Source organism: Sarcophilus harrisii, chromosome 2 (genome assembly GCF_902635505.1).
Source record: "Sarcophilus harrisii chromosome 2, mSarHar1.11, whole genome shotgun sequence".
In the NCBI taxonomy this organism is placed as follows: domain Eukaryota; kingdom Metazoa; phylum Chordata; class Mammalia; order Dasyuromorphia; family Dasyuridae; genus Sarcophilus; species Sarcophilus harrisii.
Window position 1 is genome coordinate 505,087,240 of NC_045427.1, and position 144,179 is coordinate 505,231,418.

Sequence of the window (144,179 nt, forward strand, 5' to 3'; positions counted from 1 at the left end):
CATTCTTTGGAGTCTCTGGCATGAACTGATAATATGTTGATATTAATTTTGGTCCAAATGGTTAACAATTAGAAATATCCCCAAAGGGTTTGACTGGGGTAAACTAGCCTTGAGGAAAAAATACATTTGAGAATGCTCCAATTTTTCTTTCTTTTTTTGCGCAAATATGCAAAAAAGTGTGTTCTAAGATAATCTGAAAATAGTCAATGGGAATGTTCATCTATTTCTTAACAGAACATAAACAGTAATTGCAGTGAAAGTAGATTTCCCCCATCATGCCTTGTGTTCTATTGAGTTTACTCAGGAAGTAATTGGAAAACAAATACAGAAACAGCATCATCAGGATAGACAGGAGGGCTTGTCTTGGAAACAGGTTGTATAATGTGATAGACTAGATTTCCACTGACACGCTTTATACTTATCTAATAAAATACTGTACTACCCTTTCTGCAACCTCACTGCAATAATGAAGCCACCTACAGGGTCATCTGTAAGACTTCAAGGAACATTTTAATAACAATTAAACATCTTAAAAATGAAGCTAGTTTGAAAGGCAAGACTTTGTTATTATAATGATATCTTAAAAATCTGTAATTCATGAACTAAACACAGGCAAAAAGCTGAGGGAAGGATTTGAGACTGAGGTTTTGAAGTATTTCACCTTTATTCCTTAGAATAGACTTTCTCTTTGAAATATGGGAGGCATATTTCATGATAGTGTTTACCAAGAAGTTATGTTCTGCTAGAGCAAAGTGACCATAAGGAAAAAAATTAATTTGGGGTCCAGATAAGTACATATCTTTGTAAGATTAAAGAAACTCATTTAGTTGCTTTCTTAAATGATTGAGAAGGAATATTTGTTGCTACCTTCATGTGGCATTAAAGCAGGCATTGCACTAAGTAAGATAATTAGACAATTCCCATGTCTGTGGAATAGCAGGATTGGTAAGCAAACTACTTTTTGGTTCATAGCAATGTTTTTACTTATATCTTTACAATGACAGAGCACCAAATTATGGAACAGTAGAAAATTACATGGGAGAGTTGAGGCTCTCCCTTAGCATCCAAGTAAGATGCTCAGACACACATCTTAAAATTCCTCAAGGTTTTCCTATGTGCCCTATGACCCTCCACCTGATCTAGTGTTTTCCTTTCTTCCTGCTGTTTGAGAAGTTAGAGGGAACTTTAACAGCGAGAGATGCTGCATTAAATTGATAATTGCCTGAAGATTTTAGGCTTGACATTTTGGGGAGCAGTGGGGAAGAAAGGATACAGAAATAAAGAGGGAATATGTAACAGTAGGGAGTTCAAAGTAACTAAGTTGAATGTTAATGACAAAAAATCCAAGAGCATGATTAGATAAACTTTTCCATAAAATGTAAACTCTGAGCATAGGGACTGTTGGGTTTTTTTTCTCTCTCTAGCAATTAGCACAATGCATTGAATATACTAAATGTTAATAAATGCTTATTAAATTTAATTGAGTTTTACTAAGGTCAATGACCAATTGATGTGAGGAATTCATTTTGACCTGTTTGCTAAGTATTACTCTGATTCAATGTATAAATGGAAGTTGATGTTTTATGGTTGGTCAGAGGGGTAGGAAGAAAGTCAGAAATGGGTTAACAATGTTAATTGGGGGGAAGAAGTATTATGGAGAAAATAGTGCAATTAGGAACAGCAGGAGGACTGCTGAATTTAAGGTGAAGTTGGTGAGGCTCAGAAGGGATGATGAGATAAAAAAGGATGGCAGATGTTTGGACAGATGGAGATCAGGAGCCCTTGGACAGGCAGAAGCATGCCTGATAATTGTTCAGGTTTGTGAATGATCATGTTTACTCCTAACTGAGTTGATTCTTGAGTCAGCTCTTGGATTAAATATATGCTGTATGTGAGGTTGAATCCCAGTGGAAATTTGGAGTGCCGATATTGTCTTTTTTGGGGGAGGGAGAATTAGAGAGAGTTTCCAATGTCCAGTGATAACAAGAGGTACCCGCTACTAGATAAACTAGCTACTGGAAATTTTTTTTTTTCCCTTCATATTCCATTTTGCAGGAGGGCTTCCATGATGAAGGCCTCCTCCCAGAGGGGCTTCTCCATTCTGTAGCTAGGGTCCCTGGGTCTGTGATCTTTGCCTTCCTTGCCCTCCAGTGCAGCAAGAACAAGATTTGATCAAATGTAGGTAGAATGGGAGGAGGACAGATAGAGATCATTGATGCTAATTTACTATCCGTTATATAGCTCATTGGAAGCACCCCATTTGGTCTAAAGAAGGAAGTTAAAAGTGAATTCTGAATCTTTTCTTCTTCTTCAACTTTCCCAACTTCCCCTGTATCCCTCAAAATCATCCAGGACTCTGAGGGGAAAAAATGAATAGTTTCCAAACATATGAATGAGTTGTTCTTATTTTGTATGTTTTGGAAATTTAAAAAAAATTGAAAAATATTAAACAGAGGTAAACCTAGAGACTTTACTAATATATCTGTGGTGACAATACATTATGCACAATTCTATAGGAATTCTGTTCTAATTTAGAAATAATTCATATCCATTTATTCAGCATGACAGCACTATTAATTATGTTGCAGTGTGGAAAACATGCAAACAGTAAGTGCTAAGTATTTCTACATTACAAAGAATGCGATTATTTTGTTTGCTATTATTTAAATAGATACAGCAATAGAAATGACTGGTCTTAAGCCTGTATCACGTCTTGGTATGTGGAGAATACCAAGCAGTATGCTCACCAAGTACTCATGATATAACAATTTTTTCCCTCCCAACTTGCACTGATAAATAGAAAAGTGCATATTTACCACAGGAAATGCAAAGTATATAACTTGTCAAGAGGCATTTAGCCTCCTTTACAGTAGCTCATTTATTTAGTTTCTTTCCTCTGTCTGCTTCCTGTCTGCCAAGTGTGATCTTTTCCCCCCTGCCTAATATCCTGTGAAGGTGCCAATTACCCTGCTGCTTATCAGTTGAAAACTATGCTTTGTGCAAAGGGAGCATCAATTATTTGTGAGCAGGGAGCTAAGCTTGCTTGAATCATAATGATAGGATGCTAGAGCTTCCAGCAAATAGAATATATCAAAAGGCAACGCTATCCTAATAAGGTAAAGGCCAAAGGGAGTGTCTCAAAAGTTTAGGTCATAGAGTTTTGTTAAAATGATGATGGTTTTTCAGGAATTTAGTTTTATGGAGATCACATATGAATTTGACAATTAAAAACAATCAAAGAAAAGGCTAATATATATTTTTTTGCCCTGTTATCTTTACCTTGCCTTAATTTTGTTAAATTCTATTCAATAGATTGATAGCATTGACTTTGTTTGTTTCTTTTTTCTCTCCCACATACAGAATTCATTGTTGCCTTTTTTTTCTTTGCTTTTAATTTGGGAGGGGATGAGGGAGATTGGTTAAATATAGACAAGTTGGAGATGCATTTAGGTTGGAAAGGACTCCTCTCTGAAAGTTGGATAGATTGTTCATTGTTCAGATTTTGCCATTTACTGGTTAGGATTTCTTGAATAAATCATTTAATTACTATGAGCTTCAGTCTTTTCACCTATAAAATGGGTAATCTGTTCGTAGGAGTAATTTTAAGATGTTTTGTAAATAATAAAGGACTATAGGAATGTAACCTAAAGTCCTAAATAGTTTAAGCTGTTTGTCCTCCCCTTCCCTTTTCTCTAGGCCTGAGTTCCCATCATGTGCCTTTAACAATTGTAAAGAGAAGTTGAAGAACTAAAAGAGCATGGCTAGAACTGGACTTGGTATCAGTGAGAGTTAGATTCAAATCTTGTGTCAAGCATTTATCACTTGTGTGACCTTGAACAAATTACTTAACTACTTAGTGTCTCATTTTCTGTCATCTTTAAAATGAAGGGATTGAACTTTTGGAGTTCTTTCCAGCTCTGAATCTGTGTATGTATAAATGCATCAACAAATTCATTTACATATTTGCATCCCAATGCTTAACATACTGCCTAACACATAGTAAGTGCTTGACATGACACAGGGCAGACCTTCTAATATGCAAGGTATGGCTATTGATTTTGCACAAAGCTTATTTTCATGTACATAAGACAATAAATAATGATATTTCATTGTATACCTGTTACACAAGCCTTTGTGAGAGTGTACATTTAATTTAATTTATTGGTTTTGCCCCAAGAGGTGGAGTTATCTATTTTTCCTTTGGCCTTTGAATAGTTTAACTAAGTTGGAAGAGTATTTTTTATTGTCTCACTCTGAAAAGTGTGGAACAAAACTAAAAGCTGCTTGTTTGAATAAACAGCTAAATTTTGTTTAGCAAAATAAAGAAAACTATATTACTATCATATTAATTCAAACCTTTTTTTTTAAATATCAAGAGATGGGGCAAAATCATTGGAAAAAATGACAATACTTTCCCCTAAAAATCTCCCAAAAGTATAGACAGAAAAGGATCCTTTTAAGTATGACAAAAATATTTATCTAAAGCACAATTAGTTTTATATGCAATAGGGAAACACAGTGGACTTTCCTAATAAATGGACGAGAAAAGCAAGCAACATACATTTTTATGCTAGGAACTGCTAGGAATGGCAGGGAGAAAAGATAAAGATATTAATAGCAAAAAGACAGACAAAGAAGGAAAAGAACTATTCCTACTTGCTGATGTCATAATGGTTTACTTAGAAAATCCTAGGGAATCAGAAAATAAAGTGAGACAATTGATAATTTCAACTAAGTTCTGGATTATAAGGAAAACCCACAAAATCACTAACATTTCTGAGCAGCAATAGCAAAATTCAGGAAGCAATAAAAGGAAGGGAGATACCTGGGCTCAAGAAAAATACTTTGGAAAATAGGGGTCAAGGGAGTAAAAAATAAAAGAAAGCTAAAGATTTGAATAGGAAGACTAAATATCACCAGATTAGTATAGTTTTTAAAATTCCAAAATTTTCTCTGGCCTCCATATTGTTAGTTGCCCTTCCTGATGACTTAATTATAACTGTTTTAGGTAGGACTTGCACCCTCTATATACACATTTACATAATTGCACATGTCTGGGGGATCTTAAGGAGAATGGATACGTGTGTGTGTGTCTTCCTATTTGAATATAAGATTATTGAGGGTATTATTTCTGTTTTTATATCTCCAGCACAGTTCCTGGTGCATACTGCATGCTTAATAATTGCTTTTTCATAATATTCATAATATATTCATTCATTCATTCATTCATTCATCCATTCTTCAGACTGAAATAGCTTCAAGTTTTGTATCAGCAATTGGTTATTCATATCTGTATCTATTTATCCAAGGAAACTTATCCAAGCTGTTATAAGCACTTATCCAAGCTGTTATAAATGCAGCTGCATTTGAAAAGACTTATCATTTAACATCATGGTTTCTTGAAGTAAATACTTTATACAAAACAGTGAAAGCTTCATCATACAATTTAGGGCATCTATTTTGTCTGCTTAGAGTATAAAAGCAACCAAGATACCAAACCCCTCCCCCCCCCAAAGAAGTCCCAAGGAAATACTAAGCTGTACAATGCAAAAATGAAGCCTAGGAGACCTCCTTTTCCATCTCAAAGAAAGAATGAGCCATTGAAAAGAGAACTAAACCTATTTGGTTTATTGTCTTGCCCATTAGAATGTTTTTTTTTTTATGGGCTATAATTCTTTCACTTTTGTCTTGTATCTATAGACCTTCAAATAGTGTCTGGCACATGCTAAGTGCTTTTTATTAAACAACACTTGTTGATTAAGTAATTGGTTACTACTAGTCACTGAGATTTAGTTAGAAAATTGAAGAAGTAGCCTGCAAGGCTGAATATAATGGGGGCAAAGGTGAAATCTGAAATTAGATTGCAAATCTAATTGTGATGTAAGTAGGTTCTCTGTGACCAGACATACTATCTCAGGGGTAGACCAGTGTGATAGACCTGAAGTGCTGCTAGATGAAAGGGGACCATTTGCTTCTATCCCTCATCTGAGTAACAAGCCTTCTTTAGAGCCACCCATGTTGCTGATATTTGGCTAAGGGTTTTCTCTGCTTTACCAAATGAAACCTATTTGCTACCAGGTTATGGTAACCTATAGGCAATACCCCCAAATACTTCCATTTTTTTCATTTCTAAAAATGTTACTATCTTTCTCATAAAAACCCCCAAACAAATAAACACAAACCTTAAAGGCATCTAATATTGCTAGAGGATCATAAATTGCATTTTTAAAAATTTAAATTATATGTTTTAGGAATTAAATGGGTTTTTCAATATCAAGTTAGAATCTGAGAACCTATACATTTTGATGTTATAAAATGAAGCCATTGGTTTTTTAGCTTTATTCTTGCTATTTCATATTTTTCTATAGATGGAAAAAAAAAAAAAACTTGCCTTCTGCATATAGTATTCCCCATTTACAATTGTACATCCATAATGCTTTGTCTGTCCAAGAGAGAAATGATCATAGTTTCATATGTAGATCTGAATCATCCACTTAAATTTATAAAGTAGAAAGTAGGTGTCTCTGTGTCTGCCATTGTTAAATGGCTGATATACTGATTCAGCATAACAAACTGAAATACCATTCAGATTTCAATGTAAGCAAGTAGTCCCAAACATTCATGTGCTCAGTAGACAACCTCATAATAGGTTTGATATAATAGAACTTTGTCCTTTTGTGTTAGTTTTCATCTGATATCTGAAAGGACTTTTAACAACTGTGACTTCTCTTAGATTGGAGGCCTACTCGAAAAGCATGCTAAATTCATATAACACTTGACCAATCTTAGGCTAGAGCTATTACTCTGATCTGAGCACAGGTTACTCATGTTGTACAGTTTTACATACAACAAAACCATTCCCCAAGTAAAGATAGTAGAGACCTTTTACCATCAAAGTTTTATCTTTTATTTTACCTACTTCTCTGGTTGTACCTAAATCAGTTACTGATCAGTTCATAATATCTCTGGGCAATGGCATAACTATGTAGAAAGTGAGAGGGAGGAAGCAAAGAAGGAAGGGGTATTTCAGAAAAAAATAAGGAAGAGCCAATGCAAGTCCAGATTAGCAAGGAATGTAATTTTTTTTGAAACTAATATTTTTTATCTTAAAATAATTTTTTCTTTCTTATTCCTCATATTACTGAGGGAAAACAAAATCTTTCTGACAAATATTCAGTCAAGCAAAAAAAAATTCCCATGTTGTCTATTTCAAAATTTATATTTCCCTTTTGAACCCTGAGTCCATCACTTTTTATCAGGGGGTGGATAGCATTGTCAGTTCACTGCTATCATGGTTGGATATAATTTTGGTCTTCCAAAGTTGTAAGATAAAGAGATCATTAAGTATTGCGTGGAAATACAAAGAACTACTTCCTTACCTATGTTTAATTCTCCAACGTTACCAAGGAAAGAATGCCCTCAGACATCAGTTGATGGTCTATATTTCATACTGTTTTCCTTTATACTCTTTCTGTTTCAAACTGTTATTAGCTGTTCACTGACCCTGCACTATACAACATTATCCTACTTCTATCCATTCACAGAAGCCTACTTCTGCAATGTACTATCTCCTTATGCATCCTCCCTTTGATATCCTAACCTGAAAATGATTTTTTCTTCCTCAGATTTTTCTGGAGCATTTTAGTCAAATTTTTCCTTTGTTTCCATTACATTATACTTTGTATCATGTTTTGTAACATTTATATCATGTATCATAAACTCCAATAGATTAGTGATGTCTATGTTTATGTTCACATATATTTTATCTTTTTATCTCTAGTGCCTACTACAGTTCTTAAAAGGTACCATGATCTTAATTAATATTTTCTCAATTGAATGGATTTAAGACAATTTTTTTTTTTAAAAGCACCTCTAAGGTGAGAATGAATTAGGATGTAGAGATCTTTAGATAAATTTGATGTAAATCACAGTTCATGTTCATCACCATCAATAAACTATTTAATAAACACCTACATATCCCCCTAAGTAAAAAACAAGGTCCTTTCCCTCAGGGAGTTCACATTCTAATGGAGAAGATCACATGCAAATACTATTCAAGACATATCCAGTATAAAAGGAATCCTGTTTCAGAATGGGAGGTACTAGAAAGGCAAGAAGTGTGTCAAAACCCATTGGACTATTAGATCCTGCTTAGTGTTTTTCAGGTTCATGTCATTAATCTTGCTGGTGTTTGACCCAGATGATCTTGGAAAGAAATGTTACATATTCACCAAACACTTTGCCTCCTTTGGGATTACCTTTTTATTTTTCATAGCAAACAATAGCAAAATTCACCAAGCGCTTTTAGAGAAATTTATCCCTTTCTACTCTCTCTTCTAAGACCTTTAAGTTTTTGTCTTAACCAGGGAGTACTGACAGATTTGAGGTAAATGGCTTCAAACTTCTGTGAGAAGCTTGGACCTTAATAAGAATATAAGGAAATCTGCGTCTTGTACAAGTTTTAATAAATGGATGAGATGACACTAAATCTCCTCAGAATAATCTGCCTATGAGGAAGAGAATAAGAAAAAGAAAAATGGAAAGAAACCAATGGAAAAAATATTGATTTTGAAGTCAGATGAGTCAAAGTTATACCGATGATCTGTGTCTACCCTTTTTGAGAAAGCTATTTATGATATCTTAACTTCCTTTCTTCACTCACTTTTAAATTCTCTAAAATCTGGTTTCTGAACTCATCATTCAACTGAAACAATTCTTTCTAATGTTACTAACCATCTCTAAATTGCCAAAACTAAGTCAATCCTCATTCTTCTTGAATTCTCTACAGTGTTTGACACCTTGTATCATCTTCTTCTCTCTAGGTTTCCATGACAACACTCTCTCCTGGTTTTTCCTCCTGATTATCTGAACATTCCTCGTTTGTTTTGTTTGTTTGTTTGTTTTTGCTGGATCTTTGTCCAGACTATCTATCTATCTATCTATCTATCATCTATCTATCTATCTATCTATCTGTGTACTAATCATGAATCTCTCCCAGATTTCTTTCTTGGTTCCTCTCTTTTTTCTCAATTCAATTCTATTTTACTTGAGAATCTTATCATCTCCAAAAGTTTTAATTGTCATTTCTTTGCTGATAATTTTCAGCCCTATCTTCTTTCCTAACCTCCAAATCACATTTCTGTTAGACATCTTGAACTCAATATCCTCCATACATCTTAAACTCAATAAATCTAAAGCTGAAATTCATTATCACTTCCCTTAAGCCTTCCTTCCTTCCAGACACCCTATTAATATTGAAGACCCTGCTGTGTTCTCAGTCACTCAGGCTTACAGATGAGGTATCAACCTCAACGTCTTCCTCTTTCTGTCTTCATATTCAATTTGTTGCCAATTCCTATTTGTTTTACCTTCATAACATCTCTGGTATAGCCTCCCCAACCCTTTTTCTGCTTGGACATTGCCACCACCCTGATGCAGACTCTCATCACCTCAGGCCTGAACTATTGAAATAGTATGCTGGTCAGTCTCTCTGTCCCAAGTCTTTCCTCACTGTGAGTTGATTTCCACTTAGAGCACAGATCTTACTGTGAAATCACCTACTTTATTCAATAAATTTTAGTGGCTTCCTATCTCCTCCAGGATAAAATATAAAATCCTCAGCTTGACATTCTAAATACTTTATAACCTGTTCCCCTTCTACCTTTCTAGTTTTCTTACACTTTACCTCCCTCAACCCTCTCACATATACTCTTCTGTCCAATGAAATTGACTTCCTTTCTATTCCTTGTACAAAATATTCAGAGAATTTTAATTTGCTTTATCCATCCATTGATCTGTCTTTTTATCTTCTGTCTGTCTATCTATCATCTATCTTCCAAGAATTTCCTCCTTCACTCTGTCCCTCTCTCAGTTTTCCCCCTCTTTGTTTTCATTTTTCCTTGATCCACCCCAACTTTATACATGGATTCCATCTTTGTGCATAAGAAAGTATAGACTCAATTTCTTTCATAAGCTGCATACTTCTTTGTGTACACATGTAAAATTCTGAAAAAAGTAGAATCTTGATATTTAGAGAAAAAAAACTTAAGTAAATATAATTTATTTTTCTAGGAGGTAGATTTTTAATGAAGTCTGTAATATCATAGTGGTTCAATGATTTCCTAATCACCTCCAGGTTTATATACTAGAGATTAAAAAACCTATTTTAGCTATGGAAATGTCTGGATATTTGTTTTTAATTCTATTCATGAAGAATGTTGGCTTTTTAAGGAGAGGCATATGAAAATGAGAGAAGTAAAACAATCTTAATCCCTTACTATTTATCATCACCATCACCACCACCATCACCACCACCATCACCACCACCACCACCACCACCATCATCATCATCATCATCATCATCATCACCATAAAGAACTTACCTTATTTCTTGGAACTATCGGCTATGAACTCTAGAAAAATTCATTTCTTTCCTGAATGAGTTCAGCAACTCTCTCAGTCTGTCTTTTTCCCTAATGCTTGCCCTCACACTATCAGACTTCAAGATACTGATTGATAATCTCTCAATCATTCTAACCTTATTTCCTTAGCATATCAATTTCACATTATCTATTTATACTTATACTTATATACTTATATTTCACATTATCTATCACTCAGACTACTTCACACATACACACACACACATGCTTAATCTTTTCATCACCCACTCTACTTCCATGTTCATATATTCTGAAATTTCCTTATGATATTCTATGGTCATCCCAACCATCTTCAATCTCTTCCCGAGCATGCCCATGTCTTTCTTATCTTCAAAAACCCCACATCATTTGATCTCTCTTCCCCAGTACTCATTGCTCCATATTTCTTCATCCTTCTGTGACTAAACTCCTTGAGAAGGTTGTTTATTATAGGTACTTCCCTTTCTTCTCACTATCTTTTTAAGCCTCTTCAATTTGAATTCTGACCTCATCATTCAACTGAAACTACTTTCTCCAAAGTGACCAATGAACTTTTAACTGCCAATTCCAATGACTTTTTTTCCCTAATCATGATTCTTCTTGTTCTTTTTCTATTCTTTGACACTAATGATCATCTTATTATTTTTGAAAGTCCTTTCTCTCTTTTTAGGACACCACTCTCCTGTTTCTTTTTCTACCCATCTGACCATATCAAAACATATCATTTAGTATTTTTATTTATATAGTTATTTAATTTACTTAATTCATTCAATACTTTACAAATATTATGTAATTTTATATTCAGAAGCACCCTGCAAGATAGGTATTATTATTATCCCAATTTTACAATGATGAAACAGACAAATAGAGGATAAATTATTTGCTTAAGATTGTGCAGCTATTAATTGTTTAATGTTAGGTTTGAACCCAGGTTTCTTGGCTTGAAGTCCAGTACTCTATTCACTGTGTGTCATGTAGAAAAAGGAATTTTGTGTCCTAGCAAAAAAAAAAATACTATAAAAATCCTTAGGTGATAGAAAGATTTTGGAACTGGGAGAGAAGAATTCTGGGACCTAGTCTTCATATTAACATCAATAAAATATGTGATCTTGAGCAAGTCACTTAACTTTTATGTTTTCTTCTATACAAAATAGAGATAATCATTTTAGCTTTATCTACTTTGTCCAGATTTGAAAGCAGTTTCAATAGCTTAAAAGTGTTATGAAAATATCTGGTATTGTAGTAACACATATGTAACATGTATATGTAGCAAAACAGGGATCAGAGTATAGTCATTGCACTGACCAGAATTACCCATTCACTGAATAGTTCCTAGACTCACAGCAGCTTAGTGGTATATTATAGAATGAACCTATCACATCTAAACTTAATAGCCATGAAGGGTTTTGCTCCTACTTTAATCACTGAGATTTGATTGTAGTATATTTTGGAAACTTTCAAGCCTGAAATAGAAAAAGATAAGCTGCAGAAAATAAGATTATAATTTTATTTAATTCTGTTGTATGATTGAGAATCATGGAGCACTAAAGTCTTAGAGGAACTTAAAAATTGCAAATCTCCCCAAAATAATGGAGAAGCACAAAGTGGGTATGAAAAGGTTGACTATTTAGAGGTGAAAAATCCATACTAATGGATAGCCCTTATTTTTAAAATTTCAATAGTATTTTATTTTTTCAATTATATGTAGTTTTCAACATTTATTTTTGTAAGATTTTTAATTTCCATTCCCTCTCCCTTCCTTATCTCTCTCTTCCCAAGATAGCTAGTAACCTGATATAGGTTATATATGACATATATATATATTATATCATTTTAACCATATTTCCCATATTAGTCATGTTATGAAAGAAAAATCAGAAGAAAAGGGGAAAAGCATGAGAAAAAAAAAGCAGATACATAAAAAAAAGGTGAAAATAGTATGCTTCGATCCACATAGTTCTTTCTCTGCATGTGGGTGGCATTTTCTATTCAAAGACTATTGAAATTGTTTTGGATGATTGTATTGCTGAGAGGAATTATGTCTATCATAGTTGATCATTACATAATCTTGCTGTTACTGTGTACAATGTCCTCCTTACTTTATTCAGCATCAGTTCATATGTGTCTTTCCAGACTTTTTTGAAATTAGCCTGCTCAGTAGATTGAAATCTATATCTTTGCAAGAAATACTTATCTTGATAAGATCACATATATTTGAATATATTTGAGTGTTTAAAAAAGACAGTATAGTTTACACAAACCTCTAGGTAACCACAGTGTAATCCCATTTTAAAACCTTGAGTATTTGCATAAGACTTCTCATTTAGTGGAGAGAATGATGACTAGTACAATGTGAGGGAGAGGTTGGTTTAGGAGTTTGAGTAAGGAGAGAAATATTTTTCCTCACTGTCTTGAGAGAGGAAACATGATTTCAGAGATTCTATGTGAAGAAAATGAAAAGAGAAATTAGACTTTAGAGGTGGATGTGCAGAAAAAAGCCAGTTTTCCAGTATGTTTCTGATTTCCAACTTACTTCCCTAGAAACTTTGAGGAATTTCCCCTTAGGTGAAATGAGAACTCTATGGGCTGAGCCAAAATATCTTTCATTCTGTATATTATCTGATATATTCTAATCTGTACAAGTTCTCTCAATTCTGTTTGCTATTTATTCGGATAAATGGATTTATTCATTATTCACTCTTTGTGATGGTCTTTTGTGTAACCAGCTTTTATCCTCTGTAAGGAGAGTCTTATACTGATGCTCCAGGCTCAAACACAGGGTTTCAATAGTTATTAAATGAAAAATGAAGAAAGACAGCACTCCTTTTTCCCTCCTATGAATTAAGTATAGCTATGATAGATTTCCCGTTGAAGTTCTAACATCCTATTGTTGAGCTTAAAGTGTCATAGTACATATCTTTTTAGTTAAAATTAATTTGTATTTTGAGAATTTCAGTTGGGAGTGGGGAGTGCATAACACAAATCTAGGAATGGAAATTTCACTAGTAATTAATGTCACTACTAATTAATAAGTAACGCACTGGATCAAGAGAGACAAAAGGCAACCATGTAGGATTGCTGTTTTTTGAACATTGTACAGATCAGCTCAACTGTATGACATCTACACCATGTAAAATAGCTGTCTTACACTAATAAAGTCTATGAAAAAGAGTAATAAAGAATCACACTCCTGTTCTTGGTCTTTTTAAATATCTGCCGAGAATCAAAGCTTGCAGGAACAAGAAGTCTTAAATACCTATTTTTTTCTTCTTTAAAAGTAAGACATCCATCCCAGTTACCTTGGTTTGATATATTCCTGATAAAAAGAGGTGCTTTCCCCCCCCTAATAGCTACTAAAATGAATATCTGGCATAAAACTGACCCTGTTATTATGATTGTTGTCTTTGGGTATTTGTGTCTGACCATATGATTTCATCAAAAGGAGGGGAAATCCTAATGTTCAACTTCTTCCACCAATATAATTCAGCAGTTTATTTATCTTAGAGCTACCAGGTCCAATGAGCAATTGTGACTTGCTCATAATAAATATGAATTGATATGAAACCGAGTCCAAAATTCCTATGTCATTTTATTTCTAATTAACACAAATAGAATAATTAATATTTCTATATCAAATATGATTTACCAAGCATTATACTTTCCACAGTCTTGCAAGGTAATTGTCTAAGAATACCCATTTTACAGATGAGCAAACTATAATTCAGAGAAGTTAAGAGACATCCCTACTATCATCAAGTAATTGAGCAACATGTCAGAGTCATTAAATGAATACAGGTAACAATTCCAATTATGTGGGTAAGACTTTCTACTAGTACAGACATATACAAGTTCCATATGATTTACCTCATACCAAATTTTAGGGATCTAGGTGTTCCTTGTGTACCCTAAGAAAATGATTTTCCTATCCATGCTGTTCATAATATCACAAAGCATTCCATCCTTCACTTCACTTTTGCCACTTATATAATTGGTGACGGTCAATAAGATTTGAGGTCTCTGACCAAATAGCAGTTCAATCTGAGGCAAATCACTTAATTTTTTTACATGACTCAGTTTTTCTTTTTCAAATAGTTAAACAAGGGATAGTTATTCCTGACCAATTGATTTTAAGAAGTTGTTGCAAGGATAAACAAAACACTGGATAAAAAAAGAGCTTCAGAAAGTTAAAATCACTACAAAAGTATTGATGTAAGTATATATTTTAGGATAATAAAGATTTTTTGCTTCTATACATAGTTAAACACTCTAAAGATATTCTTAAGAGAACATCTCTTTTACAGAAGTTTAGCTCTTCTAATTTTAGAAATGTCTACTCAAACATTATTGCTACAACTTATTCAAAAACACAAATTTCTGTTTCCATTGCAAAGGGAAACTTTAAACTTTATGGAGTTTATGGATGGTCCCTAGAGCATTACACTAAGGACACTAAGCATGAATGCCAAGGAGGATTTTTTTTATCTCTGCTTCTTCCCCTTCTTCCACTCTGAAACAATCATCAATTACCCTTATCCACCTGCACCATCTCATCTAAGTTCATTTTCAAGATGAAGTTTCCTCGTTGGATGGTTGCTGTCCAATCCTCTTTCTGTCCATCACTGACTGCTTTAGAGCTGTCCCCGGATTGACAGCTTGAGAGCGAATCAATAATAATTATCAGACTGCAACTATAGTGAGCTGTGTAATTCAGCGATGGGATAGCGCTGAACAAACAGCCCTGCATCTTCTGCTGAAGGTTTAAATATGCAGTTCAGGGTTGTCCATTTAGACCCTCTGATCATGTGATTACTAGCAGGTAGTGCTTTCTCCCCTATTACATTAAAACCCTTTCAAATGATACATTGCCTTCTGGGCATGCATTGCCCTATGTAAAAAGCTGTTTTTTGGTGGCTAGGAAATAAAATGGTGATTTAGAAGCACATCATGGTGCAAGGGGAAACGTAGTTACCCTTCAGTGCTTTATTTAGACTTCAAAGAGGACTGTTAACAGGGAATATGTAAGACAAAATAAAAAAGTCACCCCTTTATGTAGGTTTTTGGGTAATATTTATTTAATCCCATTCTATCAAGAGAAATGAAACTGCTCTCTGAAATCTTAGCTTAGAGTGTCTCAGTTTAAAGGCCAAGATCATTGGGAGTTTTATTTGTTTGTTTCACATACAGATTCACTATTTCCCTGAAAAACTTACTGTTTTTTAGAATAAATTCTCTTTTTAGAAATTGCTCCTTCACAGGACTGAATATCATAGGATCATAAATTAGAAATGGAAGGAGCTTTGGAAGCATTAAGACCAATTCACCTCCACTTTGCAGATGAGAAAATGGAGGCTTAGAGAGGTAAAATGAAAACCAGTAAGCACAGGGGAGAAGTTTTGAACACACAGATCTCAAGTTTAATATCCTGTCTACTATGGACACTGCCTCCCAAGTATAGGTGATTATCATAAAGAGTATATTATAGAGCATATTATATATTTTATTATAGAGAATATATGTTGAATTTTATGGCATTAGTATGTTGAAAATGTTAAAGTTTTATTAATGAGATTTTCAGACTCTGTGCTCTGATCAAGTAGTTACAGTAGAGAAAGGCCTAGGGAAGAAATATACAATATATACATAAGCATTTCATGGTATATTACATATACATATATCCATATGTATATTATATATATATCAACATATTGCCTAAAAATTACATATAGTAACTATATAAATTATATATGCCATATATAAAGTTACTATATATATCTTCACAATAATGATATAATAATTAGCATTTTGTGCTGCTTTAAAATTTGAAGAGAACTTTGTATTAATTATTTCCGTTGATCTTAATAATAATTATGTGAGGTAGGTGCTATTATAATTCCTATTTTACAAATGAAAAGGCTGAGGTTGAAAGAATTGAAACAACTTGGCTAGGATTACAATTTGAATTCAGATCTGAATTCAAATTTGACCTCAGGTACTTACTAGCCTTGTAACCCTAACCCTAAATCCAGCACTTTAATCTACTGAACCACGTAGTTTCCTATCCCAGGAACTGAATTGTTTGTTTTCTAATACAAACCAAGCTTATTGTTCATGTTTTCCCTCACCTTCACTCCCTATATCTAATCATTTGTCAAGTCTTGTCAGTTCTACTTCCTCACAGACATCTCATCTGTTCTTTGTTCTCCACCAACTCAGCCACTAGCCTAGCCAACCGTTTCCTTGTCATACATATCTCTCTTATCTTAGCACTTGACGGATATTTAATGGCAGTTAGATTTCTCTCTGAAAAGTAAGAGTAGTGCAGGACTGGTCATGGTCAGGGGGCTTCTGAACTATTGAAATAGTCTCCTAAACTCCAGATTTCTAACTTTCCTAAATCAACTTTCTCAAGACCTAGGCTAACTTTAGGAAAGTTAACTTTCCTAAGACATTGGTTAGATGATATCACTTCTCCTACTTAAAAGTATTCGAGATCTCCCTATTGCAGTTAGGATGAAATACATTTTTTTTTCATTTAAATCTCTTTATAACAGAAGTCTTGCCTATCTTTCCAGAATCATTTTATCACAAACTGTCATATTACAATGAATATTTTCCAAATTTAGCATATCTCTTGTCTTTAGGCCTTTACATGGATTATTTCCCCTACCTGAAATGAAATCCTTTCTCAGTTCCATTTCTAATCCCTGGCTTCCTTCAAGGCTCAGCACAGTTACTGCCTTCAAGAGGAAGCCTTTCCAGATTGGCTGTTAACTCTCTCTTTCTTAGATAATCTTCTATTTAGCTATCTGCCACAATACTCTATCCACAGCCCTAATATTGTTATGATACGGGAGTCACCTGCCAGTGGCTGCTGGAGGTCTAACTCAGACCTGTAGAATGGATCTCTATGTGAGAGAATGATGATGATACAAGGAGACTGAGAGGCAGTTGCATTTGCTAACTTCTCTCCTCTTCCCTCTTGTCTCCAATTTATTTCATTCCCAATCCACTAGAAACACCTGTATCAGCAAAGGCTGCTTTGCAACTCTCCAAGTTTATGGTTCACAGCTGTGGAATCTCTCGGAGAATTGATCTGTCCCTTCACTCAAGCATGGTCTTTAACAATTCCCCATTTTTTGTTTTATGGAAATGTGATTATTTCCCCCCCACAGCATGGTCAGTAAGTTTATGCATTAGCTGTTATTTAAATCCACATGCTAAGGGATCTGAGTCTACATGCTAGGGAGTGCAAACAGCACTATAGCAGGTGTTGATCTTGTGAGATGTCAGTCATGGAAGCAAACTTTCAAACAGAGAAGAGGACTATAGTCAGAACAGACATTTTTCATAAGTCTCTCCTCAATTTCCTGGCTTGGCCCTTTGATGTGTTGGCCCATTTAATTACCATGACTAAAAAAAGTCTTACCAGGGTTCTTCTCCCTTTCCTTCCCTGTGGGTTACTGAAGGAACTCTGGGAGGATCCTACTAAAGAACAGCTCTCAGGTACTGCTGCTTCTTTGTTTCTTGTGTTTCTTGTGATTCTCGTGTCCCACATACAGGTGCCAGATGGGTGCCACTTACTTGCCAGTTTCTCCTTTAAGGGAGAATCTGCTTTCCTTTTCTCTTCATAGTCCGACCATCTAGCAAAAGCTATACAAATAGTAGACAAAGTTTGTTGAATTGATTGCTTTTTGGGGATATACAATAAAGCCCTGGAATGAATTTTGAAGGAATTTATCTACTAGTTTATCCACAAAACCTTCTCATTACTTTGCTTCATATTTCTCCTCAGTCAGCTTATGCTTTGCCACAGCTAGTCATAATTGTCCTTGTTCCTGAGGACTTACTCATCAGGCCAATCTGAGGCAAATTCAAGAATCAGAACTGCAGCATATTAGAGCATATTAGTAGTTGAAGAAATTTTAGATTACTTCTAGCCTAATCAGCTCATTCTATAGATGAGGAAATTGATTAGAGGCAGTGTGGTACAATGATAAAGAATAAAGAAAAAATTAATAACCATGGAAACTTTATACAAGCAATCAGTGCCTCATTTTTTTTGCTCAGTTTGAAAGCCTCTGTTGTACAGAGAAAGACTATGATCTAGAGCTGAATAATTGGATTTAAAACTCAATTTATGGCCTCAATTTATGAAGACTTCATGAAGCAAGAAAAGGACTCTTAGTAATAAATGCCTGTGTGTTTAAATTTTGGCCACTTGTACTCTAAACTTGAACCTATAGTCTCCCAGGGATCTTGTGTGTGCAAGGTAAGTAGGCACCTCTGTTTTAAAGAGGATGTTTCTAAAATAAATATCTTCATTATACTTGCTTAGTAAATAGTCTTTTCTAAAAAAAAAAAACTAATTTATGTCTACTAGCTGATAATCAATTGGTAGCCTAGGAATGGGGGTTCTTGAATGATACTACTAGAAATCCTGGCAGATAATTATTTCTAGAAACTTGAATAAAAAAGTAGTGGTAACTACTTTCTGATTACTTAGCCTTCCTAGAAGATTGGAGGTTGGGGAAATGTCCTAGAGGGGATGCTACAATATAAGGAGACAATTCATAAAGGAAAAAAATCTCTTCCCTAAAGCCAAATTGGCCCCAGGATCCCAATATTCGCATATCTGCTCCTCATACAAAAAGACACGAATTGGTGTTAGCCAGAGACTTTCAAAATAGTCACATCACTGAATACTTTTTCACAGGAAATTTAAGACTGATTCTTTATAAATTAGTGACAATTAGTTTAATGCTTTGTTTTCCTAATATCTAGATTAGGTGAACTGAGTGAACTGGAATTCTGACCAATGATATGTTAGGAGAGTGAAAGAATGAGCTCAGTGCCTTCACTTTGTGGTCATAAATGTTAATTAAATTGAGGGAGGTGGTAAAATAGGGGCCTTCAGGACCTAGAGATCACTAAGGTGCTTATAAGTAGAAGGAATAGTAAGTAATATAAGTGGGGAACTCCAGCTAAGCATTGATGGATCTTAGTAGGAATTATAAAGACTAAAAAAAAAAAAGACCACGAGTTGAAAGGGACTATGATCCAATTATAGGGACTCAAGAAATATCTAAATACCATGAATATGGATCCATTTACCACCTCCAAACATCAGTAGGTAAGGAGAAAACTTTAGAACATAAAACCAAAATAGGACTAGATTTAGAGAACTGAATTTGGATGCTTACTCTGTTCATAGGATAAGGGATCCAGAGTTGGAAAGGCCTTTGGTCTAACCTTCATTTTAAGGATGAAAAAAGGAAAGCCCAGGAAGATTAAAATACTTACCCAAGATCATAAAGCTAATAAGCTTCAGACACGAAATTAGAACCCAGGCCCTCAAATTCTGGTCTCACTAGTGGAGTTTTGGATAATTCTGTTAAATTTCCTCTCCAGGACTCAGTTCCTTCACTCATAAAATGGAGTTGAATTGGATGAGATCTAAGGTCCTTTTCAACCATGGATGATTACCTTTCTAATGCTAAAGTTCATAGTGAGTAGTAAACCTGAGAAAAACAAGGTGGGAAAATCTGAAAATTTAGTTAAATTCAGAAAGGGCTCCATAGCACCACATCCCCAGAGAACTCAGCTTAAGCTACGAAATACTTCTCATCCATTAGGTCACCAATTTTACCCCCACCCCAATGAACCAAAAGCAAACAGAGCAAAGATGGCTTAGATTTTATGTTTCTATCTTTAACACATTTCCACTGGGAAGATAGCCAGCTTCTATGCTTTCTGGGTTCTTTTGCCTGATTATTTCTGGAAGGAAAATCCCATGCATTTAAATATACAACTTTATATTTTGAAGATAAAGAAAAAAATTAAAAGAAACCTGCTGGAGGCATCATATTAATATTGAGTGCATGGGGAAGCATGACCACATATATAGGAGTGACTGATTTATTAAAGGAATCACATATGTTTTGGCTTTGATGTCAGTTAGAAAAAGAAAAATCACCTTGTTTACATGAACAGGAAGATTAATTGCTCATTTCCCACTGTTAAAGTCTGGAATTGTCCCTTTTTTCCCTTTTGCTGTTTGTTATTTATTTTAGGTCAGTGATGATATTGGTCTATTTTGTAAAATCTTGACTTTTTTATTATAATCAGAAATATTTATTTTGCTGTAGTTAGGGAAACAATAATAATATTTAAGCTGCTATAGTTAGGCCTTTCTCACCAGTGCTTCTATGATAAAGCTCTACCTTCAGGCATTTCTCATTCAATCATAAACACTGGTATTTCATAGCATACTGTCACCATAGATTTAGAGGTGGAAGGGGTCTTTGAGGGAGCCTATACCCCTCATTTTAGAGGTGAGGAAACTGAGATTTAAAAAGGTTAAATGACTTGTTCAAGGTCCTTTATGTATTAAATGGCAGAACTGGGACTTCAGCTTGCCAATCCAATGCTCTCTCCATTATCAGGTTATCAACACTTCATGTTTTTCTAATACACTTTATATGCTTCTCCTCAACCAATGACTCCACTTAGAATGTCCTTTCCATGCTCTCCTTTCCCATCTCCATTTGCCCAAGGTTATATTGGTATAATAAATAAGAGAATTGATAGATGTTATTTAGATCATAAATAAGAGAGATTATTAGATAGATGATAGGAAGATAGATGATAGAGATGGATAGATGGACAAATAGCTATATGGAGATAGATAGACAGAGATGGATAGATAGATGATAGAGATGGATAGGTAAAACATTGAGATGGATAGATGTATAAATAGATGAGAAATAAGAGAGAGAAATAGAGACACAGAGAAACAGAGAGACAGAGATGGTTAAATACTTATTATATGCCAGAACCATGGTAAGTCCTGAGAGTATATATTTAGGAAATATATATTCTTTTCCTCCCTTCCTTTTTTTCTCCCCTTCTTCCTTGCTTTCATATAAATACCTCTAAGTAATAAAGATGGAACTTATTTTAATTTAAGCACAAAAAGAGTCAAATTAACATTCAAATCTACAACTTATATAGCTCTACTTAATGAAAGCCTGGAGATAAATTCCAATATAGGGATAGATATGGATAGATGCATAACCTCTTGACTAAGTAGATAAATTAGAGGAGGAAGGAAAAGGGGAGCGTGTTGGCATTTTACACAGTTTATCTTTCATTATTGTGTTTAATTTCTGAAAGGACAAATCCCTTGGGAAAATAGGATTGCCTGAAGACCTGCTATCAACTCAATCATTTTAACCTGACACAATGATAAGATTGTATTTTTAAATGCCCTAAATTAAAATAGTTGTCTACAAATGAGTTTATCTTGATATAGAAATTAGATATTTTCCCAAAATATGTCTATTCCTTCTGATAAGTGTTAGAAAGCAGTAAATTTTCTCCATTGGTATTCTTCCCATACTCCTTCCAAGATACTAAATATGATGAAGTTTGGATTTCCTGAGGCCTGGACCCCTTATTTCATGCCAAGAGGTTTGGAGCCATTAGTGTAGTGTCTCCTAGTATTTAGTCCTACTTAGAATTCTCTAGGCTCACCAAATGAATTCACTTGTAGATACAAATGCAATGCCTTTTTAAGAAACTTCATGCAACTGGCACATTATTTTGTTGCAATGTTGTTTTGTCCAGGGAATGAATGCATTCCTGGAAATTCCATTTCCTGCCTACAAAAGCCAACAGATGAAACTGAGCTTAATCTACTTCTTTTCTATGAATTAGCAATGGAGGAAAGGAGAAGGAGAGGAAACTGTAGTGAACTGGGACCCAGGAGATTTAAAACTGTAGGCTTAACTTTTCCACTAACTGAATGACCCTGGACTGGTCATTTAATTTTACTAGGCCTCAGTTTCCTAGAATTATAGACTCAAAGATCTGGAGGGAACTTGGAAGCATTCTAGACAAAGTCTTTTGTTTTGCAAAGAAGCTGAACCCAGGAAGTGAAATGACTTATCCAAAATCATCCAGGAAGTATCAGAGACAGGATGTGAACCCAACACAATGCTTTTTTCCCCTACTTTGTTATACTGCTTTACTGAACTATGAAAATTTAATAGCATAAAAATATTTCAACTAAATAACAAATAAAATTAGAATGGTACTTTTTCAGGGTATTTACTTTCTACTATGGACATGTGACATGTAGATCAAACAATAAATAGGATGTAATTTGAAGAAGGGAAGAACATTAATAAATAGAAGAATAAGTATAGACTGTGTAGGAGGTAACATATGATTGAGTTTTGATAGGATCTAGGAATTTTCTGATATGGAGGTAAAGAGAGAAAGCATTCAGGGGTGTATGGAGGGTAGTTTATGTGAAATAAGGGCTCCTCTTCCGATTCTGCTATTCTATAAATGAACATTTTTAGTGAGCATCTGATTAAAAGAAAGTAAATTAGATCTGGAAGAGATGAGTCACTGCTGGATATGAATTTGTGGAGTTATGTTCAGCTTTTCCTCCCAGGAGGATGCTGAAGATTTGAGTAATGCACCAAACTGCTGATTGTAGAGACAGCCACATGGTACCACTGAATTATCTGGTCTTTTTTATTCTTGGATTCATAGATTGAAAACTCGAAAGCACCAGAAACCATCTGGTGCAATAAACTCATTTTAGAGATGAGGAAACACACTTGCATAAAGAAATGATTTGCTCAGTGTCGCATCAATCCTAAACATCATAGGTAGAATTTGAACCCAGGACTCCTAATTCCAGAGCTAGTGATCATTCCCTTAAACATGGTGTGTGTGTGTGTGTGTGTGTGTGTGTGTACTTTGGACAAGATTCTAAGGAAGCTGCTGGAATCAAACTGTAAGGCTTCCTTTACCTCTTATATTCTGTTCAGATAAACTTTAGGATGGCACTCTGCATACAGCCAGTATCATTAATTAGCCATGCATTTTATGTAGGATCATAGATGATATTGTGAGAAGCTCCAAAAGGGATAGCAGTCAAGCATTTATAATCTAATGGCTGATATAGAGGATAAAGCACTCACTACTGATCCATTTATTTACTGAGCACGTGACCTGATTCAGTCATCTAAAAACAAGGTCTCTTGGAAAACCAATATCCTAGTCTGGTTGTCAGACGCTGAGGGAAAACAAGAATTCCAAATGCCAGAATACAAAGAAAGGACAGAAAGCTGGGAAGGAAGATGGCATACTAGAGTTTCAAGAATATCCAGGCTAATTCACGGCTGGAAATTTTTCTGTTTTTCAACCCAACATCTCCTCTCTCTACCCCCAATCATGGTATATGCTTCATCCATCATTAGACAAAACCAAGCTGAAAGTACACTGACCTATTAATAGACTCACATGATTAACCATGAAAGAGACCTGACACTATTCACAGCTATATAGCTTCTGATTTGCTTGGGTTTATGCTGACAGAAAATATTAACTTACCCATGGTCCCCAACAAACAAACAAACAAAAACAACTCAGAAATTGGATTACATCCTTTCTGGAAAAGGTCAGAATATCTCTTTCAAGTAAAAGGGGATTGACTACAAATCTGCATTTTTCTTTGTTAGAATTAAAGTTTATTAGTATAATTTATCAAATTAGAGAGCAAAGTTGATTAAAGTTAATTGATTAAAGCAGCATTGATTAAAGACATGGAAAATACTATAAATCTAATCAAGGAAAAACATCTTTCCTTGTGGGAAAACCTCTGGTTGACATTTAGAAGGCTTCTGCTTCTTTAAGAAGTGGTCATTTACTATAGAGAATTATGATTATTTGCTCATCACCTCTGCTAAGACTTTTTGAAATCTAGTTAAAATGTGATAGAAAAACCTAATTAGAAAAAATATTTTAAAATACTCTTTCCAAATGAAAAAAAAAAAAGGTGAAAGAGGATCAATTATCTGGTTTATTTGATGAAGTTAGATATCCAAGCGTGATAGTAAAGGTAAAAATGATCTTTTTTTTCTTCTTAATAAAACTTCCTCTCTCTTCCAGCTCTCTGTATTTGCTAGGTAATTATTTCAATTATCCTCATTTCTCTCTGTGTAATGCAGCTTTTTATGCCTGGAGAAAGATGAAATATTAAAAAAAGAAAAGATATTTCACATTCACTAAAACACTTTACTTTAGAAAGTTTCAACAGATCAAGTGTATTAAGGTCAGAAATAAGCCTTACTCTACACTGACTTTCTTTTTTTATGGAGTAAAGCCTAGGGTAGAAATTTGAATTGAATAGTGTTTTTGAATTTGAATTTGAATAGTGAATTGAATATAAATCAAGTCTTTGTTAAAAAGCATATTCTACAAGGTTTTGCAAGGGTGAATGTTAAAATTATATTTCCATATATCTTGAAAATAAAAACTTATTATCAAAAATAAGTTAAAAATTTAAAAAGCACTGCATTTTGTTTTCTTTCTCATTTTTTTCCTTTGTGGAGCTGATTTTTCTTGTGCAACACAATAATTGTAGAAATATGTATAGAAAAATTGCATATGTTTAACATATATTGGATTACTTGCCATTTGGGGAAGGGAGTGGGAAAAAAAGGAGGGGGAAATTTGGAACACAAGGTTTTGCAGTGTCAATGTTGAAAAACTGCGTATGTTTTGAAAATAAAAAGCTTTAATAAAATAAAAAAAATAAAAAGCATGTTCTGTTGGGACCCTGCAGCTTGAAAATATTTTTTATTGTTTTGCACTCTTTCTTTGTTGGTAACACCATGTTTTAAAACAATCAGTAGGGATAATAATAGTAGCTGACACATAGAATGCTTTAGAGTTGCAGAATATGTCACTTACATTATGTCAAACATTTTAAAAGTATAAATCTTTTGCTTGGGACTAGAAATAAAAAAAATTAAAATATTCAATTAGCTTATTTTCTATTGGGAGATACAACATGTATACAGATAAATAAAGAGGGAAATAGCAACAATCACTTGGTGCGATTGTGGAACAAGGAAGATTTCATCTAGGAGGAAGCACTTAGGTAAATGCTGAAAGAACCTAAGGATTCTGAAAAGAGACAGGAGGTAGCACATTCCAGGTGTGGGGCATATCTTGAGCAAATACAGAAAACCAGAGGATTATAAGAGTTGGAGATCTAGAGTTGTCAGGGACTCAAAGATCACAGAATTTATTCATTTCATGATAGATGAGGAAACTGAGACTCAGGGAGATCAGGTGGAATGTTTAGTTTAGATAACTTTGTGAACTTGAATTACACATCCTTCATGATGATTTTAAGAATTATGTTTTTGATAATCATAAAGTACTTCAAACTTTGAAATGTGATGTTATGTAGTATCTCTCATTTGATCCTCGCATCTACACTGGGAGATAGATGTTATTATTATTCCCATTTACTTATGAAAGAACTATGAAAGACAGAGATTAATTAACAAATTAAGCAGCTGATAACTGCCTGAGGTAAGATCTGAACTGTTCTTTCTGATTATCTGCTATGGCACCTAAAGGCAGTCCCTCATTTAGGAATATTCATTCTCATTGAGGAAAGAATACAAACTTATAACTAATATCTAACAGTATAAATTAAAAGGTGTGTATGTTTTTTTTCTTAAAGATGCTACAAAATGACCAGAAAAAATAATTAGAGGGTCCAAACGAGGGTTAGGAAGACTTCTCCCAGATGAACAGTACCTTGGAACATCAATAAGATTCATATAGCTAAAAGAAGGTAAGAGAAGGCTCTTTTATAATGAGCAAATGGCCTGGTGGCACAGGTCTTATACTAAATTTGTAGTGCTCAACATAAAAGTAATTCTTTAACTGAATGGGGAAAAAATTTGAGAACATAGGATAAAATAAATATGAAAGCATAACTGTTACTCCTACTCCTTCCTGAATTCAAATAGGAGTAGAAACTGGATCTGTGATTTCATTGGTATAAGGAACTTCCAGGTGCAGAAACCCACTCTGCTGAGGCAGATCAGCGCCTTCTCTGCAATATATAGTCATAGACAGTAGATAAGACCTCTAGGAAGTCAAATGACTTGCCAGACAATATGTATCAGAAACAGGATTTAAACCACTACTGTTCAGTCAGAAATCTAATAAAAGTGAGAAAAAGGTGTGATGAAAACGAGAGAGAGAGAGAGAAAGAGAGAGAGAGAGAGAGAGAGAGAGAGAGAGAGGAAGGAAAGGAAAATATCTATGAATCCTAGGAATTACTGTATCTAAGCTATCTCTTTATGTATATGCAGAATTGAGAACATTGTTATTTTAGTTTCCTGGATATTTTGGGTGAAAGATAGTTTTGTTTTTTAGAAGCAGCATGCCATATATGCAATATTGGGGTCAGATCTTAACTGGTTGTATATATATCTTTATGTGTCTATATACCCTCTGAGAGAGTTGACTGTTCAGGTTCACATGTCTTCTTTAGTCTATGTACTTTTCCTACTAACCTTCCATTGCTTTCCTCATCTTTGGCCCCTTAAATGAGTCTAGTTCCTTTTTCTTCTATAGATTGAGACAACGATGCTCAGTATTCTCTCCTTTTCCTATCTCTGTATAACATCTCTCTTATACCTCTCTTTACCTGATATACATTTGTTACTCTAGTTTGTCTTCAGTTGAGATTTCATTCACATTCATCCTACTTACATTTCTACCTCTTTGAAGCTTTGATTCCTGCTATCTTCTTCCCCTATATTCTATAAAACATCACTATTTCTTAAAAATTATTTTTCGATTACTTCTTCTATTTCCCCAGCTTAGCAGAAAACTGTCTTCTTAGATGATACTCATATACTCTATTATTTTCATTAGAAATCTTTCCATCCCACCCTTCATTTCTCACTTTCACTTCTAACTCAATGTAAGAGGAAAGTGGAGAACTCCTCATTCATCAATATCATTTTAGATTATTAAACATTTTCTTCTTCTGAATATGATGTCATTTGCCTATAGTGTACCAATTTCTTTAAGGCCTCTCTGCCAATGTGTAAACATCTTCCCACACCTCTTTCTACCTCCTCCAATATCACAATAATTTATAAGAATGTAAAATAGTTAATGCTTATATAGAACTTTAAGCTTTGCAAAGTACTTTCATACTTTAGTACTTGATAATACTATGATATTGTTTTCAGAACATCCTGGTGATGCAGGTACTTATAGAATCCTTTATAGTTTTCATTTTCCTATTTACCCTATCATCCTCAAGACATTTATCATCCCTGATGATGAATTAATACAAGCATGAAAATGGGTATACAGAGCATTTATTCAGTGTATGTCAAGCACTTTGCTAAACACTGGGAATAAAAATTTTAAAAAATGAGATAGTCCCTGACCACAAGAAACTTCTACTCTAATTTGTTTTTCAATTGTCCAACTCTCCATGACCCCATGGGCTTTGTCCAGGGTGTTTTTCTTGGCACAGATACTAGAGTAGTTTGTAATTTCCTTCTCTAGTGTGTGCCCAATTTACAGATGTGGAATTGCACAAATAGGGGTTGACTTGCCCCGAGTCACACAGTTGGTAACTGTCTGAGATTGGCTTTGAACTCAGAACATGCTGGGCATGTAAAGAAAGGTAAAAGTAGCCTTTCATCTCCAAGGATCTCAGAGATCTATTTGATCTTGAGATATAGAAGAGGCTAAGAGAGCAGGCAGGATGATTTAGTGATGACTAAAAGCACAGAGATTTCCAGAACCTAAGGCTACAGCTAACAAGTCATCAGGTATTAGTGATTGTAGCAAAAGGCAGTTCAATGAAAATAATAGCATAGAGAGCAGCTGAGAGTCTGGTCCAGTATCAATTCTTCATCAAACTATCCTTCAAGGATATCTGGTCCACTATCTGAGACCTTGCAAAAGGACTTGAACAATGAACATTTTTTAATTATAGGTAGGAAGGAAAGGGTTATTACAAGCCCCTCATTCCTAATTTCCAATTAATCATGTTGCTCTCCATGCCTCAGCTACATAACTAATCATGTTGTCATCCACCCCATGATGCCACTCTTTAACTAATTGTATTATTTCCTTCCCTACCCTGTTTTGTTCTTTGTTCTGTACCACAAAAAAAACCTAAAAAGGGGGAAGGACAGCTCCACCCCATGATGCCACTCTTTAACTAATTGTATTATTTCCTTCCCTACCCTGTTTTGTTCTTTGTTCTGTACCACAAAAAAAACCTAAAAAGGGGGAGCTGTCCTTCTTCTTGGAGGCTTTTGGCTACCTGAGACAGTTATTAGACCTGCTTTATTAAAAGTCCCTATTAATAAAACCTTGTTAACTAATTATTGTATTGCTTGGAAAAAACATGTCTTAGCATACTTTTCTTGAATTTTATACATGATGCCTTGGAGGATTTATCATCTATTTCTCATTGATCCCACCTCCAAAATCTGAGAAACTTAGCCACAGATGACAAAAACCTCTGTGGTATTACCTATTTCTCCAACAAATACATGGATAACAGATTTCAGATAAAGAACTATATTTACTTTGAAAACAAATAAATTTATAAGAGAGTTAATGGAAAATAGCAATAACCATCAATAAGAAAGTTTTCCAGAGATCCAGAGAGCCTCAGTAACTTACATTCACAAAGGAGCTATGACTTCCTGGTATTTACTCTCATAGTTACTCAATAAGAATCCTTCTACAGGTGTCATAATTTTTCCATAATAATTGTAAAACCAGGTCATGTTTTTATAATGCTTTAATGTTTTCAAAGCATTTACATATATTGCAAAGCATGTACAAATATACATATGTATATTTACATATATATATACATATATTTACATATATTCTCTATGCATGACTAGCCCTTTGCAAGCAAAGATAATTCCCACTTGTTCCAGTATGGCAAAGGAAATTCTACAAATTGTTGTTGTTTTTCTGTTATAAAAACTGTCTTGGCTTTTTAAGCAAATAGGTCCTACACAATGTCAAAAAGGGGACTTCTAGTCTAATGGTCCTATGTGCTGTAACATTCCTCCCATGCTCTGGATTCACCCAAGAGTCAAGAACATATTTCATTCCTCTCTTCCCCAGGCAAATCTGTTCCTGACAAGAGGTAGGAACATAACTTCAAAATCTGATATCACCTCCCCCCCAGAAACCTGAGTGATGTTTTCTTCTACATAAGGTGTTCTTTTTTTACAATTATCTCTCAAATAGCAGTCCTTCTGGGAACAGGTGGGTGAATTAAATCAAAATATTTGGCCCTGTTCTTTACCATGTACAAAAGAACTGGAGTGAGGAGGGGAGCCAAGATGGAAAAGTCAGGAAGTCACCCAACTTCTCCCCAGAACAGCTCCAGATTTCTTTAAATAATGACTTTAAACAAATTGTAGAGCCTTAGAACACCAAAAAAGAAAGAGTAGAACATTTTCCAGCTTAAGGCAACACCAGTGTGGGAGTCCAATGTGCAGATGTGATGTAGGCTACTAATCCTAGGTCAGTACAGCAGGAATGGATCTAGGAACTTCTGAATCATTCTCAATACTGGTGGTTTTTAGACCTCTCAGCCCAAAGGTACCAAAGAATACTTGAAAGGTCAGCAGCAAAAGTGATAACAGGATGGGAGTCCAATGCAGTAGCACAGGCAACCCTAACACAGCCCCAACTCCAACCTGGCCTCAGTGTCGCTTTAATCACACTATATCTTTTTTTTAATATAGTTTTTTATTTACAAGTTATAAGCATGGGTAATTTTACAGCATTGACAATTGCCAAACCTTTTGTTCCAATTTTTCTTCTCGTTCCCTCCATTGTCTCCCCCCAATGGCAGGTTGACCAATACATGTTTAATATGTTAAAGTATAAATTAAATACAATATAACTATACATGTCTTAACAGTTATTTTGCTGTACAGAAAGAATCAGACTTTGAAATAGTGTACTATTAGCCTGTATCACACTATATCTTACAATTACAGTGGAGCAAGGATGCTCCTAATAGCTCCAGGACTGTAAAAAGGATTTGTCACCAGGTCCCTAGAAGGATCTCTAAAAACAGCTACCCAAAATTCTTTAAGCTTGGGAAAATACACTCTTTGCCCTGAAAAGAGAACCCTACTTTAACAAAAAGTTAAAAGCCAAGTAATAGGCTAGGAAAATGAGCAGACAACAAAAAAAGTTTCTGACTATAGAAAATCATTATGGTAACAAGGAAAAAAAACCACTCTCAGAAGAAGATAACAAAGTCATGGCTCCGACATCCAAAGCCTGTAAAAAAATAAGAATTGGGTTCAGGCCATAGGAGAGCTCAAGAGGGATTCTGAAAATCAAGGAAAAGAGATAGAGGAAAATTTAGGAAAAGAATTGAGACTGGTACAAAAGTAAATACAAAAAGCTAATGAGGAGAAGAATGCCTTAAAGTGCAAAATTGGCCATCTGGTAAAGAAAGTATAAAAGATCACTGAGGAAAATAATTCTTTAAAAACTAGAATTGAACAAAGGAAGCTAATGATTTTATGAGAAGTCAAAATACAATAAAGCAAAACAAAAAATGAAAAAACAGAAAAAACTGTGAACTGTCTCATTGGGGGGGAAAAAACTGACATGGAAAATACATCCAGGAGAGATAATTTTAAAATTATTGGTCTAATGCTGAAATTCATGATCAAAAAAAGAGCCTGGACAAAATCTTTCAAGAAATTATCAAGTAAAATTGACCTGATATTCTGGAATCACAGGGTAAAATAGAAATTGAAAGAATTCACAAATCATTTCCTGAAAGAGACCCCAAATGAAAACTCTAAGGAATATCATAACCAAATTCTGGAACTCCTTGGTCAAGAAGCAAATATTGCAAACATCCAGAAATATATAATTCAAGTACGGTGGAGCAGCAGTCAAGATAACACAAGTGAGAGAGAAATAAACTAGAAGAAAGGGAAAGGGAGAAGTGAATGGTGTAAATTATCTGCCCTAAAAAAAGAGGCAAGAAAAAGCTTTTACAGTGGAGGGGAAGAGGGACAGGGGAGGGTAAGTGAGTGAACCTTACTCTCATCAGAATTGACGCAAAGAGGAAATAACATACATGTGCAATATGGGTATAGTAATCTCTGTTACCCTGCAGAAAAATAAGGGGAATGGGATGTACGAAGGGAAAAAGTGATAAAAGAGAGGGCATATTGGGGGAAGGTGTGGTCAGTAGCAAAGCACTTTTGAGGACAGACAGAGTGAAATGAGAGAGAGAATAAAATAAATGGGGGAGAAACTGTTAGTAATAGTAATTGTAAAAAGAATTTTGAAGCACGTTTTTCTGATGAGGCCTTATTTCTCAAATATAGAGGGAACTGACTCAAATTTATAAAAAATAAGAGCCATGCACCAACTGCTAAATGATCAAAAGATATGATCTATGCCCAAAGAGCTACAAATTCATGTATATCCTTTGACTTATTACTAGGTCATGAATTTCTATTACTAGGCACAAATACCAAAAGAGATTTTTTTTTTAAAGACAAGGTACATATATGTACAAAAATATTTGTAACAGCTTTCTTCTCAGGCCAAAAAAATTGGAAATTGAAGGGCTACTCATCAATTGGGAAGTAGCTGAATAAATTATGGTATATGATTGTCATGAAATATTATTGTTCTATGGGAAATGATAAGTAGGATAATCTCAGAAAAAACAAAAACAAACAAAAACAAAAAAACAATAACCTGGAAAGTTTTCTGTGAACTCAAGCAAAGCAAAATGTACTGTATATAAAGAAATAACAATATTCTGAGAGTTTGCTAATCTTAACAGTACAATGATCCATGACTATGAAGGAATTATGATGAAAAATGCTATCCATACCCAGAGAAGAAACCAATTGTGTCTGAGTACAGATTGAAACATACTCTCTCCTTCTTGTCTCTCTCATTATTTTTCTTGATTTTTAATTAGGGTGGAGGATTTATGTTTTTTTTTTTTTTAACAACATGACTTTTATGGAAATGGTTTGTATAACTTCACATATAGTTTCTTAATGGGGATTGGAAATGGAGATACTTGAAAGAGTCTGGAACTCAGAAGTTTTAAAAACATATGCAAACAATTGTTTTAAATGTAATTGGGGGAAATATTAAATAAATAAAATTTTAAAAAGAATTGTAAAAAAAAAAAAAAAAAAAAAAAAAAAAAGAACACAGGCAAAATAATGTCCTGCCTGAATCTATTGTATATCCAGAGAACAGAGGAGAAAAACACAATAAATGAATTTTCCTACAAAACCAGGACACCTAGGATCCTGTTATTATAAAGCATTACATTATCTCTGATCCACCTCTAATATTCTAACTCAGTACTCTCTCTCTTTGACTAAAATTATTATCACTATAACTATTCTTTTCTAATTTCAATGAATTATGTCTTTCCCACTCATGCAACTATGGTATTGAAGACCATTGGAGAAGTTCTCATAACTAAATAGGTAAGATCCATTAAAACCCTCTCCTGTCTAATTATAAGTTGGCTTTGACTATTGCTGTTATTTAAACTTTCTGGCTTCCTGGCTCACTCTTGCACAACATATTCCAAAATTTCTCTTTTGCTTTTAAGTCTTCATTCCACTCTCTCCATCTTTCTTTCAACCCTATTTCTAAATAGTTTTCCTTCATCTTATTTGACTCCTGAGTGTCAGGACTTTCCAATTTAAATTCTTACAATAAATCCTCTCTTCTTCTCAACATCTTACTTCCACCACCCACTATCATTTTTTTTTCATTCTTCCCTTTGTCTTTGGAGAGATTTTCTTTGTGCTTTCTAAAATTAATCCAACTGAGAACTGGATCATATCTTTTCCTCATCGAATTAAATCAAATTAACAAATACTTATTAAGTACTTATTATGTACCAGGCATAGTACTAAGCTCTGGGGATACAGGAAAGGCAAAAACCGGTTCTGACCTCAAGGAGCTCACAATCTAATGGAAAAGAAAATGTGCAAACAGCTATAACAAACAAGATACATGGATAAATTTAATATTCTCAGAAAGAAGGCATTTTTTAATTTTTTAATTTTTTTTAATTTAATAGCCTTTTATTTACAGGATATATGCATGGGTAACTTTACAGCATTAACAATTGTCAAACCTCTTGTTCCAATTTTTCACCTCTTACCCCCCCCATGGATGGGGGGATGGCAGGATGACCAGTAGATGTTAAGTACATTAAAATATAAATTAGATACACAATAAGTATACATGACCAAAACGTTATTTTGCTGTACAAAAAGAATCAGACTCTGAAATATTGTACAATTAGCTTGTGAAGGAAATCAAAAATGCAGGTGTGCATAAATATAGGGATTGGGAATTCAATGTAATGGTTTTTAGTCATCTCCCAGAGTTCTTTTTCTGGGCATAGCTAGTTCAGTTCATTACTGCTCCATTAGAAATGATTTGGTTGATCTCGTTGCTGAGGATGGCCTGGTCCATCAGAACTGGTCATCATATAGTATTGTTGTTGAAGTATATAATGATCTCCTGGTCCTGCTCATTTCACTCAGCATCAGTTCGTGTAAGTCTCTCCAGGCCTTTCTGAAATCATCCTGTTGGTCATTTCTTACAGAACAGTAATATTCCATAATATTCATATACCACAATTTATTCAGCCATTCTCCAACTGATGGACATCCATTCAGTTTCCAGTTTCTACCACTACAAAAGGGCTGCCACAAACATTCGTGCACATACAGGTCCCTTTCCCTTCTTTATAATCTCTTTGGGATATAATCCCAGTAGTAACACTGCTGGATCAAAGGGTATCACAGTTTGATAACTTTTTGAGCATAGTTCAAACTACTCTCAAAATGGTTGGATTCGTTCACAACTCCACCAACAATGCATCAATGTCCCAGTTTTCCCATCCCCTCAAACAATCATCATTATTTTTTCCTGTCATCTTAGCCAATCTGACAGGTGTGTAGTGGTATCTTAGAGTTGTCTTAATTTGCATTTCTCTGATTAATAATGACTTAGAGCATCTTTTCATATGACTAGAAATAGTTTCAATTTCTTCATCTGAGAATTGTCTGTTCATATCCTTTGACCATTTTCAATTGGAGAATGGCTTGATTTTTATAAATTAGAGTTAATTCTCTATATATTTTAGAAATGAGGCCTTTATCAGAACCTTTGACTGTAAAAATATTTTCCCAGTTTATTGCTTCCCTTCTAATCTTGTCCCATTAGTTTTGTTTGTACAAAAACTTTTCAGTTTAGTATAATCGAAATTTTCTATTTGTGATCAGTAATGATCTCTAGTTCTTCTTTGGTCATAAAGACCTTCCCCTTCCACAGGTCTGAGAGTAAACTATCCTGTGTTCCTCTAATTTATTAATAATTTCATTCTTTATGCACTAGGTCATGAACCCATTTTGACCTTATCTTGGTGTCGCAGTTAAGTATGGATCAATGCCTAGTTTCTCCATATTAGTTTCCAATTTTCCCAGCAAATTTTATCAAACAGTGAAGTTCTTATCCCAAAGGTGGGGTCTTTGGGTTTGTCAAAGACTAAGCTTGCTATATTCTTGACTGTTTTATCCTGAACCTAACCTATTCCACTGATCAACTAATCTATTCCTTAGCCAATACTAAATAGTTTTGGTAACTGCTGCTCTATAATATAATTTTAGATCTGGTACAGCTAAACCACCTTCATTTGATTTTTTTTCATTAATTCCCTTGAAATTCTTGACCTTTTGTTTTCCATATGAATTTCGTTGTTATTTTTCTAGGTCATTAAAATAGTTTTTGGGAGTCTGATTGGTATAGGCTAAATAAATAGATTAGTTTAGGTAATATTGTCATCTTTATTATATTTGCTCGCCCTATCCAAGAGCATTTAATATTTTTCAATTGGTTAGATCAGACTTAATTTGTGTGAAAAGTGGTCTGTAATTTTGCTCATAAAGTTTCTGATTTTCCCTTGGCAGATAGATTCCTAAATATTTTATATTATCAGTAGTTACTTTAAATGGAATTTCTCTTTGTAACTCTGACTGTTGGATTTTGTTAGTGATATATAAGAATGCTGATGACTTATGTGGGTTTATTTTATAACCAGAAACTTTGCTAAAGTTGTGGATTATTTCTAATAACTTTTTAGTAGAATCTCTGGGGTTCTCTAAGTATACCATCATGTCATCGGCAAAGAGGGATAATTTGGTTTCCTCATTGCCTATTCTTATTCCTTTAATCTCTTTCTCAGCTCTTATTGCCAAAGCTAGCGTTTCTAATACAATATTAAAGTAACGGTGATAGTGGGCAACCTTGTTTCACTCTAGATCTTATTGGGAATGGTTGCAGTTTGTCTCCATTACATATGATACTTACTGCTGGTTTTAAATAGATGCTGCTGATTATTTTAAGGAAAAGTCCATTTATTCCTATACTCTCAAGTGTTTTTAATAGGAATGGATGTTGGATTTTATCAAATGCTTTTCTGCATCTATTGAGATGATCATATGGTTTTATTAATTTGGTTATTAACATGGCCAATTATATTGATAGTTTTCTAATATTGAACCAGCCTGCATTCCTGGTATAAATCCTACTTGATCATAGTGTTTTATCTTGGAGATGATTTTCTGTAGTCTTTTTGCTAATATCTTATTTAAGATTTTAGCATCAATATTCATTAGGGAGATTGGTCTATAATTTTCTTTCTCTGTTTTCAACCTACCTGGTTTAGGTATCAGTACCATGTCTGTGTCATAGAAGGAATTTGGTAGGACTCCTTCATTCCCTATTTTATCAAATAATTTATATAGCATTAGGGGCTAATTGTTCTTTAAATGTTTGGTAGAATTCACATGTAAATCCATCTGGTCCTGAGGTTTTTCTTAGAGAGTTGTGTAATTGCCTGTTCTATTTCTTTTTCTGAAATGGGACTATTCAAACAATTTACTTCCTCCTCTATTAGTCTGGAAGTCTACATTTTGGAGGTAGTCATCCATTTCACTTAGATTATCAAATTTATTGGCATAAAGTTGAGCAAAATAACTCTTATTATTTCTCTAATTTCCTCTTCATTGGTGGAAAGTTCTCCTTTTCATTTTAAGACTACTAATTTCATTTCCTCTCTCCTTTTTCTAATCAGATTTATCAAAGGCTTATCTATTTTATTGGCTTTTTCATAGAACCAACTCTTAGTTTTATTAATTAGTTCAATAGTTTTTTTACTTTCAATATTTTCAATTTCTCCTTTTAATTTTAGAATTTCCAATTTAGTATTTGATTGGGGGTTTTTAATTTGGTCTTATTTTAGTTTTTTTAGTTGCAAGCCCAATTCATTAATATTTTCTTTCTCTGTTTTATTCAAGTAAGCCTCTAAGGATATAAAATTCCCTCTTATTACCGCTTTGGCTGCATCCCACAAATTTTGGTTTGACGTCTCATCATTGTCATTATCTTGAGTGAAATTATTAATTGTATCTATAATTTGCTGCTTCACCTAATCATTCTTTAAGATGAGATTGTTTAGTTTCCAATTTCTTTTTGGTCTATTTCCCCTAACTTTTTGTTGAATGTAGTTTTTATTGCATCATGATCTGAAAAGAAAGCATTTACTATTTCTGCTTTCTTGCATTTAATTTTGAGTCTTTATGTCCTAATATATGGTCAATTTTGAATAGGTTCCATGAACTGTTGAGAAGAAAGTATATTCCTTTCTATCTCCATTCAATTTCTCCAAAGATCCAACATACCTAATTTTTTCTAATATTCTATTTACTTCTTTAATTTCTTTCTTATTTGTTTTGTGGTTTGATTTGTCTAATTCTGAGAGTACAAGGTTGAGATCTCCCACTATTACAGTCTTGTTGTCTATTTCTTCTTGCAACTCTCTTAACTTCTTTAGGAAGTTGGATGCCATACTACTTGGTGTATATATGTTTAATATTGATATTGCTTCGTTGTTTATGCTACTCTTTAGCAGGATGTAGTTTCCTTCTTTATCTCTTTTAATTAGATCAATTTTTGCTTTTGCTTGATCTGAGATAAGGATGCTACCCTACTTTTTGACTCACCTGAAGCATAATAGATTTTGCTCCAGCCTTTTACCTTTACTCTATATGTATCTCCCTGCTTTAAATGTGTTTCTTGTAAACAACATATTGTAGGGTTCTGACTTTTGATCCAGTCTGCTATCTGCCTCCTCTTTATGGGGAGTTCATCCCATTCACATTTACAGTTAGAATTACTAAATCTGTATTTCCTGCCATCCTAATAACCCCAGATTATGCTTTACTTATTCTTGCCTCCCCCAACCCTCTTTCCCCCTTTAAAACTTATGTACCCTTCTTGTATCACGATGCTTACCCTCTTTATAATCCTTCCCTCCCCCCTTTGAGATCTTTTCCTTCCTTCCCTTATCCTCTTTTTCTTTTCCTTTTCCTCTCCCTGTTTTTAATGAGGCGAGAGAGAATTTTCTCTAAAACAAATGTCAATTATTTTTCTTAGAGCCAACTCTGATGAGAGTAAGATTCACACAATGTTCCTCCCCTCTCTAGAATTCCCTCAGATATGATAAGTTTCCTTTGCCTCTTTGTGGGATGTGGTTTCCCTCTTTTTATCCCTCCTTCCACCTTATTCTGCCATCATCCCTTTCCATATCTACTTCCCTTTTTATGTTATATCAGTAAAATCAAATTATACATGTATTGTTTTTGTATATCCACAACAGAAATACAATTCTCAAGAGTTATTTTTACCTTTTCTGCATCTCTTGAGTTTTATGGTTGGAGATCAAATTTTGTGTTTAGTTCTGGTTTTTTCCTTAGAAACAAATGGAATTCATTTGTTTCATTAAATATCCATCTTCGAAGAAGGCATTTTTAACAAAGGCTGGGAGAAGCTTCTTGCAGAGAATAATATTTTAAATGAGCCTTGAAGGAAGCCACAGGAGCCGGGAGGCAGAGATGAGGAGGAAGACATGATAGGAAAGGATGTGGGAGTGGGATGTTAACCAGAGGAAGAGCAAAGAAGTCAAATATTAGAGTATGTGGAGGGGAGTAAGGTATAGGAAGACAAGGAAGATAGGAATAGGTCAGATTTTGAAGTGTTCTAAAAGTCAAACAGAAAATTTTGTATTTGATTATTTAATTTAAGAATTCACTTAATAGGGAGTGACATGGCTATATCTGTATTTTTTAATATGACTGAGTGGAGAATGGACTGGTGTGGGGAAAGACTTGAGGCAAGGAGTTCTTCTGAGAGACTGCTCCATAACCAGTCCAGTGTAATCAATTTTTCTTATTCCACTGGCTTTCTGCTCTTTGATTTTGAGCTTTTTTTCTGGTCCCTTCAACTTCTTTCTTACTTGCTTCTTTTATTTCACAACCAGTCTCCTTGAATGAGTGCTTTCATTTGCTTTTTCCATTACCTTCCCAGCTATTCCCTCTAGACTTCCCTGCAATCTGACTTTTTCTCCAACTTGGTATCAAAACTGCTTTCTCTAAGGTCACTAATGACTACTTTCTAACCTTTTCTTAGGCCTCATCCTCCACTATTGCTCTGCTATGTTTGATACTCTTGATCTTTTAAATCCCCTCTCAGTTGACCTCCATGAAATTGCAGTCAATGATTTTTTTCCTGTTTCTGTGAATATTCTTTCATGATTTTTCTGTTTCCTCCCCAGTACTAAACTTTGGAATTCTTCAGCCCTCTGCTTTTTCTCTCTGCACTTACTTTTAGTAAAGCTTATTTATTTTTAAAGTTCCATTTATCACCTCTGTGCCAATAATGACCAAATTTTTATTTCTGGACTTGACTTCTCATCCAAGATCGAGGCAATCCCATATTTTTAGCTACATAGAAGCCATCCCCATTTGGATACTCTTCTATCACTTCAAACCCAATAAATATAGATCGTAACTCATAGTCTTCCTACTCACTCCCTTGGCCCACATCTAAACCTGATTTCCTTACTAACTTTCTGTTCCTGTCAAAGGTACCATTATCTTCTCCCTTAGGCTCAAAAGCCTGGTGTCATTTTTCATCCTTACCTTACTGCACCCTCCTATCTTTATTCACAATTGGTCACCAAATACTAATAATGCTTTCTCTGAAGTGTGTTTTTCATTCATTTCTTAGGCCTGCATTACTGCAATAGTCTAGTTTCCCTGCATCTCTTTCTTCCTTTCTTCATTTTGTTCACCACTGACATTAATTTTTCTAAAACATGACATTCACAACATCACTACCTGGCTTAAAGAATCTTCAATGTTTTCTCCTTGTTTATAGATCAAGTTTAAATTCTAAATCCTAACATTTGATGTTTTCCGTCAATGGAGTGCATCCAGCCTTGTGCTTCTTTTAACGAGGTGCCTTATTTCCTCTATATCCTAAAATTGGGAAGGAGAACAGACACTTATTAAGCACCTTTTTATATGTCAAACACCATGAAAAGTGTTTACTAGGTACCTCAATAAGAACTTGTTGAATAGCTCAGTTCTCAAGTTAGTGATTTCAATAATGAATTTTTACTTACTAGATGTGTAGATTTGGAGTATGGTACAGAGGAAGGTATGTTGGCATGGAAATCTGAATACTTGAATTCACATTCCTGTTCTCTTACTTGCTAACAGTGTGTTCTTTTACCAATTACTTCATCTCTCTTTCACATCACAGTTTCCATATCTCTAATAAGAAGGGTTTGAATTAGATGATGTCTAAATTCTATCTGATTGAAATCTATGATTGAATGCAAATTTGTTCCATTTGCTGCCATGGAGAATAAGAAAACAAGTTTAGTTAAAATATTATGCATGCCATTGTTATATTGTATAAAGAAAAGAAGTCAAGGTCAATCAGTCAACTAACAGACATTTATTAAGCACCTACTATGTGCCAAGCGCCGTGTAAGATGCTGGGGATGTTGAGGATGCAGAGATAAAAATGAAAAAATCCATGTCTTTAAGAAACTTACATTCTATCAAGGGGAAACACGTGTCCATAGATAAATAGTAGCAAAACAGACATAAAATAAATATAATTTCTGAGAGTGGGTGAACAGGAAGGAAGAATTGTTATAAAGTCAAATACCTATAACCATGAAAGTGAGATTCACATGTTAGTGTCTGGACAGTTTTAAAGGCAGCTTCTGAAAGCAGTTTATTAAACTCAACAATGTGTCTCATTTTAATTAAATGAAATTAAATGGATAGTGTGGAAATGGGAGAGCCTCTTTCAATTATGTTTTGAGTCATTCAAATGATGATTTCACAGCAAGAAGAACAGTGTCAAAGATTATTTGGAACCTGTCAAAATAAATAAGGAGAAACTGAATACTAAGCTTACTGAGTGCCTTAAGAATGAGGGCATGTAGCTTGGTGCTAAATCATAGTCTGTTTGCTAACTTGATTCTTGATATATTATTCCAGATGTCTACTTGTTTAAATTATTTTATATGCCTAACCTAGATGGAGAGAAAAAGCAGGGAAGAAACTAGATGAAATTGTTTAGATAAAAAGAATCCCATTTATGTGTAATTCCCCTGATGGCATTAATTTGGTAAAAACCTCTGTACATGACCTAGTGCTCACCTTATATTGAGCAGTCAAAGATAGTGCCCACACACAAAATCATTGTCAATTCCGAGCTGCAATTGCATGGTTTGCCACCAACAAAGATGTTTGATATCGGCTGTGCAAAGTAACTAATAAGGGCCTGATTGGAGTTATGACTTCTATTAGTCCGGCGGAGGCCAGGGCAATTTTCTTGGTTTCAAAAGTCCCCCGTTTTCATGGATCTCCCTGGGGATGAATAGGAAATGCCACTAAAATCAAGATGTTCTGTGCCTGACTCTGTCTTCTCAAATTTTAGACCTGAAAGTCGTAGAGTTAATGTTGCTGCATACAGCTCCGTAACTAATAATGTTTGTGTATGTCAAGGCTTGTCTGCAATAAAATTAGGCTCTTATGCCAAAATGACAAGTGAAAATATACATTAATCATAACAGAAAGACTCAAATAAGCATTGTAATATCTCTCCACTCCCATTCAATTTCAGGTGGCAATGCTAAAAAGTATTGCCTGCCCCATGCCTTCAGGCAGCTGTCTAATACCCAAGAATAGACCATTTCCTTTTTTCTTTTTTCAAAATTCCTTTTTCTTTTTCACATTTTTGGTGTCCTCTTTGGTGATTCTATATGAGGAGACAATTGCCAAATGGGGAGAAAGGAACAATAGGAAAAGTGAGAAGAAGAAATAATTTTTTAAAAATATACCACTTTAAGTTGCTCAAGCATTTTCCTACCTACAGTGTAAGGTTGGAAGTGTAAATATGAATTATTTCATTTTACAAATGGAGAAACTAAATAAAGTTACTTCTTCAATGTCACAGTACTCTCAAGCCTCAGAGATGAGAAGAAAGTTTGGAAAAGATAACTTAAGGAATTAATTTGGGTGACTCAGACAAATATCAAAAAGGGAGGAAAGAAATTAAGTATTTATGGGGGGGCATTAAAAAAAGGAAGAAACAAATAAGGATTTGGCCCCTAATTTGTTGTGTGACTGATTAAACCTCCTGGCACCTCTGTTTTGTCTACCAAAACATAAATGATATGGCTTATTTACAAAATGAGAATTTAAATTTTTGAATTAGGGGTAAGAGGAAAAGTATTTGCCATTAAATTCCTAATTAAATTGTAATTCCTTCCCCCCTCCCTTATCTTGCTTTGAACCTTCCAGCAAAAACCTCTCCTTTTAGTAACACAGCATAGGCTTTTTTAAACAAATAAATTTTATGAATACTTTTACCTCACAATTCTTTCTGTATATATACGCACCTTCCTACACTCCTAAAATTGAACCTTCTCTTTTAACAAAGAAAAACAGTTAAACCAATGACCCCTTTGATAGAGTAACCAGCCTGACAGATTATACCATTTTCTGTCACGTCTCTGAAAGGAAGATATGTGTTATCATTTCTTCTTATCATTTCTTCTTTAGGACTGAAATAAGTTATTACTGTTATTAAGAATCAGGCTTCTTTTTAGTGTTACTTTTATTTAAATAGTGGTTGTATGTATTATTCTTCTGGTTCTATTAATTTCACTCTGTGTTATTTTTTTCATATCTTCCTTAGTTTCTAGGAATTTTTGAGATTGATTTTTAAGTTTTATTGTTGACTATTGTATTTATTTCACAATTATTTTCTTGTTCTTTCTTCTTTCAGTGAACACTTTCTTTAATAAAGCAATACACTGAAGCAAATCCAATGAAACAGTCACTACATTTGACAATGCGTATCAAGTCCACAGAGAACCTCACCTCTTTGTTGAAAAAAGGGAGGTGGGTTTCCTGATCATCTTTTTAGGGCCAATGCTTTTCATTACAATTCCCATGAGTTCAATTGGTCTTAAAGTGGGTATTATATAAATTCTTACTTCCTTCTCTCCCCAAGGTCACAGCTAAAATTTTGGCAGAGCTAGATCTAGACCCAGGCCTTCTGCCTCTTTGTCTTATGAACTTCCCTTTATTCCATATTTTATCTGCTCAGTGTTTGTACTTTGTAAACACATAAAATATCTAGAGGTAAGTTGTCTGGGAGGATGAATTACCAGATGTAATTTCCTCAGATTCTCAATTTAATCACTGTATAATTTGTAATCACTGTATCACAGATTAAGAGTTGGAAGAAATGTTAGTCATCTCATCTAACTCCCTCGTTTTTCAGATGAGGAAACTGAGTTGTAGAGGGATCAAATGTGTTCCCAAGGTTGCATCTAGCACTTAGCGGGTAGTATTAGAACCCAATCCTCTCACCTCCTTAGCCAGTGATCTTATTTTTTTCTCCATAATGTTCCTTGTAACAAAGCTGCTGCATTTGTTGTAAAATACTGATTATTCAAAAGTCATTCTAATATTTTCTAGCCAGTTCTAGATAACACATTTTTCTCTTTTACTTCTTAGGTTATAAGTTTAATAAATAGGCAAAATGTAGCCAATGACCCCCATGCCATTTAACTTCAAGATGCATGTGCATACTCTAAAAATATACTTAAAGCATTTAGAATCATTTAACATTTAAAAATCATTAAAATATCTTAAAAAAACAGCTGACCTATATGCTTTTCTGTGCTAACCTAAAAAGATGGGTTTCGCACTGTGAACCTTAAAGGTCAGCCTCCCAGTCTTGTAAACTAATTTCTTCTTTCTCTTTCTACAGCTCCAGCCCAATTTTATCATGCTGCATTTCTAACATGATCATCTGAACAAGTATCATTGGGCGTTGTTTTGTTCCTTCCTCTAGGGCTTGGTCTCTCCTTCAGAAAGACTCTAAAAGAGGGATGAGTTATTCTCGTAAAGCTGCTCTTGTGTTAATATATTCCATATTCAACCCTTGCCCTATACATTACTGCATTTTACATTACTTCATTACTGTACATTTTGTTATTGATTTTGATTAAATCCATTTTGAAGTCAATATTCACAACAGTAAAAAACAGAGGGTTATGTTGGACTATTATATGCAGTACATTTATCCTCCTTGATCAGATCCTGAATGTGCATTAAAGGCTTAGGAGTCTCTCTCTTTTTTTCCCTAACTTCTTCTGTAAATCTCATCATGGGATGTTTCCAAAGCCAGAACTCATATTCAGTCCATTATTTATTGAGGCCTTCCAAGAGTAGAAAGCTAGAAGATGTTCAGTGTTTATGAGGTGCTAAAACACCCTCTTCTTCCCAATACTGTCAATAGATTTTGGTTTATTATGTATTAGAAAAGCTTTGGTTATGAAAGAGCTTCTAATAATAGCACTGACATAGTGCTTTAAGATTTCCAAAGCACTTTTATTTGTTATTTCAGCTGAGCCTTACATTAGCCTTGAGAGCAAGTGCTATTATTATCCCCATTTTAAATTGAGGAAATTGAGGCAGACAGAGATTGACTGCTCAAGGCCAAATAGCTAATAAGAATACGAGGTAGGATTTGAACACAGGCCTTTCTTCCTGACTCCATGTCCAGCACTGCTAAGTGATGACTCTCATAAAAGGAAATATTAACCACACTATTATTAGGGGGTGGTTGTGATGGTGAACAATAAAGTAGGGAAGAGTAACTTGGCTTCTTAACTATTAACATGATTGCCTTGCAAGGTCTAAACAAAGCCCAGAGCAAAAGAATATGGGTTTCCTCCACTCAGCTAAGGTCAGTCAACTGTGAATAAAGCAAAGTAACTCACCAATGGTGAAAATAGCCAATCAGCTGAAAACAAAGGTTAGGAAAGCTTTCAAGGTGTCTTTGTCTTCTAGCAGAATAGTGCACACTTCCCCTCTATTGTCAGTGAAGAGGAATAGAGGGAATGAGCTGAAAATAGCTCTTCAAAAGCTGAAAATGATTGTGACCTCTTCAAAAGCAGCCTCCTCCTTTGATATTAACTTTGGTTCTTTTGGGAACATTTCTTTGTGAGCAAATATTCCTAAGATATTTTAAAATCATCCAAACCAAAGGGAGGCTATCAGCCTCCACCCTTATTTATTTATTTTTTCTGAAGTGTGAAGGTACAAACCATTCTGAAATGGAGGAAATAAGAACCCTCTATTATCTTGCACTTATATAATACTTCAAACCATCACTGGAAGTGGGGTTTTGGGGGCTGGAGAGGAAGGTAAAATACCTTCCATATGCATTTATGTCAAGCCACTTCAGTATCTCTGCCAAGAAAACTCCAAATGGGGTCACAAAAAGTTAGTTGGACACAACTGAAAAAAAAACACACAAAATACCCCATGTTTCTCTGTACTTTATAGTCTTGAAAAGTTGCTTACAATACTGAGACTTAGCCAGGATCATTTAGCTAGTATTTAATTGAGCCCTTATGCAATTAGATAGTGCTGTGAATATGGACCTGGAGTCAGGAATTTGTTGCTGTTCAGTTGTGTCTGATTCTTTGTGATCCCATTTGGGATCTCCAGCTCTTTTTACATCGACTCAGATTGAATATAAATAGCAGTCATTTCAGCTTTGGCCAGAAACTCTGAAGGCCTTCCTCTCCCAGGTTTATTTATATGATTTTTTTTTGACTACATAAAAGAGGAGATCCTTTATCTCACTTGCTACATACCTTTAATCACTTAATGGGTGTGGCCTCAGTAAAATGAAGACCTGTTGAAGACCTTAGCTTAGAAATTTCAAGGTCTCCCATTGTTCTAATCTATTATCTTGCCATTGGATCTAGGTGGCTCTGGAGGGGAAAGTGAGGCAGGTAGCCTTGCACAGCCTCTCTCCCTTAAATCCAATTCACTTGCATGTCATGGTATTACCTCCCAGTGGTCATGATCTTCTTCAAGAACCAAGGACAAACAAAGCAGCTCAATTGGAAACTGAGGCAAACAGGGTTAAGTGACTTTCTCAGTGTCATAGCTGGTAAGGGTCTGAGATCAGATGTGAACGTTCCTGATTCCAGTTTGGATATTCTGTCCACTGAGCCATCTAGCAGCCCAAGGAGTCAGAAAAACCTGAGTTCAAATCAGGTCTCAGAAGCTTATTATATGGGCAAGTCAGTCAAACTCTCAGTATGCTAGGTAATTCTCTAAGACTGCCTCAATGTCCTCATCTATAAAATAGATAATACTTAGCAATTGCTTCACGTGATTATTGTAATGATAAAAGAAGATATTCATAAAAGGGCTTTGCAAACCTTAAAGTGCTATATAAATGCTCATTATTAATATTATTAATTATTATTATTTATGTAAGAAGTGAAAGATAAACCCAGGTATTTCTGATTGAAACAAGGTCCTATATCCACTATGCTATATCTCTGATATACTTCATAGCTTTTGTTAAATAAAGAGTAAATGCAATGTGATGCAGTGATATCAAATGCAAATAGACATGGATCCCTATGGATGCACATTCACTTAGAAAACTATAAATTAACAATATCTATTTTGTGTTTTTATTTGCCTTGTTCAACATTTCTCAATTACATTTTCCTCTGATTCTCCCAGAACTCAAGAATTCATGACAGGCCATGTGAGTTTGACTTGTCTAGTTTTGAGGACAGAGGGTCAGTTTCAACGGCCACAAGACTTGGGTTTAGATTCTCCCTCTGACTGGCTATAAGATCTTGAGCAAGTCATATAACTTCTCAGAATTCTAGGTAGCTTTATAAGAATATAAATGGCAGAGAAAGGACTGACCATGTTTCCCCATGGTCATTTCTCAGTTTACCCATGTAGTAGGTCATTCTGTCAATGAAATAATAATCCCTGTTTCCAATTGCATTGTTGCAATATCTTTGTGTAGCAAATATTATATACATTTTAAAAGTTAGGTTCATGGTGGTTAACTGACTGTCCAAATTCACAGAAATCACATAAAACCAATAATTTCTGCTTTTTTCATTAAATGGAAGCCTAAATTTACTTACACTCAATGGCTTAAAAAACTCTCCCTGCTTAAAAGAAAAGGAAGAATTACTATTCAGTGATCTGTTTGTATACCCTAAATGTAGGAATAATGTGAAGTGAACTTTTATGTGAATTAAATATGACATATATTCAGTATGATTATTTAAAAAATGAACTATAACTAAATTATACTCATACTTTTTAAATGACTGCTATTTCTGCCAAGATTTTTGCCAAGATAATTACTGCCAAGATTTCTTTCTGGTGACACAAGACTTTGATGAGTTGATGTAACAGGTTCAGGCATCCTTTGCAGATCACAATCTCGCTCCCCCTATACTTTCTTTGCCTGTAGAACTTTTGTTTTTGTCTTTCTATGCAAAGCAATTATAGTAGAAAGCAATATAACATGAAGGTTAACTAAGTGCTAAAGCTCTTAATTAGTGTGGCTTCATGCAAAGATCCCAGGAATTGGATCCAGAAGATTAGCATCAAAGTCTTGGCTCTTTTTCTTATCATCTGTGAACATCATTTTATCTCCTGGGCCTCAATTCCCTTATCTGTAAAACACTGATAGGACTTGAAGTCCCTATCTCACTATTATTATCTGAAGGAACAAAGTGATAATATAAATAATAAAGTAGCATATAAATGTGAATCATATATGCTATAAAAGCAAAAAAAAAAAAGAAGAGACATTTGTCAGTGGAGATGAGTATTGTTATTATTTGAACTGGGATTGAAGAGATGAACAGGATTTATATAAATAGAAACAAAAGAGGAGAGTGATCTATGATATTGATGCTTTTGGCTATTCTTTGTATCTCCAGCACTTTTTACAATGCCCAAAACATACTAGGTACTTTGATTTTTTTATTGTTTTTTATTGTAGTAAGTTTATTTATTTTTAGTACATATTGCTTTATGAACCATGTTGGGAGAGAAAAAATCAGAGCAAAGGGGAAAAACCAAGAGAGTGATTAAAAAAAAAAAAAAAAACAGAAAAAAGAAGTGAACATAACATGTGTTGATTTACATTTCAGTTTCCTTAGATCTTTTTCTAGATGCAAATGGCATTTTCTGTCCAGTCTATTGGGATTGCTTTAGGTCACTGAAACGTTAAAAAGTACCAAGCTTTTTACAGTTGATCATTGCACATCTTTGTTGTTATTATGTACAATGTATTCCTGGTTCTGCTTGTTTCACTCAGCATCAGTTCATGTAAATCTTTCCAGGACTTTTTATAATCAGCTTGTTCATCATTTCTTATAGAACAATAATATTCCATTACTTTCGTATACCACATATTGTTCAGTCATTCCCCAATTGATGGCATTCACTCCTTTTCCAATTCTTTGCTACCACAAAAAGAACTGCTACAAACATTTTTGTACATGTGAGTCCTTTTTTCCTCTTTAAGATTACCTTAGGAAACAGACCCAGTAATGGCACTGCTAGATCAAAGGGTATGCCCAGTTTTATAGTCTTTTGGGCACAGTTCCAGCTCTCCAAAATGGTTGGATTTTTTCACAACTCCACTAACAATGCATTGATGTACAGTTTTCCCACATCCCCTCCAACATTAATCGTTATCTTTTCCTGTCATCTTAGCTAATCTGAGAGGTGTGAGTTGATTCAGAGCATTTTCCCATATAACTATAAAGGGCTTTAATTTTTTCATCTGAAAATTGTCTGTTCATATCCTTTGACCATTTATTAATTGGGGAATGACTTGTATTCTTATAAATTTGATACAATTCTTTATATGTTTTGGAAATAAGACCTTTATCAGAAATACTGTCTATGGGGATTTTTTTCCTCAGCTTTATACTTCCCTTTTAATCTTGTATCTGTTGGTTTTGTTTGTGCAAAACCTTTTAAATTTAATGTTATCAAAGTTATTCATTTTACTTTTCATAATGTTCCCTAGTTCTGCTTTAGTCATAAATTCCTCCCTTCTCCAATGATCTGATAGGTAAATTATCCCTTGTTCTCCTAAATTGTTTGTGGTAGCATCCTTTATGTCCAAATCATGTATCCATTTTGACCTTATTTTGGTATGGGGTGTGAGATGTAGGTCTATGCTGATTTTCTGATATATTACTTTTCCAATTTTCCCAGCAAATTTTTTCAAATAGTGAGTTCTTATTCCAAAAGCTGGAGTTTGGGGAGTCGTCAAATACTGCATAGCTATAGGTCTTGATTATTGTGTAATGTGTATCTAATCTATTCCACTGATTTCCATCTATTTGTAAGCCAATACCAAATGGTTTTGATGAATGACTGCTGCTTTATAATATAGTTTTAGATTTGGTACTGCTAAGTCAATATTCTTTGTATTTTTTTTCATTGATTCCCTTGATATTCTTACCTTTTGTTCTTTCAGATGAATTTTGTTATTATTTTTTCTACTTCTATAAAATAATATTTAGACACCTTGATTGGTATGGCACTGAACAAGTAGATCAATTTAGGCAGAATTGTCATTTTTATTAAATTAGCTTGGCCTAGTCATGAACAATTGATATTTTTCCAATTGTTTAAATCTGATTTTATTTGTGTGAAAAGTGTTTTGTAATTGTGTTTATATAATTTTTGAGTTTGTCTTGGCAGGTAGATCCCTAAGTAGCAGCTCTGAGCCTGGGCAAGCACAAGAGCCCCTTATGTTTGTAGGAGGTAGCTTTGCCTGGTCTGTTCAGGAAACATCCTGGTTTCCCAGAGTTTGCCTTTAGAAGCTGCTTCCCTAATTTGCTTCTCTACTGAGCCAGGATTAAGGATCTTAGTTCCTGATTTGCTGTGATTAGGATCCTCTCATCAGCTTTCTCAGAGTCTATGTGAGCAGGGCTGAACACCCTTTTCACCCCAATGAGATTGATTTCTTGAAGTTTTTTCTGTCTCTCTTGAGCTGGAGAGTGGTTTCATTCCTTTACACTCTGTTCAGAGGCTTGGTTTCATGTGGTTTTCAAGGCAAGGTTTCAAGGTTTTCAAGCTTGAGCAGCTTCCTGACTTTACTCTGCCATCTTGATAGTAGGTACTTAGTTAATAGTTTTTGGCTAATTAGACATAGGAGAAGGGAACAGAGGATATATTTTAAATGAATTCATTAAGATATGTTTTTTTTTTTTTTTTAAGTCTATCATCCATGATTCATTCTCTTTTCTTAAGGAACCTCACATTTTCAGCAAGGATTTCTTTACTAATGTACTAATAATTCTCATGGAGATTTTATTTCATTATGGTTAGGGTATAGATCAGTAATTTATTTAGCATGGGAAGTTCCAGATGAAAGAATTTCATTTCTTGATACAGAATGACAAGCGTTACTCAACTATAGACTTAAAAGGCTTCCCACAAAATTGGGGTTAATTTCCCCCAGAATCACACAGCCAATATGTTTTAGAGGCAGATATGATCTCGCTGCTTCCTGAAATCATTGATTCCCTAAATCTTTATAAATTTTGTAGAAATAAGAAAATAGGCAAATAAATTGGTAATTACTGATATCTTCTGAATTGACTTCCCCCTTCTTTGTAATAATACCTTTCATGCTTCCTCCTGCTGCCATTTATTTGATATCTTTCCTTCTTTGTGATATCTTGAAAGTTGATCCCTTGATATGTTCAAAATTGTATTGCCTTCTATATAGCATTCTTTTGTTATGTATACTTGGTCTCATTCAATCATTATTTCCAATTTTACCTTTTTGTGTGATATAGTTCCATTGAGAACTGAGGTGTTAGTGTTTTCTAACATCAAAAGGTGGTTCTTTAGTCCCAGAGGATAGAACCACTACTAATGGGTGAAAGCCACACAGTGGCAAATTTAGGCTCATTTTTCAGGGGAAAAAAATCAAAACTTCCTAACAATCTGATATGTCCCAAAGTGGAATGAACTTCTTGGACACGTAGTGGGTTTTTCTCCTTGGAGGTCTTCAAGTAGATTTATGATTTGTAGGTTATGTTATAGAGGAAATTCTCTTTGTATGTAACTTGTATTGTAGTCAAATAATGACTTCTTTTTTCTCTGTAAAGGGTGTGGTAATAGATTGTTCTATTTCACATCTTTGTGACTTTATAAATAATAATAGATAATATTTATGTATTGATTAATAGTTTGCAAACTCCTTGGATATTACCTCACTGATCCTTACTACAACTCTGGGAGGGAAGGAGATAATATGATTATACTTATTTTATAGAGGAAGAATGTGAAGTTGAAAGAGGTTGAGCATCTGATTTATTATTCAAATGCAGGTCTTCCTGTCTCCAGATTCAGGACTTTATCACTTCCAGTGCAATATGAAGTGTCAGAATAAAGCTTTGTTGGGAACCATATGTGCTTGTCAAACCTGAAAGTACTTCAGCTATTTTATATATATACTATTATCATTAAGGATTGGCAGGTGGTTCAGTGGTAGAAGGAAGGTCTGGAGTCAGGAGGACCATCTTCCTACATTGAAATCCAGACTCAAGATACTTCCTAGCTGTCTGATCCTGCCCAAGTCATTTAACCCTATTTGCCTCAAGTTTCTCATCTTTCAAATGATCTAGAGAAGAAATGGCAAATTGCTACATTATATTTGCCAAGATAATTCAAAATGGGGTCATTAAGAGTCAGACATGACTGAAAAATGACTGAACCACAGCATTATTATTAATAAATATTTGTTGAATTAGATATTAGAATTAGTAAATTAAGGAGAAGAAGAACACTATTCATCTACTCTTTTTCTTTCTCTCTGAATTGTAATAAAACCATCGCTAAATTTGCCTTTGGAAACACTGTGTTAATGACTGCTTTTTTTTTCTGCCTATTATCTTTGTGACTTATCAAACCATAGCTGCCTGCCCAGACCACCACTCTTATGTAAATACTTTCCCCCACTTTGAGAATGTAAGCCTTTTCACAACAGAGACTGTCTTATTTATATCCTTATATAATCCTTAGTATTTATAACAATGCTTGGCACATAGTAATCACTTACCAAATAAATGTTAGTCATTCTATCATTAATTTACCATTTCCTACAAGTAATGATCTGTTGCTATTGAGTTGCCACAGAGATTCTCAGAGTTTAAAATTTAAAGATAAATTTAATCAATTTATCAGAGAATAGTGGTATCATGGAAAAAGGTCTGGGCCAGAAATCAGAAGACTTGGCCTAGTGTTAGCTCTGCTACTACCTCCCCTTACAGTCTTGGACAAAGTCATTTTGACTTCCTTATATGTCAAATGGGGGGGGGTCTCTGAAGTTTCCTCTTAACAATCCATGAATCTATAAGCGTTTCAGAAAGAACATTGAGATAGAAAATTTCAGCTCAGCAGATTTGTGAGTTAATTAATAAAGAGGCTAGTATCACACATAAAGATTGATCATAAAGTAACAAGGGTCCAGAGTCCAGAAGTCTTAGGACAGAGATTCAAGTCACTGCTTACTTAAATGGAATAAATATATACCTAGAAAAGACACCTAGACAGGCATATGTGTCAGATCACAAAGGTTACATATTCTCACTCAGACTTGGAGCAGTAAGTGCTACTTCTCTTTTTTATTCACTTCATATTCCTTGAGGCAGCTAGGGGGCACAATGGATAAAGCACTGCACTTGAAGTCAGAAAGACCCGAATTCAAATTCTGCTTCAGACACTTACTAGCTATTTGCAAGATAGACAATGGCTTACTTAGTGCTGCTTTTTGCACTACTGTAATTTGGTAAATAGAAATAACAGCAGTGACTTAATTATTCTATGTCTAAAGAAAGGGTCTGGTTTGCTCAAACCTCTGACTACCTCAGTTTCCTCATCTATAAAAGGGAATAACAAAAACACCTACTTCATCAAGTTGTTGCAAAGATAAAATCAGAAGACAAAAATGAAGCAATCTATAAATGATGAAGTTCTAAATGAATGTTATCTACTATTGTTATTTTCTATATACTTGATGAACACTGGTCAAGTTTGGAATCCTGGTGAGAAGAAATTGTTTTGTTCTTTATATTTATTTCCCCAGGGCCTAGCACAGTGCAAGAAGAATTCAAGGAGAAGAGATTAGTCATTGATGAAATTGACTGGGGACTTGGTCAGTGATAACCTCAGCAGAAGTAAGGCAGAAACAAATTCTCAATGATTTTACACAAAGTTGGGGGCACCCCAAATGATAAATAATTCCAACTTGTGGGGAAGGTTCTATATTTTCATTAGAGATATCCTTGGTAGGTCAGAGGAAGCTTGCCTTGGAATCATGCGCATGGGAGAACAGGATGGAATCTTAGGGATAATGTAGGCAGACTCTTTATAGAAGGAAAAAAAAAATTTATCTGAAAGAAGTTAAGTGAATTGTCAGTCCTTTATCAGGCAGCTAACTAATGGTATCCCAAATTTCTGGACTTTTAGTCATGGAGCTTTTGAACAATTATGAAACAAAGCACAAAAATGAAAAAAAAAAAGATTTTAAAACACTTTGTTGACATTTTAACTCCCTCACCCCCAAAATACTTTATAAGCCAAGGTAATTTAGTCTTGCTTAAAATCAATAGTTATAGATGGCTTAGTCTCTAAACCCAAACTTCCATGACCTCGATTACCACATTAAAATATTGTTAGCAAATTAAGATTCAAATAGCATTTATTAGACAAGATCAAGTTCACTTTACAAGTAATTTACATATTGTCACAAGGACTCTGTGCCAATTGCTTACAACTCTGACATTATTTGTGGGAGAGCAGCCAAAACTAATGGGCAAGATTGAGACATGATTTATAGTAAGAGACTCTTCCTGCTATGAGATATTTTGGGAACTGCACAGGGTAGACAGTGGCTTACTTAGTGCTGCTCTTTGCACTACTGTAATTTGGTAAATAGAAATAACAGCAGTCACTTTACTTATTCTATGTCTAAAGAAAGGGTCTAGTTTGAGTACAAGTCTAAGCATCCACCAAGGAATGACTCACCAATAAAATCAGATCTGAGACAAAAAGGAAGTTAACAAAAAATACTTATACCATCATTTTCAAAGACTTTTTTTGGTCAGTAAAGCATTTTGTAAAGCAAAAAAAAAACCCAAAACAAACCCAAAAAACTATGTAAACCTAAGATGTCAAGGAAGTTACCTTCCCTCTTTCCCCCCAAATCCCCCAAACCTCATCAGGATGCCATTTCTGGCAGTTTGTGTTAAATTTCTTTCCCTTCCTTTCTTCTAAAGCCCTTTTCCAGTTTAATTTCCTCCATAAAGTCATCTTTGATTGAAGGTGGTGAAGAATAAAACCATATTATCAAAACTTAAGAAGCAAAATGAGTCCTACCATTAAAAATAATATATATAGTATGTATTCAGATTTATATATGTATGATTTGAGGCTCTTTGAAAGTAAAAATAATTTTTCTATTTTATAATAGGCAAATTGCATGAATATGATGAGCATGTGACATTTTGCACATCAAAGATTCTTGGTGTTGTCTCTAAACTGACTGTGTGATCTTCATTCAGCAAGTGACTTCACCTACAAAATTAGGGCAATTAGACTGTATGGTCTTAATGATTTCTTTCAGATCAAAGGTTCCATAACTGGAAGTTTAAAAATATATGGAATATTATGTACAATAAAAAACTGGAATTCAGTTTGGCCCAATGAAAGTTAATTTTATAAAGATGAGGAATGGAATCCAGGAAACCAAAGTATGAAGAAATTCTATATTCCCCTTAGTCAACAGTTGAAAGCAAAAATAAAAGAAAGTGATAAAATTTATCAAAGTATAATAAGGAAAAATAAACTTTTCAGCATCATCAAGTATTTTAGTATACAACCTGAGAAGAAAAAAATTATGTGAGAGGGAAGAAAAGAGAGAGAGAAAGAGAGAAAGAGAGGGAAGGAGAGAGAGAGAGAGAGAGAGAGAGAAAGAGAGAGAGAGAGAGAGAGAGAGAGAGAGAGAGTTCTCTAATTCTCTAAGTTCTAAGTTCTCTAAGAAATGAGTTCAAAAATATTGGAGAAAACTGGAAAATAAATGTCAAAAAATCAACATAGATCTACACCTCACACCCCATATCAAAATAAGGTCAAAATGGATACATGATTTGGGCATAAAGGATGCTATCATAAATCAATTTAGAGAACAAGGGATAATTTACCTATCTGATCATTGGAGAAGAGAGAAATTTATGACTAAAGCAGAATAGGGAACATTATGGAAGCCAAAATGAAAGGCTTTACACAAACAAAACCAAAAGAAGCAATATTAAAAGGGAATTACAAAAGTGGAAAAAAGGCTTTACAGATAGTATTTCTAATAAAGGTCTCATTTTAAGACATATAAAGAACTGTGTAAAATTTATAAGAATATGTCATTCTCCAATTGATAAATGGTCAAAGGATATGAACAGGCAATTTTCAGATGAAAAAATGAAAGCCATTTATAGTTATATGGAAAAATACTCTAAATAACTATTGAATAGAGAAATGTAAATTAAAACAACTCTGAGGTACCACCTCACACTTCTCAGATTGGGTAAGATGACAGAAAAATAATAATAAATGATAGAGGGATGTGAGAAAACTGGTATACTAATGAATTTTTGGTGGAATTTGAAACCATACAACCATTTTGGAGGGCTGGAACTGTGCCCAAAGGGCTATAAAAACCCTTTCACTCACTAGGGCCATTACTAGGTCTGTATCCCAAGGAAATCTTAAAGAATGGAAATGGACCCACATGTTCAAAAATGTTTGTAGCAGCTCTTTTTGTGGTAGAAAAGAATTGGAAAAGGAATAGAAGACCATCAGTTTAGGAATGGCTGAACATGCTGTGGTACATAAAGATAATGGAATATTATTGCTCTATAAGAAATAATGAACAAACGGATTGATTATAGAAAGTCCTGGAAAGATTTACATGAACTGATGCTGAGTGAAACAAGCAGAACCAGGAATACATTGCACAATAACAAGAATGTGAGATGATTAACCATGAAAGTCTTGGTTATTCTCAGAAGTTCAGTAATTCAAAGTGAAGTGCTCAGATGAGAGAAAATACAGGACAGCCAAAATAAGTGTAAATTTAAGAGTGTTTATTGCTAGGTAGGGACTGAATCCCATCCAAACAGGAGAGTCAGTATCAAGAAATTTTAGATACATATTTATAGAAAGAAACAAAGTTCCTTAATACATTTGTCATACTAAAGGAATTTCATCCTAGACAGGAGGCAAAGATTATCATACTAAGGGTGCCATTCCCAGACAGGCCACCCAGTCAATAAGACAGAATTTCTTTATGACTATCAAGTTGTCAAGGTCTTAGGTTTTTTTTTTTTTTTTAAGGGCAGCACATCTTGGGGTGTAAAATACCATCTGCATTAGGGTATGAAGTGCTAGTAACAAACTTTTAACTACAGAGTTTCAAGATTATGTTTCTCATGGTCCAGAGGGGTGTCCTTCCACTTCAAAAGCAATCTTAGTAGATTTTGGACAGAAAATGTCATCTGCATCCAGAAAAAAAGATCTAAGGAGACTGAATGTAAATCAGCATATGCTATGTTCATTTTTTTTTCTGTTTCTTTTTATCTTTCCCAGGGTTTTTCCCTTTTGCTCTGATTTTTTCTTTCCCAATATGATTCATTAAACAATGTGTATTAAAAAAAATAAATAAACTTACCACAATAAAAAAAACAAATCAACAACAAAAAAAAATCTGTAGACACAAGAAAGCAATAGGCTATCAAGGAAACAAAGAAGGTAAGTCAAAAATTTGAGCAATAAGCCCCAATTTATTTCAATTTTTATAGCTATTGAACTTGAAAGGATGTTAACATTTCTACTGCCCTTATTGATTATCACAAAGCTTTTGACTCAATAGGCATTCATAGACTATACATTTAAACATGTAAAATAATTCCAAGCATAGCTTGAATGTTAGAATATATGATGTCCAATTGGAAAGCTTTTCAATTCAAAATTACCACCAATATACATAATGTCAATTAATCTATGAATATTCATTAAGGATTTATTATGTGAAAGGCCTCATTTAAAAATATATAGAAAATTAACTCAAATTTATAAGAATACAAGCCATTCTCCCACTGATAAATGATTAAAGGATATGAACAGACAATTTTAAGATGAAGAAATTAAAACCATTTTTAGTCACATGAAAAAAAATGTTCTATATCGCTGCTGATCAGAGAAATGCAAATTAAGACAATTGGGATACCACCACACAACTCTCAGATTGGCTAAGATGACAGGAAAAGATAATGCTAAATGTTGGAGAGAATGTGGGAAAATTGGGGCACTAATACATTGTTGATGAAGTTGTGAACCTGATTCAACCATTCTGCAGAGCAATATGGAACTATGCCCAAAGTGCTATCAAACCTTTGATCAAAATCTGTGTCTTTACTGTGAGCCTGATTGCCAGAGATCATAAAAAAGGAAAAAAGGGGAAAAAAACTTTTTTTTTTTGCAAAAAAGTTGCAAAAACTTTTGGAAATTGAGTGGAGAGTTGGAAAATGACTGAATACGTTATGTTAAATAAATGTTATGGAGTACTATTGTTCTATAAGAAACAATCAGCAGTTTGATTTCAGAAAGCCCTGGAGAAACTTACATGAACTGATTTGCTAAGTGAAGAGAGTAGAAGAGAATAGTGTACACAGTAACAGCAATATTATACAATGATCAATTCTGATGGACTTGGCTCTTTTCAATATCAAGGTGATTCAGGCCACTTTAATGGTTTTGTAATGAAGAGAGCCATCTGCATCCAGAGAGAGGACTGAATATGGATCACAACATAGTATTTTCATTTTTTTGTTGTTTTCTTTCTCATTTTTTCCTTTTTGACTTTTTTTGTGCAGCATAATAATTGTGGAAATTACACACACACACACACACACACACACACACACACACATATATATATATATATATATATATATATATATATATATATATAAGAATTGCATATGTTTAACATATATTGGATTACTTGCCTTGTAGGGGAAGAGGTGGGAGGATGGTAGGGAGAAAAAAATTGCAATATAAGGTTTTGCAAGAGTGAATGTTGAAAATTATCTATGTATATGTTTTGAAAATAAAAAGCTTTTTTTTTTTAAAAAAGGATTTACTATGTGCAAGGCATAGCTATAAACTTTGGGGATATAAAGAAAAAGTAAAAATAATTTTTGTAATAAAAATACTTATATTTTACTGTATGTGTATATAATGATTGATATAAAATATGTCATTTTCACAAAAGTTAGTTTAAATACCTTTTGGTTCTGCATATTCTTAAACCTATTAAAATTACCTCTGAATACAACTGAATATGGCTCTATGTAGGTGAGATTTATTCAACAAATGGAAGTAATGCTTTCAAATACCTTGATTTTGTCCAATGAAAATACAACAAATATAATGACTGTCAAGAAGAAGGCTAATATTGTAGAAATTAGGTGGTACTGTTAGCTGTGTGACCCTAGGCAAGTCACTCGACTCTGTTTGCCTCAGTCTCCTCATCTATAAAATGAACTGCAGCAGAAAAATGTCAAAATTGTGAAGAATACCCTAAATAGGGTCATGACTGAAATAACTGAAGAACAACAAAATCCTAAAATCGACACTTAGTGGGCAAGATCCATTTAAAGCAGTTAGCATTAAATCAGTTTTACCATATACTTTTAGCTTATTGAAATAGATAGTTATGGATCTAAAAAGCATCCAAACAAAATTTGTACAATGTTAATCAAACTAAGTTAATTACCATGAGGTAGCTGTATAAAGATGAACTTTTTTTTTTTTTAAGAAAAAGGACATATTTTACAAAAGAAAGAAAGAATTAATGGTTATTCTAAAATGACAAACATGTTAAAAAATTTAAAAAAATACTCATGGAACAAATGGACTTCACATCTAATAGCAGCTAATTGCCTCATTGGAAAGATGCTAGACCTGTAATCAGGGAGACCTGAGTTCAAAAGGAGTTTCAGATACTTACTGATTGTGTGATCTTATGGCAGACAAATCATTTAACCTCTGCCTGTCTCAATTTCTTATCCTATAAAATGGAAAGGATAACATCTATCTCTCTGGGATGTGGTATGGATGAAATGAGACATATCTATAAAGAGTTTTACAAAACTTACAATATTATATAAATGCTAGTTATTATCAAAGACCAAAAGTAAAAGCTGACAGTAAGTATAAATCATTTCTTATATCAAGAATAACTTCTAGGTAGAGACTTTGAAAACAGCTTGGATACAAGTAGAAAATTAAAGCGCATTTCAGGAATGACATCCAAATGAATCCAGCTCTGGCACACTTAAATTCAATTCATTTACAAAACAAAACACTATTTTTGATATCACTGATCTTCAAGAATGAAGGACAGACATGAACAAACAATACGAGAACTCAACTGATGCTCTGTCAAATAATTTTTTTGAGTCATACAGATTTATTTTATTAAAAACAAAAAGGTCTGGGAAAACAAAAAGGTTTTGGGAAAATAAGGTTATTGCCACTATAATTTACAGAAAGGTAATCTTTAAGGAACTCAGATATTGATTATTGCAGATTATGCAATGAGATAATAAAATTGTGCAAAATATTTCAAGTTGTGAAATTTTAACATTTACTAGATACAAAAAGATACAACCAGGTGGCAGAATTATACATCAGAGTCTGCTATTCTTCATAAACTAATGACAAATTCCTGTACTGCCAATATGACCTCCAACATGTCCTTGTGGCTTTGACAAATCATTTTGCTGAAACAGACAGAATTGTTGCTCGCAATTGCCTGTGCATAAACTGATTCATAAACAAACTAAGAATAGAATTTGAAATAGATATTACCATGCTGAATAATTATATTCTCTAAATTCTATAATCTGTTCTTTTAGAACAGAGACCTAGCAGAAAATTAGTGATTGTTTAAGGATCATTTTTTCTCTAAATTTCTATGATTCTTGGTATGAATCAGCTATGAGCAGGAACTCAGGTTTATGAAACATTCACAAATGGAATTACTCTGGAGTTCACTCCCCCAACCTGCACTGATATTGCCAAGCCAGATACTCAAACCATCGCTACCTCTCCCCTTACCTCTTCTCAGGGTTACTCACTCACTTTTGGTGTTCGTATGTCACCCACTTCTCACCTGTAGCTCCAAGAAGCTGTAGCATTGCAGTTCTGTGCCAGTGGGAGACCAGGTAGATGGTTACAGGACTTGAATCTATTGGTGAGTTAAGGAATGTCTTCCTCAAGCATGTGAAAAATTCCCTTCCCCAGACAAATAGGCAGAGGAGAACAATTTGTTCCAATGGCCATAAAGGCAGCTAATGCAGGAGTTATGGAGCTTAGAGTTTGGTCAAACAACAAAGATACCAAAGTCATCCACTGCATCTCTGTCATTGTCAGCAGTCTAGATTTTTGTCCTGCTACTGGACTTCAATGACCCTGGAAGAGAGATTGAGGCTAATGACTTTGTGCAACCCTGCCTCACTTTAATCCAATTCATGAATAAGTCAAGATATCACCCTCATAATGTTATTGTTTTTCAAAATTGAAGAATAAATAAAAACAACCTCTCCCCTCGAGGTTCTAGTAGTAACCTTAAGAGATTGAGGTTGTATAATACTCACACTGATGAACTCTAATCTAGTATGTTTTCCCATATCATTTAGCTAGTTTATTATCTATTATTATTAGTAACCAACTAAAATCAATTAGCATTTACAAATGGATATTTATGAGAGTGTATAACAAGAACTTAAATACAACAATATCATCCAAAATCTGGGGGAAGAGTAATCTCTGGTCCTGGGAATTATTTTTTGCCTTTGTTCCCAAGTTCATTTTTGGACAGGATGAAACTAATAGATGAGTCACTCCCTTATTCAGCTGCACTGGCTTCTTATTGGACAGATCAGCTTGCAATGTCTCTTCTCTAGACTAGGCTATTGCAATTACCCATAAACTCTTTCGAAACTCTTAACAATAAATTCCAGTTTTCTCTTGACCTTTTAATTTTGACAAAGTCATAATCTGATCTGTTTTATTTCTGATATTCATTCACCTTAGATCAGAGAAGAATAAACATGAGACAAAAGAAATAGAAACCCCATGTATTCATGGCATACAGGTAGAAAATTGAACTCAATACCCCTTTCCTACCTAGAGACACACAGCATTATTTTCTTTTCTCTAAAACAACCCTTTTCCTTCAGGAAGAGAGATTGTTTTCTCAAACCTTTTTGCAGTCATGTAAGCTCAGTTTCAGCTTTACAACCAATTAAAAAACTTTCAAGTCACTGTACTGTAAGCCAACAGGAAATAATCAAAGGATGCATGCATAGGATATGAAGTAAAATAATAGACCCCTCCATTAGACATATTCGGATAAAGACTCACCAAGCCTCCTAATAGGTTGGAATCAAACAGAACATAGCTGACCCTAATTAACTAGTTCTGTCCACCCACCCAGGTAGCAAAAATCCAGTAATCATGGTACAAAATCTTCCTTAAAGTAACAAAAATTCATTTTGTGAAAAATGCGTATAGAATTCTAACTTAGATTTCTTCTCATTCCTTTTTTTTCTATTTTAGGCAAGAATCTACAAGTCTTTGTTGCTATCATCTTTATTACTATCCCTTTTATTAGGAATTAATGTTATGGACAGTGATTTTGTTTGTGGTTAAAAGACAAATGTGTGGTTAATAATCGCTTTCAGAATTAATGCATGTAAAGATTTCCTTGTGCTTCTACAAGGACCTGGGATCAGAATTGTAGTTACAGCTGCAACCACTATTTGAAGAACCTGTTTACCACTTTCTCTTTTAGGTTGAATCTATATATTTGACTGGCTTTACTATTTGCTTATTGATCACCAAATTCAATCCAATCCAGCAAGTGTTTATTAAGCACCTACCATGTGAAAGTCATCCTGCTGTACTCAGAGCTAGGAATAAAAAGACAATACCGCATAGGCATTCCCAGGAGTTCACATGAAAAAGCATGTAAACATGTGAGCACACAGATCACTTGAGGAGGAGGGAGTAAGCTTAACTATGAAGGGAATGGAATGATCAATCAATGAACAAATGACTAATCTCATTTGGTTGAGTTAATAGAATCACAAAATGAATGAATGAAAAAGCATTTAATTACCACCACGTGCCAAGCATTTTGCTAAGCACTGCAGACATAAATAGAAAAATGAAAACAATCCCTGCCCTCAAAAAGTATAAATCTTAATGGGAAAGAAATACAAAAGAAGGGAAAGGGACCTGTATGTGCCAAAATGTTTGTGGCAGCCCTTTTTGTAGTGGCTAGAAACTGGAAAACTGATGGATGACCATCGGTTGGAGAATGGTTGGGTAAATTGTGGTATATGAATGTTATGGAATATGATTATTCTGTAAGAAATGACCAGCAGGATGAATACAGAGAGGCTTGGAGAGACTTACATGAACTAATGCTGAGTGAAATGAGCAGAACCATGAGATCATCATACACTTCAACAACATGAGGATGTATTCTGATGGAAGTGGATTTCTTTGAGAAAGAGAAGACCTAACTCAATTCCAATTGATCAATGATGGACAGAAGCAGCTACACCCAAAGAAGGAACACTGGGAAATGAATGTAAACTGTATTTTTGTTTTTCTTCCCAGGCTATTTTTACTTTCTGAATTCCATTCTCCCTGTGTAACAAGAGAACTGTTCTGTTCTGCACATATATATATATATATATTGTATCTAGGATATACTATAACATATTTAACATGTATAAAACTGACTGCCATCTAGGGGAGGAGGTGGAGAGAGGGAAGGGAAAAGTCAGAACAGAAGTGAGTGCAAGGGATAATGTTGTAAAAAATTACCCATGCATATGTTCTGTCAATAAAAAGTTATATAAAAAAAATCTTAATGGGAGAGACAATACATACAAAGGGGTAGTGACCAGAGAGTAGCAAAAAAAATTACTTGGTTTGCAAAGTTACAAGGACATGGAATCATGCCATAAGGGATTAATAATAATTGCTCACATTTATGTATTGTTCTGGGCAACTAGGTGGTACAGTGAATAGGGTATCAGGATGATTTGAGTTCAAATACAATCTCAGATACTATGTGATCCTGGGAAAGTCACTCAATCCTCTTAGCTTCCATTTTCTCATCTTTATCAATTGGCAAAAGGAAGTTCTTGGAGATGAAAGAGTTCAAATTTGTGGAATATTAAGGCTGGAAGAAATATTAAAGATTTTCAGGTTCATTTATCTCCTTTTAAATTTTAGGAAACTAATTCCAGAAAGGCCAATTGATTTGCCTTGGTTTGCATAGAAGAATCAAAACTAGAGATTGGATACAAAAATAAAGGATAATTCAAGCAAAACAATTGCCATAACTGAGTAATTTAAGTTGCTGGTGGTGAGTGAACACAGTTTGGAACATATGATTTCCCTAAAGCTGAACATAAAACCACTGATTTCAGGATTAAAAATAGATAGGAGATTATCTGTCATACAATCCATCCTGCTCATTGTATTATTATGGAATCTTAGATCTCAAAGGCATCTAGTCCAACTTCTTCATTTAACAAACAGGGAAACTGAGACCCAGGGAGTGTTATATGACTTTTCCAAGATCATAAAGGTGCTAAGCTTCAGTGTTAGAATTTGAATCCAAGATCTCAGATTCCAAAATCAGTGAGATTACAAAGTCCCGTGTACAATGCTGCTTTTTTCCCCCAAGACTTTCTTTTGATTCCAAGATAAGTTATAAGTTATATGGTCATTTATTACTCCATCCCCGTTTTAACTTTCACACAACAACTACCTTGGCCCATGTCCTTATCACCATTCCTGGCTGTGACTATTTCTAGTCACCTGATTGGTCTCTCTGCCATAAGTTTCTTCCCCTTCTAATCCATTCACCATACATTTGCCAAAGTAATTTTGTAGGTCACTCTCTTACTCAATGGACTCCAATGGTTCCCTATTGCTCCTATTATGAAAAATAGATTTATTTGTTTGATATTTAAACTCAGGCCCAATCAGTTTTTCCATCCTCTTTATACATTACTCACCTTACTATACTCTAAAGTCTAGACACAGTTATTTCTTGCTCTTACTCATTTATAGAACTCTACTTCCTATCTTCATGTCCCATGCCATCAATAATATTCTTCCTCACCTTTGCCTCTCAGAATCTCTTAAAGCTTTCAAGATTCAGCTCAATCTTTCTACATGGTCTTTCTTGATCTCTATTAGGTTCTACTGACATTCCTCCAAAACAATTTTATATTTGTTTATTTTGTATATATTTTTATAGATAATGAAGAGAACACCTTGAGAGTAGGACTATTATCATTTTTTTTATTCTTAAAAAAAGTGTCAGGGTCATAGCAGGCACTTAATAAATGTTTACTGTTTGAGTGATTAAAAATGAATTGTCATATCACTTAGACCAAACTTTTTAATTGTGTGAAGTCCTGAGCAATTTTTTTCTTCACTTCAAATAACTCAAATAGCACTGATACTTATTAAAAAGGAGGCAATAGAGTAGGTAAACAGAAGAATTTCTAAAAATGGCTTCTTTGCATTTTTCTTCCTTCACCTTTTTTTGAACTCTTAATCCCAAACTCTCCTATACTTGGGAGCATCTCTAGCATTTTAGTTTTATTCTATGCTTTATGCTCATTTGCTCCTTTCTCTAGGACTTCTTTACATGTCTCATTGTCATATCCAGTAGTCTTATTTTTGGTTAGTATTTCTTCAATTATTATTGAAAATAAATGGTCTTTTAAAATTGCCAGTCATAAGAATACTGTCATTTAGAGTCATTTAGAAGAGCTATGGGACATTAGTTACTCTAATATGTAAAATTTGGCCTTGTTGAATATGGAATATCCCATTAAAATCAATGCATATTCTGAATGGACTACAGCAAAGAATTAAGCTGATCTATCATTACATTGTTTTACCAAGGTTAATCTTTGGGGCTGCTCAATGCATGGCATGGAAAAAAAATGTAAGATATAAGGGTTATAAATATTGAAAGGCCACAGGAAGATGGATATTTTTAGTGTGGAGAACTAGTTCTTTATTTCTAGAGACCATCTAATCTGGCTATTTAGGAATGGATAATCTAGACAAGATAAACCAAATCAGCTCACAGCTAAAATAATTGAATTCATCAAACCTGTGGTTTTACTGAGGCAGGGATCTCCTAATGAAACTCTTTACCAATGTATATCAGTCATTGTTTTGCAAATACTGATAATCTATTAAGTGACATTTTTCTGATTACACAATGCATATCAGAGGCAGAATGTGAATTCAGATTATCCTGACTCCATCAGCAGCCACCATCCTTTATATTATGATGTAAGTAAAACTCTTTTATCTTAATGTGAAGTACAACTTTCTTCATGCACTCAATATGGTAAAACATTTTCCTGGTAATTTCCTTCAATTTGGTGTTCTCCCTCTTCCAGCAGGATGTGAAGGTGCTCCTAGACACATGGCCAACACTCCACTGCAGGGCCCAGATTATGAGCATAATACAAGGAAAAATAATTAAATTAGGCAAAGGTCCAACAGACTTAAATTTTCTGGGTTTTTTTTTTGATCGCTTATAGTGAGGACACTATGACATTTAAAATGATGATTTAATACAGTAAGAGAAGAGGAACACTAAAAGCAAGTAGTGTAGCTGAGGAGTTCTCATAAAATTAGTCCATTATGTGCAAATTGATGGCCAATCCTTAGATTTACATGATGTTTATAGTATCAGAATATCTGACAAAAATTTATATCAATATTTATGCTTCTATAAATTAAGCAACCGCCTCTATTATAATGGTTACTAATTAAAGTGGAACCCAAATAATTGACCTTTAAATTCAGATGACTTTGAAACTAAAAACAACTGCTTTAGGATAGCAGCCTAGGCTAGTGGAGTAGACAATGAATGGATTAGGAGCAAGGAGTCCTGGATTTAACAAGGACTTACCAGGAACAGATATGACACCTATGGTGACAGACCGGATACCCATTACAAGATTTGTAGACTTGGTTCCCTTAGCATTTAACAGTTCCTTGAGCAGCAATCACTGGTAATTCAAGATATGCTAGGAAGGTTGATGATAAATGGTCACCATACATTCTTTCTGCTATTTTTTTCTCCTCTCTGTGTATGTGTGTATGTTTGTGTGTGTAGTGTGTAGTATGTATGTGTGTGTTCTTTTCTTTTCCCTTAAAAAAACTGAGACATTTGCCCTACTTCAGTCCTGTGGTGTCTCTCTTGTTCTCTATAATCATTTGTAGATAATTGACTATAATTCTTCACTCACATTTGCCAATTCTTTCAGAACTCTTAGAGGTAATTCATCTGAGACTGGTGGGTTAATTTATCTAAGGCATCTAGGTGCTTTCATATTATCATCTTCTTACTTATTATGGCTATTATCCACTTTTCTTCTGTCCTCTCTAATCTAAAATTCATTTTCTTTACAGAGAAGATTTAAGAATTAAGCCACTATGCTTTCTCTCCATGTCATCCATTATTATTGTTGTATTATACCTATCCCTTCTCTGATATCATTTAATATGCTACTAAATAATATCAAAATGTATCTTAAATTAAAATTTACTTTCTGTAACATTCTCTATTCTTGAAACTCTTTCCCTCTTGTCCTGTCAGTGATCAAGCCATACCAAACTTCAATGCTGAATTGATCACATCTTCCTTTTCCTTTATTAGTACTTAATTAATACTGAATTGAACTGGAGGAAAGGGGATTATATATAGTAAATAGGCAAAATACACAAAATAATTAGTTTTTATAGTTATTTAGTTAATTATTTAACTATTAATTATTAGCTAATATAGTTTATTATTTAGTTAATGACTAAAAGTATGATCCTGAGTTTACAAACCTTCATGACTGAAAGAACTGTGGTACTCTTAACCGTAATAGGAAAATCAAGGACTAGAAGGTTTGGGAAGAAATAATGATTTATATTTTGGAATGTTCAGTTTGAGACATGGGTTCAAAGTCTGATTCTGCTAATTACTACACATATGACCTTAGTCAAGTTACAACCTCAATTTAATTTGTCTGAAAAATGAGGTTGTTCAGATGATCTCTTAGGTCCTTTCCAATTCTAAATGTTATAATTCTTTTTATCATCTTAAAAAAAATGCAGCCAATGAAGTATTCTATCAGATATCTCTGTGGTGATTTTAATGTACTTCAATTTTATTTAATGTAATATATTTTTAAGATATAATATAGCACATGGATTATGGTTATTAAGCTAAATGTGAGAAAATACAATTATCCACCATTTTTAAAAAATGAACTGAAATAAAATAATCATTAAAATTTTTTTTTGGAAGGAATACATTTAAATCAAATCAATTTTATTTAAAAAAAAAACGGAAAAGGAAAACAAAACAGAACAGAATATTGTCATGTGCCTAACAGAATATTAGGGAAGATTAAAAATATATAACAATAAATTACCAGTTCAAGAAAGGATGTATAATGGTAGAAGAAATATTTATAAGTAACTATCTTTGCTTTATTGTAGGTTGTTTTTTTGTTCTCTACTGCACACATTTTCTACTTTATTCTTTTTTTTTCTTTTCATCCTACCAAAATAAGTTAAGCACAGATATATTTACATATAGATATCTACATACATACATATACACATACACACCCCAAACCCCTACACTCATCCCCCACATACACACACACACAAACACACATACATATATATATACATATACATTCACACCCATCTATAGATCCACTCACATATACATATATCTCTATATATACATACATAAAACAACACACACACACACACACACAAATATATATATTCACATATACACACACAAGCATTTACCCATATGTAAACATGCATCTAAAACAACATTAGTAAGACTGACATATAATGTAGATGTCTTTCTTGATTGAATCTTTTAAGTTTGACTTTCTTTAAGATCAATAATTACTAAGCATACTTTTTTTCTATTAAATTTTACTTCTGATCCTTGCTGTAAAGTTTGAGTATGTCTTCTTAACTATCCCTGCTAACTTTTCTGCTTCAATTCTGCTCTTTAATTTGCTCTGCTAATACTTAACTTCTCTCTAGCTATGTATCACTCCTTTATCTTCTCCCCCCCCCCTTTGCTTCATCCACCTCTCCCCTCCTTATTTCTTTATAGATTTTGGGGGATGCTATACCCTTCATGGCTTATATGTAGTGTTGCCTATTTAACCAATTCCCATTGTGAATAGGTTTCAAAACTAAGAGCCCTCCTCCCTCCCCTCTCTAATGCCTCTGTTTTATTTTCTTCCTTTGCACTTCATTTATATAACATAATTACTATTTTTGCCTTTTCTGAGACAGTTTTGTTTTTTGGAGTCAGATCATACTCAACTCTACCCCAATGTTTCTTTTGAGCTACTCAATTGTGATGTCAATCTTAAACATATGGTATGCATTTCCATGTTAAAAAAAAAATCAACTGTATCCATTTTAAGTTCCTTGAAATTGATCTTTGATATTGGCTCTTATATGTTAAATTATCTATTGAATTTGATTTGATTGAAAGAAAATTCTGAAAATCTAAAAGTTCACTGAATATCCATTTTTTTCATTCAATATTATGGATAATTTTGTTGGATATATTTGTGTCCATAGGTCTACTTCTTTTGATTGTTGGTATATATGATTTCAAGACTTGCAGTTATTTATTGTGACTGCTGCTAAGTCCTGTACAATTCTAATTGTAGCTCCAGTATATTTGAGTTATTTTTTCTTGTTTCTTGCAAAGTTTTCTCTTTAATCTAGGATTTAAAAAATTTGGAAATAATATTCCTATATTTTTTCCACAAAGGATCTCTTTGAGGTGATTATTGATGGATTTTTTTTATTTTTACTTTTCCTTCATGTTCTATCATTCTAGGACAATTTCCTTGGATTACTTATTGCATTATTTATCAGGGTTATTTTTTTTTTGGTCACATCTTTCAGGTCGTCCATTTATTCTTATATTTTCTCTTATTAGTCTGTTCTTCATATCTGTCATTTTTCTTATGTCTCACACTGTTATATTTTTTCATTCTTTATATTCTGTTTTGCTATTTCATGGATTCTTATAGTTTCATTAGCTTCCCCTTGCCAAATTCTAATTATCAAAGAGTTATTTTATTTTTAGGACTTGATCTCCTTTTTTAATTGGTAAACTTTTTCCCCTGTAATATTCTTTTTTTTCTTGAATGGTTTTTTATTAATTTTTTTTTGTTTTTCCTCCATGTTTTTCACTTGTTTTTTAAATTCTTTTTTGAGTACTTCTATAATTCTTTTTGAACAAAGAGCCATTTAGTGTTAATCTTTGGGATAGAAGAAATTTTTTTCTGTGTCCTCTGAAGATGAACCCTAGTCTTCCCTATTTTTGATGATTAGGTTCTTTCTTTTTTGCCATTTCTTTTTTTTTGTTTGTTTGTTTAATGAGAAGTATTAGTGTAACTACCTCTAATCTTCTACCTCTAGCTTCACTTCAGCTCTCCCATATGACATGGAACCTCAAACAAAAAACTCCACCCTCCTGCAAATGCTGGCCACCAGCAGCATCCCTGCCCCACTGCTTTTGCATTCACAGGTGTGCTGACTCTTTATCACCCAGGGCTACTTCCCTGCAACACAGTTGGGCTTGACATTTCTAAGTAGGTGAAGTTCCTTCAGTCTTTGGGGATTCAGATCCACCAATTCTACATATTGTCTGGGAGGTGAACATTTCTCTGGTTCCTGCTGAGGCACCAGCCAAACTCAGCTAGCCCCAGGTCCCCACTTGGTGTTTCTGCCCTAGCTGGTAGGTATTTGCACGTCACACTGGTAAATATTTGGCTTGGGATCTTTCTCCTGATTTTCTTAGGTTGTGCTAAGAGAACCCCTGTTCTACCCCGTTTTCTTTATTTCTCACCAGTCTATGGTCACCCTGAGGCACAGATTTGTTGTTTGTGGGAGAAATCTGGAGAGCTTGAAATTTACTGACTTACTCCACCATCTTTTCTAGAATTCTCTGAAAAAAAAATTACATCAATATCAAATAATTATGTGATTGTGTTCAATGGGGTTTCTAATGTGAAGAACCACTGGTTGACCATCAGGATTATTTAATTTCTGCCTCCCAACTTCTTATTAATTGTCTTACAATAATACATGGTGCTCTATGCCTAGTACTTGAGTTTTATGACTAGGGAATTTATAGTTATGAAGATATTAAAACATATATAGCTTTCCATTTTCTTGAAGTAAGTACAACAGATGCGTTGTTTGATTTGGCTGAACTACTTTTACTTTTACTTTTTAAATCTTTGTTGCAAGGGTGGTTCACTGCTAGGCAAAGAGGAAAGGATATATTTAGAAATGAAGGTGATATAAAAGCAAAAATCTATTGATAAAAATAGAATTTCTGAGAAAACTAAAGTATCATATTAAACTGTATTTCTGTACTTATCTGAACTGAAAAAAGGAAATAGTATGTGAATTCTCTCTAAAGGACTATTTTAATCAACAAGCATTTACTAAATGCCCTTTACTTTGTTAAGAAATAAAGTACAACATGAAATATTCCCTGCCTCCCAAAAGTTCAGTTTTGTCTACTGTTTTTGGCTTTGGTCTTTGCAGATAAGATTTAAACTACATCTAGGAAAACCAAAATCATCATTCTTTGTAAGGTAGAGGCGTTGTGATTAGAATCAGTTTGGAATATATTAATTTTTTTCTCTCGTGAGAAACCTTGGATCTGTTAAAAATAAGGCTCACTTAAATCATTACTTGCTCTTGTAAATATCACAGTGAACTTTGTAAGCTATACATTAGTAACAGCAGCATTTAGCATACATATGTCTAGTGCTTTACATTTTTCAAATTATTTAGATATTTGTTTTCTCACTTGATCAGGGAGGTAGGAAGGACAGGCATTATTATATTCATTTCACAAACAAGAAAAAATAAGACTCGTGGGATTTAAACAAGAATGCAGGGTGGGGTTTGGTGTAAAAACTGGCATGGTTAATTTGCCCATTTTTTCTAGGGTACAACCTTCTTCCTAATAACCCAGGTTTATAACTTTAGAATCATCCTCACCTCCTCCCTCTCCTTCACTCCATCTATAAAATAGGTTATTGAGGTTTTTTTAATATCAACTTTATCTTCTAATATACTGTTGTTCAGTCATTTCAATCATGTCTGACTCCTCAAATCCCCATTGAGTTTTTCTTGGCAAAGACAATGGAAGGGCTTGCCATTTCCTTCTCCACAAGATCTTTTGTATCTATTCTTCTTTCCTTTCATAAGGTCACTCTTCTAGTTCAGGTTCTCATCACTTTTCTCTTGTACTATCGCACGAGTCTCTTCATTGACCTCCTTTCCTCAAGGTTCTCACCTTTTCAGTTTATCCTTTACACAGGAACCAAAAGTATTTTCTTAAAACATCAGTCTGACAATGTTACCTCTCCTACTCTGTGGCTTCATTTATCTCTCGGATCAAACATAAACTTCTCTTCAGGGCATTTAAAGTTCCTTACAGCTTGACTCCAAGTTACTTTTAAACTTCTTATACATTGTACCACTTTATACATTGTATGGTATGACCAAATTTGCCTCCTGGCTATTCTTTACATATGATAATCTATGTGCTATTTTTATGCCCTTGCACCATCTCCCATACCTGAATTTTTTTCCTCTTTGCTTCTACCTTAAATTCAGGTTAAATGCCACATTCTCCATGGAGCTTTTCTTGATATCTTCTGCTATTAGCATGCCCCCATCCTTATCCACCATTACTTTTAACTTTTACCAAACTTCTCTAATCATTCATTCCTATTAGAAAAAAAATTGAGCACAAAATCCTTACATGTGCACATTTTTATGTATAATTATACAAATAAATCCATTATGAAAACTTCTCCATAGATATATAAAGATGGATAACATAACAATGAAAAAAATATGTACTTAGAGTTGATAAAAAGCCTTGGGGAAGTTGACTCTGCATAATGAAACAGGGAGGGGTAGGAACTGGAAGATGAGGGTAGCTGTGGTTGTATTGGAAACAAGCCTCATGATGGATTATTGAGTGGAGTAAGGCATACAATTATTATAATCTCCCTCACATTGGTTGATCACACAGCTCTTGGGGTCAGCCCATGATACCCACTTTGGAGATATTGCTCTAAAAAATTGTTAGCTACCATAGTGTTTGTAGTCTTTAAAGGGTTTTAAAATATTTTATTGTTATATAGTTTGTTGTAATTTAGCTACTTGTTTCCCATTTTAACTGTTCTGTGGGGAGGGGTCATATCTCAATGTTTCTTTTATCTGTTGCCATTCTGAATGCAGAGTCTTGAAAATATTATGATCTCAAAGATATTTGCTTTAATTTCACTGAAAGCAACATAACTGTCACCATTCATCAAGCTATTTGATGTGCTCAATCTTTGCAATCTATGGTAAGTGATGATTTATGTCACATCTTTGGTATTATTTTTGCCATTATTAGTTTTATTAATGAGTTGGGAAACAGGAGATCTGTGCTCAACCTTTGTGTCACTCCTGACCTTGTTCTAATCATTTATATTCTAGGGGCCTTAATTTCCCATCTGTAAAAATGGAGGTTTCTGGATTAGATAGCAGCTAGCATAGGGGATAGAGAGCTGGCCTTGAAGCCAGGGAAATCTAGATTCTTGATCTTGTTCAGTTGTTTTCAACTCTTCATAAACCCATTTGAAGTTTTCCTGGCAAAAATACTGCAGTGGCTTGCCATTTTCTTCTCTAATTCATTTTGCAGAATGGAGGCAAACAGTTAAATGGCTTGCCCAAGATCACACAAGCAGTAAGTGTCTGAAGCTGAATTTGCACTCAGGTCATCATGGCACCAGACCCAGTGCTCTATTCACTGAGCCATCTAGCTGCTTCCTCAGTATGTTCTAAGAGCTATAAGGATATAAAAGAAGGTGATGTGCAGAGGGAGTTTTCTTATCCAACAGTTCCCTAGACTAATGCAATTATAGGTCGCATTCCTATCCTCCAAATCTTTTCAACTTTAGAATTCTGTGATTTCATGGTGGGACAACTTGTTTTTTTGTACACATACACATTTGTGACTCCTTTTTCTTACCTAGAAATCTATTCTTTACAGCAACAGGCTTCCTAGTACTCCTTACCTCCCTCTCTCATTGCTAGATAATGTAGTAAATAGGAGAGGTCAACTTGACAGGTTGCCCCTGTTAGGGTATTGTATATTTTTGATTAAAGTATTTAACTAAAGATTTGCTGCATATTTAAAGTTCATCTATCACTGTTTTCACACTTGTGTGACTTTCTAGTGTTTAATTGAAATGTGTCTTATCTTTGTATTGAGAAACTTCTATCTGCATTCCAGAGAAGGCTTTTCAATTTTGTTATAAAACCTCATTACTTTTTTATTACAGACTTAGTGGAGCCTTCTTTGTTGAATTGAATCATATGATTCACTGTTAGCTAGACATTTAATACTATGTAGACTTTATATTATTCAGTATTCTTTTTGGCCCTTTATTTGCACTTTGGAAAGTCTCTTGAGAAATAAGTGAAATATGATATTTCTTTGGAATATTTCAGACTTGTCCCAAATAGTATTTTTTAGCTTATTATCCAAATGTAATACAATGTTAAGGTTTTTTTTTAAAAAATCCTAATCAATTTAAAGTTCCTACAGTGAACAAGAAAAAATGAGTCATTTTAAAATAATGAGGTAGAAGAAAATCCAGTTATTGCATCTTCATCAATATGGTACGGTGGAGAACCAAATTTGCTGTCAGAGGACCTAGCTTTTAAATCACAACTTTCCCACTTACTACCTTTGTGACCTTGAGAAAAGCATGTTAGCTCTCTATGTTTCACTTTCTTTATCAACATGATGAGGGAGGTTGGTCTATATAACCTCCTTCCAACTCAAAATTTATGGCTCCATAATGTTCTAAATTCTTTTTTTCATGCTTCAAAAGATCTTGACTTTCACCCATACAAATAATCCACCTACCCATACAAATAACAAACCCTCCATGTTTTAATAATAGATACTCTTCATGAATTGTGGCAAAGAGTTAATCATCTATAGTCAACCTTGTGCTAGGATGCAAACTTTACAATTTAAGAAATACAATTCATAGGGTTCCCTATAAAACTGCCTAACGAAAGAACTCATTGCTTTAAAAGTGCTTTTAGAAAATTGCACCTTACTTACCTCACAAAGCTCTCAGGCCTTTTGATAGGAGGCAGAATGGTGCTATGGTTAAAAAAAAAAAGAAAAAAAGATTGGATTTAGAGTCAGAAGACCTTACTTTGAAATATTGATTACTCCTAGAGTGACTCTGCACAAGTGCCTTACCTTCCCGGGATCTCATTCACCAAAGTCCTTTTAGCTCTAAATCTACTATCCTATTGTCTGCTTGGGAATTTACATTTTATAGAGGACTTCAAGCTCCTTCACAAAATTCTAAGAAAATGGATGTGAATAAGATAAAGTTAAATAACTCAAATGATCAAGTAACTCTCCTCACACATTAGAAGTTCCTAGAAAGCAAAGATTTTGGTCTCCTAACACTTTTGTGTCCTTTGTAGTGTCTATCATAGTATAAAATTATTAATGATTTTCTAACACAAGGCCAGTTAATGGACTGAGTGCTTGCATAGACTTGATACTCAGGAAACATGTATTAGATTGCTTTTCATGACCATAAGTTATTCTCTGTCATATAAATTCCTTTTTTATGGCTGCATGTCATGGATAACCAATGTCTACCCCAGAAGAAAAGGCAATGATGTTGAATATAAGGAAGCCTCTATACGTGTGTGTGGATGTGAATGTGTGTACTTCCCTGTGGATTTCAAAAATGCATTACCCAGGGCATTTGTGGACGTAAAAAGGAAGTGGGCTATTGTAGCCAGAGAGATGCATAACAGACAGACAGCCTCATTGTTACAATAGCATGCAAGGAATATGAAAAGAACTAGAAGAAAATTTCTGGTGGGTTGAGTCGATTACATATGAAAGATTTTTGGAAGGATAGGGACAAAAATTGTAGTAGGTGGGTTGAAATTGAATTCAGCATAGGGATTACCCATACTGACCTAACACATTATGGATTCATTAAAAAATGGGGAAACAAATGACTGCACATACTTAGTGATTTTTACATTGTCTCCCTCATCAGAATGTTAACTCATTAAAAGGATGTGCTTTTTTGCCTGATTTTGTATCCCCAGTTCTTAGCACAATGAATGACACATAGTAAGCACATAATAAATGCTTATTGGCTGATGAGTAGTGATTGTTAGCATATGATGAGATCATTGTCTCTTAAATTTCATTAAAATATGACAATATACTCATTGATCTTGAATATTTTGTGTGAGGGACTGTATGATATAGTGGCTATAGAATCTGCTTCAGAGTCAGAGAGATTTGGATTCAAAATCTGACTCAGATAGTACTGGTTGGTGAGTCAGGCAAGTTTTCAGTGACCCAGACAACCATCTAAGATTATAAGTATAGAGAAAATGCCAACTTTAATTGATAATTTTCTCATCCAGGAGTATTCTACGACAATGAAGCTTCAGTTATAGTCCCTATGCCAATATTTTATATAAAGTATAATTAAAGAATAATTTATTGATGCTTTTTTGTTCAGTTACTTTTAAATTATATTGACTTTTTTGTGACTTCATTTGGGGTCTTCTTGGCAAAGATATTGATATGGTTTGCCATTTTCTTCTCCATCTCATTTTACAGATGAGGAAACTGAGACAAACATGGTTAAGTGACTTGCCCAGGGTCCGTTAAGCACCTAAGACTGGGTTTGAACTCAGTAAGAGGAATCTTCCTGACCCTATATCTAGCATTCCATCTATCATGCCACCCAGATTCCCCTTAAAGAACAATAAAGTGCCATAATTGGGAGAGAACTTGGAAATGTTCTCATCTCATCCTTGACTAAAGCAGCAATCTCATTTACATGCTATACATAATTTTTTCAAAATCTAAATAGATAACTTTTCCCAGTTAGTTTCATCTTTCATGTTTGTAGTTGTAGCTTCAAAAATATGAAATGCAATTTTCACTTTCTTCATGAAATTTGTTTTTAAAAAAGTGATTCTTTACTTGAACTATCTCCTTTTTAGTCATTCACACAAGAGAAGCACAGTTTTTCTTTGTTTATATATCATCATGGTATGAATATTTCAGACACTCTCATTACATGTATGTACATTGATATTAACAAAAATTATGAATAGATTGAGAGGAACCATGTATATGGATATATCACTGATCTTGACATTAGGAAGAGCAGACTCTAAGTGCTGTCTGACAAATACTGAATGGCTTCAGAAAAATCACTTATCAGAGCCTAGACAACTCTAAGACTGCTATAATTTGATAAAGAAAATTTCCAAGTGAAACATTCCCCATACTAATGAAATCAAAGGAGAAAAGGAAATCTGTAGGAGAGGAGAAGAGAGGAAAAGAAGAGGAAAGAAAAGGAGAGGAAAGGAAAGAGAAAAGAGAAAAAAGAGAAGAGAGGAAAGGAGAAGGGAGGAAAGGAGAAGGGAGGAGAGGGAAGAAGAAGGGAGAGGAGAGAAGAGAGAAGAAAAAGAAGAAGAGAGGAAATGACACAGTATCTCAAGTATTATTGAAATTTTCTAAAGAACTCCATTGGATTCCTATGACCCATCTTGAGAAACCACTGCCCTTCTAAGAATTAGACTTGTCCTTAGATGAAAAATTTAAAGAGGATGATTCCAGGACAAATTTGCCAGTGGCTCATGGTCAGAAAACAGACTGACGTTCCCTAAATCCACAGGATTGCATAATTCCATTACATAAAATCAATAGATCATAGATCTAGAACTAGAAGGAACCACAAAAACTATTTCATTCAATTTCTTAATTTTATAGATGGGGGGGGGGGGAGCCCTGAGGAGCTGTTTCTTTTCCAAATCAACACAAGTAATAAATAGCAGAGCTAGGATTTTAATTCAAGATCTCTTGACTACAGCCAAATTCAGAACGGTTACTACTGCATATACTACCTCTTTTTGTATAAACATTCATTTTAACTCAACGGGTATTTTGATTGCACAATGAGTTACTCTGTCAGGAATAAAGTCTTTATTTCCATGCCCCAGAGCTTCAGGAAACAAATAGAGATGTCTATGCAAATACCTTTTTATATTCTGCTTTTATTGGTGGGAAGTGGATCTTTATTTAATATCTAACAAATCCCTTCTGTAATTTCTATTTCCCTTTTGCTACATCCCTCTGTACAAGGTACAACTATTTGTAAGATAACTTGACCCAAACTTATTTCATACCTATCTACTTGTACACAGTGTCAGATGTGACAGATTGGCTGCCTGGCGCCAGCCAATATACTTGACTCAGATTCACTGTCAATTCACTCAGCAATCAGTAATCATGGCTCCCCGAGTGATTGCATCAATACATTCACCAGGTTGACATCTATCATGTGTAGAGTCAGTTCCAGACCCCCAAAGTCTTTTTTCTTTTCCATTTAGAAAAGTTTTTTTCATAGCTCTGATCTGGCTTTCATTATCTTCACATAGCACTTTCACAGTCTACTTGCATATGACTTTGCTAATTAATTAATTGAAACTGTATTCAAATTAAATGCCAAAGGTGAAATCAGAGGTAAGAATCATCTGTCTTTTTTTTTTTAATCTGAAAAAGAGAATCCCAAAATAGGATAAGATAGTTATATTTAAGTTTTTAAAATAAAAATAAATAAATAAACAAATGGGGTCAAGTTTGCTTCCTAATAATTACAACTATCCAAAAATAGGATAAGATAGTTATATTTAAGTTTTTTAAATAAAAACTGTCATGTATAAAATGGAGTCAATTTTGCTTCCTAATAATTAAAATTATCCCAAAGTGAAATGAACCATCTTAAGAGTTAATAAAATATCTTTTACTAGGGCTTTTTCCTCTTTTTTTGTCACTATTTTTTTAAATGTTAATTTTCAAATTCTCTCCCTCTCTTCATTCTCTCACACACCATTAAGAAAGCAAGCAATATGATATTTGTTGTATGTGAGAAGTCATGGAAAACAAATTTTCATATTAACCAGGTGGGGTAGAGGGAAGCAGGAAAAATAAAGAACATAAAAAATATGCTTCAATTTACCCTCAGCATTCATTAGTTCTCTCTTTGGAATTGGATAATATTTTTCATCATGTGTCTTTTGGAATTGTTGTGAATCATTGTATTGATCAGAATAGCAAAGTCTTTTCATAGCTGACTACCATTAAAATATTGCTGTTACTGTATATAATGTTCTGGTTTTGCTTGCCTCACTTTCCATCAGTTCATATAGGTCTTCTTGGGTTTTTCTGAAACTATCCCCTTCACTTTTTCTTACAGCACAATAATACTCCATCAGTTATATGCCACAACTTGTTTGTTAATGGGCATTGCCTCATTTACCAATTTTTGTCACCTCAAAAAAGAGCTGCTATAAATATTTTTGCATATGGAGATCCTTTTCCTTTAAAAAAAATCTCTTAGGACATAGACCTAATAGCATTATTTCTAGGTCTAAGGGTAGGTGCTCTTTGGACACAATTTTAAATTGTTCTTCAGAATGGTTGGACTAATTCACAATTCCAACAACAATGAATTAATTTCCCCATCCCCTCCATCATTTGAAATTTTCCTCTCTTTTTCATGTTTGCTAATCTGATAGATATGTGAGGATACCACAGAGTGATTTCCATTTTCATTTCTCTAATCAATCTTGATTTAGAGCATTTTATGGGACTTTTCCCAAAATATTTCTTTGTTTGAAAACTGTCTACTTCTATTATTTGACCAATTATCAGTTGAGGGAATGTCTCTTATTTTGTAAACATTTGACCCAATTTCCTGTATTTTTGAAAATGAGACCTTACTATAAATTCTCCATAACTCCTTCTGCCTACCCTAGTTTTCTTCTAATCTTGGTACTATTGGTTTTTTTTTAATACAAAACTTTTAAATTTCATGTAATCAAAATTATCAAAATGCTTCCTGTTATTCTTTCTAATCTTTTGTTTGAACATTAAAATTTTTCCTCATTTATAGATATGACAGGTAATTTTTTCCATGCTCCTTTAAATTGCATATGATGTCAAACTTTATGTCTAAATTACATATCCATTTTGACCTTATCTTGTTATATGGTAAGGGATGTTCGTCTATGCTTAGTTTCTTCTAGACTACTTTCCAGTTTTTCCAGAAGTTCCTGTTGAATAGTGAGTAATTGCTTCCAAAATTTTGATTTTATAAAACACTAGTTTATCACTGTCATTTACTTCTGTATATTATATACCTAATCTATTCTACTAATCATCTACTCTATTTCTTATCTAGTACTAAACTGTTTCAATGATTACTACTTTGTAGTATAATTTGAGATCTGATACCACTGAACTAACTTCCTTCACTTTTCTTTTCACTAATCCTCTTAATATTCTTGACCTCTTGTTCTTTCAGATGGATTTTGTTATTATTTTTTCTAGCTCTATAAAATTATTCTTTGGTAACTTGATTGGCAGGGTACTGAATAAGTAAATTAAATTAGGTAGTATTGTCATTTTTGTTATATTGGCTAAACCTACCCATGAAAAATTACTATTGCTCCTATTGTTTAAATTTGTCTTTATTTGTGTAAAAAGTGATTTGTAATTATGTTCATATAGTTTATCTGTGTGTCATGGAAAGCAGACTCTGAAATATTTTATATTTTTGAACTTATTTGTTATCTCATGCTATCTCTTCCTTTTGGGTTTTCATGGTAATATACAGAAATGCTGATGATTTGTGTGGGGTTATTTGCATACTGTAAATATGCTAAAGTTATTAATTATTTCTTATTAGTTTTCAGTTGCTTACCTCAGGTTCTCTAAATGTATCATTTTATCATTTGAAAACAATAATAATTTTGTTTGTTCTTTGCCTATTCTTATTCTTTCAATTTCTTTGCACTGTTTTATTCATATTGGTCTTTATGGCCTAGAATCAAATGTCCTTACTCAAAAGCAATCAAGTGATTGTTTTCTCCAAGTAGTAGTGTTCTAAGTTGAAGCTACAGTCAAATAGTTCTACATTGGCAGTTCTTCATTCTACAAGTATTTTATATGCACTTACCATGAGCAAAAATTTTTGATAGGTGTTGAGGATAGAGAGAAAAATGAAAAAAAAAAAAAAAAAACAACTTTGACCTGTAGAAGATTAGACTCTGAGGAGGAAATTCAATGCTGTTTGCACTGACAGATTTTGTATAGACAGAATCTAAATATAATTTATAGGAAATGATGTAGACTGAAGTAAACAGAGCCCCCAAAATAGCTTACACAGTGACTACCATGTAAATATCATATATATTATCACCTCCAATCCTTTGCAGAGGTGAGATGATCATAAGTGTTGGACACTGTATATACTTTCAGACTGCTTTTTGGTGTTTTGTTCAATTATTCATATTTTTCCTCCTTTTTTCATTTTATCCTTAATACATTTTGTCATATAGAGTGGCTCTGTAGGAAGAGGAGGAAGGATGCAGTATGAAACTATAGTGATGTAAAAAAGATCAATAAAACCATATGAAATATAAAATTATCTCCATATATATTCTCTATAACTCAATTCTCTATAATTCTCACAATAGCATTGTGAGATAAGTTTTATTATTATTCCCATTTTGGTGTTGAGAAAATTGGGACCCAGAGAAATTAAATGACTTGCTCAGGTGAAAATATCTAGTAAGTGACTGAAAAAAGGTATGAACCTAGGATTTCCTGATTCCAAATCTACCACCATTATCCATTAAGCCATGCTGCCTCCCAAGATGCCAAATTTTTTTGCTCCAAATTTAAGCTCCATTTTCTACATGATTTTATCCTACAATATAATCCATCAGTCTGGGCCACATAATCACAAGCAATATTAAAATCATTTTAAAGGAGTTTTTGAGACCTCTGAAGTTTTTTATAATGGGGCAAGATACTGCTTTTACTTCTTAGCAACTGTAGCAAATTAGAAAACTTTATTTTTGAATGGCCCTAACATCTATAGCTGATTTTATTCAGTATGGAAGTCAAATGAGGGATAAGTTATAAAAGACTATCAGTAGTGAGGATATCCCAGAATTTCTGTATTTTCTTATTTATCCTAAATATGATTTAGATAATTCATCATAGAAAAGGCCATTTGGAGAGAATCTTATTCTCTTACTACATTTAACTTATCTACACAGTTATTTAGAACACAAGGATTTATTTTGATCTGCATCTTTTGTCTAACTTAAAAATTCTACAATGACAAATCAAGTCTTAGTTGTATAATTTGTCTTAAAAAGTAAACTCAAAACAAAACAAAACAGAAATAAGAATTCCCTTGAATTAAAAAGAGAGGTCCCCATTTTAAATACTCTCCATGGAGAAATCTGTAAAAGTTAATTAAAATATTATGAAGAGTATTTCCTTCATCTGTGAGAGCAATGTAATATGTTTTTATATTGTGTAATATATACAATTATATGAACACATATAGAAGAACATATATAAAAATTTAAAACAAATTGGTCATATGAAAGTGGCTTCAGTAATTCTTGTAAAGGTTGAAAAGTTCATCACATGTCCTTTTTTGACATGTTCAACTAGGTGGTACCAAGCCAAACAATCAGTTTTCTTGCCTAGTGAAAAAAACATTTTGTAAATACGGCTTGACAGGATAGAGCATAATTCAAAGTGGTTGGAGGGTAGAGATAGAGCAGATTTTTTGTTTATACTGTCAACAAAAGCCCTTTGATAAAAACTGGTCTGTGATAAAATCCAGGTTAGTGATTTTACAAATACCCAACTAATCTGTTCCAATTTATTGTGGGTTTGCTCTATATTCGAATGACTTTTTTGGACAATGCATTTACCCATGTTAAATAGCAAATGAATTATAAATAAAATAAAATTAAGTAAACACACAAAAACCTTCTATAATATTGAATTTTATGGCACCTAGGATCATAAATTTAGTGACAGAAAAAATTCTTAAGATTCATTTAGTCTAATAAACTTATTTTACAGATGATTAACTGAAATCCAGAAATACTCAGTAACTTGTTTGAGGTCACAAAGATAATGTCAAGAATAAAACTCAGGTGTTCTGATTCCAAATCTAGCATTGATGAGAGAACATTTTTTAAAACAGAATTTGTTTATATATTTGCTGAGCATCATATCACTTTGAAGGGAATTTAAACATTTTTTAAAGCAATAGCTATTTTCTTTATGATTGATTTTGTTCACTGAAAAGTCATTCTGCTGGGTTGAGAGATTATTTGTGCATAAGAGAAGGCCAATCTGCTCATTCTGTTTACTCTGATACTAAATTCCAAAACAATCTAGCTGGAACTCAGTGCCCCATCCCACACTGTTTAAACAATTTCCTTTACAAACATTCAGTGTTATAAGGAAATGCATGAGAATGACTCCTGGGTCAATAGAAAAAAAATTGTGTATATTCATTTAGTGATGTAATTAAATGGTGTGGCTTACCTTTTAATTTCTGAAAGATTCAACTCTATTTAATCACCTGTCATTTGGGAGGAATGCATTTTTTAAAAGGAAAATAAAACAAATTTTGTCATTTAGGATTAAAAAAAAAACCTGACAGAAACTGGGTCTGTGTCCCAGTTTCATTGCTACAAACCCAATCTGGGATCTGGAAAACATTGGACATTGTTTCCAGAAGGTCAATAAAATGACAGATGGATTTGAGCCAAGTTGTAGCAGAGGACACACATTCTCTGTTGAAATAGCGGAAAAGACAAATTAATACTGAGCTGGCGAATACTGAATTGGCCTGTCATGAAATGCACAAAAATAGACTAAAGTAGATTACCCAAACTAGTCATATACACTTCAGTCAACTAACGCAACCTTGCTGTGTAAACATGGGGAATAGATGAAGACCTAGATGTGATTTGGTGGAAGAAATGGGGACTGTTTTGCTTTTGCAAACAGTAGAGGTAAAAATAGATACACTAAATTTTCAAACCTGAACAAAGAGAATTTTGTCCAAATGTCTATTCTGTTTGTGAAATCTTTCTTAAAATTGTACCCTTAATTTGTGACCTGAAATAATTTGGGGTAACTTTCTTATAGTCAGGATTGCCTAGATTTTCAAAAAGCCTATTTTTCAAGATGGAAATTAATATTTAAGGGGGGAGAAAAGATCATCCTTTACCTTTGACAGTCCATAGAAGACCTGTAAATTATCAACTCAAATTTATAAAATACTATTAGGAAAAAATTAAATCCTGAGGGCAGTCATAGGATCATAGATTTAGAGTTAAAAGAAACATTCAAGGACATCTAATACATCCTCCTTCATTTTATAGAAGAGTAAACTGAGGCCCAAAAGGAAAAAAAAGTGACTTGCCCAGTATCATACTGATAGTGACAGAGCTTGGATTCAAACCTATGTTCTTTGACTTAAATGTGATGCTCACAAAGTCCCCTACCAAAGTCAGAAAAGATTTAGGTCTAAAAATTATTTTTAAAATGGCTTTTGTGCAGTTCCTTCAGTTTTGGAAAGTGTTTTACCCACATTATTTCATTTAATTCTTACAACATTCCTTCGAGTTAGGTGATACTTGCACTCCCAGTTTGCAGATGGGAAAACTGAGGCTGAATGAGTCCAAATGACTTAGCCAGAGATCCAGTTAGTAAGTATTTGAGGTGAGATTTTACCCAAGTCTTTGAGGCTCTCAGTCAGATCCATTGTGTCACAATGCCTACCTATTCATTAGGCTAACTCAGGAAAATGTTCTGTAACACAACTGAGGCTGAGCCACCATATAATTTCATTTTCTGGCATCTTCTACAAGGTTAATAGTGACAGTGAAAAGTGTCTTCCTAATGTATGACTAGTCCTAATGGGTAGAGAATATGCCCATTCAACTTGCAAAATGGTGAAGTTGAACATGTGAATCTACAACATAAGGTGTGTGTGTATATGTGTATGTTGTGCTTGTATAAATAGTCTATATCTCTGTGATCTCTGTCACAATTGACGCAGAGGACATACATTCTCAAGCTAGTATTTATGGTACCTTATTGTAGTAAGACATTTTTCTTGTAATTAGTGTGGGGTGAATGGAGTTTTATCTTAAGGAGCCAAGATTGGGCATATGGGGAAGGGTTCCTTAGAAAAAAGGGATGTTTCTTTTTCAAGCAGGCATACTTCCTCTCTACATTAGGGTTGTCATTTCAGGGCCGTTTCCCCAAACCTCCTCTGCCAAATTCTCTCAGAGATAGGCTGTCTTTTGAGTCTTTATTATGGGCTTCTGCTGTCCATGGTGATGATACTGAGTGTTATGGCTTTGCTTGAGGGCCTATCCAGAATGCAGGCATGTGCCCTAAATAATAAATTGAGCTAGAAGAGACATTTGAAGCCATCAGAACCAACTCTATTTTACATATAAGAAAACTGAGGTACAGAAAAATTAAAAGGTTGTGCTCAAGGTCACAAAACTTGGAAATGTCTGAGTCAGGATTCACACTCAGGTTTTCTCCCTTCTAAGCCAGGTGCCACATCTCCTATACTGTGTTACTGGCAAAGAATTTAATGGCAGAAAGAAAATACATAAAAGAAAAAAATCTGTCTTTTTCTCCTGTGGTACCTTTCCTACTTATTCATCACTTTCTCTCCCCCAAGCCACCTTAAACTCTATATAGTCCCTTCATTCTTCGGTCCTTAATTGCAGTCTTTACTCATGATGCATCTGGTTTGTCAGATATAAATATGAAGAGAGTTCCTCGTCTTCATGAGGAAAAAATAGTCATGAGGTGATCGGGGCCTTCTGTAGGATTGATTGGATGCACCACTACTGCTGACTGCCCTGCCATGGGGTGAGCCACAAGCCACAAAGCATTGACTGAAATTTCTGTTTACAAAAGAAAGAAGGGGGAGAAATAAAATAATTCTGCAACCACAGACTGAGCCTAGTTTCCATAGTTCTAATCATTTCCTTTACTTTGAAATAGGAAAAGGTAAATTTTTGAAGGGTAAAATGTGATGATATTCACTTGCTAGGAAGTAGTTAATGATGTTCCAGGGTGCCCACCTTTTTCCATAATATACTTTACAGAGGGATTTCTCTGCTTCTCTCATATTCACCCTTTTCCTTTCCACATCACTTACTGTGATGCCTTCCCCTTTTTTGATCGTGTTTCCACTCCCTCAGGTTCTGCTTCTTACTTATTGAACTTATACTTGGATCTTTTTATCTGGTACTTTCTCCTGGTTCTTTCCTATAGTGTAGAATGGATATAACTTTGAACTTAATAGTCAAGACATTGTGCTATTCATAGCTCTGATACTAAATAGTTGTGTGACCTTGGGCAAGTAATTTAATTGGTTTGATTCTCAGATTCCTTATCTGAAAAATGATGAGAAAATAGACATAAGGATATGTGGATGTCCTTATAAAAATGGAAGGCTCAATTGAAATATTAAATGGCACATATCAGTTTCAGAAATTTCACTACCAGAGATAGGTATAAAATAAAGTTCTTGAAGTCATGCTGTAGGATATGAATTTTGGGGATCCATTTTGGGACATAACATACTTCTCTCCCCTTCCCTTTTCTGCAAGGCTAGCTGTTGATTCCCTGGTCTTCTTGATCCACAATTGGTCCACTCAGAATTCTTGTGTATAGTATTGCACAATGATTCCCATCCAACATTAAAGAGACTACATATTGTAATTATGCTCCCCCTTCTAAACAATTAGTCCTTGACAATTTGGGGAGTGTAGCTTTTCTCTCCACCAAGAAAGTTCTAAACTTTAAACAGCATCACAATATTTCCTCAGCCACAGTCACTGCAATAAGAATAGAACATCCCACAACACTCTCCATGTCCAGACTGACAGTGTTAAAGGATCTTTGTCTCATAAGATATCACTAGAAGGGCTGATACTTCCTTAGATGATTGACTGACTTACCCATTTGTTAGCTAGCCTGTCACTTCTTCCATGAAGCCTCTTTGATCTTCCCTGTCAGTAATGGTCTTCCCTTCTCTAGAATTCTTAGAGCACTTATCTGGTATTACTCTTAAATCTAATAAACAATATATGAAACTTATTGCACTATGATAATGCAAGTTCCATGATGGTAGGGGCTGATATTACAGATTAGCACACTACTTGGAATCAAGAAAATATAGTTCAGTCATTTAAAAGCTATGTGAGCATTGCCAAATCATTAAATTTCTCTGAGCCTCATTTTCTTTACCTGTAAAATATTCTTGTAAGTCTGTTATCTATAGTACAAACTGTAGTTTCATTGAGACAATAAATGGAATAATGAATAAATATATTATTGCAGTATGCCCAGTTATAGAGAAAATAATAGTAGTATCTTTAAGGCTGGTGAAATGTTTTCTGTATGTTAACCCATTTGATCTAGGAAACCCTGTTAAGTTGATGTTTAGTCATTTTTCAATTGTGTTCAACACTTTGTGACCCCTTTTGTGGATTTTCTTAGCAAAGATACTAGAGTGGTTTATCATTTCCCTCTCTAGTTCATTTTACAAGTGGGCAAACTGAGAAAACAGGGTTAAGTGATTTACCTAAGGTCACCAAGCTAGAATCTGAAGCCAGATTGGAACTCAGGTTTTCCCCATTCCAGGCCCAGCATTCCATCCACTGTGTTACCTAGCTGCCCACATGAGGCATTTTCCTAGTGAGAAGTTATGAAATTCTTATGAAACTAGTTAAATAAATTATTTGGTATAAATAGGGTTTTGGTTTAGTTCACTCCAGTAGGATCCATAGGAGAAAGCTGTTTAAAGCCCCAAACCATTATCATCCAGGTCTAAAGAAAATGTGAATCGATGATCTCTTTGGTGTACAAAATTATATGAGATTACAAATGCTCAAAATTTTGGAATGGGCTATTTAAAAATAAATGAGTATGAGAGTGATGCACCTCATTCTCAGCATAAAATAGGTGAAAGTTGAGTTAGGCAGAAGGATGAATAGTGCCAGATCTTTATGGTATGGCTTCATTATTTTAGTTGAATTGTGATGAAATTGAAGAAAATCAGAGATAACCATTTTACCATGTAAGTAATTCCAAAACAATTAATGCCAAGTATAAACTTGAGTTCTCTCTAGTATGACCTCCTTCTATTAGTACAAATTGTTATGAAAAACAGTAAATATTTCTACACAATCTTTGTATACATAATATATAAATGCATGAGTGTAAACTCCCTCTTTAGTTTATAAGCTCCCTGAGGAAAGGGATTGTCTTTTGCCTCTTTTCGTATACCTTGCACTTATTAGTGCCTGGTACACAGTAGGTGATGAGGTCTTCAGTGTTGGGTGTGGTTAGTAGAGAAATTGCTAAAAATTGAACCTAAAGGCAAGCAGGGAGAAGGCACTGATAGAGATCAGTTTAGCTTCATGGTTCTACCTCTGGGGAGATCATCCAGTCTGACATCCAAGTTATGTCAACCCCCTGAGACCCAACCTCTGTAGAGATCACAAGCAGTCTCACCCTGGCATGTTTTGTCAGAAATTCCAGTTATGTCTCTGAAGCTAAATTTTCCCTATAAAATCTATTTATGGGCCATCCTGTAACTGCTGCCTTCCTTTGGGTCAGTCACTGCAGTATTCTGCCTCATGGTGTCTTTCCCTTTATCCTTCTCCCACACCACATATATCTCTCTAACTCCACTATGCTTCCCAATCCCACTTCTTCTTATAACTAACTAACTCTTTTAGGGTGACAAATCTTTTTTTTTAGCCAAAGGAGAATGGCCATTGTGAATTCTTCACATAACCAAAACCCAACTTTTGGTAACATCATCTGGTATTTACATAATCCACATCATTTTGGTCCTTGGATCACATCAATAGGTGCTTAAAATTGGTTTCTGATTGTTTGATTAAATCTACTCTGCATTGTTTTGCTAAGCCAGGACTTCTTAAACTTTTCCCACTCACAACCCCTTTTCACACAAGAATATGCAACCCTATGTATTTAGGTATATAAATCAAATATTTACTGATTTAAAAATCATAATTTCATGATTGCCTTCTCCCCATATTTAGTTATGAGATCCCATTTGGAGTCATGACCCATAATTTAGGAAGCTTTGTTCTAAACCCCTCATGATAATTCAAAATTTTCCCAAAAAAACCAACTTAATATAGTCATATAAATTCTTCAAGTAAGTCAATCAAGTAGTCAGTAAGCAGTTAGTAAATTCCTACTATATCTCAGACATTGGCTTCAGAATGCTGCTATATCACACAAATATCCCTTTTTCAGGGCTCAGATTCTTCAACTGCAAAATGGGTGGAGTCGACTTCCTGTATAAAATGACTATCCAACATTAGAATAATAAGCTCTTTATTAGGGTAGCCTGGGGTTATCCATAAATGATGTTAGCTTTAAGCCATCAAGAAGGTTGAAATAATAATATAACTCGATTCTGTGTTTTGAACATAGTATAGGGGAAGGTGCAATTTAGATTTTAAAAATCAATGCAAATTAGTCTTAGCCTGAATCCACTTGGAGAAAAAGGCCATAGTCTAGAAGATATTATCCTGATTGGAAATCAATTCTTACTAGTTTAATTTTTTTTAACATCTCATCATCTGAGAACGGCACTATAACCCCAATACAAAATAGGCAAAATGCCAGCAGGTCATGATAGGGTGAAATAGACCCAGCCTATTCCCTTAAGGAGCTTAGAGGAGACAGTTTAGTTTAGGATTTACTGGGGTGAGGTTGATACTTGGAATGAGAGTACTCTGGTGCAAACGATAATCCACTCCACACTGTCAGGGGAATGCAAAGAATTAACTGAGAAGGCCGGTGAATAAATTTACAAAATTGCTCCCAAGCTCCAGTAGGGTACAAAAGCTCATAAACAAATCATCATTTGAGGTGGGGCCCATGGAACCTGTTCCTTAGCAACCCCAGTTTCCCTGTCACTGCACCTCATACTAGCACAGACAGGACTGGATTAGACCAATAACTTGCATCCAGATCACAGCTAAGTCCTGTTTATAAAACCATTTCGAGCAGTTCTAAGGTAGTCAGAGAAACCTTGTCAAAAGGCAGCCATCTTGATGAAGAGGATTTCAGGTTTTGTACATAGTGGAAATGAATAAGGGGTGGGAATGGAGAAAAAGATGAGTTACAACATGCTTGCTGTTGAAAGAATGGGGAATCAAATGATAGAGTGCAGCATGGATAAAGATTCCTATGATCCCCTTTGTTAGGGAGAACAGAATGAAGTAAAGCCCCTGGAGGCAGCCATAATAACTAAGGAGGGCATTCAGGCCTTTTCCCCAGGGTGCAGAGATATAGAGGTTCTTGTTAGCCTTTATAGGAACTAAGAATCAACTGAGCTAGCTCTTAGTTATCAAGAATAACTAGTGAAAATAGAAAGGTACTAGAGACATAAGAGACAGACACAAAAGTAAGTCTTTTGAGATTCACACAAAATTTCTGTGTACTACTTTCTGTTACTCTTTTGATACTCTTTAACTTCCTGTAGAAGCAATAAGACTAAAATCCTTTCTGTAGACAATAGAACTCACTCTTCATGGAACTAATCTGAATACACAGAGTCCTCAGCACCCAAACAAGAAAGCCTGGGATCGAACAGATGACCGACCACAGGTGAGCATTTACAACTGGCAAAGCAGCGCAGTATGGTTTCATGGAAAGAATTTCTGTTAAGGACATCTAGATCTGAACCCTGGCTCTGCTACTTTGGAATCAAAACACTTCAGAGATAGGAGTAATCTTATAAAGCACAGATTTTAATACCTTCATTTTCCAAATGAGAACACAGACTCACAGAAATAAATTGTTTTACTTAAATAATAGGTTCCCAGATGTAGAGCTGAAAGTGTCCTTGGAGGCCATTCATTTCAAAATCCTTATCGTATAGATGAGTAAACCAAGGTTCAGAGAAGGCAAATGATTTATTCAATCTTACACTGATAATGTGTCCAAAGTGAACTGGGGATCTTTCTGACTCTAAGTCCATTGTTCTAATTTACTACCTTGCCTCATATGACCTTAGATAAGTCACTTATAGTTTAAGGGGTCTTAAACTTGTAGTTTAAGACTCAACTTCTTTATCTGTAAAATAGCAATGCCTCCTTAACTTACTTAGGAGCTGTGAAGATCAAATGAGATGATGAAAAGTATTGGAGCTTGATAAGTATAAGGTGTGATTATCACCACTGTCACTCTACTCTCAGATGTACTCTACTCTAGAATGGCCTATGAAAGCTTCTTTGTTCCTATCTTGAATGAGCTAGTAGGAAGGGTATAGCAGTGGTTAAGGGTGAGATTTCTTCTGTCCATATCTGAGAGAATACAAGTCCTAGCATCTTTTCAGCCCTTCAAAGGAAGAATCAGAAACTACAGTGAGATTTCAGATCACAATAGATTGAAGATTAGGGTAGAATTTCAGGTTCAATCATTCAACAAAAGGTTTTGTAATTTTCCTCTGTGAATAGAGTCTGTAATAGCTTCCAGGGATTTCACCAGCTGTCCATGGGGCCTCTGACTTTGGGGTCAGAAGATAACATAGCTGCAGAGCAGCTGCCCGAGGATTTAGTCATTTTTCAGGCAGTCCATGATGTCAGAGTATGAATGGATCAGCGCCAATCTATCACCACTACTGGAAAAACCAATCAAAATAGGTACTGCTATTGGTGGGTCACTCAGGTCATCTCTTTACATGAAGGACAACCCATTTCCTTTATTTCTATCAGTCATTTCAGGGTCAGAATTCCCAAGGGATTCAAAGGAATACCTAGAAGGTTTGATTTAGGTTATATGGTGAAAAGAATAAATGAACAATATTTTCAAGGTGAGTTGTAGAGGCAAGGGCTGGCTATACAGAGGAATAGAATGAGCTAACTGCTCCTTGCATCTTGTCATCATTAGCACCTTGCTCTAACCCACCGAGATGACCAGTCATAGCTTCTTGAATTCGTCTGGTAAGTTGAACCCTCTATAACTTCCATCAATTGCATGTCATAATAAGGATTTCTATTGTCCCTGAATTTAGACCAATTCCTTATGGCAGTGTGTCCTTTAAGGACATGTTTTATCAGCAGTCAGGGCCCAAACAAGGTGATGAAGGTTCTCTCCTCTCATAATGACTCTCTGTGTGTTTCGCCCAGACCAATTTACCTCTGCAACCCACCCTCACACTTTAGAGCTTTTCTTTAAGCCATGTAGGTCAGGGTCAAGCTTTCTTCAAAAGTCATTCTTCCAAAACCTTAAATCGTTTATTTGTTTGCCTTCCACAGCAGTTTTTCAAGCTCAGTCAGCATTAGCTGTATTTACCCATGGTGCAGAATTTCAGAGAATGAGCCAAACCCTGTCAGATGAGTCCCTTATAGTAGAGATGCAATGCATTCCCCTTTGGAGAATATGGAGTTCTCACAAATGAAGGTAGTCCAAGTTTTTAGAAACAATACATATTTCTACAAAGGCATCACAAAATCTACTGTAATATGACAAAGGTCCATATATGGTTATCACCTTCTGTAGGGAACTATGGAAACTTTTGAATGAAGCATGTAAAATAGAGGGAAATAATATAAATCTTATTTTGCTATAAGCAATCATCTTCCTTATAATCTTCCCCTCCCCTTGCCCCATATCCAATCTGTTGCCAAGGTCTGTAGATTCTACTGTCTTATATATTCCATTATCTACTTTAAAATTGCCACCACCCGTGGCTCACACTAGCCTTTATCACCTCATGCCTGAATTACTCTAATACCCTTCTGGTCCATCTCCTAGCCTCAAATCTCTCTCCACTCCAGTCTATCCACCAGTCAGCTGCCAAAGCAATCCTCCTAAAGCACAGATATGACCATGTCCTTCAAAAAACTCTGGGGGATCCCTATTTCTTCTAGGTTCAAATATAAAATTCTCTCTTTAGCTTTTAAAGCTCTTTGTCATCCAGCCCCCTCCCACTTCTCCAGTCTTATGCTTTTCTCCCCTCCACATACTCTATGATGCAGTGACACTGGCTTCCTTGCTTTCTTCCTTGCTGCCCCTTGTCTCATGCCCGTAATGTTCTCTATCCTCATTCTTGGGAGGTAAAGCTATACATGAAAATGTAGGTAGTCCAACTTGAATAAATTTTATCTCCTTTCACTTATTCCTTCTTTATGATCCATGGATATTCTTTAATTATCCTAACCTCAGAGCTGGAAGAGACCCTAGAGGACATCTATCCAACATTCCTCATTTCACATGTGAGGAAACTGAGGCTGTGAGAGTGACCTGTCAGAGGTTACATTGGTAGTGAGAGAAAGAGTCAGGATTTGAATGCAGGTTCTTCTCACTCCAAAGCCAATAAGCTTTTCAACATGCCATGGAAGGAATAAAAGGATCCTTTAAACCTACTTGGGTTAATGTTTATCTTTATCATTTTATGTTCAGTGTTCCAGCAGTGACTGAAAGGCTGTTTATTAAAGGCATTTGAGTTGGAGAACAGTATGCTCTTCAAAGTAAAGAAGGGTAATATTAAGAGCAATGGCTTGTTACCTCAAACTATGGTCAAAAGTTGGCCTTGTCCTTTGGGATTGCAGCTCCCCTGACCCAAGTGGGTTCACATCTATCCTCTTTTAAATAAATATGAGCTTGGATGCCACATACCTTCTTACCACTTGGTCACACACTTCTCTCCAAGGCCCCCTAAGTTGCCAAAGAAAAATGAGTTTGGAGGGGAAGTCTGAATAATCTTTCAAGTGCCATCTCTTCTGATATCCAAAGTCCTCTCCCTGTGACAGCTCTGCCACATTGATGTCACACGCTCCTTTACACTTCATCACACCTGTTCACACTTAGATGCCTTGATGAATCAATTAACAGCTTCCTCTTGGTGCTCACATATCACTTTGCATCAGTACCAGGCATTCTTTTGACAGGGGTTGACTTTTACCATCCCAGTTGGAAACTTTCCAAGGACTGAACTAGAATAAAACTGAACTTGACTCCAGAATGATTGGAATGATGGGGGTGAGGATGACAGAGACTGAAGTGGTAGGGGGACAACAGTCCACAGGGACCCATCAACATGGGATTTTTCAAGTGTTAAGCAAGAGAAAAATTTCATGACTTTCAGTTTGAGTAAAAACTTATATTGTACGAAGATGTATTAATAGAAGAAAACTAATTGGGAAGATGAGAGTTCTACCAGAATCAATGTAATTTATTTGTAACTATAGCAATTTAATATTAGGCATATCATGTTTCTTTGGAAGATTCTAATGGGAATTTCTTCACTGGATAAGCTGGTATTGGTTTCAGGATTTAGTTCCTCTTTAATGAAATATGTCTGGGATTCAAGATTTACCTGAGATTTCTGATAGAGACCATGGTGGATTAAGAAGTTCTCCTTCAGACTGATGATCACAATTGGGCACATTCCTTGACCCTTGGGCACCAAAAAAACTTTCCAGTAAACATGAAATATGGCAAGATTATATGAATGATTAAGAATATCCACAGTCTTCCTCCAACCTCCATTTCCATTCTTATTTGTATTCTTCTTCTTTATGAACAGCTGTGTTTCAATTAAAACAGTATTATTCTGTTCTTCTCTCCTGCCTTTGTGTATCAATGCAAGCTGAATTCTATTCTTGGAATAAATACTTAAATTTCATTTCTTCTTTCAGGACCCAGCTTAAGTACAACCATCTTAAAAACCTTCCCTGATCCTATAGCTGAAAGTTGTCTATTTATTCTCAAAAAAATCAGAAAGCTCATCTTACTCTCTGCCCCATTACATTCTATCTTGTAGCATAACTATTTGTGTTCCACTTTTTCTTCTATTACATTATAAGATTCTTGAGCATAAGGACTAATGTAATTTTCATCTTCGTATCCTTGGTACCTAGTCTGCATTTCCAAGTAATTGGCACTTAAAATGATTGTTGCTGCTCTTATGATGACTGAAGCAATCCTTTAATATTAAAAAAAACATTCCTGTTTGTCTCAACACCAAATTATCGTCTGGCCATCCTTCCCCTCAGAACTGTGGTATCTGCCTTTAGTTCCCCCTGGTTTGATAGTTGAGCTTTTGTTAAGTGATCTCTCTTTGTCTCTCTTTTTCTCCCTCCCTTCCCCCCACTCCCGTGTCTCTCTCTTTCTCTTTCTCTCTCTCCTCTCTCTCTGTCTGTCTTATTTCAAAATTGACAGAAGACAAAGAGAAACTAGCAAACATATCTGAAATGCTGTAGTGAAGTCAACAAAATCTGAGTATCATAGACATCAGCTACAACTATTTTAAAAAACTAAAATGTAGATAACGGAGCTTTAACTTTCTACAGATGAATTCAGAAAGGAATTCAGAATAAATATATTATTATTTGACTAATTTTATATAATATGATTAATTTAAATTTTAAAAATGGATTTTGTCTTAATTTGGAAATGTACTCCAAATTTGGTATATTTATATATAAAATCATTTGTTGAAAGATTTAAAATGTATGATTTTTAAAGTAGTAATTATGTAAAGGTACACTACATGTATGCACCATCACTCTTTTCAAAATTTTGAGATATTTCAGGCATAATAATGGGCAGTCAATGGAACTGGCCTAATGATTTTCAAAAGCAATTTGGAATTAGGCAAAATACATTGAGTGACTTGCTTAGGGTCACAGAATAAGTAAAGTAATCTAAGGCAAGATTTAAACTCGGGTCCTTCTGATTCTATTTACTATGTTATCTAGCTGACTTGAAAATCGCTTACAATTCTAAATCTATGATCCTGTGAAATAAGTGACTACCTGTGACATTGGGGAAATTCCAAGCTTTCTGAGATTTAGGACAGGGACTGCCCCTCTGATTTCTTTGGAATATAGAACTCTCTCTTCCTCTATAGGTTGACTCCCTATAATCTTAAAGATTTATTTGAGCATTAAAATGGTAACAGATTTGCCCAATCAGCATGGGATAGAAGACTTGAGCCTAGGTTTTCTTGGCTTTGAGGTCATTTCTCTATCTCCTAAGCAACTCTCTTAGTTTACTTATTTATAATAGTATCTAGTTGGATTAGATTTCTTCTAAGGTTCTGTAGGTCTAAATCCTCCAGTCTGAGATTCAGAGTGAAAGTTCTCAGTATTCCTAAAACTTTTCTCATCTAAATCAGCAATCAGCTTGTTGGCCAAAGAGTCTTTTCTCTATCTCTTTAGCTAATGTAAAATTATATATGCTGTTCACTATTTCAATCATCTCAAAACTTTTTTCCTTACTTAAAATCACTTTGTATATATTTTGCATGCATCTAAATATGCATGTTTTCTTCCCTTAGAGAACGTAAGTTCCTTGAAGGCAGGGACAGTGCCTGACACATAGTAGGCATTTACAAGCAGTAGTGCTTGTTCATTTACTGAATTACTAATAGTCCTTTTTCTCTTCTTGCCTCTCTGGTCATGTTATTTCTGCTTCCCTATCTGTTTTCACTTTTGCCATTCCTAAGTATAAATATACTATAAGGCTCATTTCTTAACTTTTTGGTCTCTTTATATAATCCCTTTGTCCAAGAGCTAATCTGCCCTCATGGCCTCAACATGCTTCAACTGCCAGAGGTGTAGGATAAAGAACAACTAATTTAGAATCAAGTAATGTGTCTCAGTATCAAATCTTACTATATAATTATTGAATGTCATTTAACCTCCTTGAATCTCAGTTTTTCCTACCTGTAAAATGGAATTAGTGATAATTATATTACCAACCATACAAAATGCTTGTGTCGAAAGTTTTATATACCTCAAATTACTACAGGAAATGTTTTATTACCATTATCATCATTGCTGCATTGATACTTCCTTGGACTATAATCTGAATTCTGACTTCTGTCTTTAACACCAGTGTGTAATGAAGAGGAATTAACAATGCTTATGGTGCACTGCCAAAGGAGAACCTATATGTCTAAAGTGCTTCAGAGGAGAGATCTCATCAGGGATAGTAATAGAGAGCAATGCCATAATGAGGAATTATTTGACTAGAACAAATTGAATGAGCTGTCAGTGGCACAGAGAACATGAACTTGCATGTCATCATAGTAAGAAAAGGACAGCTATCTTCGACTTTGAGGGTCCTGTCTCAGTGGTCTATGGAGGCCTGTCCCTCGTGGAAGATTGTCTTGGCAATAGGATACTGGAAGTCATAACCTGGAACAAAACCAGATGGGGGCTGATTGTATCATGTGAGGATGCAAGCTGGTGGAAGAACATAAAATAAGGTATAGGTGATTTTCTGTGTAGATGAAGTGCGCCCTTGGGATGTTGGTAGCCTAGAGCAAAGTCCCAGCCACCCTTGACTAGTTATAGCTCTGGTGAGGAGGGCTAGCTTGTGAGGTAACTAGTCATAAGAGAGGTGACAGGAAGAAATGAAAAAGAATATAAAGTCCTCAAGTTTATGACTTTACATTTATCTATATTAAATTACATCTTGTTGAAGAATGAAAATCACAACAACTCTGAGATTTCACCTCACACTCGGAAAATCGGCAGATGATAAAAGATGAGAATAAATAGTCCATGCTGAAAGGGCTGCAGAAGGATAGGCAGACTAATAAATTGATGATGGAATAATGGATGTACAAGGAAGGTCCCATATGCATCAAAATGTTCATAGCAGTACTTCTGGTGGCAAAGAACTAGAAACAAAACAGATGTCCATCCATTGGAGAATGAATTTTTTAAAAAATGTAGTACATAAATGGAACAATTGAAAATAACTGTAATACAAGAAATGATGAGGATGAAAAATTCAGAAAAATATGGGACAACATAAATTGGTTCAGTGAATCAAGCAGAATTAGGGGGAAAAAACTGCAACAACCTAACAGAAATGAATAACAATTAAAAAGAGACTGAACACTTGTGTGACTATAATTAACAAGCTTTGTTCTGAAGAAAAGATGAGGAAATGCACCACCTACCCTTTGCAGAAGTGGGGAACTGTGGATGTGGAACATTACATATACTGTCAGACTCAGGCAATGTGTTGGCTAGTATAGCTGAATTAATTTTTTTTTCTTTAATTAAAAATGGTTTAAGAGATAGATTACTGGATACGTGAAGAGGAAGAGTACATAAGGAAATGAGTGATATTTAAAAACAAACATCAATGAAAGTCTTTTGCTTTAAAAAAAACTAAGATGAGAATTTAAGGATTCAAGATGTAATGAAAGGAGGGGAAGTAATTTGGTTCATTGGATGATTCAATTCTATTTGTGTTTGTTTTTTAAAAGGAAAATCACATGTGCCAGGCAATTGAGCATTTCAGTATTCTATAAGCACCATGTGTGAAACAATTGCTTCAATTTCCCTAAAAAAGACAATGTGGCAGCAGCAATTCTCTGACACCTATTTCTACAGACAAAAACAGTTTTATAGTGGCTCCCCTTTATACATGGATGAGATGGTCATATCTAAGCCTGTCCTTGAAGGCTAGCCATATTATATCAGACTACATGGATCTACTTTTAAGGGACAGGGGCTAAGAAATCTCTGTAATAATAAACCTTGTTATAAGGCAGTTCCAAAATTTACTAGTTTAGTCTCGAGAAGCAATAGAAGATTTCAAGTATTATCCTCATCTCTGGGATGGCTCACTTTAATTCATTAGCATTCCTCAGTCTCCAGTTCTTTAAAGAGAGAATAAAAGCAAACAAAAATTTGTTTTGAGGTTTAATAACCCTGTAATTCACTGAATTAAGGATTTCCCAATTAGAGGCTGAAGCAGGTGTAGGAAAAGAAATGTGTGAGTATTTACTTTCTGTTTAAAGACATTTTGGATTAAAAGATATTGGAATGGATAGCACCACAAAATTAGTTTCTGCTGTGATGGCAAGGTTAAGGCTTCTGCTGTTGCTAGGATATCCTGCCCTATCACAGCTGATCTTGACGGTGAAAATTGGTGCCTTAATTTCCCAGTGGTCCGTGCTACTTCTGACTTAGGCCTCATTCTGGTTAATCACACTGTCATTCTCACTGCAGATTGCCTTTTGACATCTTCATCTGCAAGAGGATCCTGCAGTCAAGCTTCAGTATGTGGAGTCAATTCAATGTCTCTTCAGTGGTCAAGACCTCCCCAGTGGTCTCTCTAACCTGGGATTGATGGGGGAGAGAAGGGAGCTTTAGAAAGAATGCATGCTCCACTGTCAAAGCAAGATTGGGATGGAAAACATTATTTCTCTTTTCCTTCAATGTAACTGTGAGTGTGAACCATATCCATGTGAAATTAGAAAGGGAATCTTGGCTCATAAGGCTAAATTGAAAGAAGGTACAGAAAAGAATGAGTGATTCCATGTACTGTATTTGAAAATTTCACTTCAGTAAACAATTTGGATTACTTTGGATTGGATTTGGATTTGGATTTGGATTTTCTTTCCTTAAACCAATGAAGATAGAATTAAGGATTTTTTTTCAGTCACATGTATTTTCCTAAATCTACTGTAATTCATGGTTCTGAATCACAGCTCTGGGTTTTTAAGAATTGGCTTCAATTGTGGGGACACTTCCTATAAATTATATTCAGTGGCTAGTGAACCCATCCAGGATTACTCTAGAAAACAGCAGTTTGACTTCTACCTAGATCTCCATAGAAAAGGCAAAGGAGACTGCTACCCCAAAGCAAGCCCCCACGTTACCAAAACAATGGCTTTATTTTATCTATCAAAAACTACACACTAGGAAGCCTTCATAAACAGTGAAAGCAAAAATTTTTCATTCTTTTTCTAAAAGACCACTGGTCTTCTTAGGAACCCATACAGTCTTCAGACCCAAATTAATACCCCAGACATAAGGGAAAAGCACTTGGGATTGCCAGAAAAGTCACACTTTCCCCTCCAGACATGCACAGTACACAATTCATAGGCTAAGGAGAAGTTAAGTCCTAGTTGTCTATCTAGGTCTGGGTTCTTTCTCTTCAAACATGCCGGTTCTCCCTGTTCCAGCTTGATCTAGTATTTCAGTCATTCATTAATTTTCAAGGCATTTTTCCCCCTCCAGGAAGCTAAGTCCAGGAACTCAGGATTGTAAAGAAAGTCCCCAGTGGGAGACACTTCCAGAACTGAATGCCCATAAGCATAATAAATCCAAAACAAATTCATTGTATTCCCTCCCAATTTTAACCCTTTCCCTTCCATACTTCCCTATTACAGTGGAGAGTATCACAATCCTCCCAGTCACCCAGGCTCACAATCTAGGTACCATTTATTTTTCTCTCTTCACTCTTTCTCAATTACCATATCTAATTTCTAGCCAAGTCCTGCTCATTTTAACTTCATAACATCTTTTGTATACATCTCCTTTTCTCCAGTGACACTGCCATCACCCAAGTATAGTTCCTGACCACCTTGTGCCTAGACTACTGGAATCGCCTTCTGATTAATCTGTTGTCCACAAATTACTTCACACTTGGGTCCATCCCCACTCAGCCACCAAAGTGATCTTTATAATGTCCAGATCTGACCATGTCACTCCCTGACCTCTTTAATACCCTCAATCAATAACCTCTAATAGTTCCCTATCACCTCCAGGATAAAATATAAAAATCCTATTTGGCATTAAAAGCCCTGCTTAATTTGCCCTCCCCCCTCTTTTTCAGTCTTCTTTACCTACTTTCTCCACCACAGTATATATTCTTCTATCCAGTAACCTCGACCTTCTTACTGTTCTTTGAACAAAATACATTTTCACTGCCATTCTCCATGCAAGGAATGCTCTCCCTTCTTATCTCTGCCTCCTGCTGCCCTAGAGTTCTTTTAGTTCTCAGCTAAAATTCCACCTTCTACAAGAAACATTTCTTGAATTATAGGAAGATCAATTCTGATGGACTTGGCTCTTTTCAACAGCAAGGTGATTCAAGCCAGTTCCAATGGTTTTGTGATGGAGAGAGATATCTATTCACAGAGGGAGGACTGTGAGGACTAAGTGTGAATCACAATATATTATTTTTACTTCTTGTTGTTGTTGTTTACTTGCATTTTGTTTTCTTTCTCATTTTTTCCCTTTTTGATTTGATTTTTTTTGTGCAGCATGATAATTGTGGAAATATGTATAGAAGAATGGCACACATTTAACATATATTGTATTACTATCTAGGCTAGGGGATGGGGGAAAGGGAGGGAGAAAAAATTTGGAACACAAAATTTTCCAAGACTGAATGTTGAAGACTATCTGTGCATATGTTTTGAAAATAAAAAGCTTTAATGATTCAAAAAAGGAACATTTTTTGATTTCTCTTAATTCTAGTGTTTTTCCTCTGTTGGTTATTTCCAATTTATTTTGTATGTAGTTTGTATATGGTTGTTTGCATGTTGTTTTCTTCTAGAGGAAGGACTGTCTTTTACCTTTCTTTGTATCCTTACAAAGTTCCTAGTATCCTTAACTTTTCTTTTTCTCAGTTCAATTTATTTTTTAAAATTTGTTTTGATTAATCAAAATCCACCTTCTTATTTTCCTTCTCAGCAATACACATACACACAAAACCAAAACCTGCAGTAAACATGTATAGTAAATCAAAACAAATTTCCACAGTATCATGATATTTAAAAAAGTCTCATTTTGCATTCTGAGTCTTGACTCTCTTTATCATCAGGTGGGTAACATATTTAATCATTGCTCCTACTTCTTGACTTCAGACTTGATAATAGTGGAAGGTTTCACAGAATGGTACATCTGGGTTGGTCCTATTGCTTTTTTCTTCAAGGTATTTCTTGAGTATTTCGTCATTTCATGATCTCATTGATTTTAGGATGATCTGAAGTTTTTTAGTGGTGCTAAAGTGATCTCATCTAAAGTAAAATCTGATTGCTGCCTGCCCTCTCTGCATCTGAGCTCTCCTAATTACTGGTCTGGATTTAGGTCTGAGTAACAGTAGATGGCTTCTGAACCTATCACCTAACTAAAAAAATCTATTGGGAATTGGGAGTAGAAGTGGGGGAGTGGGAGAATTGTAGGCTCTCCTTTGGTCTGAGCTCCCTGTATGCCTTGGCCCGCGAGCAGAGTGTGTGGACCCTGGAAGAAAAGAGATAAGGGCAAGAGAGAGGGGACGCACAAAATGGAGGCAAGACAAATCCATCTGATCAAGCCTCATTTTAATGGGTGCAATAGTACAGATATATATAGCAGTAGAAAAGGAGGCAGGGTTGTTCAAACACAGTACAGGGTGGGGGTCCTAGACAAAGGGTTGGCATCCCGCCCAAGGATGAGCTGCTCAGATGTTTCTGGTGGCAGGAAGCTCTATGATGTGATTAGAGGATGCCTAGATATCTGCCTATTCAAAGTTAGGATGTGATTAGGAGATTCCTATTCAGGAAGTCTTTGGTATGATGCGATTAGGAGATTCAACCTATTCAAGGTTGGCCTTATGTGGCTGTAGATTAGTGCCGGCTCCCCACACCTGTTCTGGTTATTCCTCTGAATCCTGGGCTAGATGCAGAAATGAGATTCCTCTGTGCCAGGGGTCTGAACCCACACCATTACTCCTGCTGGCTTCTGAATTTTCTCCTTTCTTGGTGGAACACTGTTATGAGCCAGAACTTGAAACAAGGTGTTAACTCAATGGAATTGATAGAAACAGTGACTGTGTGCTTGGGTTTACACCTTTGGAGTTCACACCTTTGGGAGAATTCACACATTAGAGGTCCACATTAGAGCTCACACATTTAAGAGAGTTTACACATTGGCTCACACATTTGAGTTCATAAGTCCTGAGATATCCAAGTTTACACTACCCACAATCCCACTCTCTCAGAGGAGGAATCAATCTTTGGGTTCACATCTTTAAAAGATCATATATAAGAAGCTCTCAGTCTCAGTGAAGGTGAGTTGGGAGATTGAGAAGCCAGGAGTCAGAGTTGAGCTAAAGGCAAAGGACTAGCAATGAGAGCTCTTGGAACCAAAGAAAGCTAACTGGGTTATTATGGAAAAGACAATAAAAGATTGGATTTTAATTCCTGGCTGTATGTGAGGTGATTATTACATGGAACTGAAACTAAGGCTGCCTCCAGAAACCTCCTCAAGAAATCTGCTCCCGAAGAACCATCATATTTTAGAAAAGAAGAACACCACAGAACACCACTCTTGAACTCAGGTCCCTTTCTCAATCCTTTCTAGATCTGAGATTCAGAACTGGGTAGTGGTTGACAAAGTTGCCAGATGTCTTCATCACAATGCCCCTATATGATTCTGGCATTCCCATAAGGGTCCCAAACCATATCTTGCCCTAATGCCCTAAATATTATCATCCTTTTTTTATAGAAGGGGAAACTGAAGTTGAAAAAATTTAAGTCATTTGTATCTGAGTCATGTGGCTAATTAATAGCTAAAGCAAGGCTTAAACTCAGGTCTTTCTAACTCAAGAGCCAGAACTTCCATTACTTAGCTATGTGATAAGCCTATCAAACAAGCATGGCTCCATGGTTCAGTTGTATAACTTTGACAAAATCACTTAACCCAGTAGGCTTTCTTGCCTGTAAAATGAAAAGTTTGAGCTTAATGATTTCCAAAGTTCCTTTTGTATCTTTTATTTTTATTTATTTTAAATAATATTTTATTTTTCCAAATACACACAAAGATAGTTTTTAACATTCACCTATGCAGAACCTTGTTTTCCAAAATTTCCTCCCCTCACCTGTCCTCCCCCCTTCTCAGGACAGCAAAAAATCCTATATAAATTAAATAAATATATTTTCATATTTATCAGGTTATGCAAGAAAAATCAGATCAAAAGGGAAAAAACATGAGAAAGAAAAAAGCAAACTAATAACAATAACAAGGTGAAAATAGCATGCTTTAGTCTACACTCAGTCTCCATAGTTCTCTCTGTCTCTTTTATCTAATAGTATTATGTGACTCTAAATCTGAGTTGACTATTTAAGCCTCATGTCAAGACTAAAGGAATTTTAATATATGGATAAGCTTAATTGCAGTAAAATTTGATATATCAGAGATTTCTTCATTTCCATGAGAGGGATTTCAGGATATCTAGGGTGTTTGTACTATTTTCTTATAGAAGGAAACTGCAGATATAGGAATAAGATTTTAAAATTTTCATTTTTTTCATTTCATTCATTGAAGGAAATTTTCATTTCCTGCAAAACCCACTTATAAGTTCACTTCCAGATTACAGTATTACTTCTTCCTCCTCAAAAAGAAGACTAGTATATCAGTTGAGGGAAAAGGTTCTCTTGTTTCCTTAAAAATTCTATACCAAAATTCTTTTTTCAATAACACATAGAAACAAATCTATTATGGAAGGGAGAAGACAAGGAAATGGAGCTTAATGCTAGCCAGTAAAATAGGTTGGAATAAACCTGCATCCAGTCAAAATTCTTTAAAACTAAGAGTAGATATGCACTAGTAAAAGTTATTGGGGCCATTATGTTATGTACAACTGCCTAGTTTTGCTGCTAAAGTCAGAATTCAAACCAAGCTTGAAATTTCCCATTGGAAGCCCAATTTAAAGATCTCTTTTATTGATGGCTAGTGTGAGGCAAATGGGATGCCAATCAACGGTTTCCAACTCTCTACCTTGCTGAACTCAACTTGGAAGAGTTGATCTCTCCTCCTTCCCCTTCTTTGATCATTTAGAATAGATTATTCCCAGACCATCCCATTGTGTTGATTTCTGTAATTCAAGAGACTGGTGGCTGCTGTTTAAATCCACTCTCTAGATACTAGTAACTTAAAATACATAACTGTCTTGCTCTTTTTTTTTCTTTGAATATGCCTTATTGAAGATACAAAACTGAATGCAATCTGAAGGGGAATTGGTTAGGCTTCTGGGATACAGTGTACCAGCAGCTAAGAGGAGTCATAGACCAGAAATTGGGCTCCCCTTCACAGAAATAGCCCCAGCTAGGTTCCTTGTCCTCTTTCCTTATTGCCCTATTGATTGCCCTCTTTCATTGACAAAGAATGCAGCACTTGAGGAAGAAGATAAATGGCTGTGAGAGTTTGCTCTGACCCCCTCCTTCCTGTTAATGACAGAAAATTCATAATACTGGATTTGGGGGTCAGTAGTAAACATACCTACTACTATATAAACACAGGGGAATTGAAATAAACAGGAAGGAAAAAGGCAAATGCAAATTAAAGGCATTTCTGAATCCTATTCCCCCAATGAGTTCCCTCCTCTCTTTCATTTTAAGAGACTCTCTCTTATCCTTTTAAAATTTATGACAGAGACAATTCCAATAGACGTGATGGAAAATGCCATCTATATCCAGAGAGAGAACTATGGAAACTGAATGTGGATTAAAGCATACTATTTTCACCTTTTTGTTGTTGTTTGCTTCTTTTTTCCCTTGTGTTTTTTTTCCTTGTAATCTGATTTTTTTCTTACACAGCATGATGAATATAGAAATATGTTTAGAAGAATGCCTAATCTACATTGGATTGCTTGCTGTCTTGGGGAGGGGGGAAGAGAGAAAGGCAGAAAAATTTGGAACACAAGGTTTGCAAAGCTGAATGTTGAAAAATTTCTTTGCATGTATTTGGAAAAATAAAATACTATGAAAATAAAAAAGATCTATGAAAGCCAGCTGATCTTTTCATTTTGGGGAAGAAAAGCGGTAGGGCTGCTACCATTTTTAGAAAGCTAGAGTGCTTCCTCTGATTCTTATTAAGCTACATAGACTTTAAGTGGGAAAAGTAATTCAGGAAAATTCTATTCTTTATACAAGATATTCTCTTTGAACAGCACATTCATATTTCCCTCATCATCTTCTTATTTCTGTAAAGATCTTTTCCTCCTGAGCCCTAAGAAAAATAATTAGTTCAGTGTAAGATTCTAAAAGGACTTCTGAAATGAAATAACATTTTAGTAACAATATAATAATTATTATTAATTCATTGCTGTTCTTTTTAACAATAATGTCTAAGGGACAGTAAGGTAAGTGTATAGAGATTCAGAGAAAGAAGAAAAGTCATGAATACCAGGGGAAATAGAATTGAAATAGGAAATAGCAAATATTTGTTATACACTCCAAAACAAATACACAATTCCACGCAAAATAGAGATAAATGCCAATTTTCCCTATGTGCTATCATGGTTTGCTTTAATCTCCAGCATTGACTAAACTTGCCATTCCCCAAATAATTGTTTTTCTCTCTGACATACATTTTGGTAACCTAGATTCAAAACCCTTTTGGCTTATGGAGAATTTCAAGGACTGCTTCCAGCTAAGCCTGTGTTTCCATGATCAATGCCAGTCAGGTGGACACAATTAGTTTTTCCAGTAAATCCCACATGTGTGCTCTCTAGTTTTTAATCCATGGATCCCTACAGAACAAGCTGTTTTTAACTGTTTACAATCCATACATTCTGAGTAGATGTAAAACCTCCATTGATTTAAGCTTAGGGACATTTTGCTTGTTCTTAGGGACAGTACAGCTAATAATTCCAGTAGCAATATGGAAAAAAAAAAAGCACCACAAGCACCAATCAACCAAAGCATCTGAAATCATGGAGAATCTTCTAGCATGAAAGAGAATAATTTATTTTCTTTCCAATTTCAATATAACTGACAATATTTGTGATTGAAATTATGGATCTCCGAGACATCCATAACCATAGGATCACTTCACTATTTTTCTTTGATGTGTTAAAATACTTGCCCATAGTAATTAAAGGATCCTAATAATTTTTCTGATGAGTTTGCCTTGACTTGCACATTACCTAGGCCTAGGATTTAAGGAAATATCTCATCCTAATTTATATTTGTATATAGTAAAATATAATTGATGATGATGATGAAGATGATGGTGATGACAGGGAGAAGCAGTCCATTCAGAGCACTGATGCAGAACTTAACTAGCAATATGGATTGTTGTACAGCAGATAAATCTCAGGATATTTATGTCATTTTTGAGACTGGCAGTAATTAACAGGGTTAGTTTTGTTACCATCTAGTTCTGGAATCACATATATATGTGGTGAATGTCAGTTGAAAACTAGGAGCAGGGACAATCTAGGTAGCTTTTGCCACTATGTACAAAAGCCTTCTTTTCAGTTTACTTTCCTTGTCTAAAGAAAAAAATCAGGGATGGTAGGAACAATGCAAGCCTGGATCTATAAAAGGCTACATGGGGCTACAATTGAGGACCACCTTTGGCTAGGAATGTGGCTGAGCAAAGAAACTCCTTGATCAATGGTGTGATTTTTATTGGCAAGACCAATAATGTTCTTATACATACCATCTTTCCCCTTCCCCAACCCCCACAATAGCAATAGAGCTGACAATAAAAAAATATGCCCTAGGCTTTCCTATTTTTATTATTAGTTCTATGGCACCATAAATGTACATGGAGATGTTCAGTAAATGAAATTGTGCCAAATACCAAACCAAGTCCCTGCCCCAAAGATCTTCTTGCCTTAGGGCAGCAGCAGCAGAACAATTTAAGACAAAGAGCTAGAGAGTTAGCTAAGTGAGGGTTTAGGGGCATTGGCCTTGGGGAGAGGGAAAGACTGGAAATAGGGAAAAGGAGAGGAGCCTAAGACAGGGACAGAATGTCTTCCTTTAGGAAATGGACCAAGGGCATAGAAGAACTAAAAGGAAGATAGTTAAAGCAGAGTAAACAGAGAAACTAGGTGTATCAAAAAGCAGAGAGTCAGGCATTCGTGTTACCAAATGAAATAAACTTTGAAAAGCAAAGACAGGAGCATTGGCTTTTGGTATGAGAGTGAGAAGAATTGATTAGGAGAGAGAGAATCTACTCAACACACACTCTTATTTCAAGCATCCTGAACTGTTTATTGTGTTAAAATGAAGAAAGACTTTTTTGTCAGATCCAAGTATAAATATAGGACAATAACTGGAAATATGTAAGGTTAAATACTGAGGAATTGCTGAGTAGTAAAGTGAAAAGACATAAATTACAGGAAAGGCTGCCCTTGAATGAATGCATTATGCATAATAATGAAACAGTGAGGGAAAAAAGCAACAAAAACTACCATATTACAGGTTGGTCTTAAAGGAGTAAAATCAAGCAGAATTTAAGGACTGGTTAAAGTAGGCAATGTGGTGTACTAAAGAGGAATCAAGCGTAAGAGACAAGAAAACCTGCCTCTGTCAAGCCTAGTTTCATGAGCATGGGTAAGTCACTTAATCTTTCAGTGTCCCAGACAATGGTCTACTACTGTTAAAAGGCAAAACAGGTACTATCTGAAACATCTTGGTAGTGCAGTGGATAGAGCACTGCACCTAGATTCAGAAAGATCTGAGTTCAGATTTTACCTCAGAAACTTATTAGCTATTGTGACCTAGAGCAGGTTATTTAATTTCTATCTGCCTCATTTTTCTCATTTGTAAAATGTTAAAAGTAACAAATAGCACATAATCTCCCTGAATTGTAAGAATAAAAGAAGCTAATATTTTCAAAACTGCTTTATACAACTGAAAATGGGTTTTTTTTCCCTTCTACTTTTCTACATTGATAGAAGGGGACATACTATATCAATGAACTCATAGGTCCTGTCTGAAAAAAAGAGAATTCAAAAAACATTAGGTTGTTTTATTTCAGCTAATGACATCTATCAATTATTTTGAGGTTAATTTGGAAATTATTAAGGGAATTCAATATAATTCAACAAATTGGCCATCTCTTATGAACTCAGAAAGGTAATAAGAGACATGGGGGTTGAGAGGGATATTGGGTGTTTACAAAGCATGTAGATGGTGCCATTCTTAAGCTCAATACTAATTGAGATGACAATATATAAACCCATGAAATAATTAAACAATGATACAAGGAAATAAATAATTGTATCCAAATACAAGGAATAAGTTTTATATGCCACATGAAATCAAAGTTCATTGTAGGTTATCTTACTGGGGAAGGTTTGTAGAGAATGTAGTACTTAAGCCAGATCCTAAGGGATGAATAGATTTTAGATTGGCAGAGGGAAAACAGGAGCAGAGATGCAATTCCTGGTGGGAGAAACAGCGTGAATAAAAGACTTACAAGGGAAGAGAAGCATGGTGTTTCTGCACAGAAGAATGAGGGAATGAAATTATCCGATACTGATATCCATTGATGTGCTGATGAATTTTTAACAACTTGTTCTTTTATTTAAAAAAAAAAATGACACACTTTCAAGTTTAACTTTCATCATTAACATCTTTCCCTCACTTTCTTAAGTCTACACAATGTGTTCTTCTTCAGTTGTGTTTGATTCTTTGTTTCCTTATTTTTTTCCACCAAAGATACTAGGATGGTTTGCCATTTCCTTCTTCAGCTCATTTTACAGATGAGGAAACTGAGACAGATGGGCTAATGTGACTTGCCCAGGGTCACATAGCTAGCAACTATCTGGGACCAGATTTGAATTTGTCTTCCTGACTCCAGGTCTAATGCTCTATCAGTTGTGCCCCCTAACTGCCCTAATGCTGCCCTAGACAATCTATAAAATAATAAATCATGTTCCCTATTTGTGGTGTTTGCCAATTCTTGGATTGTAAATACATAGAAAATGTAGGACTTGGTTCTTTCTAGTTGGTTTGAAGTGGCTTCAGTAAATTCCTTTGATATTCATGGTTTTTCCTCTGAGTCTCATTCTGCTTGACATTTCATAATCTGATAAACATTAAGAGTCACCCAGGAACAGTTCCCAGGGAGGAGCAATAGAAATAATTATTCTGCGGTATAAAAAAGAACCATATCTCCCAGCTATTAAGAATACTTAGTTAAACTAGATATTATGGAATCATTTTTCTATGCTACTGAAATATCAATGTTCTTCAAGTTTGCTATTCAGGAAAAGTTCCATCCTGATTATAGCCCTGTCAAATTCTGTTTATTTTTTATTTAATAGCCTTTTATTTACAAGTTATATGTATGGGTAACTTTACAGCATTGACAATTGCCAAACCTCTTGTTCCAATTTTTCCCCTCCTTCCTCCCATCTCCTCCCCCATATGGCAGGATGAGCAGTAGATGTTAAATATATTAAAATATAAATTAGATACACAATAAGTATACATGACCAAACCATTATTTTATTGTACAAAAAGAATCGGACTCTGAAATATTGTACAATTAGCCTGTGAAGGAAATCAAAAATGCAGGAGGGCATAAATATAGGGATTGGGAGTTCAATGTAATGGTTTTTAGTCATCTCCTAGAATTCTTTCGCTGGGCGTAGCTGATTCAGTTCATTACTGTTCCATTGGAAATGATTTGGTTGATCTCATTGCTGAGGATGGCCAGATCCATCAGAATTGGTCATCATATAATATTGTTGTTGAAGTATATAATGATCTCTTGGCCCTGCTCGTTTCACTCAGCATCAGTTCATGTAAGTCTCTCCAGGCCTTTCTGAAATCATCCTGTTGGTCATTTCTTACAGAACAATAATATTCCATAATATTCATATACCACAATTTATTCAGCCATTCTCCAATTGATGGGCATCCACTCAGTTTCCAGTCTCTGGCCACTACAAAGAGGGCTGCCACAAACATTCGTGCACATACAGGTCTCTTTCCCTTCTTTATGATCTCTAAAATGCTGTTTTTTTAAAAAAACATAATATTGAGAAGACTGTCTTATAATTTTAAGGTAGAGATAACTATGAGCTTCTCCCCATGTAATGTTCAAAGTAGGAATTCTCTAGCTATTTGTGTTGCAAATGGTTTTAGTTAATATTGTTCTTAAGTGGGGTAGCTACAAGGGATAGAGTATTAGTCCTGGAGTCAGGAGGCTGTGAGTTCAAATGTGACCTCAGACACTTAACACTTACCTGGGCAACTCAATACACACACACACACACACACACACACACACACACACACAAGCATAAGCACACACATATTGTTATTGAGTTATCTAGCAGTACACTACAAAATCTCCAAGACTACAAAGAAATGGCATTAAACATTCTTAATTAGGAAAAGTATTCAAAATCTCTGTTACTAAGCAGAAAAGTAGCAGCTAAGTTTAGGATCTTGATATTTAGAGCAAGAAAGGACATTAAAGATCATCTAATCCAATACCTTCATTTTACAAAATGAACCTAGGACAAAGAAGGTTCATTGACTTGACCATTATCCATGCAGGTGATAAGGGTCAAAGCTGGGATTTGAATTTAGATCTTTTACCTCTAATTCTGGTATTATTTCTACAATAGTGTAAAATGAGCAACTGAAAAAAATCATATTGAAGGTAGGCAAAGACTGCACACAATATACTCATAAATTGATTTGATTTGAATAAACAAATATTTTTAAGGAAAAATAATCTAAAAAAGTAAACTTTACATCCTTTTACAAGATAGACTAAGTTTTGAGGTTGATATCACAGAGGAAATTTATGATCTTTCCAAAAATATTTTATTTCTTGTCAGAGATAAAATATGATGCTGATGCTGATGATAGTTTTAGGACTAGATGATTGTAGAGGTCATCTGGTTCAATTCTTTCCTTTTGCTGTAATTGAGGCCCAGAAAGATTAAATAACTTGTTCAAGATCATTCAGGTGGTAAGTGGCAGAGTTGAGATTTGAAACCAATTATGCAGACTCCAGATTCATCATCCTTTCCATAGTACTATCCTGACCATGAAGACTAGTCAGAATGTTGAGCTTCATGACTACAAGGTTATGGCATTTCTATGGAGGGCAGCAAATGATGAATTGTCTAAGGTAAGTAAAGTGCTGTATATTGTAGGCTATCTTACCAGCTTAGTAGTTGGAAGGTAGCTCATAAAGTATTATGCTATAAAATAACATGCTCCCTTGGTTGCCATATACTCACGTAACACCTATATGGATTAAACAGTTCACTCTCTCCAACCAGTTGGAATCTCTTGACCACTTGCCTTGTCTGAACTATGTTTTTAAAGACAAAGATAATGATACCATTTAAAGACTCTTCTGAGGTGTGAAAAAGAGCTAGAAAACCACAATTTTCAATATCAAGGAGGGATTACTTCTGTGATTACAGATGTCAATATTAAAAGGTTTACAAGAATAATTCGTAGATCTTTAAAGTCCCGTCTAACTCAAAAATATACAAATTATTCTTGTAACCCTCTTGGGATTGACTGCATATACGCACGCTTCATAGGTAAAGAAACTGAAGCCCAGAGGAATTACTTACCCAAGGTCACACAGCTACTTATTGGAAATACCTGTTTCCTAGCTCACAATCCCAGGTTTTTTTGACATTAAATTCTATCTCTGTGAGTTGGGGATCTCTGCTCCTCTACCAGAGGTGTGCCAATCATAAGTATGGGGATAGGGTTAAAGTAGCCACACTGATTCAGTGATTTCATGGGCCAGAGAAAATAGTGTTAAGAATAAAAAGATCATTCAATTTCATTGATTGGCACCATTTGGAACAGATTGAAAATAAACAGTATATTCAGCTTAGTGGTAAATTTGTCACATGGAAAATCAATCTAACTTGCAATGTGTCTCCATATATTTGGCATGGTACGGCTTAAATAGTTATCTGGCCACTCAGTATCTACTTGGTATTGTTGACTTACTGACTATCATCACTTTACACTGGACAAGTCTTTTTTTTTTCTTATTCTGGTTATCTACAAATAAGGATAGGGATGAGACCTATGACTTCTGGATGAAGAAACTACCTCTACCAGTCTATACTGATACTCTCTCTGTAATTTATAGTCCTAGATAATAACTTAGAAAGTTAAAAAAACTTTCCAAAGATCACACAGCCAATACTGCAAAGATATAACATGAAACCAGATTTTCCTAGGGTTTTTATTACTGTTATTCCCAATGCTCATTTTATTGTTCAGTCATTTTTCAGGTCTAATTCTTTATGATCCCATTTGGGGTTTAACTGGCTTTTAAGATGTTGGGTGATTTGCCATTTCTTTCTCCTAGGTAGATTTTAACTCAAGTCTTTCTGACTCCAGTCCCAGTGCTCTCTGTACTGTACCATTTAGCTCTCTACTCATTTATTATTCTAGTAGGGAAAGAATGATAAGTTTCCATGATTAAAATGGAGGTTCCCTGAGAACAGGAAGTATTTCTTTTTTTAGTTTTGTATTCCCAGAACTTTGCCATTGTCCCCTTCATATAAGACATTTAATAACTGCTTGTTGAATTGAACTAAATAAAATAAATTCCCCTATTTTTATGCCACAGCTTAAAATGTGTGATAAAATGTTAGATATTAATAAAAACACACATTAACTTAACATCTTAACATTTACCATTGGACTTTGCTCAAAAGCAGGCAAACAGTGCAAGTAAATAAAGGAATAAAGGAAACTGAGTCTCTGAAAGATTGAGAAATTTGGATAATTTATTTAAAGATGAAAGAAAAATAGAGCTAAAGAAGCCATAGTCTAACACCCTTATATTTTTTAAGCATGTACAATTCTTCTAAGCATATTTCTATATTCCTCATATTGTACAAGGGAAATAAGACTAAAAGGGGGAAAACAGGAGAAAGACAAAACAAGCAAACAAACAAATACAACAACAAACAAAAGTGAAAATACTACGCTTTGATCCACATTCAGTTCTTCTTTATGTTAAATGTGCATTTCTTCCATGCATATTCAACATTTATCATGCTATACAAGAAAAATCAGGTCAAAAAGAAAAAAAAAGTAAAAAAGAAAGAAAACAAAAAGCAAGTAAACATCAACAAAAAGAATGAAAATACTATGTTGTGATCCACACTCAGTCCCCACAGTCCTCTCTCTTGATGAAGATGACTTTATCCATTACAAGTCTGTTGGAGTTGCCTTGAATCATCTCATTGTTGAAAAGAGCCACATCCATCAAAATTAATTATCACATAATCTTGTTGCTGTGTACAATGTTCTCTTGGTTCTACTACTCACTTCACTTAGCATCAGTTCCTGTAAGTCTCTCCAGGCCTTTCTGAAATTATCCTGCTGATTATTTCTTATAGAACAATAATATCCCATAACATTCACATACCATAACTTATTTAGTTAGCCATTCTCCAACTTTTGGTCACCCACTCAGTTTCCACTTTCTTGCCACTACAAAAAAAGGCTGCTATAAACATTTTTTATACATGTGGGGTTTTTTTTCCCTCTTTTGTTATCTCTTTGGGATATAGGTCCAATAGAGATACTGCCGGGTCAAAGGATATGCACAGTTTGATAGTCCTTTGGGAAGAGTTTCAAATTGCTCTCCAGAATGATTGGATCAGTTCATAACTTCACCAATAATGTATTAGCATCCCAGTTTTCTCACACCCCTGCCAACATTCACCATTATCTTTTCCTGTTATCTTAGCCAATCTGAGAGGTGTGTAGTGGTATCATGAAGTGTCTTAATTTGTATTTCTCTGATTAATAGTGATTTAGAGCATTTTTTCATACAACTAGAAATAGTTTCAATTTCTTCCTCTGAAAATTCTCTGTTCATATCCTTTGACCATTTATCAATTTGGAGAATGGCTTGTATTCTTATAAATCTGAGTCAGTTCTCTATACATTTAGAAATAAGGCCTTGAAAAAAAAATTTCCCCAGTTTTCTGCTTCCATTTTAACCTTGGCTGTATTGGTTTTGTTTATGCAAAAACTTTTTAACTTAATATAATCAAAATTATCTATTTTGGATTTCATAATATATACTCTAGTTCCTTGGCCATATATTCCTTCCTTTCCCACAGATCTGAGAGATAAATTGTCCTTTGTTCTAATTTGTTTATCATATCACCCTTTATGTCTAAATCATGAACCCATTTTGACCTTATTTTGATATAAGGTATTAGGTGTTGGTTGGTCAATACTTAGTTTCTGCCATACTATTTTCCAATTAATTGTCCAAGCAATTTTTTTTTCCAAATAGTGAGTTCTTATCCCAGAAGCTGGAGTCTTTGGATTTATGTCTAACACCTTTATTTTGAAGATGAGGAAAGTAAGGCCTAGAGAGGTTTAATGACTTGGGAATTTTCACACAAGGAGGAATAAGCAAGTCCTCTGACTCCAAATTCAGCTTTCTTTCTATTGTGCTTTTGTGTCTCAAGATGTGGGGTCACATAAATAGTAAATGACTGAGATAGGATTTGAACTTAGGTCCCCTCCCTCTACATTCAAAATGCTTTCTGCTCTAGCATGTTGTTTCAGTGTATTCTAGTATGAGGTTTTGTTTTAGACTTATAGATGGCTACTAAACTTTACTAAAGGTTACCATCCTTCTTTATTGGAGCTTCACAGCTTCCATGCAATCTTAGGTACAACAGCACTGCCACTGTGATTAGCAAGGTCCTTGTGCTTCACCCTGTCCTCTAAAATGAATTTGGGGGAAGGGAAAAAGCAAGTAACCAGTTTATGAAAAATTCCCATGGGGAAAAAATATAATCTGAAGGAAGTCAACAGACCTCACTGTTCATCATTTCCTTTGATATGAATTAGCTACAATACTGAAGGTGTCACATCTTCCAGGGAAAAACAAAAATTTCCACAACGTGCATTCCCTTCACCTTTTTTCCCCCTGATTTTCTGTGGTTCATAAATGCACTAGACAGCCTATTATCTGTGCTTTCCTTCATATGCTGTGATTATGTGTTCAGTAAATAGCATCAAGACTGTAAAGACTTTGTTGTGAAATCAAGCAACATTAACTCATTAAGTCAATAATTCATGGACTCTTTTATCTAAAGTGGCAACATCACACCATCAATTCACAAAACAGCCACTTCTCTGAAGTGTATGGGATGATAATAATGGATTTTCTAACAATACGCTCTCAAAGCAAGGTCACCGTGCCCAGATGCGGTGGACACTGGGATCTGACCTAGGTCAGCAAAACAAGCTTTATTATTGAACCTAATTATGAACTATCAAGATAATGGTCTAGACTAAACTGTTTCCTAGGGGATTATTTAGAAACAAGGAAGCCATTGCTGTTTTAAATCTACTGTACGCAGCAGTACCTGTAATCTTACAGGAATTGCTTTTGCTATGCTCAGAGTACTGTAGGTCGTAAAACCCTTTGGAATCTCATAGGAATATTAATGGCATTATAGATGATATTTATGCACCTATACCACCCATGTCGCTTTTAGAAAACTCTTTGCTGTCTACTTGTCTTTGCTACGGTTATTTATAGTCACATAGAAGATAGAGGGCATGATGAAATAGAAATTTATATGTAGTTATTCATGTACATTCCCCTCTTTTTCCCCCACTGTGTATATGGAAAATTTATTTGATATTTGTTAAATCTAGAATAAAAATAAATTTAAAAATTTTTATAGTTGGAATGGCCACTGTGCTACATAAAGAATAAAATGAATGAAATGGAATCTTTAACCTCATTATGGAAGGCATATCTCCTAGGACTAGAGAGATAATTACCATAATATGGTGTCTATATCAAACTATATCTACAGGATCATATTCACTTTAGAAAGCTGCATTTTGGGGAGGCCGTTGATAACCTGGAAGGTATTCAGAAGAGGGCAAAGGTTTTGGAGGAAGCCCTCAAGTTTATATCACATGAGACTCAGGTAGAGGGACTAGGGATGCTTAGCTTGGAGAAGAGAAGACTTGGGAAGGGTGATTGACAGTGCCAAAGAATTCAGAGAGGTCAAGAAGGATGAGGATTGAGAAATAACCCTTAGGCTTGATGATCCAGAGATCATTGGTAACACAATACTGTTGTCAGGCAAATGTCTTAATCGTCATAAAAAGAAGGACAAAAAACTTCCAAAGTACAGGTGAGTGAAATCGAGTTTGACTCTTGAGAAAATTCTAGGATGGAATCATTAAAGAAATAGTTGATGAGAATTTTAAAAAGAAAGCCCTTGGTTATTATTAAGAGGCTGCAGAGCTTCATTAAAAACACATCATGCCAGACTAATTTTTTTTTCTGATAGGCTTATTAAAATAGTAGACTAGGAGATGCAGTTTATCTAGATATTAGTGAAGTTTTTGATAAATTATTTCATATAATTTTGTGGAGAAGTCGAATGATGTGGGCTAAACGATAAAGCTAATGACAAAAGTTGGATGTAGAACTAGTTGGATAGCTAAAAGTGAGACATGTCAGTCAGTCAATGTCACTATTGCAATCTATAGTAAAGGACTCTACAAAGCTGTCCGGTGCTATTTTCTTAAGCATTTTTTAAAACCAATGATGGATAAAGATATAGATGGAATTGACATTAAATTTATAAATTATATCTGGCTGAGTATAATCACTAACACAATAGATGATTGTCAAGATTCAATAGAATCATGACTAGGTAAATACTTGAAATTGGCTTAATCAGATGAAATTCAGCAGGGAAAAGTATAAAGTATTATATGTAGATTTTAAAAAAAAGAAGTCAACTTTATTTTCACAAGTTAAAAAGGGGATGTCATGAGCAAACAGCAATTCTGAAAAAAAAAAGATCTGGAGGTTTTAGTGGATTGTAAGTTCAAACTCAATATAGGTCAACAGTGTGATGAAGTTTCAACAATGAAACTAATGTGATTCCGATTTGTGTTATCAAGGGAAGGGGAGTTGATGGTCCTTTCATATACTGCCTTCATTAGATCTTATCTGGAAATTTTGTTCAGTTCTTGGTGCCTCAGTTTGAAAAGCTGGAGAATGCTTAGGATAGTGAAGGACTTCAAATTCATGTCACATGAGGATTAGCCAAAGGAAATGAACATGTTTAAGTCTGGAGAAGAGCAGTCTCAGAGTGAATATGACAGATATTTTCAGGTCTTTGAAAAGCTACTAAGTGGAGGAGAGATTAGATATTTTTTGCTTTGCACTAGTTGGGAAAATAAGGAAATTGCAGAGACTAATTTAGATTTGATATCAGGAAAAATTCTCAGGAAGTTATAAAGCAATGAATATGGTTGGTAGCAACAGTATCTTAGCTTGGGACGTGATACATCCTTTTGTGATATTTTTGCTATTATATTAAGGGGAATTTTCTATACAGGTTGATTGCAAATAGATCTTTCCAACTCAGATTCATAAGCAGAATCTTTATTATTGATTATGCTGGGACATATGTAATGACTATCTTGCTTCATATTTTAAAAATTTAGGGATTGAGATGAGGAGTCTAAGTAATATTTGGAGGGCAGAGATAGGGGAAAGAGAAGTTATCTCAGGAAAAATTTGTCTTAATGTAAAGGGCGTCTTGTTTTAGAGGTGAACAACATTGTGGAATTGGATGTTTCTCAATACAGTGAGCTTCATTGGTCAGTAAATTGGCATCTACTAAGTGCCAAACAGTTCATTAAATTCAAATGATACTGAGAAAACGGAAAAGTAATTCTTGCTCTCAGGGAGCTCATAGTCTGAGAGACATTATATACATACATATAGGTACACAGACATTATATACATACATATACATACACAGACATTATATACATACATACAAATATATATACAGCATACATATATACACAACTATGTATAAATATAAGCTTAAATACTTTGGCCATAAAATTAGAAGATGGGATTTATTGAAAAAGATCCTGATGTTGGAAAAGACTGAAGGCAAAAGGAAAGGGGATAGTAGAAAATGAGATGGATAGATATTTTCATAGAAACAATGAACTTGAACTTGCACAGACTTTTCAGAGAAAGTGGAAGATGGAAAAGCCTGATGTGCTATGGTCTATTGGTCTATGTGCTATGGTCTGAGGAATAGAACATAACTAAGTAACAACACATATGCAAACAAAATTTATAAAGGATACATAGTGTGTGTGTGTGTGTGTGTGTGTGTGTGTGTGTGTGTGTATGTGTGTGTGTGGAATTTCAGAGTGAAGGCACTAACAGTAATGGGAACTAGGAAAGATTTCTTGTGGAAGATGGAATTTTAGCTGAGATTTGAAGGAAGCCAGTAGGCAGAAATGAGGAATGAGAATATTCTGAGCAAAGAGGATGATCTGGTGAAAATGTTTGGAGTTGAAAAATAGAGTGTCTTATGTGAAGAAAAACAAGGAGGCCATCGTTACTGTCACCAATCAGAATATATGTGAAGGGTAGTAAGGTACAGGAAGACTGGGGCAGTAGGAAGGTATTAAGTTTGAAGAGTTGTAAAAGCCAAACAAGATATTATATTTGATCCTAAAGATAAGAGGGAGCCACTGGAGTAAGTCTATTGAAAAAGGGATTTATAGGGTCAGATTTGTGTTTTAAGAAAATTAATTTGACAGCGGACTGGAAGATGGATTATAATGGGGAGAGACTTGACACATATCTCTTTAAATGTTTAAACAAAAGTTGGAAAGTCAGGTGGCAGAAATGCTATGGAAGAGATCCCAGGCCTAGATAGAAGGTTAGATAAGATGAAAGAGGAAAGAAGAAAACAATAATTTTTTAAAAGTCTACTATATATGTCAGACACTGTTGCTAAGTGCTTCACACGTATTTCATTTGATTCTCACAACCTTGGACAGTAAGTGTCCCCATTTTGCTGTTGAGGAACCTAAGGAAAAGGGAAGGAAGTAACTTGTCTAGGGACACACAGCAAGGAAGAATCTTGAACTCAGGTCTTCTTGATTCTAGGCCCAATGTTCTATCCACTGTGCCTCCTAGCTCCCTCTGAGAAGACCTTTAAGGCTCCTTCTAACTTTAAGATTCCATAGTTTCATAAACAGATTATTTTGCTTTGTATATATCCAGTCTAAAGCTATCAATTGGATATGAACAAAGAACAAAGTCAGTTTGGGTTCTTTGTCACATATATTCAAAAAAACCAGTGCCTTGGGTTCCTTGCTAGATAGCATCAGAAACAGCATCTTACACTTATTCTGTTATTATGAGGTGAGGTGAGCAGCCAAGGGATCAAACAGGGGCTATCATATTATTCAAAATCACAAAGAATTCCTTTCAGTACTGGGCCATCTCATGAGAGTGACCAAGAAATTCTTCATTTCCAGAGCCCAAGTAATGAGTCACCTTGTCCTTAGAGAGAAAAGATTCTAGGGGTACTCTGGTGGCACACTCTCTGGGATAGCTTCTAATTCTCAATCAGCCTGACTATATTAGTTGTAGCAGCTATTAATGAGCCTAATTCACTAATGCTATATAACTATAAATTAAAGGAAGAATAGAGGATAGAGTGCTAAAATTGAAGTAAATAAGACCTGGATTCAAATGCCAGCTGTATGACGATAGAGGAGATAAATTTCTTATCTGGCCTAATTTTTTTTTCTTATTCAAACTGAAGCTAATACTTAACTGGTGCTTAACATGGTACTTAACTTTTGGTTAAAATTGTGATTGGGATGACCCTCTAAAATGAATGTTTAATCAGTGGCCATATGTGTATCCAGACTCACTTTAATTAAATATTAGTTTATAAGTATTTGTATGTATTACATACATTATACGTAGTCATAACATATGTAAACATATTTAACAAGTATCCTTGTTTCTTCATTCTTTAATTTCTTAAATTTGCCAGAATTAAATTTGATTAAAGAAATATGTCAATAGAGCTTCCACATGGTCTCAATTAGTATCTGAAACACACTCTACTAGCCTCATTTGGGCCTTAATAAAGGTGTATTAACAGGATTATTATATTTAGTAGAGATGTAACAAGCCATAGGACAAATAACTGAATTATTAAAATAAGCATGTTCAAAGAAAAAAATCAAATTTAAGGGAAATTATTTCATTTAAATTCATGATGTTTTTGATTAATTTGAAAATAATAAACTAAAACAAAACAAAATAAAACCCCACAATCTTGGAGCTGGAGATCTGTGGATTTATACTTCTGTCTTTACCTTCCATGAAAAATGATTTCATTGGATTCTATGCTCTGCTATTGTTTCCATTACCCATATCTGAACTTGTGGTTAAAAAAATTAATTGCTATTGAATATCTGTCAGTTTGCTTGATATTTTTTTTTGAGTTCTTCATTTAACTCCATGCAATCTTTATGCTACCCAATTAATGCAAAATGACCCAGTATCTAGAAAAAGGCTTAGTAGATGCATTTCCTCCAAATAAACAGGAATTTTACATCAAGTTGTCATTCATAACCATTAGGTTAATCAACTAATAACCAAATCATGGAGGGAACAATAATTAACCCCTTCTTTCTGCTTCCTGATAGCATTCATCATGGAGCAACTTATTTGATTACCCCGACTTTCCTTGTTAGTACTATCAACTTTCCCGTCTACATTTAAACAGCTAATCTGCAGCACCTCTGTCGGCCTCAGTGGAGGTTGCCTGCTTGCAAGGGCTGCAGGGTGGGGAAGATTAATTACTTAGACTTAGACTTAGTTCAATAACAACTCAGTCTCAAAGAAGCCTGGGTAACAAGGCTACAGAAGATTGATCGGTGGTAGCTGTAGCAGCTAGGTTTGGACTCTTTGTGGTGCCACTGTTGAAAAAATGTTCCTTTTAGATTGAGTAGAATCAAGTTTAGAAAACTCTTTTTAGCAGCAATGAGTGCACATTTCAACATGAAGAAAACAGTAGAATGACCCCACTCTTCCCCTCCTCGTGCACAAAAATGGCTTAAAAATTTTTTTTTTGAAAACTATATGCTTTACTTTGAGTTTCTGTCTATGGTTCAATCTTAATTGTCTGCAAAGAATTGTGGGTTGTTTTTTTTTAAGTGGCCACATCAACTAAAATGGGAGCCAGGTGGAGAGAGCAGACAAAGATAGAGATAGAGACAGAGAGAGAAAGAGGAAGAGAGGAAGAGAAGGAGAGAAGAAGAGAGGGAGGAGATAGGGGAGAAAGAGAGAAAAAGAGGGAGGGAGGAAGGAAGGCAGAAAGAGACTGACAGAGAGAAAGAGAGGCAAAGACAGAAAGACACACACACACACACACACACACACACATACACACAGATTGAGACAGACATACAGAGAAAGAAACAGAGAGAAATAGACATAGTCTGAAAGACAGAGACCGAAAGAGAATTAGTTAGAGACAGAGAGAGTACATTTATTAAATGCTTACTATGTGTGTGGCCAGGAACTAGGTTAAGCCCTAGAGGTATAAATACAAGCAAGTAAGACAGTCTATCCCCTCCAGATTAAAATCTAATGCAGGAAGAAGCCAAGAAAAATATTACTGGGAAATAGCAGAAAGAGTATACTAGTTTGGGCAAGTGTAATGGAGACTTAAAGCCCAGTGTTATTAGGCAAATGCTTACCTATCAAAACTGGGACAGGAAGAATGAAGTGCAAGAAATCATTCAGACATTGATTAGCATATTTAGAGTTTTATACTATGCATTGTGCTAAATTCCAGAGAATCCATGAAAAAGACTCATATATTTTACAGCTTTTAAAAATTATATTCTATTAATTATTTGATTATATTTTAAAAGTTTGCAAAGTTCTCTGTCAGATATTATTTCATCTGACCCTCCCAGTAGCAGAACATTTATTATTTCTATCTTTATAGATTAAGAGCCTGAAGTCCAGAGGGGTGAAGGGAAACAAACCTAGCAGAGCAAAAATAACACTGCATAGTCCTTAGCAGAGCTGACTTTGAGACCCAGCTTTGCCACATACTAATTGTTTGACTTGGGAGCAGGTCATGTGACCTCTATGAGCCTCAGTTACCCCATATTTAAAAAGAGAACATTTGATTAAGTATGTATGCTAAGGAGCCTTCTATCTTTTTATTTGTTTTTATTAAAGCTTTTTTTTATTTTTAAACCATATGCATGGATAATTTTTCAATAATGACCCTTGAAAACCTTGTGTTCCAAATTTTCTGCTCCTTCCCTCTATCCCCTTCCTAAGATGGCAAGCAATCCAATATATGTCTACATAATTATAGAATTATCTTGCTGCACAAGAAAAATCAGATAAAAAAGGGAAAAATGAGAAAGAAAACATAATGCAAGGAAACAAAAACAAAAAGAATGAAAATACTATGTTGTAATGCACTTGGTTTCCATAGTCTTCTTTCTGGGTGTAGATGGCTCTATCACAAGATCATTGGAACAAGCCTCAATCACCTCATTGTTGAAAAGGACCATGCCCATCAGAATTGATGATCATATAATCTTGTTGTTGCCATATACAATGATCTCCTGGTTCTGCTCATTTTACTCAGCATTAGTTCATATAAGTCATTCTAGGCCTCTCTGAAATCATCCTGCTGATCATTTCTTATAAACAATAATATTCCATAACATTCATATACCACAACTTATTCAGTCATTCTCCAACTGTTGAGCATCTACTCAGTTTCCAGTTTTTTGCCACTACAAAAAGGGATGCCACAAACATTTTTGCACATGTGGGTCCTTTTCCCTCCTTTATGATCTCTTTGGAATATAAGCCCAGTAGAAACATTGCTGGATCAAAGGGTATACACAAGTTTGAAAGCCCTTTGTGCATAGTTCCAAATTGTGTTCCAGAATGGTTGGATCAGTTCACAATTCCAACAACACTGTATCAATGTCTCAGTTTTCCCACATCCCCTCCAACATTCAGCATTATCTTTTCCTGTCATTTTAGCCAATTTGAGAAGTGTATAGTGGTACCTCAGAGTTGTCTCAATTTGCATTTCTGATTACCTTATTATATGGCTAGAGATGGTTTCAATTTCTTCATCTGAAAATTGTCGATTCATATTCCTTGACCATTCATAAATTGGAGAATGGCTTGATTTATTATATAAGTCAATTCTCTATATATTTTAGAAATGAATCCTTTTTTAGAACTCTTGAATGTAAAAATTTTCTCCCAGTTTATGCTTCCCTTCTAATCTTGTCTACATTGGTTTAGTTTGTACAAAAACTTTTTAACTTAAAGTAATCAAAATTATTTATTTTGTGTTCAATAATGGACTTCAGTTCTTCTTTGGTCATAGATTCCTTTCATCTCCACACAAATCGAAAGGTAAACTATTCTTTGTTGCAATTTTCTTAAAATATCATTCTTTATGTGTAAATCATGAACCCATTTCAACCTTATCTTGGAATATGGTGTTAGGTATCTAGTTTCTGCATACTAGTTTCCAATGTTCCCAGTAGTTTTTGTCAAATAGTGAGTTCTTATTCCAAAAGTTGAGGTCTTTAGGTCTGTCAAACACTATATTACTCTAGTCACTGACTATTTTGTCCTGGGGTCCTAATCTATTCCACTGATTTACTACTCTCTTTCTTACCCAGTGCCAAACGGTTTTGATGACCATTACTTTATAATATAATTTTAAGTTTAGGCCACCTTCATTTGCATTTTTTCATTAATTCCCTTGAGATCCTTGACCTTTTATTCTTTCAAATGAACTTTGTTATTATTTTTTCTAGATATGTAAAACAATTTCTTGAGAGTTTGATTGAGAAGACACTAAATAAGTAGATCAATTTAGGTAATATGAAACTTCTCTTTTTTATCTCTTGCTGCCTGACTTTATTGTTAACATATAAAAATGCTGATGATTTATGTGGATTTATTTTGTATCCTGCAACTTTTCTAAAGTTGTGAATTGTTTCTAGTAGTTTTTTAGTTGAATCTCTAGGATTTTCTAAGTATACCATCATATCATCTGCAAAGAGTGATAATTTGGTTTCCTCATTACCTGCTCTAATTCCTTTAATCTCTCTTTCTTCTTTTATTGCCAAAGTTAACATTTTTAATACAATATTGAATAGTAATGGTGATAGTGGGCAACCTTGTTTCAACCTTGATCTTACTGGGAATCGTTTTAGTTTATCCCCATTACATATAATGCTTGCTGATGGTTTTAAATAGATGCTACTGATCATTTTAGGAAAAAGTCCATTTATTCCTCTACTCTCTAGTGTTTTTAATAGGAATGGGTGTTTATATCAGGAATGCAGGGATGATTTGCTATAATTTCTTTACTAATAATTTCTTTAAGATTTTTGTATCCATTAGGGAAATTGACCCATAATTTTCTTTCTCTGTTTTGACCTTGGTTTTGGTATCAACAGCATTTCTATGTCATAAAAGGAATTTGTTAGGATTCCTTCTTTCCCCGGTTTTTCAAATGGTTTGAATAGTATTAGAATTAATCACTTTTTAAATGTTTGGTAGAATTCACATGTAAATCCATTTGGAGAGATCCTCTATCTTGAAAATTCTAAAGTCTGACTTATTATATGACCACCAGCCAAAAGAATAAAGATTAGAGTCCAATTTTTTGACTCCCATTTTGCTATTATTTCTACTACACCTATGAAAGATATTAAAGTTTTTTGAAAAAGAGTTAGGGTGTGGGGTTAAGTAGGGAAGAATGAGAGGGAATGAAAAAAAATGAAAAGAAAAAAAAGAGCCAGAAGAGTTAACCAGAGTCCATTTAGTCTCTGGTTGACCTTATACTTACAAGATATTTACAATCAATCCATGACTTTGATTTTATAAAAACATGTCCACATTCATACATCCATATGAATGTTTTCTAAGTAGTCACTTCGTGAGTTTATTATGGAGTCTGTTGGTTAAGGGCTTAAAATTTTCCTTCTGGTACTTTTTTTTGGAGTTATTTTATAAATCATACAAAGTTCAGTTCAACTAAAGAAGCAGTAATTAAACCCCTCCTGTGTGAGGGGCATCCTGATTAGTAGACAGAGAACAGACCTCAGTATCAGGAAGACTTGGATGTATATTCTACTTCTGGCACCCATTAGCCTGCCACTTAATTTTTCAGTGCTCTAGTCTTTGCATGTCTTTATGAGCAAAGCAATATAAATTCACAAGGAGCTCCCAACACTGATGAAAACAGAGGCCCAATCAAAAGCCAACAATATGCATGCAAGACATTATTTGAATTGTTCTTGGTTCAACATCTTATGACTCCATTTTTTTTTTTTTTGGCAAAGTTACTGGAGTTGCTTATAGATGACAAAACTAAAGCAAATAGGGCTAAGTGACTTGTTTGGGATCACATAACTAGTAAATGTTTGAGACTAGATTTGAACTCAGGAAGTTGATTCTTCCTGACTAGCTAGCCCCAACACTCTATGCACTATAAAGTCATCTAGCTGCCCACTATATGAATTAGAATAGGGTTAGGGTTATTATTAGCTATTACTAATATTAGATATGAATTAGAATAATAATAATAGGTATATACTGAATAATTTACAATTATTATCTTATTTCATCATCACAACAACTTTGGAAGTAGGTATTAATATTATCCCCATTTTACAGATGAGAAAACTGAAGCAAATAGAAGTTAAATGATTTGCTCAGGGTCACACAACTAGTAAGTGTTGGAGACAAGATTTGAACTCAGCTCTTCCCTCCTGCAGGCCTGGTGCTCAATCTGCTACACTACCTAGCTATCTATATACAATCATCTTTGATCACCTGCCTTATTTAGGGGACTTGGCAGAATTACTTTTGGCTACTTCCAAAAATGAAATTCACTCCACAAAAAATAGAAATGCTCCAAAAGCAGAGATTCAAAAAAAATGTGCTGCCCTCCAATAGGAATGTTCCTCTTGGCTCCATCTCAAGAATTCAGTTTGATTCAATTCAACATTTATTAAGCTCCTATGGTATGCAAACAACTAATTAGGTACAAAGGAAGAAAAATAACTCCATGTTAACTAGAATGGAGTAGACTGAACCAAGCAAGATTAGTTCCTGAAGTAGCCTTGACCTCTAAAAATGCAGAATCTTTGATCTTCAAGTTTTGCTTATAAGTATTTGTCACAGTGACAAAAGTGTCAGTTGTAGAAAGATTTGGCAGGTCTGGGGACTCTTAATATATACTTTTTATAACATTTAAATATATAATTTTAATTTAATTTAATTTATGTATTTAAAAACTATTAAGTATTTAATTTATCATTTAATTAATTTAATAATTTTTATTAATTTGATTTAATATATAACATAAGTATTATAAGTAACAGAAGGGAAATTCCAATTTAATATTATTTAATTTAAGATATCATTTTAATGATAAAGTTACAACAATTTCTCTAAACATTAACAAGGTTGGGACTTCTATAGAGGGCACAAAAAAGTGTTTTTCTAGTACATGGATTATTTATGTGATGGGTCTTCACCGGTCACTCCTTTTCCATACAAAGGGAATGAGAGTCAGTATCCTTTACTTGAACAATTCTGTTCAGTGGAAGAATTACTGCAATTGGCAAAATGTCTTTTACTTGCTGGTAACAGAGCTATCAAGGATTGGGGATATTGTACCTTCTATGCCTCAGTCATGGAGCATGAACCCTTGCTTCTCATGCTCATAAGGAGCCTGAAGCAAAACCATAATGTAGCCCACTTTTATATGTACTGCTATCAGCTCACTCCTGACGTAATCAAGATTTCTTTCTACTTTTTCTGTACTCATATGATTAATTCTGTACTCATTTTATTAAAAGGAGATTTGTTCTCAGAGACATTAGAGATTTAAAGAACAAAAGTGTTAGAAGTCTATCTACTGCACAATTATTGTTATAGTTCATTTTTTTTTTTGTTTTTGAGACAAATTGGGTTAAGTGACTTGACTAAAGTCACAAAGCTAGTAAGCATTAAGTGTTTGAAACCACATTTGAACTCAGATTTTTTTCTGACTTCAGGGCCAATTCTCTATTCACTGTGTCATCTAGCTGCCCTGTTATAGTTTATTAAAAATATTGTTTTTTATTATCTCTAATTGGTCTGTGTAAGCATATTCTCTCCACCAAAATATTTCTCTTCATTGTCACAACTATCATGCAGTAGGGATGAGAAAGTTCTGGACTTGAAACCCAGATAAGGAAGATCTGAATTCAAATACTTCCTCAGATCCTTAGCTCTGTGGTCATGTAATCTTTACATGAGAGAGGGGGGAGAGAGAGGGAGAGAGTGACAGAGAGACAAAGACTGAGAGACAGAGAGAGAAACAGACAGACAGACACAGACAGAAACACAGAGAAAAAGAGATAGAGACACACACAGAGAGAAAGAGAGAGAGAGAGAGAGAGAGAGAGAGAGAGAGAGAGAAGCAGTGACAGAAACAGAGAGAAAGACAGAGAGAAACAGAGACTGAGAGAAAGACAGAAGTTGCCTATCACTACAAGTAATCGCCACAAGATAGGTAATGAATTTTCGGGCCACAATGATGATAAGAAAACACAAAATGGCCCAATGAGCTCATAGCTCTCTTTTATTTTTGTTGTGGAGATGATGATGTGTTGCAAAAGGGGACAAAGGGTTTCTAGTTCTTAGACTATTTAAGATGCTCCAAACTAATATAATCTATATTTTCATACCTGGATGATTTCCATATGAACAGATACATTTCCCATGTATCCATGGGAAAATGACCATTGAAAAAAATATTATTTGAGATCAATAAATGAAAGAACAAAGATCTAAATATGTACTTTCATTAAGAACACCATTGGAAGATAGTTCATGCAATGAATATCAAGCATCACAAAGAATGAAATTATATCAAAGGGGAAAAAAAGAAATGACTTGTTATTGATAGAACAATCATTTTAGAGTCAGAAGTCAAATCAAAATAAATACAGAATTGGAAGAAAGGATAAAAATGAGAAGATACTCTGTGCAATTATAGCAGCTACAATCTGACTTATTTAAACAAGGTGGTTACCCCTAGATAAGAAGTACATAACAGCTGAATCTATAAAAATTTCTTGGGGAATGTTAATCAATTTGAAACAGTTGCCAAAACTGGACAACAAAAAGATCCAATACAATTCCTCAGCCAAAAAAATAAAGTTGATCTCCTTGCCAAACATAGATTGTACATCTCATTTGGAAAGCATCATGGAAGAGGGTGATCAATTATCACATCAAAAACATAGCAAAAAGCAGTTTAGAAGAAAAGAACTCTTCAGGGCAATTGGCATGAAAATATGAGCCAAATGAAGCTAAGATTATCTGAAGTTGAAACTGGAAGGACAACAAATAGCTATGAAATGGAACAGATTTATTGTGAACTCTTATCAGAGAAGTGAAATTATATTTGAATGGTAACTCAAATTGTTGAGTCATTTTAATCATCTCTGCTTCTTTATGATACCATTTGGTGTTTTCTTGGCAAAGTTACTGGAGTGGTTTGTCATTTTCTTCTAAATGTAGCTCATTTAACAGTTGAGGAAACTGAAAAAAACAGGGTTAAGTGACTTGCCTAGTGTCACAGAGTTAGTAAGTGTCTGTGGTCAAATTTAAATTCATATCACTGGGCAGCAATGGAACTTAAAAAGATGAATTAAAAAGCATGGATGGACCTCTTAGTACATCGCTACAGAAGAAACATGCTGAAGATGGTGCAATTTTAAAGGTACCTAATATCAACTTGCAAGATAACTTAGAAATAGAATTAAAGGGATAGAAAACATAAAGTATTTAGAGGTGGAAGTGGGAAGTAACACAATAAAATCAACTACTTACTCAAATGCCTGCTTTCTCATCTACAAAAAATTTTATGAGAATGGTTGAACCATATACTAGAAATGTCTTTGGTGAACTCAAAAAGATCAGACTATCAAAAATAGAAAAGCAAAGTGCATGAAGAATGGTTATTACTTATATTAAATTGTGTAGTTGGGTGAGCAGTTCATTGAATCATTCATTGGATTCTTAATCTATCTTTCTCCTTTTCTCCCTCTGTCTTTTTTCTTCCCTCTCTCCTTCTGTTTATCTCTTTCCCTCTACCTACACACACACACATGCCCATACACAGCCAAACATATTCCAGATATCTTTTATAAGCACTGCATATTAATAATGAAATAGGACAAGAACTGAAAAAGTAGAGGATATTGGACTGGATTGCATTTGGAAAATTTTATGGCACTTTCAATGATGCTAAGCAGTACAGTTCTGCAAAAGCTTATCTTTTTTTGACATTAATATATTTCCTGTTGATGTTATTGATTTACAAATCATAAAATATTCCCATTTAGAAAAATCAAGATTTCAGGTAATCCAAAGGGCAATTGAATGATGAATTATAGAGATAAATATGCTATAGCATGTCAACCAATTAATAAACACTTATTAATCACTTGCTATATGCCAAGTGCTATAATCGCTGGGAGTATAAAAAGAGGCAAAAGGCAACCCCTGCCCTCTTGGAACTTACAATCTAAAGGGTGAGAACATGCAAGCAAATTTTATATACATCAAGCTATATATTAGATAAATAGGAAATAATTAACAAAAGGAAGACATTGGAATCAAGAAGTTAGTTGAAAAATAGAAGGATCTATGTTGTGAATTGGTTTAAAGGAGGATTTTATATTTGATTTGGGAGGTAAGAAGGGGTCCTTGGAGTTTAGTGAGGAGAGGAGGAGCATAGTCAGACCTGTGCTTTAGGAAAATCATTGGTGTCTGTGTGGGAGATGCTCTGTGTGCAGAGAGACTTGAGGCTGGAAGACCAAACATAAGACTATTGAAATACGCCAATAGCTCGTACCATCATGGTAGCTACGTGGATATAGAAGAAAAGGGGAATAACCAAGGGATTGAGAAGTTAAGAACAAGATTTGGCTACAAAATAGCTGTCTGGGGTGAGTTGGAGTGATGAGATGATAATGTCACTGATGTTGTGAGCCTTGGAATCTGGGATTCTGGGAGGATGGTGATAACCCTGACATTTATAGAAATATGAAGAGGGGAATAATAAGGAAGGTTGCAGAGAAAGATAATGAGTTCTGTTTTGAACATGTTGAGTGTGAGATACGGATGGTGATTGGCAACTGATGATTCAGGAATGGAGTTTAGGAGAAAGATTAAAACTTAATTCAGATAGAGATTATCACAATTGTGTGTTTGTATACTCAAAGTTTAGCACAAGATTAAAAAGACATTTTCATTCATAATTCAATCATTCATTAATTCTTCTTCATCCCCACAGAGGCTTGTCTTTGTATTACCTTCTTCCTCAGCCTTATCACTTAGTCTCAGATAAAAACAAAACCCTGAGCATGTTGGACTATTCCTAGTAACACCAAGGGCCACCCTGATAATTTTTAAGTAATCAATTTTCTTTAACAATGGCTAAGTACCATCTTAATACTAGTTGTAATGTTTACTATCCCTCTCACTCCTTCTCTGCTAGCTTGAAGTCATAGTGGATTATAAGGCTCCTTGAAATCAAGGACTCTCATGTTTTGTCTTTATAATTCCATTGCCTAGTAAGATATCTTGTGTACCCAATGATTATTGATTTTTTTGATTAATGATTTTTTGATCAATGATTATTGATTTTTTGAGGGGTGAAGCAATAGGGGTTAAATGAGTTTCTCAGGGTCACACAGCTAGCAAATGTCAAGTATCTGAGGCTACATTTGAACTCAGGTCCTCCTGATTCCAGAGCTAGAGCTCTATCCACTATATCACCTTGTTACCCCAATTTAACTGAATTATTGAGAGTTCCATCATATTCAAATGGCATTTCAATAATAGGTTTATAAGCCAATTAGCAATGGGCAGATCATTCAGGAGAATATTCCTCAGAAATAATTCTACCTTGGCTATATTCAAAATATTTGCTACTCACCTTTAGATGCAGATCTGAGAAATTCCAGTCCATCAAAACTATCCTTGTTAAGATTTATATATATATATAAAAGTCTTCTTTGGGGAAGAAAGTAATCCCTGAAACACAAAGGATTGTACCAAGTCCACCTTAGCAAGAAATCAAGGTGAAATAATTCCCAAATATCCTAAAAGACATTTTCAGAACTGTTCCTTAAAAACATACTCTCTTCTGAATTTATATTATAGGATTTAACACATATTTTTATTATCTTTTTTTAAATTATAGTTTTTTTTATTTACAAGATATATGGATAGGTAATTCCTCAGCATTGACAATTGAAAAACCTTTCGTTTCAACTTTTCCTCTCCTTCCCCCTACCCCTTCCCCAGATGGCAGGTTGACCAATACATGTTAAATATGTTAAAATATAAGTTAAATACAATATATGTATACATGTCCAAACAGTTGTTTTGCTGTACAAAAAGAACAGGACTCTGAAATAGTGTATAATTAGCCTGTGATGGAAATCAAAAATGCAGGCGTATAAAAATAGAGGGATTGGGAATTCTATGTAGTGTTTCATAGTCATCTCCCAGAGTTCTTTCCCTGGATGTAGCTGGTTCAGTTTATTACTGCTCTATAGGAATTGGTTCATTTCATTGTTGAAAAGGGCCATGTCCATCAGAATTGATCATCATATAGTATTGTTGTTAAGGTATACAATGATCTCCTGGTCCTGCTCATTTCACTCAGCATCAGTTCATGTAAGTCTCTCCAGGCTTTTCTGAAATCATCCTGCTGGTCATTTTTTATAGAACAATAATATTCCATAATATTCATATACCACAATTTACCCAACCATTCTCTAATTGATGGGCATCCACTCAGTTTCCAGTTTCTAGCCACTACAAAGAGGGCTGCCACAAACATTCTTGCACATACAGGTCCCTTTCCTTTCTTTAAAAACTCTTTGGGATATAAGCCCGGTAGTAATACTGCTGGATCAAAGGGTAACTTTTGGTTACAAAAGTAACTGTTCTGGTAACAAAGGGTAACAGTTTGATAACTTTGTGAGCATATTAACACATATTTTTTAACATGTTTAACATATATTGGATTACTTGCAATCTAGGGGAGAAGGTGGGGGGAAAGGGGAAAATTTGGAACACAACATTTTGCTATGGTCAATGTTAAAAAAAATTATCCATACATATGTTTTGAAAATAAAAAGTTTTAATAAAAAATTTAAAAAAAGAAAATAAAAGAAAAAATCATGCTGTGATTTTAATCATTCTAAAGCTCTTACTGAAAAAAAAGCAAACATAACTCATTTTTTAAACAATAGTCTTCCATTAAAATAAATTCTTCTCCAGAGTGTAGCATATTGCCAATGAAGAATTGTGCAGAGCAAGTAAAAATCATTAGAGAAATGTAGAACAAAAATGGGGGATAGTTGGCCATATAGCAAAGCAAAGGGGTATGCTCATTCTCCTCGAAGGCAGACATTGTTTCATGTTTGTCTTTGTCTCCTTAGAGCTTAGAATTTTTCCTAGAATATGATCAGAGATTAATAAATACTTATTGGTTGATTGGTATCTATGCAAAATCACAAGATTTGGGGAATGTTTCCACCTCATTGATGATTTATGGGAAGATATGGAGAAGACTCAGATAAGATGAAAAACTATGAATATGTTAAATCTGCACTGTTGAAGGAAATTCACCATTATCTCATTTTTCAGAGGAGAAAACTGAAGTATAGAGAATCCATATTATTTTCTAAGGACTAAGAAGTTTTTGAGGTGAGATTGGAACTCAGCTGTTCCTAAATCCAAGTCCAATATTCTATCCACTATCTTACCCTGCAAACCCATAAAAGTTTTTGGAAATCACTTCCACCCTGGTAAATTAGAATCCTCTAATGGAACAGATAAGCTTTGAGTAGTTGCCTCAGAGAGATTAAGTGACTAGTCCATAGTTCTACAATTACTATTTGTTAAAGGCAAGGTTTGAACTAAGATATTACTCTTATTCTATTACATCATACTTTTATCCCTCATTCTAAATAACTCGGGCACTAAATAAATGTTGAGTACTTTATATTTTATTTAAGGAATGATATCATCCTTTTCTCAGAAATTCAAATTTCAAAGAAACAAGCATATTTTAAAATTTCAAGTTGCAGATCACCAAAAGGACAATGCAAAGATGCATAGGAAGCATGAGTAAGGTTCATCAGATGACTAAGAAGAATTGCATAGGAAACTGAAGTAAAACTTCTAAACAGAGAAACATATAATCAAAGGGAGATTGGCTAACCATATGGCGAGAGAGAGTGAAAACCAATTGACAGTGAACTCTCCTTGATTTCCATATTAGTCTTGCAAGTGCTCAGCATGGGTTAATAAATATTTATGAATTTGTTGGTACTCATTGATTCTATTCAGTGATAGGATGTCAGTGATTTAGGAGAGTCACATATTTTCATCCTAATTATTAGTGTCCTTAAAATTTTCACCCAATAGTAATCATTTGCATTCAATGATCCTTGCAGTCATATCTATCTAATTCAGTTTGGCTTTATAGGCAAGTCAATCTAAGAAATAAAAATGTTTCTAAATAACCAACATATGCCCAACATCTGTGCTGTGCTTCCTGAAAATATGCACCTTCATTGTTGAGCTCTCCTAGGTGACCTTTAAATAGAAGGAAGCCCAGATTTAGATTCCTTTGCAAATGATCACTTTAGGTCGTCGGTGGTCACAGTCTCATCCTCCTAGGCCATCTATGTTGTTTATACTTAATGCAAACTTCCCTCAGGACTTGATGATTTGACTGAAATGTCTGACTGATGGGGGTCAGTGTGGGTTCAAACTTCTGTACCTACAGTCTCATCAAAATCAGGTATTTTCAGGAAATAAATATTGACAGAAGACAGAAAGACACTTTCAATTTTAGAGTAGTAGCAAAAAAAAAAGATAGAGGAAAGGAGGAAGAAAGAATGGAAGGAAAGAAGAGGAAGAAAGAAAAAGGAGAAAGATAAAAATAAAGGAAGAAAGAAATTTAAAAAGAGAGAGAGAATTAAGAAAAGAGAGAAAGAAGACCATTAAGGCTAGTATCTAGAAAGATAACTTAGTTTTCATTCTCTATTTAATTAAAAAGACAAAAGCCATATATCTTTGTCAAAGTCCTAAAGACTTTAACTTTAGTTTTAAAGACTAAAACTACTATGGCTAGCATGTGACACACATATAATGCTTTCCTAGTATAATGTGGATAACAATGTAACATAAATATTGTTTATAGAGATGCTATTAATTTAAAGACATTATGAAGGGTCACAAAATTTGACACTTTAGTTTCCAATTATTCATGTCTTTGTTGAAGGAGAAAGAGAAGAAACATTGCTATAGAAAATACAGCATTTTAATCCAAAAATTACTCATACTGGAATTGGAATGCCTTGTAGTTTGTTTATGTTTTTATATGTTTTGATAGTAGATACCTAAGTATTTTTTGTTTAAAACCCAGCCATTGTAATATTTTTTGTGTGCATCACAGATCCTTTTGACAGTTTCGTGAAAACTATGCATCCCTTCTTGGCAAAATAATATTTTAAAATCAATAAAATAAAATTAATAACATTTTGCAAAGGAAGACAATTATATTGCAATACAGTATCAAAATTAAAGTGTCTCCCCCCAAAAAAACACTTTGAAATCTATCTAGAGATCCTTAAATAGCTACAATTCTTGGATTAAGAATTCCTGATTTAGATTAACATTTAATTTAATTTAATTTTCACTCTCTTTCATTTCATACCTAAAAAAGATTAGGAACTGACTGAAGGTATGCTGGACTGATCAAAGAGGAAATTGGTATGGTATTAACAATTTATCCCAAAGAGCCTACAAAAGTGATTATATGCACAAATAGCATTTATATATCATTTCCACGTACTGTTGAATTATCAATAAAAATGTACTTCAAACTTCAGATTTTAAGGGAATCTTGGTTTGAATGACAGTGATATTCTGGATCAACATATAAAGTACCTGATGAAACTGATATTGCCAAAGAAAATGCATTTTCCATGAAGAAAAAAAAATCTATTTCATTGTCTTATACAGCAAGGATAGGAATCACTAATTTCATAGCATATTCTAAAATAAATTCTAAACCTATATGACATCATTGCTGAGATAATCACTCTTTTTTCCCTATGTCTACATTATTTATTAAGGTAGAGACACCCAGTGGAACTGCTGCAATATTCTGTGTAAGTCTTGAAACTCATTCGGGAAAGAAAAATAAGCTTTGTCTTTATTCTATAAGTGATGGATTGTTGGATGTGAAATATGTTTGTCCCTAACTACAAGTCATCATCATCAAAGCTCCTCACTAGCAAAGGAATAATAATCTGTGAAGTGCTTTTCCATAATGAAAGACTATTTTCATTTTGATAATGTAGCATGTAATTAGAAAGACAATTTAATTGACTTGCCTTTTAAAAGTTAAAATTATGTTGAATAAATTTATGTTGAAAGTCAGATACCTTAAAATCAAATAGGTATTCAAATACCTAAAATGTACATGGCATATTTGAGGGGGGATTAATAAATTGGCATATACTCAGACAAGGATAATCAGGATGATGTGATATGATTTTTGTTTAGTTATGAATGACTCTTTTTGATCTGATTTGGGATTTTCTTGGCAAAAATACTAGAATGGTTGGCCATTTCCTTTTTCTTCTCACTTTATAGATAAAGAAACTGAGACATACACTGTTAAGTGACTTGGCCAGCATTATATATCTAGGAAGTGACTGAGGCCAGATTTAAATTCAACTTTTCCTGACTCTAGGCCCCACACTCTACCCACTGAGCCCCTAACTGCTTTATGGTGTCACAACTCAATGTTTTTTCACAAGTGTCAATTGACCTGGTTTCAAATCCTCTCCCTTAATATTTACTAATGTCTTAACATATCTGAGTACCAGTAAAATTAAAAATAATTCCCTTACCTATCTTACAAGGTTTTTTGAAAATTAAATGCATTTGAAAGGCTTTGTAAACTTTAAAGCATCTTATATAACTACTACTACTACTACTACTAGCACTAGTACTACTACTATTACTACTATTACTGAGAGGGACATGATTGCAGTCTTTTAATACTTGAAAGATTACTAATGAAAAATAATTGAATTTTCTGCATGGGTTACAGACAGTAAACTAGACTATGTAAAAAGTTACATTAAATCAAATTTGGGCTTATTGCAAGGAAGATAATTAGAACTTTCCAACATTGGAATGGACTACATTAGGAAGTAATGAGTATTTTATCACTGGCAATGCTCAAAGTGAGGCTGGATAATGACTTCATAGGGAGTTTTATATATAGTGGAAAAAGGCATTGAGAGTAGTTTACAGCACATATTGTATTAAGACTCAGGTGATATTAATCGATTGCTCATTTTCCTCCTGCATACCACTGAATACCAGCCAGTACTTTAGATTAATCATCAAATTCTCTTTGCGTCTCAAAGAGACAGGTATCTTTCTCATTTTGGCTTTACATCTGTCTGGTACCACATTTGTCACTGGACTAGGGATGGTTTGGGATAGATTATTCCATGATATATTGGCTCAGCCTCATTCTATTAGGAAAATCCTGTCATTCATTGTATCACTGGTTGAATCTGTTATTGAGTTACCCTTGACTCAAAGACCTATCTTATAAAACCTTCATCAGATTATTAAAAATTAATAAACAATACCAATATAATCAGTGATGATATATTCTATATTCTTTAGAGAAGGCAACAGGAACCTATTTTTTTCTGCATGTAGACTTCTTTCTATCCCAATGAACTTAGTTTTCCTCTTAATCATTCCCAAGTGATATTTGCAGGTCATATATCCTAGGGCTTTTCTATTCATAGCAAAATATATATGTAAGAGTGAAAAGAGACATTATTTTGTCTATTAATATGTCTCAAGAACTCAGAGTCTCTCTGTTTCTCCCTGCTGATAAACTAAATACATATCTAGTGTGGAGATCTCATCCTGATGGTCTTTGTCTTGACTACCTTTAATTTTCACCACTTTTTCAAGTACAAATATTTAATGTATATTGCTTTACTTTTCATATAGAAAAATGTATTTGTGTTTGTATGGCTATATATATAGATATAGACATAGATATACATATATATTTATAGTCACCTCTTATAACACAAAAATGTTACATTTTCTCTTTCTTGCAGAAGTGACCAAAAGAAAATGTATAGCCTCCCTTAGAGAGACCCCATGCCTCAATCTCTCTATTCTCCTTGAATGCAGCCCTTCTTTAAACCACCCATGCTTTTGACTGCCCCCTCCCCAGTTATTGGCTGCCTCCTAAACTTTCTAGGTAGGATACAGCCAACATGATGCTTCTTAATTGCTCCAAGTGAGCTTGTTTGTAACTCTAATGAGGGTATGCCTATAACATATATAGTTGAGATTCATGCATTCAGCAAGGTCTTTACTTCTTAGGTTCATTCCGTTTCCTAGGCTCTGTGAATCAGTGAGAGGTCAAATGAAATGGTGACTCAGCAGCATTTTGTGGTGTTCTTTCTGCCAAGAAATCCTAACACAGTCTCTCTAAGGCATGAACCTACAAATAAGAGTATTTACTTTGGATTATGCAATATGAGACTAAGACTTAGATGCCTGGAAAAGTTTTCCAGCTTTTCTAAATGCTTTCATTTACACATTTGCAACACTAATTCCCCTCAATATAGGATCATAGAAACATTAAGCTCTAATGAATCTCTCTCTGTCTAAGACTATTATTAGCTAGAAGATAAGTGAGAAGATACACTGGTGACCACATACTTTTATCCTATCATTTTTACAAGGGAAAAACTGAGGGTCAGAGAAATGAAGGGACTTGTCCAAGATCATAAAGCTAGTTAATGGGAAAGAACCATCTCTTGATTCCTCTCTGACATCATATTGTTTTCCTTTGTTCTCAAAGAAGACCATGACATCAGGGAAGAAATGCCACAACTTGCAAGTGAGTTGGATTTAAGTGAGGTAGGATTGTGCAAGGTCACCTACCTCACTCTCCCTTCTAGGGTGATCTGACAAGATAGAGATCAAGATGACTGGAGATGGCCTTGGGTGAAATGACAGACTGTGGCCTTTTCAAGCTAAGGTCTTCAACAGATCTCAGTTTAAATGAGGCTGCACTCATTCAGTGATTAAGACTAGGTAGCAATTGAGGCAAAGAATCTCTTTTACCTAGTCCAGAAAAACCCCAATGAAATAAACAAATGAATGAATTTGGGAGGGGAAAACCCGCAGGGTTTCTGACTAAAGCAGAAATAATTGCTATTTTTTCTAGCATTTTGTTTCCCAACTGTATGCAAAGATAGTTATCAACATTCACCTTTGCAAAACCTTGTGTTCCAAATTTTTCTCCCTCCCTTCCTTCCAACTCCTTCCCCTAGACAGCAAGTAATTCAATATATGTTAAACATGTGCAATTCTTCTATACATATTTTCACAATTAGCATGCTGCACAAGAAAAATCAGATTGAAAAGGGAAAAAAAGTGAGAAAAGAAACAAAAAGCAGGCAAACAATAACAAAAAATGAAAATATGATCTATATCCAGCCCCCACAGTCCTCTGTCTGGGTGCAAATGGCTCTCTTCATCACAAGACCATTGAAACTGGCCTGAATCACATCACTGTTGAAAAGAGCCATGTCTATCAGAAGTGATCATTATATAATCTTGTTGTTTCTGTGTACAATGTGCTCCTGGTTCTACTCACTTCACTTAGCATAAGCTGATGTAAGTTTCTCCAGGCCTTTCTGAAATCATCCTGCTGATCATTTCTTATAGAACAATAATATCCCATAACATTCAGATACCATAACTTATTCAGCCATTCTCCAACTGATGGGCATCCTCTCAGTTTCCAGTTCCTTGCCACTACAGAAAGGGCTGCCACAAAAATTTTTGCACATGTGGATTCTTTTCCCTTTTTAATGATCTCTTTGAGATGCAAGCCTAGTGGAGATACTGCTGGATCAAAAGCTATGCACAGTCTGATAACCCTTTGTGTATGGATCAGTTCACAACTCCATCAACAATGTATTAGTGTCCCAGTTTTCCCACCTCCCTTCCAACATTCATCAAGAAATGACTGCTATTTACATTCAGTCTGAGTCAATCAGAACTCACATAATGACCAAATGGGGCTTGGCCTAGGATTTATTGATGGCTAATTAGAATCAGATTGGTTTTGGTCTAAGATCTGGTCCTTAAGAAAGAAATTTAACCAGCAAACCCCAACATATTCAAAAGTGCAAGAAGGAAAAAATTCTTTAAAGAGTTTCTGTAGGTAAGATTTAGAATTTTCTCATATTTCTCATATTGGACTTTGGTCCAATGAAGTCAAAGGAAGAGCCCAACATCAAAAAGGAAAAAATATAAAGAAGAAAATTTAGCTGTCATAGTATCCTAGCTACAGAATCATACAGTCCAACATAACCATTTATAAATGAAGAAATGGAGGTCCAAGGAGGTTAATCAATTTGTGCAAGGTCACAGGTAGTGAGTATTGGAAGTGGGATTTGGACCCAAGCCATCCAATGATAAAGGAATTTTTTTTTCCATTTTATGCAATAGAGATACTATGATTGCCCCAGAGACAGAACTAGGAACATTAGGTAAAAAGCAGCAACATCGTGCAATGAAAAGATTAGATTTGTAGTCAGAGGGTCTAAACTTGTATCCCATCTCTTGCCATTTTGGTAGATATTGCCTTATTAATATCTCTTACTAGTGACTTTGGATAAACCTCTTTACCTTTTTGACTTAGGCCTCAGTTTCCTTATTTAGAAAAATAACAAGACTTAATTCTCTTTCAGCTCTAAGCCTATAATCTTTGAAGTAGGAAAGAGATAGATTTACATTTGACATGAAAAAAGTAAGAACTAGGAAATGAAATCAGAATTTGTTATGTTCTTATGCAAAAAGCACATATAGATTCAAAAAATTTGTATCACAAATACAAGTCATAGGATGCATGTTTAAATAACATGCTTTTTTCCCCTGAAAAAAAAGTGGGGATTTTAATGGACTACAAGCTCAATATGAGTAAACAGAGTAATCTGGCATTCTAAAAAGCTATATTCCATTTTTTAGCTGAAATGAGCAAAACCAGGAGAATAATTTACACTATAAAAATGATGATATAAAAATAAACAAATATGAAAGACTTAAGAATTCTGATCACTTACATAATCAACCTTATTTTCAAAGAACCAAAGATGAAGGATACTAACCACTTCCTGACAGAGAAATGATAAATTTTACCTGAAGAATGAGAAATTATTGGATATGGTCATCATGGAACTTTGTTTTGATTAACTATGCCCATTTGTTATGAGGGCTAGCTTTTTCATTTTTCAGAGGATTAAAGATGGAGGTGGGGTAGATAAGGGAAAAAATGAATACTTCCTAATTAAAAATATAATTTCAGGAGACATATAGCTTCCAGGAATAAGGAAATTAAAACAACATTTAGCTGTACTGCTAAGAGTACAGATGAAGTAGTATGTTTAGTTCTAGAACCTGGCACCTCAATTTGGAATGGAAATCTAAATCTGAGTGTATCCAAAGGAGAGCAATCAGGATGGTGGGTGATGACACAGTTTGTTGCTGGTTTCATATTCAACATCTTGACAATTTGGTGGAATTTGCTTGTGTTCTGTAGACATTGCATTAAAATCCCGCAGTCACCTCCATGTCATATTGAGACAGTAGGCTTTTGTGGATCATAAAAGGATGAATCCTAATCATGAAGCATGAATGAAAGAAAATAGATGTATGGTTCAAGTGTATTTTGGTGCCCTACAAAAGCTTGCAGGGCTTTTACTGAATTAAGTATAGAAGATTTACAGACGGACATGGATAAGAATCATATGCAATAGAAAGTTTGAAGCACTTGAGGTCTATGCTGATGAGAAAATACCCACACTTACAAGATTACAAATTCATGTAAATATTTATATATTCCCTTCTGTTTTTACATTCCAGTCATTAATCATATCCTACCAAATCTTTATGATATTTCACTTCCAAAATATCCACTGTCATACTGTTTATGGCTAAAAGGGAGAAACAAATTAATAAATCAGGAGAAGATGAACATGCTCTAATATTATTGTACCAAATGGTACTAATATTATTGTACCAAAAAATTAGGGGAAATTCAAAGAATATTGAGTGACATATAAAGTGAAGTATGATGAAAGCATTAGTCTAATGAACAATATACACATGAACTACACCTTTGAAAATTAAGAACCCATTATTAGCATTAAAATTCAAGTTAAATACAATGGGCTATACTGAGACTACTTTGCTAACTTTGAAAATGCAGTATTTCTCCTTTTTTGAAAAAAATATGATAAATTACAGAATTTGGCTGAATGTCCAATTAGTCACAGTCACTCTTTTGTACTGTTCTGCTTAAGTGTTTTGTTTTTGTATTTTATTCTTAGAATATGTCCTACTCCTTTTTTCTTGGTTTGCATATTTATTTGTTTTGTTAAAGCAAAATTTATCACTGTCCCCACAGATAGCCAAAGTAATTTCTTGTGTCTTACTCATACCTTTCAAATTTACATATTTTTCATATGAAGGTTTTTTCTCTCTTCTTGGATACTGTCCCTGTAATAATCCTAGGAGTATTTATTGATATTCTTTCTATGCTATATCATGCATGTACTTAACAATAATAACTAATAGCAACAGCATATGTTACTCTGCGCCAGATCATTTGCTAAGTGCTTTACAATGGTTATTTCATTTAATCCTTACAATCTTAGAAGGTAGATGCTATTATTATACCCATTTTATAGATGGAGAAATTAAAGCAGAGATTGTGATTTGCCCTGGGTCACAGAGGTAGTGTCTGAAACTGGATTTTGAATTCAGTTCTTCCTGTCTTCAGGCCCTGTGCCACTAACTGCCTCTTTATTTCTTTATATGTTATCTCTCCCATTGGACTGTAAGTTCCTGAAGAGCAAAGACTTTTTTTTTTTTTTGCTATTTTCTGTCTTCCCAGCATTTAATAAATGCTTGTTGATTAATTGATTACAACTCAAGTGATCAAAGGACAGCATTTGCTGAGTTAAGGGAACTTAGCTATGCTTGAGTTACTTGTTGACTAACTCACCTATACTTTTGAATTATAATAGGGCAAACCATGCATCCCTTTCAAGTTCCCACTTGATGAGTAATATATGCTATTGTAGGTAATAAGCATTCTACCTATAATGTGCTTTTAATTGGGAAGAAAAAAGTCAAGTGGGAAAAAATCCCTAACCTTACTAAATATACACTAGGAAAGCTGCAGTATAATCATTCGGACAAAAATAAGTTGTTTTAAGTTATGTTAACAACACCAAAAGTATGATTTTTACATTAGTGAAATATGTTCCACCCTCACACTCTGAAAAATGAAAAAGCAAATGAAATAAAGATTTTCCAGAAGATAATTAGTGCAAACCTTTACAACAGTGCCATTTTTGCATTATTAGCAAATTTCTCATTTTCCTCTCCTCTTCACAAGAAGTCAACCCATCCTATGTCATTTATGCATGTATATGAAAGAGAAATTGTTTTATTTTCAAAGACGTAATCAATAATCTCAAAAATAGAAAACTGGAAACCAGGCAATGTACTTCTTGTTAAGAGAAGCTCTGGGATCATGGTGGAGAAAACCAATGAAGACATTCCAAGTCAAACTCAGTAGCAACGATTGGTATTTATTTGTCCCTTTGAGTAGGAGTGTTGTGCTCACTCTCCCTAACACAAGGCCTATTATGAAACAAGGTGGTGAAGGCTGTCTGCATTTAATTGAGGAAGAAATAATAACCTATAGCCTGATCTGCTATAGGTGACATTTGCCCCATTCACTAGGGAGCAGCTCTTTAAGAGAAACAGCAGCCAAGTACTAGAATTTAACAGCTGCTCTGAAACATTTGGGATGATCCAGACATACGGCTAAGTTGTAAAACAAAAAATAAAATCAAAATGAAGTTAATGTTAAACCTTATGTTGAGACAATGCCATGGTTAAATAGAGAATTATATCTCACTTTTGTCTTTATTTGTAAAAGCTGTAGATATACTTTCTTTCATTATTTAAAGAAATATATTACAATATCTATCAAAGCAGAGGGGCAATATGACATAGTAGATAGAAAGCCAGTCTCAGAATTAAGAATTGCTTCTAATACATCCTAGTTGTGTGACTATGGAAAAGTCACTTAATTTCTCAGTGTTTTGGATAACTCTATAATAGATTATCAGTTGTAAAAATTGTGATGATCTGCATTGGAACATGAAGTTCCTTGACAAAAGCTCCCTATACCGATAAAATCACAGGTTTCATTTCTATTCTCATCTAAAAAAGTATGAGTCACATTATCCTGAACCTTTTAACTACAGATTTCCCCCTCCCCCTAATTTATAAAATTTTGGCAGTAATCTTATTGAGGAAAATCTTCCCAAAATTCTGCTTGCTAATCTAATTTTTTAAATAAGAGATTACAATATCTGTTTGGACATGTATACTTATTTTGTATTTAATTTATACTTTAACATATTTAACATGTATTGGTCATCCTGCCAGCTAGGGGAGGGGGTGGGGGGAATGAGGAGAAAAATTGGAACAAAAGGTTTGGCAGTTGTTAATGCTGTAAAATTATCCATGCATATAACTTGTAAATAAAAAGCTATTAAAAATAAATAAATAAATAAAAGATTACATATGAATATGTGTATATAGAAATACATGTATAAGGTTCCTCTGAGTTCAAAAATAAGGATCTTTTCTGTGCTCCAGGCAAATATAATATAGGTGTTTACTTACTGAAACTTAAAACTGTTGGTATAACATTAAGATTGAAAAATGAAAGTGAATGACATTCAACCAAGGAGGTCTTTACCTCCTGCAGTCTTCCCTCTTCCTTGATTTTCTTACAATTCTTTTTCACATCCTAGGAATAGTTCATAGATTCATAGTTCATATTTCATGACTCTAGGGGTGAAAAGGAATTTAGAATATCTTTATTATAGGTGCCCAATATGCCCAGGGTTTTGGTTTTTTCCTAATTCAACCCATTCCTATCAGTATTCTTATTAAACACAAGGAAGGCTTTGTGTGAGGCATTGGGGATATAAAGTCAAAATAACCACCATGGTTTCTAAGTTTACATTTTATTGGGGGATATGAAACCTAAACAGATAAACTTATATGCAATTATCTGAAGATGAGAGCGAAAATATTAATAACAAAAAGTATCAAAAAAGACTTTTTATAGACAGGACATAGGACCCTAGTCAAGAAGACATCTGAAGATGCTAAGTGAGGGCAGATAAGGTATAAATAAGCCTTCTAGACATAGGAAATCAGCATACAAAGATAAGGAGATGAAAGAAAAAGCACTGAAATCATGGAAGATTGACAATTTTTTGCTATAATATAGAGTGCAGGAGAGAGAGAAAAGTACAATAATACAGAAAAAGTAGGATGAAGCCTGCTTACTAACATTAAGCTTGGAATTCTTTCTTAATATAGGAATTTAGGGTGTGAAGGGCTGGTGTATTCTTTGATAGAACACAAACGAAATTATTAATTCTCTTGTTTAGCTATATGGTCATTCAGCTCAGGGTTTTTAACCATGTAGATATGGAAATTTTTTTTCTTCCAAAGCATTTTAAAACCAGTCTATTCATTAAGCTACTTACATTTCCCT